The sequence below is a fragment of the Neovison vison genome, chromosome 3 (assembly GCF_020171115.1).
Source record: "Neovison vison isolate M4711 chromosome 3, ASM_NN_V1, whole genome shotgun sequence".
NCBI classification, from domain to species: domain Eukaryota; kingdom Metazoa; phylum Chordata; class Mammalia; order Carnivora; family Mustelidae; genus Neogale; species Neogale vison.
The window spans coordinates 224498367-224642545 of record NC_058093.1 but is presented as its reverse complement, the minus strand read 5'-3'; the positions used below and the strand labels follow the sequence as shown (position 1 = coordinate 224642545).

Here is a 144179-nt window from a genome sequence, read left to right as displayed (position 1 = left end):
ATCTCCTTCAACTCTTCAAAAATGAGATGTGCTTTTTTCTGATGGTGGGGTTTTTTTGTCCAGGCATGGGCTGGCTTTCTCTTCTCTTAAATATACCTCCTTTGTTTAAAAACAAAACAAAACGTCCTCTGAGTCCTGGAGAAGTGCACAGAACTTCAAAGGCCATTCCCTCCATGGCCTGTGGAGAGGGCCAGGGCCTTCCTAAGACTCTCCAGTTAGGGCCGCCGGGTGGGGACATGTCAGGAGACATGTCAGATGGTCTGCGTGGCACATGCTGCCATTTCAGCCCCTCTAGGCTAAGCTGGTCTCCTTCCCTGCTTCTTCATATGTGGCAACACTGCAATTCCCCTACCGCTTCTCTTTGTAATTTAAAAAAACAAGATCTCTCTGCCAGGGTGAGTATCCTCTGAGAGCTGAACCAGAATTCTGCACGTCACAGGCCACTCCCGAACAGCTCGGGCAGTATTGCCAGAACAACCCAAACCTCAAAATACGCGGTTGTGCAGCTAAAAGAATTTCTGTGACTTACATTCCAGACTAACCCCCACGCCCCCGACCCCGCTTTGCCCAAACAAATCTAGTTTTAACCACAGGAGGGCGTCGCATACCCTTGAATGAGCTTGAAGCTAGATCTGAGTGTGTCAGAGTCAAACTTCCTCCGGGAGATGTGTGTATCCCGCGCACACGCCCCGGGCCAGGCCCTCACACTGGTATTGTGTTCCCTCTCGAGACAGCCCTCCAAGGTGGACGTTATGTAAACCAACTCAAGCCAAAGCCCAGGCTTCGCCTTCCTGGTTTCCTTCTGGCAGAAACACCAAAGATTCCGACCGACCATACATCAGACGTTCACCTGGGCCCCGAGCCTTCACAGGAAGAAGATGCACCAACACAGGATGAGCGCCAGTCCATTCATTCGGCCATCTCGGCCCCAAGCACCAGGGCCCTTACCTGGCTGTGCATCAGAACTGCCAGGGAGCCCAGTTTAACCCCGACACCCCGTTAAATCTCACGGCCTGGCGGTAGGGTCTGGGCGCTGGTGTTTCTGCAAAAAAGCTCCTGAGTCCCTTCCTCTCTCGCCCCTACACCCCCACCGCCCTAGCATCTGCCTCAGTCTAGACCTTCCTCCTCTCTCCTGGCCTCCCCACTGGTCTCCCTGCCTCCAGGCTCACTGCTGGGATCCACATTGCACGTGACTGCGGCGGGGTCTTCCTAAACAAAAGTGACCCTGTCCCTGGCTCCCCAATTGTCCATAGTTTTCCTACCACATCGATGGATTTGCTCCAGGATGCTGAACCTTCCCCTTAGGACTTCCCCTTGTTATTCCTTCTGTCAGGAATTCCCTCGTCAGGGGTCTTCCCTTAACCTCCGCTCAGGCTGGGAGCCTCATCTCAGGCATCACCTCCTCTGGGAAGCCTCCTAGATTGTGCCAGGCTGAGCTAGGTGTCACTCTCTGCTCCCACAATCCCCTATACTTCTTAATCACATATGTGTCAAGGACAACATCGTAATTTGCTATTCTCTTATCTTTCCATATTATGCAAACACTGAGTCTGTCTTTTTTTTTTTTTTAAATAGGTAACATGCTCCAAGAAAAAAAAATCCAAACAACACGAAATGGAAGAGAGCTGATGTCCTTGCCATCATCCCTAATCCCCTGCCTCCTTCCTCAGAGGCAGTCTCTGATACTCGTTTCTCAGGTGTGCTTCCAGAAATTCTCTGGGCAAATCCAGATACACATGTGTTCAAATAGACCGTTTTCTTCTTTTTTACACATGTGGTGACATACCATATACTTCTGCCATGTTTATTTTCCTCTTGACTGTACTTCTGAAGGCCATTCCCTATCCATTCCTATTGACCTGCCAGATTCCTAATGGCTGCACAGCATCATGAAGGTCCATAATTTAGTTTTCTGTTGATGTTTGTGTAGATTACCCTCATGGCAATGTCTTAATTAGGGGACCCAGCATCTGGGGAGTGAGTTCTTAACTCACTGGGGAGCTCCCTAAATGCCTACTGAGTGGATGGATGGGTGGTTCATGGGTAAGTGGATAGAGAGGTGGACGGGTGGGTCAGTGGCCGGGCGGATGGATGGAGGCTGTGGGAGTGAGTAGGTGGGTAGATGGATGGATGGGTGGGTGGGTTAGTGGGTGGATATGTGGTGGATGGGTGGGTTAGTGGGTGGATATGTGGTGGATGGGTGGGTTAGTGGGTGAACAGACACAGAGGTGGATGGTGGGTGGGTAGGCGGGTGGGTGGAGAAACAGGACTAGAATGAAATGACTTGCCCCAGATGACACAGCTTGGAAGCAGTAGGTTAGCTGAGGTCCTCTGCTGAGGTCCTCTAACCCCCTCTCACCCCTTTCAAAGGACCACACCACAACTATGACCATGTCTCTAATTTAACCTCTCCTAGATGTTATTCCTGGATTTTCGCCACTTAGAACCACATCAGAATGTACAGTTTTAGAACCTCACATTAAGCATGTCCTGTTAAAACTAGCTGTCCCTATCCTGGAGTCTTCTTTAAAAGCCAAACAAGGGGCACCTGGGTGGCTCAGTGGATTAAGCCGCTGCCTTCGGCTCAGGTCATGATCTCAGTGTCCTGGGATCGAGCCCCGCATCGGGCCCTCTGCTCAGCAGGGAGCCTGCTTCCCCCTCTGTCTCTGCCTGCCTCTCTGCCTACTTGTGATCTCTCTCTCTGTCAAATAAAATAAATAAAATTAAAAAAAATAAAAGCCAAACAAATGAGGGGTGCCTGGGTGGCTCAGTCGGTTAAGTGTCTGCCTTCGGCTCAGATCATGATCTTAGGTTCCTGGAATCGAGCCCCGCATAGGGCTCCCTGCTCAGTGGGGAGTCTGCTCCCTCTCCTCCTTCCCCTTGCTTGGTGCTCTTTCTCTCTCTCTCTCTCTTATGAATGAATGCCAAACAAATGAGAGGAAACTGCCATGAACTTGAGGCAGGAGTGCAGGCTCTGTGTCCATCATCACGGGTAGGACAGAATACTTTTGGACCCACTGAGTCTTGACAGAGTGACGGGGTCCCTGCAGACAAGCTCCAGCCCCAACCAGAAGATGGACTGGAGTACATTCTTTATCAGTGGCTCTTTCTGGCCTATCTGCTGGCTTTCTCCCCCCATCCAAGGTGACATCAGCCAACCCTCAAAAAGCCACCTCCCCCAAGAAGGCTGTCGCCACACAGGGAGACACCAGCAGAGCAAAGCAGACTGAGCTGGGAGCAACTGGAGTCCGACAAGAGTGGGTTCAAATGCCGGCTGCCCCTGTGTGACCCTGAACAAGAAACTTAGAGCAGTCCGAGCTGCTCAAGCCTCAGCTTTTCCATCTGCAAAATGGGAATGAAAACAGCACCTACACAGTCAGGTTGACATGACAATTAAAAGAGACAATGCAAGAAAGCACGTGGTCCATAGAGTTTGTTGTCACAGTGTTGGTTATGATCACGCACAATGGCTAAGCCCTGACGCTATGCCCCTTTCTCGGTGTTGATACAGAGGAGCTCATGGACTCCTCCCAGGAAGCCTCAAATGCTATTATTATTCCATTTGGCAGATGAAGAAACTAAAGGGTAAAGTGATGTGTCCAAGACTAGGAAGTTAGGAAGTGAAAGAGACAGGATCCGAACCCAAGGCCATAAGATCCAGACTGCCAGGGCTCCACTCACTGCTTCTCTACTCCGTTCCCTCCCCTGCCCTGAGTACTGCTGGCACAGGTATCGTGACCATTCTAAATGGTAACTGCTGTTACTCTTACTTCTGTTGCTGCTACTTCTACTGCTACTCTTTTTAAGATACCAGAACCTCAAAAAAAAAAAAAAAAAGATACCGGAACCTCCAAGCTTCTACCCTATGGTGTCTTCGTCACCAGACCTGCCCTCAGAGTATGACCTTCCAAATACCGCAGAGCCCTCATTGGACTGCCCTGGTGCAGGACACACACAGAGAGGACTTCTGTCCCACACAGCTTGTTGGGCAAGCTCCCTCCACTGTGCTTGGACGACCACAGGGCATGGCTCTCCCCCGGGCCCAGCCTCAGATACCACCACCACCCTCCCCACCCAGCTATCTTTGGAAAACTCTAGCTCCCGGCCTTACCCCAGAGAAACCCAGCTCCCAGAATAACTCCAAGAGGCCCCGAGGGTGAGGACAACCATTACTGTCCTAGAGCTTCTGGTGCCAGAGAAGTGGTAGGAGCCTCCTGCCCTGCTCCCAGTGCCTTGGGCCAATGCATCGCAGGAAGCCCCAGTGGGGAAACTGGGCCGGATCCCCCCTCTGCCCAAATGCTTCCACACCATACGCAACCCTGTGTCGCTGGCTCCTTTGAGCAGGACCACAAGGCCTTAGGGAGCAGCCCTGGATCCAAGCCCTGGGGACTTGGATTCTGATCCCAGATCTGCCATGATCACTGCATGTGACTGTAAGCAAGTACTGAACCTCTCTGAGCCTTGATTTCCCTTCCTGAAAAATCAGCAGAAAACTAGCTCCTAAGTCATAGAATTGTTGAGAGGATTGAATGGATTGTCACAGGTCAAGTTAAAAAAAACACAGAGCTGAGCATGTAGTAAGCACTCAGTAAATGTTAACTGCCATCCCCTTTACCATCAACCCCACAACCACCGTCGACATCATCAGCATCACCATCATCCCCTTCATCATCACCACCATCCCCCTCATTATCGCCATGATCTCCATCATCATTGTCATCTCTATGATCACCACCATTATCACCATTACCATCATCCCTATCATCAGCAGCATCATCACCACCACCATCCCCATCCCCACCATCACCACCAACCCCAGCATCATCACCACCATCATTATCATCCCCACGATCAGCACTACCACCTACCCCATTATCATCACCACAAGCATCATCACTACCACCATCACCACCAACCCCATCATGACCACTATCATCATCATCACCACCATCATGACCACCATTATCATCATCACCACCACCATCCCCATCCTCATCTCCACCATCACCATCACCATCACCACCATCCCTTCCATCACCACCATCATCATCACCACCAACCCATCCTCATCTCCACCATCACCATCACCACCACCATCATCATCACCACCGTCATCATCACCATTATCATTGTCATCCCCGTCATCCTCATCACCAATTACAGCAGCAGCAACAGTGCCATCACCATCCTGGTCATCACCATCATCACTGTTCCCATCATCACTGCTATGAACTAGATTGTGTTCCCCCAAAATTCAGACATTGAAACCCTAACCTGCAATATGGCTATCTGAAAATAGGGTCTTTAGGGGGTAATCAGAGTTAGATGAGGTCATAAGCATGGGTGGGGCCTTACAAGAAAGGTCCCTTTGCATGCTTTCGGAGGAAAGACCATGTGAGGACGACATGGCCATTGACAGGCCAAGAAAAAAGCTCTCACCAGAACCTGAGCCCTGTCCAAACCTTGATCTTGGGCCTTCCGGCCTCCAGAACTATGAGAAAATAAATTTGTATTGCTTAAGCCCTGTGGTCTGGGGTATTTTGTTATGGCACTGCAGGCCGACTGATACAGCCGCCATCATCATCACCATCATCACCACCATCATCATCATCACTGTCATTGTTACAGGTCAGATTCCCCAGGAAGCTGACTCTGAGATGGAATTTAGCATGAAAAGTATTTTTTCAGGAGTGTTCCTGGTATCAATACCTGTGGAAGGGTGGTAAAAAAGCAGGATTGGGCAGAGGGAGGAGATGGGTAGTCACGTACCCCCAACAAAAGTGCCTGCCGATCCTATGGATCCTATCCCCTCAGAGTTGGCCTGCGTCTGAGCCCCTGTCACTTACAATCTCTAGAATTTATCACCATATTGGGCTCAAGTCTTCATCTTCCCATTGGTCTTCCAAAGGAGATGTGCATGTTACAAGAAGAGGAGCCAAGTGCTTACCACCAACGAGTAACTCATTAATGGTGGAATTCCAAGCATCTGTTGGGTTTACTATCTGGGGGCAAAGGAGCTTTGTGGGAGCTTCTCACACTGTCCCACTTGCCCTGAAGCCTCAGAACCCTGCTCACTTTCCCACAACAGCGGGGCCCCTGGGACCATCTCCCTTCGAGTGGGTACTCGTCTATTCTAACCCCAAATGCTGGGGACAGCACAGCCCCGCTTCCTGGCAAGACTTCTTGGGCGGCCGTCGCAATCCTTCTCCTCTTGACCTTTCCCACTCTTTTTTCTATGGAGCTGAACCAAAGGATGATCTGCTTGTGCAGGCAAGTCCCTTTCTGGCCACGCTGATGGAGCTGAGGGCCTCAGGGAGAGGGCCTGGGTCAGGGCCGCCTACACTGCATGGCCACGGGCAAGTGTGGGCCCCTCTCATTTAGAAACCCATCGAGGGCCTGTCACAAGGCAAAATGAGGTCACATGATTAAAGTGCTCAGGAGAACCAGGCACACAGTAAGTGCTTACTAAATGCTCCTTCATCCACAGGACAGGCCCTTAGCAGGCACCACAGAGCAAGGAGAAGCCAGGATTCATACCAAGCAACAACTTCCCACTGAACCTCTCTCTCTGGCCCCTGAGACCCCACCTGTCTACATTTTGCCCCACTCACCCCATTCCAGCCCCAGTGGCCTCCCTGCCATCCCTCAGACCCGCCAAGATCATTCCTATCTCGGGAACTTTGCACTTGCTGGCCCCTCTGCCCAGGTTCCCCTTCCCCAGAGCTTCCCAAGGCTGAGTCCTCCATTCGGGTCCTACCTCCTCCCATCCACTCTGGCTCAGGTAGAAACCCTCCCATGCTTACTCACTAGCTCATCACCCTGTTCGCTTTCTCCACCATGCATGGCACTCTGGATTCACCTTGCTCAGGGAGGGTGTATCTCAGGATTCACCATTCAAGCTCCAAAGCTTAGAACACTAAATGTGCACAATACAGGAGGTGCGCCCCTAGGCCAGTTCTGGCCACAAGTCCTGAGAAACATAGGAGGGAAAAGAGATCCATTCTCATTCCCTGGGCAAATCTTTCTCCTGCTCTGTATTTGCAGGGTTTTTTGTTTTTTGTTTTTTTTTTTTTGCAAAAGGAAGAGATTGGACCCAATGACTCCCTATTCCCTTCCAGCTCAAACAAAAAGATTCCACAAACTTGGACAACTTCTCATTTTAGCCAATAACCAACTCAGGCCAGAACATGATTCATCTCTGCCGATTTCGCCTAGCAACCGGCCCTTCTCCCCACACCCCGAATTAACCCCCCCAAGAAAAATTCCTCCCCCACCACATACTCGCCCCGCCTCCCCCCACCCCTCTTCTGGCATCCTGGAGAGGAATGCAAGGCTTCAAGATCCCCCGTCTGTCTGCCACCAACATTTTAAGGCAACCTCAGAATGTCTCGGGCTATGTCTGGAACAAGCTGGGGCGGGGGTTGTTCCCCCCGCCCCTCGGGATTAGTACAGGAAACAGCAGCAGAAGTCAGGCAGGCAGAAAGCGCTGACCCAGCACAGGGAGATCATTTCTATTCTGATGCCTCACCCTCCTCGGGCCTTGAAAAGTGTCTGCATTTCAGGGAGGAAGAAAGGAGAGACCAGGAAAGTGAGCAGCGTGGAGGGAGGCTCCCTGCCGGAGACAAACCCAGCCCCATTCAGCTGCCTAAGGGGTGCCTGCTTCCAGGTCCCCACAGTGAGAAAAAGGACTTGTCTCCTCTTAGCAGATACTGGGAAGCATTTAATAAACTTCAATACCCGTTTGCGACACAAAATCTTGGCAATCTAAGAATAAAAAGGAATTTTCCTTAACTTGAAAAAGGATATTTACCAGAAAAAGAAAAGCAAATGCTTTGCCCACTGGAAAACTTTGGAAGCACTACCATTAAGATCGGGCTCCAGGCAAGGATGTCCACCACCATCACCTCCACTGTCATCACCTCCATGATTACCTCCTCAATCATCACCTCCTCAACCATCGCCTCCACCATCATCACCTCTACCTTCATTACCTCCACTATCATTACCACCACAATTATCTCCACTGTCATCACCACCACCATCACCTCCTCAACCATCACCTCCACCATCATCACTTCCATGTCACCTCCACTGTCATCACCTCCTCAATCATCACCTCTACCATCATCACCTCCACCATCACCTCCCCCACCATCACCTCCTCCATCATCACCTCCTCAACCATCACCTCTACCAACATCGCCTCCACTGTCACCTCCATCATCACCTCCACTGTCATCACCTCCACCACCGTCACCCCCATCACCTCCTCAACCATCACCTCCACCATTACCTCCACCACCATCACTTCCTCAACCATCACCTCCACCATCATTAACACCTTAATCACCACCACCTCCATCACGTCCACCATCATCACTTCCAGTGTCACCTCCACTGTCATCATCTCCACAGTCATCACCTCCTCCACCATCACCTCTACCGTCATCACCTCCACCATCACCTCCTCCATCATCACCTCCTCAACCATCACTTCCTCCATCATCACCACCACCATCACCTCCTCAACCATCACCTCCACCAACATCACCTCCACTGTCACCTCCTCTGTCATCACCTCCACCACCGTCACCACCATCACCTCCGCAACCATCACCTCCTCAACCATCACCTCCACCATCGTTACCACCTCTATCACCATCACCTCCTCCATCACCTCCACTATCATCACCACCTTACCTCCTCAACCATCACCTCCTCCATCACCACCCCTACTTCCTCTACCACCATCTTTACCTCTACTATCACCTCCACGTCCATCTCTTCCTCTACAATCACCACCACCTCTGCCACCATCACCGCCCCTACCTTTACCATCATGACCACCTCTGCCACTATCCCCTCCACCTCTACCTCCACCAGTCAATACTGATGACAGCCAGGGAACCTGGACTGGAGACCTGCCTCAGCCACTACTTTTCTGGGTAACTTTAGGTCTCAGTTTCCCCATTTATAGCTTAAGTGGTAGGACTGTACCTACTGTTTACAAACTATGCTCCACTGAGCATTAAGGGCCCTTGCAGGGGGCACAGGGAGGCAAACATGTGCCCTCTAGTTAACCCATTCCCCCTTCCAAAATGCAGCTCTTTCTTTTATTCAACTTCGGTTAAGATCTTTGGTAAGAGTTTATTAGAACAAAGGATTCTGTGGCTGAAAAGAGTTGAAAATCAGTGGATACACATCAGTACAAGTGGGGACTAAGGATAGAAACAGGTAATTAGAAGCACTCTGTAAGGAGAGCTCCTTTCTCACCAGCAATCAGACAGCCGTATTTAACCCAACAATGGAATGTCACTTCTCACCCATCGGGTCGGGAAAACACAACACCAGTGGTGTTGTCAAGGATGAAGGGAAGTGGGGGCTCTCCTAGACCAAGATAGGAATGGAAACCGGTGTCGCATTTTGGACAAGGCATATGGCAGCACCTGTGAAAGGCGAGGCGCGTACCTCCCACCCGGCGATCCCACTGGAAGGCCCAACCGGCAGGACAGCCCCCTGCATCTGCAAAGACAGACACGTGCGGGATCCCCTCAGAAATGTGTAAGAACACAGGGCCACCCAGCTCTGCGACCTATGACCACCTGCTGTGGCCCCCACATCTACCCAGAGGAACCCCAAAGTGGCTCCATCCTGGGAACACCCAGAGCCCGTGAGAGGAAATCTGGGCTCACACCTCAAAAGAGTGACCTGCTTGTGCAAGTGTATCTCACCAGGGCTGCTCCCTGGAGCTCAGAGCTCGCCCTCTTCGTGTAGACCACAAAGCACAAGTGTGACCTTGGACCCAGCTCACCTCCACCAACAATTCGCCGAGCAGGAATGGTTTCCTCATCGGCTGAATGAGGCTAATCAAAGCGACTCCATAGCGATTTTTCAAGTGAAATCATTTACGTGAAAAGCCAGTTGGGAAATATTGACTCTGTCAGGATTGATATCTCCATGTTCCAGGCCCTTGCCCCGCTACAAGCAAATTCTCCCTGAATATCCTCTCACTTGGCAGGAGTGCCCCCTACCACTACTCCCCCCCGGGCACTTACACGGACTCCCTTTTGTCACTTACTAACAACGCTGCCATGGGGTCCGAGCATAGGCCGGCTTCACAAAACCACTTCCAGGGCAAAGGGCAAGGACACGTACAACGTTGGCTGACATGGCCACCGGACCCTCCAAGAGGGCTGCTCATCTTCCCTCCAGTCTGCTGAAACCCAGATCATGCAAAGATCAAATCTGGACAAAGATACGATGTTCTTATTTTATAAGAGATCATGAAAAATCCACAGTGTTTCTGTTTCCCCCTATAACTCGCCTGGTCCTTCCAGCCAGAGCTCTGCTGCAGGCAAGGTGGCGAGGAAACTGGCCCGCGGGCCCAGCCTGTTCAACTTAGGTGTGACAGAAAAAAGGACTTACCAATAGGGAGGCGTCTCAGATGCTGGAGACAACCAAAGGTGCCCCACAAATTCCTCCAGGGAACTCTTACAATGGGGAGAGAGGGGTACGTTGAGCTCCCTGGGAAGCATTAAAGCGGAGGGTGGGGAAGAAGAAAAAATCTCCCAAGACCTTCCCCTCCAAGAACTGAGTGGCTGTTTGTACTTCGGGGAAAATGGCCTCCTGCAGGCTTTCACCTGGGTGCTGACAATAATACCTCCCACAGGATCGCAGAGTTTGGAGCCCACCAGCTGGCTGAAATCCAAAGCAAGCCTCCTTCTTCCCTTTGCCAGAGACACAGCTGAGGACCAGGGAGGGCAACCGACTTGTCCCAGGAAGCAAAGACAGGGAAGGAGTAGAGCTGGACGACCCAGAGCCCCTACCTCCCCAGGGCCTCCCATCTGCAAGTTCACGTCTCTGGAGAGCCCCAGGGCTGTGGGCTTGACCTCCAGACCCGGTGGACTCTTCGGAATCCCCACACATGCAGCGTCCTGGGCAGGACCAAGGGCCCCAGGGTCCCAAGAGGCATCTGTCTGCTTCTTCACTCACCGTGTGACCTGGGGCTCTCAAGACTGTAGGAACAAAGGCACCTTCGAGGTCCTGCTGCCTGGGGCGCCAACGCATGTTCTGCCAGCCCAAGGCAAGTGTGCGCATGGCCCTGATGAGCCCTTAGGGTCGGGGGTGAGCCCGGGGCTGTTGTCAGAGCCCTTTTTCCTCCTTTCGGCAGCCAGACCACGGTTGTCACTGTGATGACACCTGCTCTCCCAGCTGAGCTACAGGGCCACGTGCAAGTGTGGACGCCTTGGCCTTAGGCCTCTGCTCCCACACTGTTGTCCTGCATGCCTGAACTCATTCATTCATTCATTCACTCACTCACTCACTCAGGAACAGGACTGCAGGCAGTGGTTAGAGCACTGGCCCTGGGGGTCCAAAAGCCTCAGGAGGTTCAAAGGCCAGCTCAGGTCCTTTCTGGCTGTGTGACCTTGGGCAAGTTGCTTTACCTCTCTGAGCTTCCACTCTTCCTCTGTAGAAGGCGGATATCTGTGCCTCACTCAGCTTTGTGAGGACCCAGTGTATAGAAAGCGCTTAGTGCTGTGCCAGGAACACAGTGGATACTCAAGATGTGATGGACACTGGGCCTGAGAGTGGGATTTAAACAGCGACCAAGGACAGAAGTAGGAGTTTGGGGGCCAAGGAGGTTTTTCAGAGAGCCTCATTTCAACCCTCCCTAGGACAGGTGCAGAGATGTCCTGCCTCCCAATGTCACCCTTCCTCTCTGCTCCTCAATCAAGGAGCAACTGGAAGGAAACTCAGCACTCCTTGCTCAGCAATCATTGAGTACCTACTGGGTACCCAGCTCTGTTCTGGGCTCTGACCCGCAGTGCTGGGCAGAGAAGCCGTAGAATCTGAGAGATCAGAATGGCCTGTAGCAGCCTCTTCACTGCTTCCCAGCATTAGGAATGACAGAGATCCTTAGAAGAGTCAACAGAAATGAAAACATTTTTCTATCCTGGGCCCAGGGCCCTGAGTTCGAGGAGCATTTTCTTATCTGAGTCTCACAACAGGACAGGACCTGTGCTCTCACAGGTGAGGCGCTGTGGCTCCGAAAGGAGGGGGATGGGGTAGGGCAGAAGCTGCCCAAGGTCACACATCCTGGAAGTGGAATTGGAACTCGGATTTGACTCCCGGTCTCTTGGAATGCAGACATCTTATGTCCTCCCCCCTGCGCCTGAAGCAGTCTTCTGCCCAGAGTCAATGCTGAGAAGTATTTCGCTTGTTTTATAAATGGGAACCCAACAGAGAGGGCAGGGGAGATAGTCCAGGTACCTGGAAACTAATCCAGCTGGGTATCTCCACCCCCAGTCTTTCCTGCTCCCCACAAATAGCCCTGGCGCCTGCCCATGATGGGCCCAAGTCCCTGAGCTCCCCGAACCACGTTGCCAACCACGTTTCCAGCCACACTCAGCCAGACAATGTCTAAGCTCTCACTGGGGTCACCACACCTCAGAGGGAGGCAGGGAACAGCTGCCCCGTGACCTCCTGGCCCCCATCAGGCGCCAAATCCCTGCAGAGGGGCACATGGGCTTGGGGGGGGGTTGATCTCTGCCCAAAGGGCAGCATGAGCCTGTCTCTTCTCTCGAGCCTCATCCTTCACGCCCTCCTTGGGGTTCACGGGACTTCCCTGGCTGCTGGCCTTGTTCTGCTTTTACCAACATTTCCAGGACCCTCTGCCCTACTCCCACCCCAAGAAATCACTGATTTTTTTTTTTTAAAGATTTTATTTATTTATTTGACAGACAGAGATCACAAGTAGGCAGAGAGGCAGGCATGGGGGGTGGGGAGCAGGCTCCCTGCTGAGCAGAGATCCCGATGTGGGGCTCGATCCCAGCATCCTGAGACCATGACCCGAGCCGAAGGCAGAGGCCTAACCCACTGAGCCACGCAGGTGCCCCATCACTGATCTTTTGATTCTGAAGCTACTATACTTAGATCTGGAAAGAAGAGGTGACTCTCAGAAGAGCGAGACACTTGGAGACAGACCTTTGCCCTTTTTCTCCGGACACAACACTTCACAGTTTATAGCTACGACAGCTTCCATTTATTGAGCACAATGGGGAGGCCTGTTCTAAGCACTGGAATTGAATGAACTCAACTTCCATCGCCTCTTTGACCTAGGAGCCATTATTCCCATTTCACAGATGAGGAAACTCAAGCCCAGAGAGGTGAAGTGACTCTCCTGAGGTCACACAGCCGGGTGGTGGCCGCTTTGAGATTTCAACCCAGGCCGTGTAAAGTCTGTACCCCTAACCACCACCCTGCCCTGCCGTCCTGCACATCGTAAAGTGCATTCACAGCATTGGGGGGAGACCGGGGGGGTGGAAACAGGGCAAGGGCTGTGGTCCCGGGACTTTATATGTGAAGAGCCTATAGTTCAAAGTGACTTGCCCAAAGTCATGCAGCTAGGAGAAGCCTAACTGGGTCTCCTGGTTCCTTGTCTCTGTGTCCCCCTATCTCTCCCCGCTCCCTTGCTGTCCCCAATCTTCCACCCCTGCACAATCTCAGTCCCTTTCCCCCCTCCAAACCCCCTAAGTGAGTCCGGTTCTGCAAACCCTGAGGCAGAGGCCGCAGGTGGCCACCCACAGACCTAGATCCTCCAGCCTTCCAGGGCACACCCGGGGTGTCCCTGTGGGGCCCTATCCAGTGGCAGGATGCCCATGCTGGGCACTGCAGAGCCTCTGACATCAGGGACCCTGGCAAGAGCGGATTTACGAGCAGCACTATTTTATACTTTGCAGCTGCCACTGTAAACCCTGGACCCGTTTGGGGAGGGGAGAGCAGCTGCAGAGGACCCCTGGGCCTTGGAGCCAATGCCAAATCCTTCCTGCTATTTCTGAGCAGCCGGAGGAATCCTGAAATTAAAACCACTTGAAAAAAGGACAAATCCCTGTCCCACTCCACATCAGCCTGCTTCTTCCCCAACACCAGACGCAGAGCCAGAGTTAAACAGAGAAGAGCTAGACACAGCACAAGACTGCCCACCAGAGACCTGGATTCCTGGTCAGCTCTGAATGGGTCCCAGTCCCTGTGTGGTCCTCGGATGTCTAAGATGAAATGCAGGAGGCTGGTCTAGATCAGGATTTGAGACCCTCTGAGCTTCAGAAGTTCCCTACAATAACTGATCTCAAATATTCCCACTTCAAGGTTCAGTGCTCCCACTCCTGGCTGTGTGACCTTAGACAAGTTACTTGACCTCTCTGAGTCTGTTGGTTTAATCTGTAAAATGGGGAGAAATAACAACCTTCTCATTAAAAAGGTTGGAAGGATAAAATAAATGGACATTGGTAGCTCCCAGCAGCTTTATTTGTAACAGCCACAACCTGGAAAGCCATGAAAACGTCCAACAGCAGGTGAAAGAATAAACAAATTATGGTATGTCCATTCAAGGGAACTCTACTCCACAGTAAAAAGCAGTGAAATATTAATATACACAATAACATGAATAAATCTCAGAAGAGTGCTATGTGCAAAAAGCCAGACAAAAGGAGTACGCTGGGGGCGCCTGGGTGGCTCAGTGGGTTAAGCCGCTGCCTTCGGCTCAGGTCATGATCTCAGGGTCCTGGGATCGAGGCCCGCATCGGGCTCTCTGCTCAGCAGGAAGCCTGCTTCCCTCTCTCTCTCTCTGCCTGCCTCTTTGCCTACTTGTGATTTCTCTCTGTCAAATAAATAAATAAAATCTTTAAAAAAAAAAAAAAGGAGTACGCTGTGTGGTTCCATTTTTTTAAAAATATTTTTATTCACTTATTTGTCTAAGAGAGAGCACAAGCAGGGAGAGGGGCAGAGCGAGAAGCACGCTCCCTGCCTAGCAGGGAGCCCAATACGGGACTTGAACCCAGGACCCTAGAATCATGACCTGAGCCGAAGGCAGCTGCTTAACCCATTGACCACCCAGGCGTCCCTATATGATTCCATTTATAAAATTTCAGAAAATAAAAATGAGTCATAAGGACAGAGGGCAGATCAATAGTGGTCTAGGGACGGAGGTTGGGGGGGAACAGCCCACAGAGATTGCAAAGAGGTAGGAGGAGATGGTCAGAGGAGATGGATATGTCTGTTATCTTGACTCGGACGATGGCTTCATGAATCTACTCATCTATCCAAATTATCAAGTTGCACATTTTAAATACGTGCAGTTACTGCGTGTCAATTATGCCTCCATAGAGCGGAAAATTTGGCGTCAGGAAAGCGCCAGACGCGCACCAGAGTGCATTTATATATGGCAGCCCTTCCTGTTACCAATCACGGTGATTGCATCTAGATGATTCTTTGATTCATCTCCTCCTCTCATTTACAGCCAATGATTTATTCTCAGTACCTAGTGAGTAGGTGCTCACTAGAGTCTATGGCTGGGAACCAGAGTCTCTGACCCTGGCAGCTGCTCTTTGGGCACTTTGGAACCTGTGTTGTTGATTAATACCAGCTGGGACAGACTCGGGGGGCCCAAGGCTCTATGCATGAGCACAGAGATGGGAGGGCCCCCCCCGGCACTGGGCAGTCACGGCCAACACCCCAAGGGGGAGGGTGGGCCCCGTGATGAAATGCAACAGACACCCCAACACCAGTACAAAGTCTCAGCCTTTGCACCCACAAACAGGTTCTTAACATGAAGTAGGAGGCTCGGGGCGAAAGAGCCCCGCTTGAGGAGCTGGCCAGGCCCGGGGTTCAAATCCCAGTTATGCCCATCTGTGTGACATGGGCCAAGCCTCTACACCCTGTTTCCTCATCTGCAAAGCAGGGGATCATGAGATTGCTCATGTCTCTGTGGGGAGTGTGGGGAGGATTAAGAGGGGACATGGGTGCACTGGCACAGAGGGCTTCCCTCAGCCGCAGACACATGCACACATGCACACTCGCAGGGTACATACTGCGTGCCAGGACCTGGCCCCGCGTTGGGGGGACAGTGGTGGGCAGCCCCCCAGGCCATGACAGTTGCCCAGCCATACCCTCGGACACTCTGATGTCATCGGTCTGGGTGAGGGGGGTGCCTTGCTAACTCGGTCAGTAGAGCCCGCGACTCTTGATCTTGGGGGCGTGAGTTCGAGCCCTGAATGAATCAATGAATGAAGGAAGGAAGGAATAAATAAAACAAATAAATAAATAAACGGTCTGGGTGGCGCCTGGGAGTTACGACATTACAAAGCTCTCGGACAACCCCAGCCTGCAGGCTGAGACCCCTGCCAGGTAGAGGATCATCTCTTTATGCTCAGGGAAATGAAAGCCCAGAGAGGTGAGGCCATTCACCCAAGGCTGCACAGCTAAGAAGGAGTAGAGCTGGCATGGACACTGGCAGTCTCCCCCTCCTCAGTCCCTGCACCCCAGGCCCAAACTACATAAATCACCCCAAGAGGGTTCAAGATGATGTGCTCTGAGACCTGAGTTCTGCCCTTCCTGCTCCTGCCTTAGACATCACCCCCAGCCAGCGAATGCCCAGCCCCTCGGGCTGATCAGAGAAAGTCACAACACATGGAAGAAGTCCCTCCAGCACCCCACATACCCCCAGCACACTTCCCCAGAAGGCCCCATTTCCACACTGAGCTAGAGGCTGTGTCTTTGGGTGATTTTGTTCCCCCTCCCCCTCGTTTTCTAGGGAGAGAAGCAGCAGGCCTGGCCCGGGAACAGACCCCCAGGCTGAGGGCAGCTGTGTGGTTTTACAAGCCCTGAGACAGTGGGGGCCTGTTCAGACGTGGCAGATTCCCGGATCCCTGGGAACAGTGGAGCCCCCCACACCCACCCTCCAGCTCAGGTCTCCCCCTTGCCCAGCCCCAGCCTATACGGGCCCCCAGCCCACCTCCCCCCAGGCTCGCCCTCCGCTGGTGCCCGGCCAGATGTGTGCCCACAGAAAGCCCCTCTGGTAACTCTGTCAAAAATGTGGGAGCACCCTGGAGGGCCTGTAAGCAGGAGTGAGGCCTTGGTCTCTCCTGCGCAAAGGCTTCATTCATTCATCCAAGCAGCTGTCCAAGCCGTGGAGGACTCACTCCAGAATCAGACAATGGGGCTGGGATCCTGGCTCTGGGACCTAGGCAATGGACGCCCCCTCTGCGACATGGGAACAACAGCGGGTCCCTCTCCCCGGTTGGGAGTCTCGACGAGTAAATGACATTCAGGGCTCAGAGCAGGGCCCGGGACGTCACAGATGTTCATGAGCTGTGAGCAGTTAGGAGTAGTGTTGAGTGCAGGGGAGTCTGGGTGGATGCTGTGGGGGAGAGCAGGGGACATCTAGGCTGGAAGGTAAAGGAGAAGGGGGAGTTAGCTGGACAAGGAGTGGGGTGGAAGTGTGTCCTAGGCAGAGGGAATAGTAATTGTTAAAGCTCAGAGGTGAGGGAGAGGTTGATGCCGGTTCTGAGCTCGAACTACTTCCTGAGTCCCCGCCCCTATCAGTCCCACGGGACACAGGCTGTAACTAAGGTCTCACTTCATGTCCGCCGGCGGACCCTGTTGACAATGGGGAGCCACTGACCAGGAAGCCGCTGATTGCAAAGTCATCCCTGCCTGCTCCCCAGGAATCTCTAACATCTGCTCTGTCTTACCTGAGTTTTACCTGCTATGCAGAAGGTCATTGCATACCCCAGCCACCTCCAATCACCTAGGACCCTGCAGGAGCGGTCACACACGGAGAGGTTGAGTGATTTGGTCAGAGCCACACAGCACTCAGGGATTTACATTGGATTTTCCCTACATTCTTGGGCGGGAGCCGGTCTGGGCTGAGAAAAGGAGGGCCCTTCCCCGCTGCGAGAGACAGAGGCCATTGTGTATTATGAAACTCAAACCCGGCCCCCTCTGAAGCGATGTGGGGTCAGCAGAGGAGAGGGATTGGGGGGGTGGCCTCCCTGCCCCCCTCACTCCGGGGATCCAGCCCATGCTCCCAGCCCAGCCACATCTGGATTCCAGCTGGCAACTCCAGGGAAGGGGGCGGGGGGCCATGGCCTCAGGAACTTGCCATCAAAGGCAAGGAAGAGCCTGGTGGGCGAGGAGACACAGGCCAAGGCCGCCTCCCATCCCAGGCCACGGGTGCCAGGAGCATGGCATTGCCTGTGAGCCCTGTTCTAGTCCTCTGCCACTCTGCCAGAGGATGGGAGACTGAACCGGGAGACTGGGCTCGTGTTCCCTGGAGAAGGAGGCGGGTAGATCTCCTGTAGCCACGGTGCATCACAGAACTGCTCTTGGAGGCCGGGTCTGCATGGCCGCAAGCCCAGGGCTGGACTCAGCCTTGGGGGTAAGAGCTCCTGCCACATTCCCAGGGGGGGTCCCGTTCTGCCCTCCTTTCACGAATCATCTCATTCAGCTTCTTGGGACTGCCTGATGTGTCTCCCCCAGAAAGCTACCCCACGCCATGGAACAGCCCAGAAGAAATACCCCGCCCCACCCCCACCAGCAGACTCATTCCTCCCTCAGAAAACCAGCAACACTCAGGCCAGAATAAAGGTTTATTGTGCTGGTTTGCTACATCTCAGCACCTAAAAAGTTGTGCAGAGGTTGGCGGGGGGGGGGTGCCAGATGGAGGGATGAGGAAGAGGAACACCCCCAGAGCCTCCCCAAATCAGGACGGAGCTCAGGCTCCCTTGTCAAAGGTTTAAAAATGCTGTGAGCACAGGCTGCCAGACGACACACGTGAGCAAAGGGTTGGGGGCCAGGGCTCCCCTGCTCTAAGCTGGGCGTTAGGAACCCTCCCCACCCTCTCACACTCCCCCTAGAGTGGGGCCCCCTCACACACAGCCCCCTAGCTTCTGGGCAGCTTTGGAGGCCTGACAAGAAAGGTTCAATTCATTCATCCCATGCCCGTAGCAGTAACGGGATGAGAAATTCGTCCCCAGACAGAGATGCTTGGCAGAGCTTGGGCGGGTCTGAGCCCCTGGACCCACGCCCCTAACCCCAGAGCGACTGCAAACTGGGGGGCACCTTCAGGAACATTTGGGGCAGTAATTTCCAGAATGTGCTCTGCGAGACTTTACTCTGTAGCTGTAAAAAAAAAAAAAAAAAAAAGTGCTCTGTGGTCAAAACCAGATTCCACAGGGGCGTTTACTAAAGTATTTGTAGAGCCCTGGGGTGCTCTAACAGGGGGTACAGGGAGCAGAGAGACAGTGTCTCCTCAACTCACTGGCCCCCCAAATCCTTTTTCCACTGAGTAGCTCGGGGAACCGAGCCCTGGACAGGCTCACTTAGGGACCCGTCGTGATGTGTGCACAGGCCTCTTGGAAACTTCCTGCCTCCCCAGGCCCATTAATGCGGTCGCTGTCACTGCTCCCAACCCTAGAGGCCTCAGCAGGTCCCATTCACCCTTGTCCCAAACTCCTAGTTACTCTGACGTGTCTTCCCTACCTCCATGGAAAAGCGACAATGTTGGCACCATCACAGGGGACTTGCGGCCTATGTTTGCCTGAGTGATGGGGCCAGTTGTGTGGGATGTAGCATCACAGATATAATGGGGATCCTTCCTATTCCCCCTCCCCAGAGGCGCTGTTTGGAATGCAGCCCTTTGGGGCCACAGGGGCAAACGGTCCTGGAGCCTGGGGAGATTCTTGGGGTACACCAGAGACCAGCATCTCTGCCTGCTGTCAGGGGTGGCCAAGGAGGGGTGTCAGGGAGCCGTAAGGGACAAGGGCCTTTCCACACCCACAGAGGTGACCACAAGGGGTCCAATAGTCAGGGCTGGCAACCCCAGAGGCCTGTTAGACCTTGGGGACAACACTGCAAGCACAGGGGCTCTCAGGGGGATCAGCGGCTCCCCTGGCATCCTGGGCTAACAAAGGAGCCTCTCCGGGCTCACCTTGGCCTTGGCCTTGGCCAGCCTCCCATACTCCCTCCTCTACCACGGGGCTTGGCTCCTCCTGCCCCTCCGGTTTCGGTTTCTCCTCTGCTGCCGGGCTCCCACGTCCCTGGGCCTCCTGGTCCGCCTCCCAGCCTCGGCTCTCCTCTCCCTCGGACTTGCTCTCCATCCTGTTTCCGTCTCCGCCACCCAGCACCGCTCTGGCGGGGGACTTGAGGTTCTGGGTGGCAGCGAGGATGTCAGCCTGGAGCTGCTGGGACGAATCCAGGGCCTCCTCGGGCCGGCCATCGGGAGCCCGGTCGGGGACCTCACTGAAGGCCCGTGGGCCGCCGGCCCGGTCACTCTGGTCCACGTACTTCTTCTTGGGGAAAGACGAGGGGTAGTAGGCCGAAGCCTTGTGCTTCTGGCGGGTGATGAGCGCGGCGCAGACAATGAACATGAGCAGGAACACCAGGGAGCCCACCACGGCGATGAGCATCACATACTGGCGGAAGAAGTCCACGATGCCGTCCAGGAAGTTGGTGGGGGGCTTGGGGCCTGCCAGGGGCGTGGGCGGGGGCCCCAGCGACGTGGGGCTGAGGGCCGGCGTCCTGGGCGGTGGGAGGCTAGGGGACGAGGCCGACGAGCCCTCGGCCTCCCCGCTGCCCCCTGTGTCCTCCAGATAGGTGGCCTGCAGGGTTGCAGAGTAGGCCACCATGGGCAGCGCCCTGAGGAGCAGCAACAGAGACACCACCAGCCTGGGCACTGCCGCCGACACCATCCTGTCCGAGACCTGTGGGGCAGCGAGGCAGGAGAGAGTGTGGGGTAGAACTCTGGGGCGTCTGGGGACACAGAGCAGATCCTAGCCGGGGCCGCTTCTCTGGACCCCGTTTGCTCTACATGGGGTTCTTGTCTGCCCCTCCACTTCATCCTGAGACCATCCCAGTGAGGCACCCCACTTCGCCCTAAGGTCCTGGAGGGCGGGAACTGACTCTTATTTACCTCGGCACCCTCAGGGTTTCCAGACCCTATCTGGCATACTGTTAAGTGCTCCATAAATGCACCTTGGCTGAATTCATAATAATTTACCCTTTCATGGCTTACCAAGTGCCAAATACTATTTTGAGTTTCTTAAATAGAATTTCACTGAATCCTGGGAACCACCCAAAGAGGGGAGGTACTATTATTATCCCCAGGTTCCAGGTATGGAAACTGAGGCTCAGAGGAGGGAAGTCACTGTCAGGCAAGAGCAGGGGTTTGGGGCTAGGCATGGAGTGTGAAATGGTCAGTCGGGCTGGGAGTAAGTAAGAAATGGAGCAACGGAGGGAGCCGACCCCTCCTCTTCGGCTCCCTCCCCACCAGCCCTGGTCCTCTGTGGTCCCAGTACCTTCTCCGGGAGGCTCCTGCATTTTGAAGCTTCCAGACTCCATGAGCTCAGCAGAGGGCTTGGATGTCAGGAGCGTGGCTAACCCTTACGTCAAGGCACAAAGCAGGGCCTGGAGGCCTGGGAGGGGGTGGAGGGACCCTCGTGCCTGAGATGAAGCTGGAGCTGAGTCCACCACTAAATGGGAACCAGATGAACCCCGCCCTCCCCCTCTCCCCTGCTGGAAGGCTGCTCCCGCCATGAACCCCCAGACCCCATCTGGCCTAGACAGCCCGGCTGACTAATACATTCCGCATGGTCCAGGTTTGCGGAGGAAGCTGGCTCCTAAAACACGGGCTCTCCCCACCAGCCCGAGGGGGGCTGGGCCCTCAGACAAGCCCAGCAGCCCTTTTCTGTGCCCCCTGGTGGTCTGTCTCTCCCTGAGAACCCCCTTCTGACCTGGGTGGGGCTCAAAGCGTCAAGACAAAAAAGCCTGGGGATTCCCTGTCTGACAGTCTCTCTGAGATGGGGGAACAGGGGCCAGAAGTAGAGCCAGGTCCTGGGCTAGATGGGGAGGGCGGGTTCCTGACACCTGCGCTTTGTGTCCCTTCAGGGTCCCAGTCCTCAAGGCCTGCTCCCTAAACCTGCTGGCAGTCCTGGCCACACAGGTCACCATGGGGACTTGGGGAGTGAGGTAGTTATGATGTCAGGACACTGAGTGGCTTCTTCCAACTGATCTGAGGCCCCACAGTTAAGTAGCACTAATGGAAATTAATTGCACTGACGTCAATTTGGATACACTGGCTCAGATGACCAAGAAAACCCAAAGGTAATTTCAGGACATAAGAAGAGGCAAAACTACTCAGAGGTTTGTTTTAAATGAGCTGACAATCCTGGGCTCTGACGGTGGGGGGGATGCCCCCACCCTCTTTGCCGGGGCTCAGCCCTAGAGAAGCCCTAGAGCTCAACCCTGGGGTTCAATGCTATTGAGGGGTTGGGGGTGCCCAGACAGACAGTGACTTGTCCAAGGACACACAGATGGTGCCCGTCGGAGCTGGGATTTGAACCTTCCTCTGGGTGAGTCTGAGCGTCCACACGCTGGCATCGCACACACGTACATACCTATGGACACACACACCTCACACAAACATACTCACACACATGCACAGACATACACACCACACACACACCCATACACACATGCACACACTCACAGCATACACGCACACCTATGACACACACACTCCCCTTCTACACGTGCACACACCCACATTCACACATATAGATACTACACACATACACACACAGACCTGTACACAGACAGACAAACACACCACCCCACATGTGCTGTCATGTGCCCTGGGGTGACCCCCAAGTGAGCTGGCAACCCCTGATGAAGCCATGCATCAGCTGGAAGGGTCCCTCCTCACACCCCACACTGAATGTTAGCAAAGGTCCCTGCAGATGGCTTTGACCTTTGGGGTCTTGGCCCGCGGGTCACCTCCCTGCCTCCGAGAGAGATCTTCGGTGGCAGGAGCCAAGGCTTCTCACCACCAACGACAGCTATGGGCAGACTTGGGGGGCTCCCCCTGGGTCCAGCTCTGCGGGCAGCTCCCTCTGGGCCTCGTTGTCCCTGCCCATAAATCGGGGGGTCGGTGGGGAAGGGATCATAGAGCCACACGGGCTGGGGGAGGTGACAGGCAGAAAGCACCTGGCACAGGGAAGCTGTGCTCCACGGGAAAGGTCGAGCTCGAGAGCAGCCCCTTTTGGACTCCAGCAGAGCCCAGCACCAGCCCCATCTTCCCACCAGGCGGGCGGACAGTTACCTTCACTCTATGTATAGACTGGCCCATCGCCCTCCGCCCCGGGCAGTGACAACCTTTACACCTGCTGAGTGAAGGCTCAGCTCCAGCCACCCCAGAATGCAGGGTGCATGTGTGTGTTTGACACACAGATACACACACACACACACAGACTCACACAGAAACACACAGACACACACACACACACAGACACACACAAAGATATACACACATACACACAGAAACATACACAGACACACACACACAGACACAAACACACACAGACTCACAGAAACACACAGACACACACACAGATATACACACATACACAAAGAGACATACACAGACACACACACAGACATATAAATGCACAGACACACACGCACACACACATGACAATGAGCTGGACACAGGGAAGGGCCCCCTTCTCCCTGGACCCTTGGGGTGAAGGACAGAAGCTCAGGAAAGAGGCCACACAAAGGTATTACTGGCTCTTAGAGGTCAAGACCCTGACTCTCAGGTCCCCAAACCCCTCAACCCGGCTCCTGGGAAAGGTGCAGGCAGAGCATGGGGAGCTGGCCAGACCTCAAAGGCAATGGCTGGGTGGCCCTTCATGATGAGCCCCTGCCCTATTTGGCCTCAGTTTCCCCTCCATACAATGGGCACAGTGACCCAGGCAGCCCCGAAGTGATCAGTGAGCACATCAGCTGTCTCCACCTCCTTCTGGGAGACAGTTGGCCTCTCTTCCCGAGACCTAATGTTTTCCAGGGCTCAGAAACTCACAGGCCACTGGGAGCTGGGGTCAGGCCAACCCTCTCATTTTAGCCAAGAGTCGGGTCTGAGACTGGGAATGGGCAGTCCAGGGTCTAACAACCAGAGGAGAGTGGGTTGGAGCTATGAATCCTGGGGTCAGCATGTCATCTGTGAGCCTCGGCTTCCACATCTGTGCAATGGGTCTAAGGGCCACCTCCCTTGACTGTAGTTAGGACAAGAAACAGCAGTGCAGGATGGGAGGGGGTATCAACTCTTAGGCCCTACATGAAGGTGGAACCGGACCTCCCTCTAGAGCCCATCTCACTCAGGGTTTGGGGTTTTGGAGATGATGAGCCCCCCCCAGAGGTCAGGAAATATGCTAATGATGCAAATCCACCCCCAGGGCCTAGGAACCTGAGGCTGAAGGGCCAGAGCCTCTGCCCCATCCCCACCCGGAGACTGATGGCCAGCGGGGGAGGGGCAGCCCATGAAAACCTGGCTTCAATTAGTGGCTTTTAGGGGAGGAGGGTCTGGCTGAAGCGTTCCCCCCGCCCCCCGCCCCAGGGCAGCCAAGGACAGAGACTCAGGCCCCTGGAAGGGAGGCCTGGAGAGGGATGGGGAGTCCTGAGGCTCAAAATATACACCCACACAAAGCAGCAGCAACAGGGACACACAATATACAGACACACAATATACAGACACACAACACAGACACACTAACCAGTCTCACAACACACACACACACTCACACTCAGACTCACACAGCAACAGGGACACACAAAGCCCAGACACCTCAGAAAGTTCGCAGAGCCCACCAGCACAGACACACAGAGGAGGCACAGCAGACCCACAAGGGACTGATTCTCTGGTCACTAGAGCACAGACATAGTCCCCTGACACACACTGGGGCCCCCACAGACCACAGACAGCGGACAACGTGGGCCACACGACCCTCCTGCTGACCCTGGGACAGCCACCCTGGTATCCACTTTTCGAGAACACAGCTGCTCCCTTTAGGCCACAACTGCACGCATGCCCCCATGCATGCGGGAACACACACACACACACACACACACACACACACGGGCGCGCCGCCCCACACACCGGACACAGAGAAGGTGCACACACATTCCACCACCAACACCCTGAGCACAGAGCCCAAGCGTGCACACACAGCCTCCAGCACACGCTCAGAAGGCACAGGAACTTAGAGAAGCCAGCAAAGTGCGGGCACCGGCTCCCAGTCCCCAAACCCCCAGCGCCCCCAGACTCCCAGGGAAGAGGGGCAGCCTGGACTCACCAGTCCGTCCTTCCTTCCTCGCACAGGCCTGGGTGCTCCCACCAGGTGGAGCGACAGGGAGTGCCAGCTGCCGCTGCTCTGGCTGGCGCCGCCGCCCCCCTCCTGCCCCCGCCTCCTGCCTCCCTCCTCCCGCCTCCCGTCCTGGGGCTGCTTCGGGGCCAGCTTGATTCCATTAAGAGGGTTTGGGGTGGGGACAGGGGAGGGGCGGGGCTGAGCTCGGCCACACACGATCCCCCCCCCCTCCCAGCTCCCACTCCCTCCGGTGCCCCTCCACTGCTGGGGAACTCCAGATGGGGCACTTCCTCCCCAACCCGGGGTCCCCAGCGCTGGCCCAGGCAGACAGACAGAAGCTGTCCTGCAGCACAGCCCCTCCAGACAGCAAGCTGGGGGCCTGCCTCCCTTCTGAGGGGGCCAAGGTCAGGGAGGTTCAGGGGCCCCTATGGGTGAGCAGGAAAATCCCCCTGCCCTGGTTCCAGCTGTGACTCAGGTTTTCCAGAGGCTGCTGGAGGGTACGGGCCTGGGCAGGGAGCAGAGCCCAGGCACCCACTGTCGGGCCCTGGTCCGGCTCTTCCCCCATCCGGGCCTCAGTTTACTTATTTGCCAGGGTGGGCAGGAAGCTGTCTGGGCTCCCTCTGGCTCTGACACTCTCACATCCGTGGCCTGAAGCCACCCCAGATGGAGAAGCCACAGCAGGAGCCAGGGGCCCCATTTCACAGGTGGGCACCGTGAGGCAGGGTGTAGTACAGGGGCTCAAGCAGGAAACGAAGGCAAGCCAGTAGTAGCCGCGGGCGCAGGGACCTCTGGTTGACCTGAGGACTCCGGAGGGTCAGCGGATCTTTGCATTCATTCATTCACGCACCCCTTCATTCGTTCACTCAGCACATGCTCCATGAACATCTATAGCGTGCCAGGCACCGCGCCAGTGGGGTTTCAGAGGTAAATCAGACACATGCCAGCCCCCGAGGAGCTCTCACGCAGAGACATTATTACTCTCTTACAAAACAGAAAAGGGTCCATAGCAGGAAAGGCATCAGACCAAGGGCTTGGGGAACCCCAGAGCAGGCAGAGGTCCCCTGAGAGGAAGAGGCAAGGAAGTTGTCCTGGAGGGCGTGGCTGTGAGCCAGCAGAGTCTGGACAGGAGACCCGGGAGAGGCATCCTGGGTGGAAGGACCTGCATGGATGAAGGCAGAGGGGCCAGAAGGCCATACTGTGATTATATGAGGTTGGAGCATGAGGTGGACAAGAAGGGAGAGCAGGTAGGGCTGAAGGCAGCGAGAGCCAGGCTAAGGTGTCAGAACATCACTCATCCATGAGGCAGTAGGGAGCCACAGAAAGTATGGGGCAGGGAGAGTGCCTGAATCCACAGCTTCGGCCCACCCTTCAGGAACTAAGACTCCAGATTACTGTCATTCCTTCCAGCGGTCCCAGCAAGCCCTACTCCTCCAGAAAGAGGGACAACAGCTGTTTGTTTGGAAAATAAAACCAGAGTTCCTATTTTTTCTCGGGATCACCCCCAAACCCTGCATCCTCAAGGAAACAGATGAGTGTCCACCAAGGGACTCACACTGACACACGCACCCCCAGGTGTGAGATGCCGCCCCCACACATGACCACATGTTGTCATCACTGTACCCACTTTCCAGGTGACCAGGGGATATCCAGGGCACCAGGGGAGGAGTCCCTCTGCTAAGTCTGAGGGCCACAGGGACTCTGACCCCAAGAAATCAAGAGTCAGGGGATGCAACCCTCCCAGGCAGGGCCTGCCCCCAGTTGGGACAGCCCAGATGCCCCAGCCTGAGTCAGGGTCCTCTTCTGTGCTCCTATTTTGGTAGCAGGCACACAGACCTGGGCCCAAATCCTGCCTCCACCGAGTCCTGCCTCCCACGGAGTTTCTGTTTTGTCATCATCTGTAAACCGAGGATAGAGAGTCTCTTGCTCACAAGGCTGCTGGGAAAAGTCAGAGGAGCAGGAGGGCAGGAAATTGCCTGCATGCCAAACGTATGAGTCTCCTACAGTTGCTGTAACAAATGACCAAACTCAGTGGCTTAGATCAACACACATTCACTATCTTACGGTTCTGGCCGTCGGAAATCAGAAGAGGGTCTCGCTCAGCTGAAGGCACGGTATTGGCAGAGCTCAATGCATCCTGGAGTCTTCAGGGTGGAGGGAATCTAGAAGCCGCCTACAGTCCTCAGCTTCTAGGCTCTTCCTCTGGAGGGGGGCTGAGTCCTCAGGCTACTGTCTCTCTGGCTCTCTTCCAACCTCTCTCCCAATTTCAAGAACCCTTGGGATGACATTTAGCCCACCCCAAGTAGCCCAGAATGAGCTCCCCATCTACTCTCCTTAACTTAATCCCATCCACAAAGCCCTTTAGCCATGCCGGGTGACACATTCTTATCCACAGGTTCCAAGGATGGGGATGGGCCATTTCTGGGGGAGGGTCATACTCGGCCTCCATACTGAGATTGAGTATTATTACTTGTTTCCTGCACAGATGGAGTCATCCCACCAAACGCACCAAAGCGCAGTTTTCCTCCCCTCCATGAATGCTTGGGGAAAGGTGGGAAAGCCCATTGGACAGATGTGTAGACTGAGGTTCCCAGCAGCGTGATTTCATCGGGATTCCAACAGCATGTGGGGACCCAGACCCCTTTCTTCTTCACCAGCCCCTGTGTCTTACCTGGAAATGAAACTGCCAGGCCAAGGACCTTCCCACCACCAAGGGCCCCATTCCCCACAGGAAGGCCCCTGTGCTCTCAGACCTATCAGACGCGTCAGTACACATGCACACGCACACAGAGACACACGTGCTCTCCTGAAGCCAAATGTCCCAACCCTCAGTGTGAGCACAGCAAGAATGTCGGTCCCTTGGGAGAAAAAAAAAGACCCCTGAGCTTCAGCCCTAGCTCATGCGTCAACTGTGGGGTCCGGGCAAATCCCTGCCCCTCTCTGGGATGCAGCTAAATGTGGGGTTGGACTACATGTCTGCCACAAGCCTGCCGACACTGAGGTTCCCATGTTCTAACATTCTGCCCTTCATCTGTTCTAGAAATTTCTCTTGACATTTGCTTTATCTCCAGCCAGGATCAGGCTCTGGGAGACAGTGACAAGCAAACACAGGCACAGAGCTTACAGAGTCAAAGGAGACCTTCAGTAAACAAGTAAACAAACGGAGAATATCTAACTGCACATTGTGCTAAGTTTTGGATGGGGCAGTTCTGGTGCTGTAGGGGGTTAGTCTGGTCCCAGAACTCATGGGATCCTCCGTGAGGAGGTAACAGCAGAGCTGCTCATGAAGATGAGGAGGAGGTGGTATCTAGCAAGGCAAGGGTGCAAGAGGATTCCCAGCAGGGAGAATAGCACATACAAAGGTCCTGAGGTAGATGGCACCCAGCACCTTCAGAACAGCTCCTGAAGGTTATTATTGATTAAGAGTAGATGAGCCATAATAATACATTATATGTTAATAAAAATAATTTTTTTAAAAGCCTGATTATAGGGGTGCCTGGGTGGCTCAGTGGGTTGAAGCCTCTGCCTTCGGCTCGGGTCGTGATCCCAGGGTCCTGGGATCGATCCCCACATCTGGCTCTCTGCTCAGCGGGGACCCTGCTTCCTCCTCTCTCTGCCTGCCTCTCTGCCTACTTGAGATCTCTGTCAAATAAATAAATAAAATCTTTAAAAAAAAAAAAGCCTGATGATTCACAGACCTATACCCCTGGGGCAAATAATACATTATATTTTAATAAAATATATATATATATATTTAAAGAGAGTAGATGAGCCAGGTCTGTGGGGTCTGTTTTGTGCATGGCCATAATGCCAGCATCTAGGACAGTGCCTGGCATACAGTAGGTACTCAATAAATGTTTATTGATATGTGCACGACCACTCTGACCTCCCCACTTGCATCCCCGGGTTTGACAACAATATGCTCTGAGAGTTTGCTCTTGTCACTCTCTCCGTCTCTCTGAGGGTCTCACATTCTACACTCTCCAGTCCTGGGACCTGCTGTGGGGCCCAGGCATGGTCCCTGTGCCCCACACCACCACGGCTCCAAGGGGCGCGGGCAGGCCTATGGCACCAAACAGGCCAGGCCACTCGTTTGCAACCTATAATCCAGCCTCAAGGCAACCCGGAGACCCCACCCTGTGCCCGCCATGCAATTAAAAGCTTGCTCCCGCCCAGCTGAACAGCCGTGGCTGAGGAGGCAGAGAAGGGGAGGGAAACCCCCACACCCCAAATCTCTGCCAAGGTCCTCCCCAGTGGAGCCTGGGGTGGCCTGGCCCACCACAGCCCCCAGCTCCAGCCTCTGCTGGGTTCAGAGCCACCTCTAATTACCCAGCCCTCAGGCCACTGGGGCCTGCCCTCCTGGCAAAAATATCTGAAGCCTTTCATGTGGCTGGAGAGGTCTAAGCTGTGGCCCCTTCACAGCAAAGTCTGGGCCTTTAGAGGGACACCCATGGCGTGGCCTCCAGTGGGGTGCTCCAATGAGGCAGAATCATTTGGGCAGGCCAGAGCTCTAGGTGTGCCGTGAAATCTCTCTGGGCCTCAGTTTCCCCACCCATAACCTAGAGAGGTTCACTCATTCCCCAGCTATTTACTGAGCACCTACACGTGCCAGGACCTGTACCAAGCACAGAGAACCATGATGAATTGTCCTGCATGCCTCCCTTGCCTGACCACACCCCTGTGTATCTTGTAGCTCAATCGTCACCACCTCCAGGAAGCCCTCCCTGACCCCATCCTCTGGAAAGGGAAATCAGCAACCTCCTCCCTGCTCCTGCAGCACTCAATGCTCCTGCACCACTAGGCTCCCCACTTGGAGCACTGAGCTCACTGGGCCATCATGGCCCTATCGGCATAGGACTCTATTCAGTCAGCTTCTGAAATCCAAAACCAGGGCCTCTTATCCCCAGTCCCAGTGCCTGGACACAGCAGGTGCTCAAAAAATGCCATCCACTGGCTAAATGGTTTTACAGATGAGGAAACTAAGGCCCAGGGAGGGGAGACACTGACATTATTTTGCTCTGCACCAGCTCCTGCATGGGGGACGAGAGAGACCAGGCCCCTTCCTCAGGGAACCCCTAGCAGAGGATACAGATGAGACCCAGGTCAACTGGCAAATCAGGAAGATAGCTCAGAACTGCAGAATGCTACCAAGGACATAGAAAGGATACGGAGTAGCTTAGAAGCAGGTGGGGGCAGGTGCCTGGGGATCTATTTTAGTAACTATGGTCAGCGTCTCCAAAGAAGTTTCTAAACTGAGGCCTGCAGGGTAAAGAGAAACTGGGCACTCGAGGAGCAGGAGGAAGAGCTCCTTGGGCCAAGGGAACAGCAAGTGCAAAGGCCCTGTGGTGGGAAAGGTCTTGACATGAGGCCTCTTCCAAGAAAACAAGACTGGGTGCTGACCTGATAAGACCAGGGGATAGTTAGAGTTTGGAAATGGGGGGACCTACATTAGCTCCTGGCTCTGCCCCCACACACTGTGTGACCAAGTCTCAGTTTCCCTTCCTGAATCAGGAAGTGTCAGGGGAAGCTCTTCCAAGCTCTGTCATTCAGTGATACTGAGTAAATTTTCCACTCATTTCCCCTTGTTTGCTCACCCCCAGCAAACAACCAGACGCTCACCCACTATGGATAGGAGAGAAGAATAGCACAGTCTCTTTGGAAAGCAATCTGGCAATTTCTATGAAGTTAGCCATCTACTTTCCGGATGGTCCAGCCATCTCTTTTGTAGGTATTTACCCAAGAGAAATAAAAACACACATCCACACAAAGACAAAAATGTCCTTAATTGCTTTGATCCCTAAGAGCAAAAAATCTGGAAGAACCCTAACGTCCACCAAGAGAAAAACGGATGCATAGATTGTAGGATGTCCATACAGGGGAGCACTTCTCAGCAAGGCAGGGAAGAGGCAGGAGACCTCAGCTTAGAGAAGTCCCGTAAACACACCAAGCGAAAGACCTGGACCCAAAAGAACGCGCTCTGGGTGATGCCATTTACATGACCTTCAGGAACAAACACAAAACTCAGCTATGAGAACAGAAGCCGGAGGAGCAGTTATCCTTGGGGGGCTGTTGGCTGGGGAGGGTCACAAAGGGACCACCTGGGCTGGAAATGTACAATATCTAGACCCGGGTTGTGGTTACGTGGGTGTGTGCGTATGGAAAAATCAAGGTGCATGCTTCAGCTGCGTGCGGTTTACGTAGATTATGACTCAATTAGAAGTTTTCTTTAAAAAAAAAAAAAAAGAAAAGAAAAAAGACCTCTGCATCCCTCTATTTTTTGAGGGATGCAGAGGGAGCCTGTCGGATCTCTGGCTTCCTGGGGCCGAGATGGCCAGTGGCCGGCCAGCTGCAGTTTGCCTTGTAAACATTTACATTTCCCTACGTGGCTCCTTAGTCCCCGCAAAGAAGCCAGATCTGAGGGCAGGAATGTAAACACGGGCCACCAACTGGTCTCCTCTTCCACCTACTGCCCACTGGGTGCCCTCCAGCAGATCTCTCCCCAGGAGTCCCCGCCGCCCCTGCCCCACCTGCTATGACATCACAGGAAGGAATCAAGAAGATGCTTCTGAATTCCTTTGCAGCACTTTTGGAAATGGGGCCCCTGCCCAACTTTGAGCAGAAGGATGTTGGCTGAGAGGGAGAAGTGGGGAGGCTTGGGGCTGAACTTCAGGGGGTCTAAAGGCATCATCAGTTCATCACCCCACATTTCTCCTGCTTTCTTTCTGCCCCCCTTATTGTACACTAGGACCTTCTGTACCATCTTCCTTCTCTCCCTTTTTTTCCTCCCTACTTCCCTTCCTTCTCTCTCTCTTTTTCTCTGTCTCTCTCTCTCAATATATACTGAGCACATACTACATGCCAGATGCTTCCCAAGCCCTAGGGCTACAGCAGAAAACAATGCAGATAAAAATCCCCGTCCTCGTGGAGCTAACATTCTAGTGGGACAAGGAAGACAATTAAAGTGGTAACTTAGTAATGTTTATATGGTCTGGCCAGGAGAAGAGTCAGAGAGAGGGTGATGTTCCAGCAAAACCCTGAGGGTGAGAGAGACTGACCCAGAGATGATCAGAGGAAGATCATTACAGGTGGCGGGAAGAGTGAGTGCAAAGGTCCTGAGGTAGGGGGTACCTGGCATTTTCAAAGAGTGGGAAAGTGTAAGTGTCTGGTGTGGCCAGAACAGAGTGTGAGGAGACAGTGGGAGGAAATGAGGTCAGAGGGCACCAGGGCCAGATCACGCAGGGCCTCTGCGGGTGTCGGCAGGGGATTGGGATTTTACCGTAGATGAAGATGGCCAACCATGGGTTCCTATGTCTACTTCTCTCCTTGCATCAAACCCTTCTCCTCCACACTCAAGGACTCTAAAAGGTGGTTCTAGGTCTCATCTCTGGGAAGGAGAAGGGGTCCATATGAGGTCCCCACGAAAGCCACCCTGATCCCCAGCCCTCCCTGTGGCTCCTTCCACCCTGACCACCAGCTTCTGACTCCACTGGGGCCAGAAACTTGGCTGGTGAGGGCTCCTGCTGGGCCACCCGCTCCTGGCAGCTGCCATAAGTCTATCTTCTGCAGCCAGGCCCAGGGACATCCTCACCGAGAGGGTCCTTCCCCAACATCCATGTGGGAAAGGGCCACACGGAGGGTGACAGCAAGGAGGTACACCCAAGACCACCTGCCCTTCAGGGACCTCTGGGTTCTGTGGCTTTGAAGCTGGGCGACCTGGGGTAGATTACTCAACTCCTCTGGGCCTCAGTTTCCTCATCTGTAAGATGGGAGTTACAGTAATTAAAAAAAAAAAGCCCACATCCCTGGGATTATTAATAGAAATCAGTGAGCCTCGGCACCTAGCACTAAATAAAGATGCTAATAATAATAATAATAACAGCAACCAAGTGACACAAGGATGGAGAATGTGAATCGCACCATCTGGACAGCAGTGAACACAGAAGCCTGGCATACAGCAGGTGCTCCATAAGGCTACTAGATGGAAAGGGGCAGAGCAATTAGTCCCACCCCCCTACCCCACCCGCCATTAGGCCAATCTGCAAGGGGCGCCCCCATCCTTGGAGGGGTGTGCATGCAGGCCCGAGACTCCCCTCCACGCTCCTACCCACCTCACGCAGCCGGGGCTCCTGGGAGCAGGAGTGGGGCCCTCTCGCCCGGGGTTAAATCAGACCTCCCTGAGCAGGGACACACGCGGCGCTGGCCTGGGGGGATGGGCCCCAACAGCTGGGAACATCTGGTTTGAATTGTCGGTTGGAAGCCCTGGCCAGGCAGCCAAGGAATTTGCGAGCTAATTTTAGGCCAAACGACAGAGAGCTCAGCAGGGCGGGGGTTTGCTCCCCAGACCACAGGGGCGGGGCTTCGAGGTTTAGGGGGGACAGGGAGGCCTCCATGGTGTGGCTCAGGTGGTCCAGGTCTGCCCCAAAGCCAGGGACCATCTCTCCCCAGATGGGCCACAACTGGACACTAACAATGTGTCAGCTACATATGTGGTTACCTCCCTTGGCCTTAGGGTTAGCAAGGATTCATCTCCCCATTTTACAGCTATGGAAGCTGAGGCCCCCAGGGGTTAGAGAATTGCCTACCATCCTGCAAACAGTAAGCAGTGGAACCAGGATTTGAACTAGGACTGCCAGACTCCAAGCCCTACACCGAAGGGTCCCTTGGTCTCTGCCCACAGTGCTTACATTCTTGTCAGTCCCATTGATTTGCCTCCCTCCCCATGCCTTCACAAATCCTCCCTTGCTTGTGTCTTCATTCAGTAAATGTCCCCTGAACCTCTACTGTGTTCCAGGCACTGGGCAGTGACGAGGGGAGAGTAAATGCGAGTGATAGGCGCTGCTGCCCTTGCACGGCAAAAATTGGTATCTCAACTTTCCTGCAGACCATCATCAGTGCCTTGAAGGGAAAAAGGGGGTTGTTGGAATGAAAACCTATGGACAGGGCTGCAGAGAAGTCCTCTCTGAAAAGGTGACATCCAGCTGAGACCAGAAGGATAATACAGTGCCAGCTATGCAGACATCTGGAAAGAGAACGTCAGGTAGAGGAAACAGCAAGTGCAAAGGTCCTGAGGCAGGAGCATGTGAAGAAGAAAGAGCAAGTGAGCACAGTGAGAGGGAGAATATTGCCCTACACTTCCTAAACTCTGCAGGAAACCATACGAAGCCTCTCCCTTCTGGGGGACCCAGTGGTTGGACAACGGGGCCCCAAGAAAGAATCACCCCCAGAGAGCAGGAGGGCAGCCCAGAATCAGCGCTGGAGGGGAGGGTGGTTCATGTGCACATGGCTTCCCTGGCAGGGTTCATGTGCCTTGGAAAGGGGTCTGTGTCTGTGACACTTTGGCACCCTGGTCTCCTGTCCAGAGGCCTTTTCTTTCCACCTTTCCTGGGGAAGTCAGCCCTGGGCCTGTCCCACCACAAGGCCCAGGGACAGCGTTCTCACTCCCCCAAACTCGGATGTGGGCAGCATCTCTGCAGGCTCCTGGGCACAAAGAGTGGGGGCAGCTATAGCTCCAGCCTTCTAGCTCCCAGGAGGCTACTCAAGGTTGCTGGCACACAGAAGCCCCTCTGGGTTTCCAGAAAGCTCTGGGAAGGGGCCCTCTGTGGGGACAGCAGGGTGTGTCCACCTCAACACTACTGGCCTTTTGGACCAGACACTTCTTTGCTGTGGGGTGGGGGGGCTGTCCTGGGCATGGGGGAGGGCAGTAGCAGCAGCCTCAGCCATGTGCTCGATGCCAGTGCCAGGAGCATGACCCATGTATCTACAGACATGGCCAATGTCCCCAGGGAGAGCAAAGTCGCCCCCAGGTGAGGACCGCGGGCTCAGAATCTTCCCATGTGGGCAGCAATAAGTCGAGGATGGTTTCCCCCTTCCAGCAGGGAAAGCTGGGACCCCCAAGTTCCCAGCCCTTATGGTTTTGTTCCATTTGTTGAACAATACAAAGGAAACACAGAAAAATCTGAAAGGAACAAAGAAAATTCACCTCTCATCACACAGCGGGTGGCTCGCCTCTCAAAGATTTGGTGCACCTCCTTCTAGTCTTCCTTCCACTCTCGGTAATCCTGCTGGCTGTGATTTATCAAGCACTTCCTCGCCTCCAGCCCCGTCTCATTCAGCCTCCTGACACCCCCCAACCCCGTGGGATGATACTGTTATTATCCCATTTCCCAGAAAAGAAGACCGAGGCTCCGAGTCCATGTGATGTTACATCACAGGCATTTTCCCCTGCTGTCCTTCGAAAACACTTTCATGCCTATCCCGGCTGCTGGAATATTCCACAAACGCTGCCCCTCACCTGCTTTGTGCCAGGGTCACGCTGGAGGCTGAGTCCTGATCCCTGCCCACAAGCATGTAGCATCCCGGGCCAGGGAAGGGGCTGTGTGCAGAGTCAGTGCAGGAGCCAGAGGCCAAGGCTGACAGCCAGGTGGCGGGGGCAGAGCCGCCTGAGGAGCCCGCCTGACCTCATGGCCAACCGCATTTGGACCCTGAATCCACACACCACCTTATACACAGAGGTTTCAACTTTTGTGAGCTGCCTCAAGGTGCAGCTGAGCTACCCACGGGGAAATGCATTGGGAAGTGTTGTTTCACAGGAGCTGTGTGTCATTCTGTGCTCGGTCCCCTGCCACCCGTGGGGATTGAGAGCATCCTGGCCATTACTAACCAGTGCCATGTTGGAAAAGAACCACACTCTCTTCAGGGCAATCCCATTCCTGCCCCTGGCTTCAGGTCCCACCGCCCCTTTGAGTCCCTGGCACAGCAGGACACCAAGGATGGGCACCCAGTGGCTGCTTCCCAGCACCGCCCGTCCTCCACTGTGGGTTCACCTCCAGGGTGGACTCCGCTCTGTGGCAGAGGGAAGGTCAGGTCAAGGGTATGGCTTTGAGCTCTGGAGATTTGGGGGGATTTTCCCAGCCCTTCCTCAAGGAGCCAGCTTCTTGCCCTTCCAAGCAAGTCTAAGAGTTTAATCCCAGATCTGTGATTTTTGTCAAGCTGTGTGGCCTCAGGCAAGTCATGGAACCTCTCTAAACCTCAGTTTGTTCATCTGTAAAACGGGCTTAAAGGTAGGACCTACCTCACAGGCTGAGGATGAAATGAGGAAACACAGACAACAAATCCAGCACAGAATAAGCTCACGGTTGACACCTGGGAGTGGGCGGCTGACATTACTTCTCCTGCCTCTGTAAGGTTAATGGCACCCTTACCATTCACTGTGCCCGGGGCACTTGACTGTGCATAAGTTAGACTGGGAGGTTCGGAGAGGCTACGTGGCAAAGATGATACGTGGCATCATCTTGACTTCTGTCTCCTTCCTGAGCCTTCTAGGGCATGAAAGACCCACAGGACCTGGCCTTGTGAGACTCCCACCTGAGCGGGAGGAACAGGCGAGGGAATAGTGGCCACTCAGTGGTATGAGCAGACACGCAGACACCCATTTTACAGATGGAGAGATGGAGGCCCAGAAGAGAGGAGAACAAACTAGAGTTACCTTTTCGCCAGGCAATCTAGTCTCTGTCCCGGGGCTCAGGGCAAAGGACCAGGAAGAGGAGGGACAAACAAACAGGGAGCCCAGAGGCGAGGCTAGATCAACCGTGAGCTCAGAAAATGCCTGGGGGGGCCTGGGGGAGCTGAGCCCCAGAGAGAGGTAGTGGAAGGAGGTGATGGATCAGAAGCAGGAAGCATGTGTGAGGAGGAATGAGGAGTGATGAGGTCAGTCTGTCCAGATCATGAAACATTTAGGCCAGCAAATGACAAGACTGGAAACATCTTCTGTCGTCGGGCACCAGGGAGTCAGTGACGGTGTCTGCACACAGGAGAAGCCACTGAAGGGAAGGAGGGTTGCATCTAGGCAGGACACCGGTGGGGTGACCCCAGAAACCGTGGTCTCTTCCAGCCTCCCTGGGGCAGATGTCCAAGCCCTCCCCCAAAACACGTGCTTCTTCACCCGAGCCGCCCCACAGGCATGCCCAGGCTCAGGAACCCGCTGCCTGCCTGCTTGTTCGTTTGCTTGCACTGGAGTGCACTTCCCACACAGTGAAACGCATCAGTCAGACGAAAAGAGTTGAGGAGGATCCCGTGTGACCAGCACCCAGACCAAGATCGAGCATGTCCCCATCACCTCACAAGCCTCCTTCCAGGCCCTCCTAGATCATCGCCCAAAAGGGTGACCACTGAGCTGATTTCTACCACTCTAGATCGGCTTTGCTTGGACTTTTTTTCATGGAAGCCACATAACATTCAAATAGCTCTTTGTGTCCAGCCTCTTTAACTCACCGTGTGTTTGAGATTTGTCCCCATTGGCTCATGGATCAACCGCTCGCCCCTTTTTATCCCGAGTAGCGTCCCACTGTTCACGCATCCATTCACCAGATGATGGATCTTTGGATTGTTTCCTGCTTTTTGGCTACTATGAATAAAGCTGCCATACCCATTGCATACAGGTCCCTGTAGGGACACACGTCTTCATTCTTTTGCAGAAATGCCTAGGAAAAGGATTTCGAAGTCTCCTGGATATGCACCTTGGGGCCGATACGCAACATGGGGAATCCACGTCTAACTTAATAAGAAACCGCCACACTGGTTCCGGCATGGCTGCGCCCTGCTGCACCCCCGCCAGCCACGTGGGAGTCTTCTGGCTTCTCCCCGGCCTCGTCAACACATGGTACCTTGGGCCTTGAATGGTAGTCCCTTCCGGAGCCACGGGGTGACATCTCACAGGGGCTGTCATGGGCTAATGTTGTTGAGCATCTTTTCCGCCAGCCTTCTTGACCCTTCCGCCTGGAGATGGACCAGACCGGAGCCTGGAGACTCTTCAGGGCCGAAGCCCATCCCACCAGCCAACCTGCTCCTTCCACTGATGATGCTCACGTAGGATACTCGGGATTTCCATTCGCTTCCCTCCTCCTCACCTGCCGGTGCATCACCAACTCCTACCCTTCCTGCTTCACAGTTATCTCTCGATCCCCCACCTCTTGTGCCCCCCACGCTGACTCAGGCCCTCTTATCCTCACGCAGCCTTGCCTACCCGCCCCCTCCCCTGCAGTCACTCTGGCTCCTTCCTGCCGCCCCAGGCTCAACCATTCTCCTAAAGCCCCCACCCTGCTCTCTACACTGTCCTCAGTCCCTGGAATATTCTCCTCTCTACAACCACCCTCAACAATTTTGCACCTGTCCAGCCTCGAACATTGTCCTGACCCCTCCCCAGCCCACACCCAAGCTCTGGCCATTGCACATGCTCACAGCCCCTCCTTTTGGGCTCTAGGCCCCACCACGATCTTCTATTTTTCTAGGTGATCCTTTGATGAATCTCTAGTTCTCCCTCCAGGCCAGGAGCCCACATGGCATCCCCGGGAGCTAGCATGGTGCCCGGCACAGGAGGGACACACCATGATAGCTGAGTTATGTGGCCTGGCTGCGTGGCAGATGGGGCAGGAAATAGAGGGCAAGTCTGAGGCAACTCTGCCCAGATCAGCTGCCGGATAAACCACCGCAGGGCTGGCAACCCAGCCCGGGAGACCCAAGAGACCTACAGTAAACTTAGTATGCATCCCCCTCTCCCGCCCCCGTCTCCTGATTTCCTGTCTACCCTCCTTCCTTCCTTGCCGCCAGAGCTGAAGTCAGCAGAGTCTGCTTTCTTAGCAATGCAACCTGCTGGCGCAAGTAATCCAACCTCCTGAACCTCAGTTTCCCCAGCAGTAAAATGGGATAATAATTACAGCCACGTCCCGGGAAGCCTGAGTAGATCATGCAGCCGAAGTGTTCAGCGTGGGCCTGGACATGCACTAAATGCCCAGCACATGCCGGCTCCGCTCCGCAGCCCTCTCCCACTGCCATCTCTCTTTGTCCTGGACTCCCAGCATAACTGCAACCTGCTCTCGTCCCTGTCACCTGCGCAAGTACCAGTGCCTTCCCTCAGCCACCAGGAGATGCCAGGGTGATTAATGGGGACTTCCAGAAGTCAGGACAGGTCAGCAGTGGGGAGAGTTTCGGGCACGGCATTCCCACAGAACCCTGCTGTGACCTTCAGAACAGCACGACATTGTGGTAGGAACAGGTTTTTCTGATTCAGGTCTGGGTTCCAGTCCCAGATCCTGTGTGTGACCTGAGATAGGTTTCTTCTTCTGTAAAATAAGAAGAATACAAGTCCTCCTTCCCGAGCTGTCTGAGGGGACTCGTGGGCATGTTGTTGATGTTCATGCTCAGAATATAAGTGCCGAATGGAAGAACGGGGGACTCGGGCAGTGAAGTCCAAGGTCAAGGGGAGGTCGGGCAGAAGGAGGGCACAATGGCAGCCTATAGCCATCTCCAAGGGCCAACTGTTGGACTTTCAGAATTTTGTGAGCCAGTTGTTTCATAAGTTAAATTATTAAAAAAAAAAAAAAACTTCCAATACTCAACACTTATCACTTCCTAATTATTTTACTACATTCTGCTTTTTTCTATGTTCTTGAGAGGATTTACCTTTGCTGTATCATTTATTTTAGGCATAGTTGGTGTCTCAAAATATGCCATGGGAGTATTTCCACCAAAGATGTTGGTGTGCACCACAGATCACCGCTTGGGTACAAATCCACCCCAGGAGCCCTCGTTCTAGGTCTGCAGCCCGTCCCTATTTCTGCAACCCCTGCTACTCCCACACTGGGAAGCTCTAGGCTCTCAACAGCTCCAAAAGCTGGTGGCGGGCGCCTCCTGGTGGCTGCTTTGAGCACCTGTCATCCGCAACGCCCACTTCAGTCCGAGGGCCTTAGGGAAAGCCGCCAAGGGGCTCTGGGGCAGCAATGTCCTCCAGTGGAGCGGGAAACGTGGGGACCTGCTCCCTGCCCAGAAGTACGGGGTGACACTGCTCAGATGTCCCCCTAGTCCTTCGGCCTTGGTCCCCCGCTCCATGATGTCGAGTCCCCCATCACTTTCTCATCACTTCCAAAGGGCAAGTAAACCCATGTTTCTCCTGATGCATAATCCCGCCTTTTCCAGGGTCAGCTGCCCCGGTCCAGGGTAGACACCCCTCTCCCAGGAAGTGCCCTGAACGCCTTCCTTGCGTGTCACACTGGAGAGCTGAAGGCAGGAGCCGACATCCCTCCACTTCTGACTTGGCCCCCAGGGCCTGCCACGTTCCCTCCTGCCGGGCCAGTCTCTCACCCCATCTCCAGCTGCAGACCACACCCTGAAGTGAAAGGATCGTGGCTCCCAAGGAGGCTGTTGGAGGTATTTTTCTAGAAGAGAAACAGTCCACCAAGATGAGCTGTATTCCCCTCCCAGAAGGTAGAACAGAGTGCTTGTCACAGCAGCTCCTTGTCTTGATCCCAGAGTGACGGAAAAGCATCAGGAGGCGGAAGATCCCAGGTCTGAATCTGGGCTCCCCCCACTCTGGAAGCTTTGGCGCGCTGATCCGACCCTCGGGGTCAGCGTGGATCCAAAGGCGGTGACGCAGGCACACGGCGAGCCTAGCTTGAGTAGGGCAGCCAGTGGTCCTGATTTGCTGGGGCTGCAGAGTTTCCCCAATATGGGGCTCCTAGGGCTAAAATCACAACGTCGCACACTACCGGGGTGCTCGCCCAATGCTTAAATTGGGGGTCAGCAAACATAGAGCCTGCTGCCTGCTTGTAAATAGAGTTTGATTTAGAACCCAGCCCACCCCATTCATTGGTGACACGCCGTCCAGCACCGCATTCGATCTATGAGGACGGAGGATGGGGTTGAGAAGTTGCAGCTGAGACTACATGGTCTCCAAAACGTAAAATTTTTTTGGTCTGGCCGTTTAAGAAAAGGTTTGCTGGCCCCAAACTTTGTATAGAAACCTTATAGGCTGCAGCTGTACTCAGCCATGTGAAGGGTGAGTGTTAAATGGGAGACAGGCCCCCTAGAGAAGCCAGAGGTCATGGTGGGTTTCCAGGGAGGATGGCCTTGATATTTGTCTGAGATTTGAGGGGGTGGGGGACAAATTCTGTAGGCCAGAACTAGGTCACGGGGTGAGCTGAATAAAATAGATTCAGGGAACAGCCTCCGTGTCCCCATGACAGCCTAAAACCTTCCCCAGCTGCCCAAGGATGTACCAATATGTCCCAGTGTCTGAGAGACAATGCTGAAGTCAACTTTAGGCCCGGACAGGGGGCTTCCTGGAGGGGGCTGGGTTGAACAGCAAAGGACCAATCCCCACCAGAAGGAGGCACCCTGATACCCTGAGACATTCAGGCATCATTTGTTCATCAAATATTTATTAAAGGCCTGCGCTGTACCAAGCTCTGGGCTGGGGAGTAGGCCACGTCAGTGAATAAGACAGAGCCCTCCCTAAAACTTGGGCACAGGGGCAGACGAGAGAGGGCAGGAAAGGGGTTATTCTGTCCCCAGAAGAAAGCTCATTGGTCCACACAGCCTCAAAGAAGCCTCTCCAAGTACACCCCAGACCTCGGGCCAGGATCTCACCCTGGGCTCCCTGGGGAGATGCCCAAGAAAAGCCAAGCTGCTCTCAAGTATAGGGATGATTACGAAAGGCCTCCGGAACCCGGCACTCCTCTCCCAAATGCCCATTCCTGTATGGTGACCAGCGCAGCCAGAAGACTCTGGGTCTTCCCTGGGCGCCAGGGAAGGAGACCTCAGTGGCTGGAGGCATTAGAGGGAGCCCAGACAGGTGGGAGGTAGGGAGGTGGGGGGACCTCCCCAGCCTCCACTGGAGGCAGGAGGGAGACCAAGGCAGCTCGCTCACCAGTCCTGCTTTGGCTACAGGAGTTCAGCCCCTTTGGGGCCTGTGGGGCAACCCTGTCCTAAAGATCCCCATCCCTGGGGGCCCCAAGGAAACCCAGATCATGGAACAGAGCCTGGGTGCTTGGTGGTGGCCTGGTGGGCCCTGGAGGGAGTGAGGAGGCCAGGGTCCTGCTCAGGTGGACGAACGGAGGAGTTAAGGGAGGAAGCTCTGCAAGGTGAGGTCGTCCCCATCTCGGCTCTCCCCAGGCTCCACCTTTAGGCCCTGGCTCTTGGCACTGGGCAGGCCCCCATTGGCCGTGGCAGGGGGCACCTCGCCCCCCTCAGGCAGCAGGGATGAAATGCAGACCATCTCGGTGGGGGAATAATTGCGCACGGGGTACATGTGATTCTTGCGGGAAAGGCGGATGGCCAGCACCACGGTGCACACGAGAAAGGTTGTGGCTACCAGGGCCAAGATGAGGATGGCCAGTAGGCACTGCTTCACAGGGATGCGGTCTGGGGCCCCCGTGGGGATGGGGGCCACGGAGCTCTGTGGGGAGAGACGCTGCCTGTTTTTCCATTGTTCAGTGAGGACAGCGGACAAATTGCCCGCTGCCACAGTGGTGCTATTTTGAGGATCAGAGGTCACAAGAGGGATGGTGGTTAGGTGCCCTATGGTGGTGGCTGGATCTGTGGACAGGGGCTCTGTGGCAGTAGGCTCCGTGGACAGGGCGTCTGTGGCTTCTGGACCTGTGGACAGGGTCTCCATGACAGTAGACGTCATGGATGGGGCCTCTGTGGCAGTAGGCTCCGTGGACAGGGCATCTGTGGCTTCTGGCCCCGTGGACAGCATCTCCATGACAGTAGACTTCATGGACGGGGCCTCTGTGTCCGCAGGTTGCGTGGTCGGTGCCTCTGTGGCTGCTGGCTCTGTGGACAGGGCCTCAGTAGTGGCCCGCTCTGTAGACAGAGCCCCCTCTGTGGATGGAGCCTCTGTGATGAGAGGTAATGTAGTGGCCGGTTCTTTGGTCAGTGGGTTCAGTGTGACAGGAATGCCTTGTGTGGCCACTTCCATGCTCATAGTCCTCAGGGTCACCCCTCCTGCATCCAGGCTAGCCGACTTCCCTGTGGCCACCTCCAGAGTGTCTGGCTCAGGATTTCCATGCCCCAATGTTGCCAACTCCGCCAGAAGTTTTGGGGTCAGGGCCAAAGACCCAGGGTTATCTGTAAGCATTTCTGGAGGGCCTGTGCCTTCTGTAATATAGTCATACGAGTCCTCTTCCTGGTCCTCATCCACCTGTCTCCGGTCCCGGGCGAGCAGGGCGTCTGGGGCCTCCTGGGTTCCATTCTTCCCTATCCCCCACAGCTGGAGGCTGCTGTCAGGGCCCAGCAAAATCAGAAGAAGGAGGACTTGCAGAGACATGGCACCTGGGAGGAGACATGGACAGAGGGACATCAGGACAGTCTCACCCCTGGGCTTGCCAAGCCCCCTCTACTGCATTGGTGGACAGCCAGAGCCAGGAGTACAGGGCAGGCACCTAGCGTCAAGCATCTACAGGACCCAGTGCATGCCTGGTACACAGGACCTCCCCCGCAAAGAGCAACTATCATTGTTTAGCGACATCCATAGGTCCCTCCGGAGGGCCCCGCCACTCCTTTATGGTGCCTAGAAATTTTACCTCCCTACCCTTGGTGATTCAAACTGCAAAACTGTAGGCAAGAGAGTCCACTGAGCAATAGAAAGAAACTCTCAGAGCTTCTCATTAAACAGTTATGTCACCCCTTGTGATTTCTAGTCTTGCACACATTCATCATCTATCACGAGCCCAGTAGTGCCTGCTTACAATTCATGGATAGAGCCATGTACATATATTGTCCACGGATGGGGTCCACCAGCCAGCGAGTCTGGAAACCATGGGTCAACAGGATCAAGCTGCTTGTTTGGGCCTTTGGGGCCTTTTGGAGTCTGCTCCTGACCCGTGTCTCCACATCCCTCTCTCCTACTTTCCTTCGAATTGGCTCCCACCCTACACAGGGTTGGCCTGTCCCTCAGATTCTCTGTTTTTCCCATCCTCTCTCAGTGTCTCTGCTTGGTTTTGTCCTCATTTCCACAACTGGGATGACGGTACCTACCTCATAGTTTATTGTGAGGTCAAAACAGGCAGTGCCTACGAACGAAGCCCTTAGTACTTCATTCCCATTACAAGCTCCAGCAAAGGGCAGCTACCTGGGCTCCATCAGTAAGCCTCTCCTGTAAGTCTGTAAGGGCCCAGAGCCATCAACTGAACCATTTGGGGCCAGGAGAAAACTCCCATCTCTTCAGAATGGTCCTGCCCTCCAGGAGCTGACAGTCCCCTCACTGGCCTGGGGGCCCATTCTCCTGGAATGCTTCTGCCCCCTGACCAGCCCAGAAAGAAGAGTGCCTCTCCTTTCAACCCTCTCCTTGGTCTTTCTTCCTGGCATTGTGAACACCCATGCTCTCCTCATGGTCCCCCTGCACTAGCGGGTTGTTTGCGGGATTCAGAATCATGCACTTGAAGAACCTGTGGGGAGTGACAGCTGTGTTCTGGGCCAGGATTGAGGTATTCCTGGTTTTCTTGGACCTTATACCCTCAGCAGGGCACAATCCCAAGCACTGTGCCTGGAGCACAGCCTGGGTCATTTCCAATATTTCCCTTGTACCTCACATAATTTTAGAGCAAACCAGTTGTTCTTCCTCCTTTGAGTGACTGTAGCTTACTCATAGGTTCCGTAGCTTCCAGGCTCAACTTGATCTCAAGTTGATGTTAGTTTCTAAAATGTCACTCTGGGGGCGTCTGGGTGGCTCAGTGGGTTAAAGCCTCTGCCTTCGGCTCGGGTCGTGATCTCAGGGCCCTGGGATCGAGCTCCATATTGGGCTCTCTGCTCGGCGGGGAGCCTGCTTCCTCCTCTCTCTCTCTGCCTGCCTCTCTGCCTACTTGTGATCTCTGTCTGTAAATAAATAAATAAAATCTTTTTAAAAAAATAAAAATAAAATGTCACTCTGATCATGTCTTAAAATAATTCCTTAAACCAAACTTTAGGATACCAGCACCAGACACATCAGGCCTTCACAACTGTTTTCATTTTATTGAGGAGGGATAAGGCTCAGACAGGTAAAGCAGCTTGCCCAAAGGCACACAGCTGGCAAGTGGCAGAGATCAGACTGGAGCCCAGGGAAGATTCAGGAAGCTCTGTGGAGAAACCTGACCTAGCTGAATGGCTTGGAAGAGACCTTAGCTGGCTGGTTTTGGTTTCTGTGGCTGGGACTGGGGACCCAGTTGAGAGAAGGAAGGCAGGGTAAGAAGAAGGACCTTGGGGAAGCTGGGTGGCTCAGTCGGTTAGGCATCTGACTCTTGATTTTGGCTCAGGTCATGATCTCAAAGTCGTGGGAACAAGCTCCCAGTCAGCTTAGCGCGCTCCACACGGAGTCTCCTTGAGATTCTCTCTCCCCGTCTCCCCCTGCCCCTCCCACCTCAATAAACAAATAAATCTTGAAGAAGAAGAAGGAGAAGAGGAAGAAGAAGGAGCTTGAGGACCATCTCATCCAGAAAGTTCTGTCCCATATGAACTAGGTGCTATGCACGGCACAGGACTGAGACACAGACCATGCGGTCAGACAAAAACATGTTCAGATCCCAGCGCTGTTCCTTCTAAGCTGTATGACCTTGAATTTCTGAGCCTCAGTTTTCTCATCTGTAAAATGGGGATACCGATCTGCATCTATCTCACTGAGCTATTAAGGGAATGATGGACTCAGATGACGGACTCCAAAGCTCCAGGCTTGCAGTAGGGGCTTAATAAATGTATCCCTCCCCCCAACACATGCGCATGTGCATTTTTTTTGCTTCCCAATCCGCCTTTAGGAGGCAGAGTGTCTTTGTGCAGGGGTGGAGTTCCTGCTTGGGGGTAATCTCTGCCTTACTTTGCTTGTGGGGGAGGCAGGGTGAACTTTAGGATCTGTATTTCAAAATTACCAAGACTTGTACCCACCACCCCCACTTGGCAGTTCTTGGTTCCTGGAAGGCAGAGCCCTCAGCCACTTCCTGGAAGCAGAGAGGGTGGGGACAAAAACAAAAGGCCCCACCCCCGGTTCCTGGGTGGAGGATGCACCTTGATGAGTCAGGACCCAACTTTCTGCAGTCTAGAGGTGGGGAGGAAGGCGTGGAAGGGGCGGCTGCCCTCTCCCTGTGCCCATCCCCACCGTGCCCAGCATGCACAGGCAGCTTGGAGGGGAGACCACTCAGCAGCGGTGTAACCCTAGCAGGTTGCCTCAGTTTCCCTAACTGTAAAATAGGCAATCTGGCTTGAAAGAATACGTCTGGATGGCTCAGTCGGTTAAGCCTCTGCCTTTGGCTCAGGTCATGATCCCAGGGTCCTGGGATCGAGTCCTGCATCAGGCTACTTGCTCGGCAGGGAGCCTGCTTCTCTCTCTGCCTCTGCCTGCCACTCTGCCTGCTTATGCGCACGCTCACACGCGCGCGCGCTCTCTCTCTCTCTCTCTGACAAAGAAAGAAAGAAAGAAAGAAAGAAAGAATGGATGGATCTGAGAATCAGATAGCATGCTGCAGGGAAGGTCTCTGATATCTGGCCTCCAGTAGGGGTGTTTTACGGGGGGACCCTCTTCGGGGCTGCAGGCAGAGATGCAGAGGAAAGAGAAAGCTCAGGGTCAGGGAAGGTGTGGCCGAGGTGGTCTCTCTACCTCCCCCAGGGGCAGTGAGAAATGCCATGGGGTCCTGCAGGAGAGCAGAGAGCGCCGTGTGTGTGGAGATAAGACAGGGCACACCAGGAAAGCCCCATCTCCCAGCCCAGGTCTATTTGGGGGCGACAACCTCGTCCAGGGTGTTCCCACTGTTAGCGCTCAAGACCTCTCATCCCCTTATCCCTGGCCTCAGTCCCAGGCAAGCTGGGCTGGCTGGGCACCTCAGCCTGGTGCCTGCCACTCCACGGGCTTCCAGGGAGAGGGACTGCAGGGACCATGAACACCACAGCCATGAGCCAGGCTGCAGCTGGGCAGGCATCCGCTCATCTGACAGGAAGAAAATCCAGCTCCCGGGGTTTCTGTGGCTCTGAGGGGGCTGTGCAGGTGGCAAGGAGAGGGGCGGAGTGTGAGCACTGTGTCTGGCAAGTAAGAGCCTGACTTTAATATTTGCTAAGATCAATGTATTGTTATACAGTGAGAACGGTGTATCAGAAGGCTGGACCATTCCACACCAGCACTGCGTGCTACGATTCCCATTACACAGATGAGGACAGCAAGGCTCAAAAGACTGAAGGCAATTCCTTAGAATGGTGAAGCCCTCCCCTTACACCTTTCTCCCCGCAGAGGCAGGAAGGCGGTCACTCACCACAGGAGAGGGGCTCTGAGAGAGGGGCAAAGAGCTGCTACGTCCTGTCTTCCTGCTTGTCTAGCGGAGTAGGTCAGATATGGCCCATTTCCTGTCTTTTACCCTAAAACCAGGTTGCTTTGCTGGGGCCACACCCAGGCTGTGGAGGGGCAGGCTGCTGGCAGGGGCAGTGGAGGGGGTGGGGGGCCGTGCCCTGCTCCAGACACAGCTGCAGGCGGCACCCCCAGCACTGCTCGGGAAAGACACCATGGCAGTTCCAAGAAGCTTGGGACTTCACAGTCAGAATCTTGGATCCCGGGAATCCCTGCACTCAAGAGTTTGGAAGCTTGGGACTGGAAAGACAAAGCATCTCAGGGTGTGGATTGAACAGCAGGCCGAGAGAAGGGGAGCCTCCAGATCAGCGATTAGGTCAAACCGAGCCCCAAGTGTCCCCCCACTCCTTCCACCCCCCGCTGACCCCAGGGCAGTTCTCAGTCCTAGCAGCCAGGACAGGCCCTGGCCCAACTTGGCATCAGGTCCAGCGTCAAACCAGATCAAGGCTCAGCTCTGGCACGCACAAGCTGTGTGACCTTGAACAACTGAACTCACCTCTCTGAGCCCCAGGGCCCACATCTGGAACACAAGGACAATGATAGCACATAGACTTTGTGGGGTGGCTGTGGGTTGAAGCGAGCTGGTTCAGGTTGAGTGTTTAGCACACAGGAAGTGCTCCATAATGGCAAGCTGTTGTCTCTGTCATTCTGCATTCAGGGCCGTAGCCTGGAAAAAACCCCACCCTGGAATAGCTTTGACGTACCTCTGATCTTGTCTGACAGCGAGGGCGGAGATAGGGAGCCCTAGAAAACTGTCTCTACACCAAACCCCGGGCCATCCCCGGCTTGCAAATCACAGGAATCAAGTGTAGACCATGCTCCAGGGACTGATCTAAGAGCTATGCATGAATCACAGGCTCACCCAGGCCCTAGCACCTCCTCTACTAACTGCACGTGAAAAATGCGAGAGAGAAACCAAGACCCTCTTGGCACCTAGCGTCATGCACCCAGTAGGAGAGGGCTCAGCAACTTGCCCCTGGCTGTTCTCATTCCAGATCCAACTCACAGTCACAGCCTCCTATCATCTGTTCTCCAGAGCTGAGCAAATGATGCCTCCTCCAAGAAGCCAACCTGGATTGCCTCAGGCACGATTAACCGGTCCCACTGTTTATATCATTAAAATGTTGTTTACTATCTAACACTCCATTCCCATTGACCCATAAACTTCAAGAGAATGGGAACCACAGATGTCCTGCTGCTCACGCCCCATGCTCAGTGCTTAGCAGACAGGCAGGTACTTAGCCGGTATTGTGACATTTGCCCAGTGGGGCACAGGCACAGTGCTGCCCCACCACCACCCCCACCAGACTGCAAGCTTTCGGAGGACAGGGTCTCCACCGGGTCCCCAGCACTGGCAGGCCTGGCCTCCTGGGGGCTCACCAAAGGCCCATTGCAGGAGGGGACTCGGGAATGGGATAGAGGCAACCGACATGTGTGTTCTTGCACTGGGCTTGCCGTCCTGCCCTTCCCGACTTTTCTCATTGTCGCCACTGACCCCATCAAGGAGCCCTTTCTGGCTGCTTTTTTACCTAATTACCACCCATCCCCCTAAACTGATACCGCAGATACGCCTGTTTACGGTTCCGTAGCCCTGTGCAGGAGCACAGGGCACAGTGATGGCTAAGATTTGTTCTCCTGCACCCACCAAAGCAAAACAAAACAAAACAAAACCAACTTTTACCGTCCTGACCCTGAATTCGGCAGCCTAGCATAGAGGAGGCACAAATGAATTCAAAGAGACCCACACTTGGTTTTAGTTTACCAACTGAGGATTGTCTGGAGAACTGTGTATGGACAGGCAGATGGACCAGCACACAGACGCACGGACACACTCCAGCCATCCTATCTCCCTCTAGCCTGAGCCCCAGGTCTCACTGCCGTCCTTTTGTTCAAGCTCAGCAAAGGAGACCAAGAGACCACGGCTGGGGTCACCCTGGGCTCCACGAGGGTTCTGCGGCTAGATGGGGGCAGGCAGTGAGTCCAAGGCCAGCCACCTCCCATCCAGGCCACGATGGGGCTGCTTCTCCCCTTTGAGCCTCAATTTTCTCATTGACAAAAGAGAGGCACAGCATTACTGGATGACTGCCCGGCCCCTCAGAAGACCCTGCTCCTGCCTGGCCGAGCTTCCCGGGAGGCGCTCAGCCTGGCAGCCCAGTCCCTTCCGCCATCCGGGCTTCAATCTCCTCTGGCCGCTGGCCAAGCCTGGTGAGGGAAGCATCTACCATTTCGGGTGTGGCCCGGCAAGCCCCAGAGGAAGCGGCTGAGGGGCCTGGGGCCAGGAGGGTCACCTCTTGAGTTCCCTGCCCACCCAGAGACCAGGTCTCAGGGGACTGGAAGTCCGAGATGGGAAAAGAAGAAAACAAGAGGGTCAAGAAGGAGGAAGAGAATTACAGGCGACCAGAGCCCTGATCATTGTTTATGTATTCTAATTATGATTATTTTCTCTTTCGCTAGCAATATTAGTTAGTATCCTAATTCTAGTATTTTCATGATTTGCTACAGACCAGTGTCATCTTCTCAACTATATAAAAAGCATGAAAAACGTGACTTTGGAGATAATATTGTTATGGACCCATAGCCTAAGAGGCCTCAGGATACAGCCTGCACCTGCCCTCTCCCTTTCTGGAATCGCCCAGATCTACACCTACCTCTGCTCTGAGCCAATCCCCTCACCTCCCTGTGCCTCGCATGAAAGCAGGGCTCATATGATTTTTAGGGACATGTTCCTGATTTCTGTGATTTTTTTCAAATTTAGAACCCTTCCCCCTCCCTCAAGCCAGCTGGTGCTGGCAAGTCTGATGGGAGGGTAGGACGGAAGTGGAGGGAGGGAGCAGGATCCAGAAGACACAGTGGAATAAGGCCATGACCTTGATCCTGAGCCCCTAGGCTCTGGTTCAGAGCTCAGGCCCTGCCCCGGGCTGGTCCCAGACCACCACCCTCCCCAACTGCTCCCCGTGGGTGGGCTAGCGATCACTTACCTTGCTCAGCAGAGCATGGGACAGCTGCCTCGAGGGCCCAGGAGAAGCGGCTTCTCTGCCGTAGGAACCCGGGACGGAGCCCACACAGCCAGAGTACTGCTGTGGCACCCCGGCTGTGGTCCCGGACCCCGCCAACCCTCAACGGTCTGTGTGAAAGAAGGAAGCGAGAATGTGGTTACTCAGACAGGGCCACGTGACGGCCCACACCCCCTTGTTTGTGACAGCTTTGGTGGCGGTATGGATTGAGACCGGGTGGTTAGTAGGAGACCGGGACCTGCAGAGCCCTCTTGGGTTCCGGTAACCATGCACATGCTGAAAACCACATGGAAGATTTCCTGGGGAGGGCTGCTTGAGAGGCACAACCCCACTGTGATGGGAAGAGGGGTGAGGAGGGCCCCACCCTGGAAGGAAGGGAGTGACCAGATGCAAATGAGGATGGTTCTAGATTCTTGTCCAAGGCGGGAATCTGGGTGGGAGAAGCCATGGGGCACAGACTTTCCCGAGGTTTGCAGATCGAGGAAGCCGTTCTTTCAGGGTCCGCCTCCAGGGGCACAGGTGGTCTTTTTAGCCATAAGCAGTACCTGCTCTGAGGAGCTACATGGCAAATTCCACCAGGGCAAGACCTGCTTATTTTATCTCCCCAGCCTGACCCGTTCATCAGGCTGGGTGCTCTGAGGTCCAGAAGGCAAGCTCTTCTGGGCTCCGGTCCTCGTGGAGCTCTTCCATCTGGTGGGGAAGCTGGCAGGTGAACAAGGGAACAGAGTGTCACCCTGCGGTGAGCTAGGGAGGGGCCCCTACCCTACGCTGCGGGGGGGATGGGGTTGTCAGGAGAATCTTCCAAGAAGTGGCTCATGATCTCAGGGTCTTGGGATCTAGCCCCGCATTGGGCTTCCTCCTTGGTAGGGGGTCTGCCTCTCCCACTCCCTCTGCCCCTCCACCCAACTTGGGCTTGCTCTCTCTCTTTCTCTCTCTCGCAACTAAATAGATGAATAAAATCCTTAAAAAAAAAAAAAGAACCTCTATTCTGGAAGCTCCCCAAAACTTCCCCAGTCTGTATAGAGAGAGGAACACTGAGACCCCCAGGTACATCAGAGACAGGACAGTCCCTCTGCTGGGACTGCCTTGGGTCCCCACCCCTCAGCCCTCAACCCAGCTCATCCTGAATCGAATCCACAGTTCTGAAAAAAATGGAGAGGTCCTACAGATACAGAAGACAAAGGAGGGGGACCTACCTTCCCAGTCTGCCTGCGACTGAAGGACCTCTGGGGATGCAAGGCTTTCAGGCTTAAAACTGGGCAAGTCTCTGGCAAAGCAAAATAAATGACTTGGTCACCTTAGAATGGGGACCGGCCCCTTCCAGGCCACGGGGCCAGGGGAGCTGGCCATTCACTAAATTTTGAATGGGGTGGCATCTGAAGCTGTTACCCCACCTGCAGCACTGGGGTGGGAGGACTAGTGTTGGGGGGTTCCGGAACAAGCGGAGGCAGAGTCCCACATCCCCCAGATGCATCCCTTCCTCCCCCTCCCAGAAGCAGCCACAAGCTTCTTCTCCGGAGGGTCGGTTACAACCTGGGGAAAAGGAAGCTGTACCACAGACCCGCCCCTGGTCCTTTATGCCATCTGTGAGCTTTGAAAACCATCCCAGAGCAGGACCCTTCGGGGGACAACAATCAAGGCCAGGGGGCTGATAACAGGCCACGTATGAGCTGCGTGACCTTGGGCAAATGTCCTCTCTGGAGCCTCGGCTTCCTCGCCTGCAAAGCCTCGTAATACAAATGCCTAACATTTCCTTGGCCTCTGACACACTCCAGACACTGCGTCATATCAGCTCATAGAATGCTCAGAGCAGTCCTTTGGGGAAACTGAGGCTCGAAGTGAGGCTGTGCCCTGCTCAAGATCAAGCAGAGTGGGGGGCAGAGCCGGGTCCAGGCAACAAGAGGAAAAAGCCCACCCTCTCACCCACGATGGTCCTGGCTGAGTAGCCGCGCGCAGCCTGTCTCCTCTGCAGGCCAGCAAGCCCCCAGCAAAAGGAAAGGGGATAATTCAGGGGCAGGTACGTGATTTCAAGGTAAGACCAGAGTGTTATGCCTGTGTTTTCGCGCTGGAGAAACCACCAAGGAGCCAAGTACCGATGCAATCACATGAGGGTTTTTTTGACAAGCTTAAGCTTGGGCCCAAGTATACCCGGCACAGCGGAATAGGGACTTGGACCCCGAATCAAATTACAGTCAGAGTTTTTAAAGGCAGAGTAGGGATGGACTTGGCGGTGGGTGAGGACAAAGGGGATTAGGGATGATATTAATCTCTAAGGAATTTTGGAAGCAAGGTCTCCAGGACCTTGAGGGGCTAGCTATTGTTGGGAGAAAGATTTTTTATTCCCAATAATAAAAATCTTCTCATGAGACCCTTCAGATGTGTATCAGTGGGCCATATGCTTGGGAATGATTGTTGACACTATCTTGGAGGTTTAGAGATTAAGTTTCCTAAAGGAATTGTTCAAGTAGACTTACAGGATCCTGGTCGGACCTGTTGGGGTAGGGGGTCGGTCAGGCTAGGATTGTCCTTAGCAAAATCTCAAGGTGAGGGCAGGTGAGTCCCCAGGGGAGAGCCACTCTGTCTGTTTCAGGGGCTTGTCAGTAGGTGAGGAATTTTAATGATTTTCTTCTGCCTCTTTTTCCCACATCAGCTAAACTTGAGGTGGGATGACCTTCATTTTCTCGGCCTCCACACAGAGCAGCTGAACGTGCTTGCCGAGGAGCAACGACCGCTACGAGGATTCCGGCCCGTGCCATCCGCGTGAAGACCGGAACAACCACCTCTCCTGAAACCTAACCCCTGCGAGATTCAAGCATTCAAAGTGAGCAGGTTTCCACGTCTGCAGGCGGAGCCCAGGAAAGGGCTCCCCAATGCCTTCAGAGAGCAAAGCGATGATACTTGACTTGAGAGGGAACACTGGAAAAAAGAGACCAGTTCCATCCTGATGGAAACCCGCCCTTCGGAGCGCGATCCGGGTGTGAAAGCCGCACGTACACTGGGTGTGCACAGAGCACTCGCGCAGGAGTAAAGATGTGTAAACAGGGTACTTTCAGGTGCGGGCGGGTGCTCAGAGGAGGCACCGAAGGAACGGCTCCGGGCCCTCATCGCTGGGTGGCCCAAGGATGGGCAGCCCCTTCTCTTTTCCCATACGTCTTCCTGCCCCATATTTTTAGATTAAAAAAGTGTCTGTAACGACGTCTATGTCGGCTTTATGACCGGAAAACAGAGATGTTAAGCAGCACGAGGACGTGAGAGAGGTCCTAGATTTCAGGGAGACTTGACATTTACCCTCTCTGTCTTTACCCACCCAGGGAACTTGGAGGACAGCCCCTCCCACAGCCCAGCCCAGTGTTTCTTGGGGTTTCCCACAGCCCTTTGGCCACAGCAATGGGACCAGTCCCATCATTTCCTCTAATGCTTCTCAGCCTGAATCTGGAGGATTCTCTTGGGTGGGGCGGGGGGCGGTTAGGAACCTACTCAGACATCACAGAAAGCCCTGGAGGGCAACTCCTTCCCTAGAATAGGATCAAGGAGCTTTTTCTGTAAAGGACCAGAGAGACGGCATCTTTTCAGCGTTGTGGATCTGTCCCAAATATTCAACTCTGGGATGGAAACAGCCATAGTATATATGTAATAAATGGGTGTGGCTATGAGCCAATAATATTTTCTTTAAAAAAGTAGGTGGAGGGCCAGATTTGTCCTACAAGCTGCGGTTTACTGGCCTCTGACCTAGAAAAATGAGACACTGGCTATGGGGAGAACCATTTGGAATAAGGAATGAATGGGTCCCCACAAATGGGCAGAATGAAACACGAGTCCCCTTAAGCCAACGCCATGGGCTTTCTCAGGGTAGGGCACATTTAGTGAGCTCTAAGTGCCAGGCACTAGGATGAGCTGCACACAAGACACATACTGTTCTTGCCCTCTGGGGCCCTACAGATGAGTGTCCAGGTCAAAAGACATCATCCAGGGCCACTGAATTAGCCAGGTGGAAAAACAGGGGTTGGAGAGTGAGCAGAATTGAACCCTTGCCTCCAGGCTGTTGTGTAGCTTTAGGAAATTCACTTGGCTTCTCTGAGATTGTCTCATCTCATTCCTGCCTAGTGCAAAACAGCGCAAGGAATAACCAGAGTCTAAGAGGAGACTGGGTTGCAGATGTAGGCAGAGCCCAATCGCTTCACCTCTGACTCCCTGAGTCCATCTATCCTAAAACTTAAGAGCAAATCCCACTATGGGTCTCAGGCCCCTTAGCCCTCAATGAATAATCCTTGCTTCAAGTGTAGGAGCTCTCTCTCCCTATGCAGGATTCAATGACTACCCATTGCTTTTATTTTATTTTTCAAAGATTTTATTTATTTATTTGAGAGAGAGAGAATGAGCAGCAGGGAAGAGCAAAGAGGAGGAGCAGAAAGAGAGAGAAAGAGAGAGAAGCAGACTCCCTGTTGATTAAGAAACCTAACTCGGGGCCTGATCCCAGGATGTAGAGATCACGGCCCCGAGCCGAAGGCAGACGCTCAAAGGACTGAGCCACCCAGGCACCCCTCCCCATGGCTTTTATTTATTTATTTAAGATTTTATTTATTTATTTGACAGACAGAGATCACAAGTAGGCAGAGAGGGAGGTGGGGCGGTGGCGGGGGGAAGCAGGCTCCCGGCTGAGCAGAGAGCCCGATGCAGGCCTCGATCCCACGACCCTGGGATCATGACCTGAGCCAAAGGCAGAAGCTTTAGCCCACTGAGCCACCCAGGGGCTCCTACCCATGGCTTTTAAGATAAAGACTCAAATGCCCAACATGGCAGCTGATGCTTTGACCCTTCTTCCACTCCAGCCTCATGTTGCTCACATGCCCCCTTGTTCTCTGCTCCAGTGCCTTCTTTTTGCTCCTCTTATGTTTCCTCCTGACACAGGACCTTTGCATGTACAGTTCCTTCTGCCTGGAGCATTCCTTACTGCTCATCACCTGAGTAACTCCTACTCACAATTTAGACCCAGTTCACCTGCCATCTCCATGGGAAGAGCCTTTCCTAATCCGCAACCCCACTCTGAGATCTCAGAACACTGCCTCTGTCTCTGACATGCATGTCATTCCTTGATACCTATCTCTCTTCCTGGAAGCTCCAGAAGAAACCCACTGCCCACCATTGCATCTCGTGGGCCAAGCACAGCTCCTGGCATACAAGAAAAACAATGGCTAACGTTTTTCAGGAGCTTCTTTTGTGCCAAGCACTGTCCGAGGATTAAACTATTTAAACAAATTGGTAATTTAATTTGTCGCAATTGCCTCATGAAGTATTAATAGTATCCATATTTTTGGATGGAAAAAACCAAGGCCCAGAGAAGTTAAGTAACTCACCTGAGGTCAGACAGCTAGTAAGTGGGAGAGCCAGGGTTTAAGCTCTCTGATTACAGAGCCTAAATTCAATCACAGTGGACGTTCATTGAATAAATATACAAACTCTCCTGCTTCTCCTGGCACACCCTGCCCATTACGATTGGTCCACGGGGATGCCGTGGTCCCCATGTGAACTGCTGGGGCGTGGACCCAGAACCGCAGTCAGCAAAGTGTGTGAGTGTTATCAGTCCTCTCTATACAAACCCCAGTGATGGGGCTAGCCTGGGACCCGAGGGCCACTCACAGGCCTTTTGGCAAACATGTGCTCCCAGGGGGTTCACTGACCCATTACTGCTGGAGCAGCCCTCTCTTAAAGCTCACAGGGCCCCCCACTTGGACAACCAAAGATCTGATATCTGAGTGATCTCCCACCTCTTTATACTTGGACCTTCCTAAATGGTCTTCCACACACTAAATGCAGTCTTGCTTACATGAGCTGATGGATGAGAATGCTTGCCGCTGCCACATGGTGGAGTTTACTCCAGCTGGGTGGGGGCCTGTCTGGTTGCATTTCGCTCCTCTTTTGTTTCTGGGTGGGGAGCGGAGGAAGGGAACTGTTCACTCCAGTGACAAGTACAATCACCATGTAGAGACAAGAAAGCCAGCAAAGCTTAGCTTCGACCTGATATTTACCAGGCGTAAGCTGGTCAACCATGCATTCGGCTATTGAGGAAAATGAGGGGGAAAAAAAATTAAATACTTGTGAAATCCTGAAATTTTGTGAATGGGAAAGACTGCACCTGACAGGCCAGGTCGAGCCGAGATCTGAACATCTGTTTGTAATTTTGCTGGGAACTCACCATGGCCCCTCTCCACACCCCCCACCAAGACACCCATTTTCCGGAAAATGGGGGAAAATGGGGTCACATCTCCTAGAATCATGCCTGCCTTCTACAGTAGCCATTCTGCCTCCTAGGAAGCTGAGGCTCAGGGAAGGGCCCAGGTGTATTTGAGCCCGGATTGGCCAGACCAGACCACAAAACCTACAGCTTCCTACCAAACAGGCATCCAGCTAGAAAAGTCTCCACCATGAGGATCCTCTGTTCAAAGGAAAGCAAAGATCTCATAGAGAACAGAGCTGTTTTAATGAAGGGAGGTGGTGGGGGAGGGGTCATACCCAAGGGCCTGCCCTCCCCCCCTTCCCAACACACACATCCTCTTTGATTGAAAGGAGGGCTCACAGGCTGTGATTTGCCGATTTGAACTATCTAAAGAGGAAATGGCCACTTTGGGGCCCATCGCAGCTGGGACTCAATTCCCCTTCTCAAATGAGAACAGAACCTTGGGGAGCCCTGGATTCTGGCTGTCGCTCTGGGCAGCCCCAGGAGCAGCTTCTGGGATGAAGGCCTGCAGAGCAAGGCTGTCCCTCCAGAGTAAACGAGAATAGGGGCTCCCCAGGGCTCACTGTGTCAGCATGGGTGCTGGAGAGTGGCCAGCGCAGGGGCTGGTCCCAGACTTGGAAGGCCAGAGGGTAATCAAATATAGAAATGTGTTCCAGACTCAAGTTTTTCCGACAGTAACAGTTGAAGGAATCAATGCCTCTGATGGCCACCCCAAGCACTGGGCGTGGTGGTACAGTGATGGAGAACTATGGATCTCAGACCTCAAGGGGCTCTGACGAAGGAGAAATACCGGCATGAATACGGAGTCTTGGTTGCAAACTCAGCTCAAGCTGGCTTAAGTGGCAGTAGGATTCCTGAGACAGCTCATGGCTCTTCTGCATGGATTCAGGGAACTAAAGCGACCCAGAAGCCTTTTCTCCATCACTGCACACCTGCTCTGCCTGCTTGCTTGCTCCCAATATCCCCACATCTCAGGCCTCTGTAAGGGGAAACTCAAGATCTGGCACCAAGGGAGTTGGCTCCAAAGGGGACATTAGCCCAGCCAGGGGAGGGTCACATTCTGGAAGCAATGTACTATCGTGCAGACCATCCGTTATGTGTCTCCATCCCCAAAATGTGTTTTCATTAATTCACTTAGCAAGTGTATATGTATTTTTTTAAGGTTTTTCTTTTTGTTTTTGACAGAGAAAGAGAGAGAGAGAGCACAGGCAGGGGAGTGGCAGCCAGAGGGAGAGGGAGAAGCAGGATCTCCAAAGAGCAGGGAGACTGACGTGGGGCTTGACCCCAGAACCCTGGGATCATGACCTGAGCCAAAGGCAGATGCTTAACCGACAGGGCCAAATTTTTTTTAAATTTTTTTAAAATTTAAATTCAAGTAGCCAACATATAGTACATCATTAGTTTCAGATGTAGGGCTCATTGATTCATCAGTTGCGTAGAACATCCAGGACTCATCACATCACGTGCCCTCCTTAATGCGCCCATCACCAGGTTACCCCATTCCTCTACCCACCTCCCCTTCCATAACCCTGTTTCCCAGAGTCAAGAGTCTCTCATGATTTGTGTCCCTCTCTCATTTCTTCCCATTGTTTTCCCTCTTCCCCTATGATCCTGTGCTAGTCCATATATTCCATGTAAGTGAAACCACATAATAGCGTTTCTCTGATTGACTTACTTCATGCAGAATACCCTCCAGTTCCATCCACATCGATGTAAATGTAAATGGTAAGTATTCATCATGATGGCTGAGTAATATTCCATTGTACATATAAACCACAACTTTCTCCATTCATCTGTTGAAGGACATCTCAGCTCCTTCCAGTTGGGCTATCGTGGACATTGCTGTGATGAACACTGGGGTGCAGGTGCCCCTTCTGATCACTACATCTGTATCTCTGGGGTAAATACCTAGGAGTGCAATTGCATATAGTAGCTCTATTTTTAACTTCTTGGGGAAACTCCATACTGTTTTCCAGAGTGGCTACATCGGCTTGCATTCCCACCAACAGTGTAAGTGGGCTCCCGTTTCTCTGCATCCTTGTTAACATTTGTTGTTCCCTGTCTTGTTAATTTTAGCCGTTCTGACTGGTGTGTTGTGGTATCTCATTGTGGTTTCGATTTGTATTTCCCTGATGCCAAGTGATGTGAAGCATTTTTTTCATGTGACTGTTGGCCATTTGTATGTCTTCTTTGGAGAGATGTCTGCTCATGTCTTCTGACCATTTCTTGACTGGATTGTTTTTTGGGTGTTCAGTTTTTTAAGTTCTTTATAGGTCTTGGACACCAGCTCTTTATCTGTTATGTCATTTGCAAATATCTTCCCTCATTCCCTAGGTTGCCTTTCGGTTTTGTTAACTGTTTGCTGTGCAGAAGCTTTGTATCTTGATGAAGTCCTAATGTTCATTTTTGCTTTTTTTCCCTTGCCTTTAGCAATGTGTCTTGCAAGAAGTTTCACTCTAGCAAATATTTTTAAAAGCAATCTGCCAGATTCTGGTGATAAAAGTGCAGGAAACGAGTTCCTGTCTTTGTGGAGTCTACAATCAGTTCCGGGAGACAGTCAAAATCTCAACTGAATTTGATTGATCTGGTGGAAATAAAGTGTTATGGGGAAGATGGGAGGAGAGGGAGAGCGAAGTGGTGAGCCTCGAAGATGCTGGGATGGAGGAAGATTGGGTGGTCTGGAGAGAGCCGTGCATGGGAGTATCAAAGGTAGGAGGCCTCCTGAAAACAAGGGGACATCAGGAAAGGAGGTCAGGGAGGCAGCTGGGCCAGTCAAATGTGAGGTCAGCTTTTATTCTGAGTGGGAGGAAGAACCATAGGGGGTTTGACTCCAAATATGGGGGTCAGCAATCTTTTTCTTAATGGGTCAAATTGTAAATATTTTAGGGTTTGTGGTCATAGAGTCTCTGTTGCAACTCACCTCTGAAGGTGTAAAAGGAAAGCAGCCGTCGATGTTGCTTAAACAAAAAGGAATGGCTTTGTTCCAATACTTTCTTCGTGCTCACTAAAACTTGAATTTCACATATTTTTACTTGTCACTATTTTTTAAAAGTTCCCCGCCCTCAACCATTTAAGTACATAAAAAACCATCCTTAACTTGTGGGCTCCACAGAAACTTCCAGCAGGGCAGCTTTGGCCGGTGGGCCTCAGTTTGCCACATCTGCCTTAACACCTTAAATGGTCACTCTGGTCTTTGCGTTGAGAAGAGATTAAAGCAGGGAGCAGAAAGCTTGGTTTGGAAGATGTGATAGCACATTTATGGTGATAGTACATTTTATGTCAATTTTATTGGGCCCTAGGGTATCTAGAGCATTTGGGCAAATATCCTGGGCTCCTCTGTGAGGGTGTTTCCAGATACTAATATTTGAATCCCTAGACTGAGGAAAGCAAATTGCCCTTCAGTGTGGGTGGGTCCCACCCAATCAGGTGAAGGCCAGAAAAGAACAAAAATGGGTAGTTAAGTGGGAACTCCTTGCCTGCGTACCCTTAAGTACTGGTTTTTTCCAGTCTTTGGACTCAAATGGAAGCATCGGGTCTCCTGGGTCACCATCTTGCTGACAGGAGACCTTGGGACTTATCAGTCTCCCTAACCAAGAGCCAGTTCCTTATAATGAATCTCTTTGTATGTACATATCCTATTGGTTCTGTCTCTCTGGCGAACCCTAGCACAGAAGCTAGTACACATTAGAGATGACAGGGACAAGGACTAGTGGGTTGACAGCAGCAGTGTGAGAAGCATCTGGGGTATGTGCGTATCATGAAGCTACAAGCCACACAAGTAGCTGACAGTCCATGGTGGCATAGGAGAAAGTAGATGGGAATCAGGTGAGGTGGGAGGCAGGGAGCAAGTCAAGTGGGCTCTCATGGAGGAGGCTGAAAGCATGGACTTCATCCTGGAGATAAGGGGAACCACTTGTGTCCCCCTCAGAGATCCTGACAGATTGTTCTAGAAACCATTACTCTGGAAGCAAAAAAGGGAACAGGTAGGTGGGGGTAGAGGAACCAGCTATAAGGCTGTTCAGACAATGGTCTGTTCTCTCTACAAGGGGAAGTTTCTGGCAGGTGCCTAGATGGCTATATGGAATTCGCCGCCTTTCCATCTTTTGCGGCATTTTCATCCACAGCCCTGAGTAGAAACTGCCACATTCCTTTTCCTGTTTCAGAGAACTGTAGTTGAGGGGGGCCGTATGCAGTCTCGCAGTTTGTTAACCATGAGGTGCCTTTTCTACCTCTGACAACCCAAGTATCATCTTGGCACGGAAATGAACCTGCAACAATTTCCTGTTGCTTATGGGGCAACTTCCCAGTTCTCTGACCTCTCGGTGCAGCCCACAAACTTGGATTTTGTTTCTAAAACACTGGCGGCTGATTTCTCGACCATCAGGGCACACAGCTTCAGTCACAAACCGAACACAGCTGGACCACTTGGGTCATTTGCTCGACGACCATTTTCTCTAGCACTTTCACACCCTCACCGGAAAATGAAGTTATTTACCCGCTGAATGCCAAGACAGCAGAATCCTGACTCGTGTGTATGGTGGGGGTGGAGAGAAGTAATGACAGCAGGGCTATGATGAGGGTAAGGCCTGGGGCTCGGGCCCAGAGGGTCACCCAATGGAGGTGAGGCTCCATCCGGCAACCCTGCCCCTGCAGCCCCTCAGGGCCCCCAGGCGCCCAGGGTGTGACCGCTTGAAACTAGTCTATTTGCATCACCTGGACTGCAGCGAAGAAGGGACTTCACTTGCGTTACAACGCACACCACCCGGCATCCAACGAGCTCCTTCGATTTCCCTCGGCAATACAGATGACTGCTGGTCTTGTTTGACCCAAAGCTTTTCCGTCTCCTATTAGACCTTTGCCTGAATCCTCTCTCCAGCGCTGCTGCAAACCCACCGCTGTCATCCTTTCCAAAAATATCCAGTCTGAGACCAGTGTGAGAAAGCCTCTTCATTCAAGAGAGCCAAGCGCCCCGTGGTTTGACTCACAGATCGTGCTTTCTGCCCTCCTGAGTAAGCACACTCCAGTGATTCACTTGTCCCCTGACCCCAGGCTCCGGGGGGCAGCGGGAACAGGCAGGGCTCTCCGGTCACCTGAGCCGTACTCCTGAGCCGAACACACCTCCACCCCCCAAACCCCCACTTACTAACTTGGGCCCTTAAAATCGGTTTTCTTACCTGGCTGCATTGCATACAATAAAGCTACACTGAGCTGCCGATTCCAGCAGCTTCTCTAAACTCCCCTTTTTCCACATCTCAGCCAACCGAACACACTCAGCAGCCACCCTACCCTTGCCTACTTTTGGATCTGGAGCAACTTCTCCCTCCCCACTTCTCCACCTCTTCCAGAAACCTGCCATCAGGGAACAAAGCTCATTCTGACTAGTGTCACCTAGCAGTCTCCTCAAACCTCTTGCTGACAGGCTGCTAGACTGAACTCCTGGGGGCCAGGCAGGCCGGCCGCCAGGGGCCCAACAGCCCACTCGGCCTCATAGCCGGATGCACCCCACTGGGGAGGTGAGCGCACCTCCCCTTCAGATAGAGCAGGCAGCTGGGGCTGAGATGAAGATAAAGTATATTGCTGCATGTCATGTTGGTTGAAAAATCTATTTCCCAGCTTCCATGACCTTATTTTAACATTTCAAAAATCTCATGATTTGATTTTTACGGAGTCAATCTGGTTTTTCCTTTGTGATTTAAAACGTTTCCCCCAGACTAAAATCTAGAGAGAAAAGGACTTATTTTTCTTCTAAACTTGAAAAAGTTTCCATTTAGCCCCTGACTGTATCAGGAACACACACAGGCGTCGCTGGGCGGCTATACGGAGTCCCAGCCCCCAGAGCTGCTTCATGTCGTGGCACCACTTCCTTCCCCCATGGATTTAGGGTGCTTTTTTCAATGTATCACTAACTCATCATTCATACATTAATTTTAACAACTTCTCTCTGGGACTAGGACATTTGTGGGAAATACAAAATTCAGTAAAATCTAATAAAATTTACCCACAGTTGGTACCTCCACATAGCAACAAGACTTGTGTTTTTTCAACACATAAATATACATTTTATGTGTACAGATCCTTAAGAGGGCTCGTCAAAAGCAATCGGTCCTGGGCTGGTTAATTAATCAAACCTGCTAAACTAGTTTTCCTCTGCCAATTCTTCTCCTATAGTTTCCTTGGGCAAAATTCCCAGAGGTGAAAACCCTGGGCCAAAAGGTAGGGACCTTGAAGACTTCAGATGTCCCTTGTTACACTGCCCTCTGCAAAGTTGTGCCAATAAGCATGCGCCCCCTCCAGCCTCAAAGATAAGGGCTTTAACAAAGGGCACTGTCCAGTACTGCCTGTCTGAAGGAGGGAAGGGGGGTGTGTCCTTGGCCATGACTCAGTTCAAGCCCACTGATGGCTTCACGATATTCTAACGTGCTAGCAGAAAGAGAAGGGCCACTTAGAGTTAACAGATTCTTAAGAGCCAACAAGAAGTTTTTCTGGACACAGGACACCAAGAACAGCAAGGGAAGTAGCCTTTAGAAAAACAGAAGTCCTCCCTCAGTGGGGCCTGGCTGGCCGTCTGGGGCTGATATGGTGACCTTTAGGTCTTCTGGCATAGAAGCAAGGCAGCTGAAGTGAGAGGAAGATGGTCGTCAACACCGCGCACACGTGTCTGCCCCCTGACCGTGGGCATCCTGGAGGGGCACAGACAGCATCTGCCAACTCGACTTCCTGCAGCCACGCATGGGCTGACCATGAGGCCGGCTGCCGTCCTCCTCACAGATGACAGCAACTTCAGAAGAACACACTTGGGGAGGGGGAGCTTTGTGCCATTCACTCATGTTCACAAACCTTTGGAAAAACCAAAGGGTGGGTGATTCCTTGCTACCATCACTGAAATGTCATGAGATGCTATTTTGCTGTAAAAAGGGAAGCTACAAAGGCCATGAAGTTCAAATGACCCTGAAACCCTCTGCTGGAATAAAAATCACAGCTAAGCCGAGAGGGCCGTACTTGTACTGAAGAAAGCAATGCTTTCAAAAGCACGGTCGGGGACTCAGCTGGTCGCAGCCACACTGTGAGCCAAGTGCAGTGGCGAGGGCTCTCTGTGCGGCCAGGTGCAGGTATCTCTCTTCCAACTGATGTGGCATTTGTATCCTTCCTTCAAAGCAGGGAAAGGGATGCCTCAAGATGAGATCATCTTCCCCAGATCCCACCCCTGGTAAAAGCTGGAGGCCTGCTAGAACCTGAGTGACACAGAGCCCTCACTCCGCTATACCCCACTCAACCTCCCCGTGTGGGAGTGCAGCAATGACCCCACCTCCCCTGTACTCACCCTTAGAGAGGAACAGTCGCCCAGCTGGTTCCACTGAGTCACAGAGGCTGTGAGCTGCCTCAGAGACAGCTGGGATGTGAAATAAACACGGACACCATTTTGTAATCAATGACTTTTATCTTTGAAAATGGAAGCAAGTGTTTTGACAGAATACTATGGCTGCTCTATAAGAGCCGATCTAGGAGTAATTCACTGGTTTTCCTCTGGGATAGCACAGCTTTAAAAAGAAAAAGAAGGGGGAAAAAAAGGAAAAGACACAACAGGAAGAATAATCCACAAAGCTTCAGGCGCCGACTCCAAGCCTGGCTGGGCATCCGTTCATTAAATAAGTCATAAGCTACACACTAAGATCAGGGTAATTTCTCCTTGCCCTCTGTCTTCTCTTTGAACCACATTTGCTATGGTGTTCCACCACCATCAACAGTTTCCTTTACTTAATTTGGTATCAGAACCTTAAAACATTTCTCAATCTTAAAAATGAAGGTCATCAGCAGATTACGTGGATAAAGAAGCATGTACAGGTTTGAGTATAAGTCACTGTGATTACTGTTTTCCTTACATCTCATTATCCACTCCAATATTACACACACACACACACACACACACACACACACACAACCACACCAAGCATTCAGAAGTTGTGGAGACAGCAATCCCAATACTGGGTAAAAACACGGTACCTGTCCTACAGGGACATTAGCTCCAGCTTGGCCGTGCATTCCAACCCACTGTCGCCACACTCCACCTCCATCCTGGCTCCGTTACAGATGCTCCCTGCCAGTCTCATCCCACACCGGCAGGAACAGGAACGAGCGCGCCCCTGGGTGGGCCCACTGGCACTCTATGTTTCATGTTCAACCACACTCACTCAGCCCTTCCCAGAGATTCCTTAAATCTTGTTCCTCAAGCATGCAAAATGAGAACATGGAAATGGGAGAGAAGTTCAGGATAACTTAGGAATGGAACAGGTCATCAGAGCTCAGTCGCTGGCCCCTGCGTCTGGGGAGCTTCTGTGTGAGCTGGAGGGGCACAGCAGGTAGGTTTGTGTGGAGAGCGCGCGAAAGGACAGGTCTGTACGCATTACCGCTACAGCAGAGCCTTGACCCCCTGGTCTTGCATCACGCTAGACCGTTCTCCTCACTCTCAATATTCAAGAGCGCCCTCCAGCCTCCTCTTAGCTGAATGTGGGGAGGGCTGAAAGGCAGGGAGGACAGAAGGACTGGCTGGGGGAGCCCTGAGAGAAGTGGCTGCATCCATGAGACCGCGGGAAGGGCAGGGGCTCCGGTGGTGCAGGGAGAGCTGCTGCTGCCTCCTGCACAGCACAGGGCCGGCATGGGATGTGCGGCAGAGCAGAGGATCACGGGGTGGGGGGGCACACACTCCCCTTCAGTTTCCCTAGGTCTTAGTCCCCTACTGCACTCAAGAGCTAGGCAAGCTGCTGAAATGGGCAAGAGGGAGCGCTCCACAGTGGCTTCTGTGGCTTCTTGTCCCCGGCACCCTTGTCAAGTATTGACTGAAACCTGAAACATGATGTTTAAAGTGATTAATGCAATAGATTCTATGTGTGTAACAAAACTGCAGAAACACATGCTAGTTTAGGTTAGATTATAATCATCTGAAGCACAGGATAACCAAGAAGTGAAATTCCATTCTGGTACAACCACCCAGTTTCTAGAAAAGAGAAAGGAAAGAAAGGAAGCAATACAATAGGAGCTTTTTTGATCAGAGACTCCATTAAAGGAGAGGGTGGTGATGCGAACCCACGTGATTTTTCAAGTCTTCCTTCTGTAGTCATGAGGATGACCAGGTTTGTGCTGCAAACGAGCCAGCACCATGTGGCTACTGCTCTGATTGTTCTCAGATGAATGTGTATACAAAATAATATCTTCATTTAGTTTATAAACATACACAGTGCTGTCCCTTTCAAATTAAGGAAAAAAAAAACACACACAAATACTGCAAAGTAGCAAAATACAAGGGGGAAAAAAAGCTACTTTTGGTTTTGGCAACATTAAAAAAAAAGAAATACAAAAAGCAATGTGGCATTGGTCCCTGTTTATAAAAAAAAGGTACTTGGGCACGACACTGAATCAGAATTGGTTGGTTTTCTAAAATTCAGAGTATCTGGGATTTTAAAAGTAGCACTTTTGTCTTTTAAAAGTTCGACAAGTCACATAACACTTAAAACATCAAAAAAGCTTTCTGATAAAAAGCTCAGCTTTTAAATCACATTTTGTTTCTGCAAATTTGGGAGACGAATTGAGTTCTTACTGGAATGTGGCCTATCGCTGGTTGACAAATGTGACACGGAATGTCTCCGAATGGCAGTGCCTCCCTTTCGCCCTCCCTGGGACCACGCCAACAACCAGCTACCAAGCACAAGTTCCTGCTCCCATTTTGGGGGTTGGGGGTGGACCTTCAGGCTGCGATCTTCGCCATCTGCTGTTCTAACTTGGAAATGCGCTCATCTTGATTGCAGATTGTGTCTTTTATAGATTTGATCTCTTTTAAAATCTCATCCAACTTGGCTTCGTTTTGCTAAGGAAACCAGGAAAGATGGTGGGGGTGGGGTGGAGAGACAAGAGGTTACTAAAACGCAGTAAACAAATCTTACCACAGTTGAGAATTTATAAGGCATACAGTCTAATTTTCTACTTTGGAAGTGGCAAGCCACAGGCACCAAACTGGGCCTTCCAAGAGAAGGCCACCTGTCGGCTGGTCAGCCCACCTGCCGCCCACAGCAGAACCAGGTTCCCAGAGCGCTGCACCCACTCCCTGTGCCTGGGCACTTACCTGCACTGAGACTCAGGACATAAACTGTGGGACAGGACCAATCCTTCCAGGGCTGCCCCACAGCCCAACCACCCCATGCAATGTCATGAGTAAATTCTTTCTTTTTTTTTTTTTTAAAAAGATTTTATTTATCTATTTGACAGAAAGAAACACTGCAAGAGAGAGAACACAAGCAGAGGGAGTGGGAGAGGGAGGCTTCCCACTGAGCAGGGAGCCCGAAAAAAGACCAGATCCCAGGACCCTGGGATCACAACCCAAGCTGAAGACAGATGCTTAATGACTGAGCCACCATAAGGAGTAAAATCTATGTGACCTGGGTCAGAGGTGACCTACCATCTCCCAGGAAGGGTCCTTCTTAGGAGTTAAACCCCCTGCCCTGCTTGCTAGAACTCTTCTGAAGAGGACTCAGTCTGTCCCAGGTGTGATTCATTTGGAAACCCTGTAAGCCATAGCACCTCACGTGGTTTCCTCAGTCACGGCCAAAGCAGCAGCTCCTCCAGGCACCTTGGCTCTTCATTCCACACACCCTCTTACTGACAACTCACTGCCCTTCCTCTGGCTCCCTGGGATCCTGCTCTACTCTCACCAACTCCCCACGCACACCCTGTCCTCCCTAGCTAGACCCTGTTCTCCCCCAACAGCAGCAGCACCCCCCAGAGGCCATGCGGGTCTCCTACATCAAGCTCTGGGTTCCCACCACTCCACTGAAATGGTTCTTGCCAAGAGGCCCAAGATCATCTTTGCTGCTAAGTCTCACTCACCACCAGATGCTTCTCTCCGTAACACCGAGTACCCCTGAACCCTCTCACCACGCTTTCCCCTTCCTGGGACCTTCTCTTCCCAGCACCTGCAGCCCCACACTCTTGTGTTTCATTTCTACCCCAATGAGACATCAATGTAAACATGGGGGAGAAACAGTTAAGAAAATACCCAAGCAGGGACACCTAGTGGCTCACTCAGTTAAGTGTCTGCCTTCAGCTCAGGTCTTGATCCCAGGGTCCTGGGATCGAGCCCCCCACATCGGGTTCTCTGCTCAGCAGGGAGCCTGCTTCCTCCTCTCTCTCTGCCTGCCTTTCTGCCTACTTGTGATTTCACTTTCTCTCTCTCTCCCTGTGTCAAATAAATAAATAAATAAATCTTTGGGGGGGGGACCCCTTTAAAAAAATAAATAAAAGCCCTGAGCCAGCCAAGCTCACTCTCCAGCTCCTGCAGTCCTTACCACACTAGCCGTGTCTGGGGTTTTCTTGGGGACACTGATCAGGTCGCACTTCTTATTTGCAGTGGGCTTGCTATCCAGAATGTTCTTCTTGACCACCTTGAGATCCCGGTTTTTGCCAGGAATGTATCCATGCTTTAAGGAGATGAGGACAGGATCTGCATTTTTCCCCTCAAACCACTCCTCTGCCTCCAGTGCTGCTTCAGGCCCCGCTGTGTCAGGATACAGGTCATCTTGGAAAAGGTCGGACTACAGAGACATTTTGGGAAAATCCTTAGGAAGACAGTCCTGGAATTTTAAAAATCTTTTTAAACATGAATTGCCTAGGAAACTGGGCACTTACCTTCCTGGGAACAGTCATGATAATAGGCTCACACTTCCTCTCATGAAGTTTGAAGAATCTTCAAGGGGGAAATAAAGGCAAAGTTGTATTAAGTGAAACAGGAGGCCAGATAACAGGCTTCCTGACCAAAAACTAATCTTCTACATTGCTGTATGGGATACGAAATGCTTTGCCAATCACCTTAGCAGATCTACCAGGGGAACAGGTACATTTTGTGTTCCTATTTTCCAGATGAAAAAAGAGAAGTCAAGAGAAACTGTGCTAGGAAATGGTGGACTAGAAACAAAAACCAGGAGAATTCTGTCTGCTTCTGGGGATGGTCCAACCCCAGTCATCTGGGGGCTGACCTGCCAAGGTGGAACCTCCACCACTGACAATGAGTCACTTCTGGAGAAGTCACCAAGTCAGCAGTCAGGAGAGCGCAAACACCCAATATTAGACAGCAACGATCTATGACTTGGAGGCCAGGTCTTCTGCCAACTAGAGGTGACTGAACATCTGTCAGCATAAAGAGGATTTTCAAAAAGGAAAACAATCTTAAGATTAAAATTTTGTCATCCAAGTTAACCACATCATGTCTAACGCTCAAGAAAAATTTGAAATTAAATGTGGGAAGAGTGGGAACCTCTGCAGTCAGCTTGGCGGTAAAAAAAAGACTGCCCATGGGGCGCCTGGGTGGCTCAGTGGGTTAAAGCCTCTGCCTTCGGCTCAGGTCATGATCCCAGGGTCCTGGGATCGAGCCTCACATCGGGCTCTCTGCTCTGCAGAGAGCCCGCTTCCTGCTCTCTCTCTCTCTCTCTGCCTACTTGTGATCTCTGTCAAATAAATAAATAAAATCTTTAAAAAAAAAAAAAAAAGACTGCCCTGGGACTGCCAGGCAGCTCAAGGACCGAGCACGGCAGCATGTCCAGCACAGCACCCAGCATCTAACGAATACTCAAGAAACACTTCCTACGTAGGAGGTGTCCTGAATGATTGTGCTTACAGACTTTTAAACTGTTAGATGACAGTAAAATAAAGGCCTTCCAAAATACTGGAGTCGATCTTAAGTTTGGATTCAATCTATTTTGAACCAAATTTTGATGAGATTGGTTTACACCATAATTTTGAATTATCTGTGACAGCTTTCCTTCACTAACTCCAGGTATAGAGAGTTAAATGTATTTAAAAAACAAACAAACAAACAAAATACTTAGAGTAATTAATATAAAAAGGGGCATCTAAAAATTATTTTTATTTTTCAAAGATGTATTACTTATGTGACTAGGACAGCATGGTTAGGCAGATGTCCTTAGACATGCAGTATTGTGGGGCACCTGGGTGGCTTGGCTGGTTAAGTGCCCGACTCTCGACTTTGGCTCAGGTCATGATCTCAGGATCATGAGATTAAGCCCCACGTCAGGCTCTGCACTCAGTGGGGAGTCTGCTTGAGATCTCTGTCTTTCCCTCTGTCTCTCTCTCTCTGCCCCTCCCACTGTATGTGCTCTCTCTCTCTAAAATGAATTCTAAAAAATTAAAAAAAAAAAAAAAAAGAAAAGAAAAGAAATCAAGTTTTCTACAAATGTGCGGTATGGCCACAGGCCTGATAGAGCAGTGCTAGTCATTCTGTTGTTTAAAATGGACAGTCAGTCATTCATGAGTCTCAGGGACTATCTTTTGTTGACTAGGAAGAGAAAAAGGCCTTTCCCCTAGGAAGACCACTAGCATTATGCAATATAAAATTTTGAAAAAACCACAGGGGTAGAGAAGCAGGAATTCTGTAACACAGCTGAACTTCCTGAATCAAGTTAACCCAACACCCAGCTATCGGTCTTTGGCTTCTCTAACAGGATCCACGAGGTTTACAATTCAGTTTGGAACTTGTCTGTCCCCCAACAGGGCAGAAAAACCATCTCTTCTTTCCATCCCAGGGGCAGGCTCTCCCTGCTTGCCTCCCAGGGACACTGGGCACAGCCTCAGCCTGAAGACAAGAGATGAAGGCTACAGTATTTGCCTAAGTCCGCAGTGCGCCTCGGCTAATCGATGCACCACAGGTTATGTAGTCTGAAGACTGGGGAGGAGCACAATTCAAGTAAATGATTTTGAAAGGTTCTTCACTGTTGTAGAAGTCCATGTTCCCGGGCACCTGAGTGGTCTGCCTTCAGCTCAGGTCATGAACTCCCGGTCCTGGGATCAAGCCCCGCATCAGGCTCCCAGCTTAGCTGGAGGTCTGCTTCTCCTCCTCCCTCTGCTACTCCCCCGCTTGTGCTCTCTCCTGTCTCTCTCTCTCTCTCTCAAATGAATAAATAAAATATTCTTAAAAAGTAAATAAAACTCCGTGTTCCTAAGTGTGGGAAGGAAACGAGATACCAAGTCCATGCCACCACAAAGGGCACACAGACTGGCTCCAGGCACGACAGGCGGAGGTACCGCTCTTGTGAAGCAGGCAGCACAGACAATCTGAAGACTTTACCAGACCGACTCTTTACCTGGCAATCTCACATTTGTTAACATCGAGTCCCCTCTTGGGCATGTAGCCCATCCCTCTCTGAGGCTCCTTGCTGCTGAATGTGTTGAGGTAGTGGACGTATGGGGATTCATCTGTGATCTCAAAATAGCGGATACTGCTGTCACCCTACAAGAAATCAGAGACAAGTTCATGCTGAATGTTACTTAAAGCATCTGGTTGAAGTGGGGTCTCTCTCTCCCCTCTAAGCCCCGCATTAATCGGGACTCTGCCTCAGGGGCCATTTGCTTTCTCTTCAGAGGAAGAGGGTATGATGGTTGCTCTTCCTGGCAAAGCAAACCCTCACTTATCAGATGCTAGAACGTCCTTCAAGCGGTCTCCTCCGCCTCCTGCTAAAGCCTCGAATTTGACTCCACTGAGCCTAGACACTAAGTCAGAGTCAGGGCAAAAATGTTAACACCTCTGGCCAAGCAACTGCAACTACAATTCAACTTCAAAGAACAAACAGAAGTCTGGACTGTGGAGAAGGCAGTGACGGATTCTCACTGGCAACAGAATGGTGTCGTTCACAGACCTGAGGGCACTGACATCGGCCAATCAGTAACTATAAAAAGTAAGATTTTTATAATTCAGAAACATTAAGAATAAACAGCTCTTAAATCATTCTTAATTCATTATTCTTAACTCATAGTAATTCTTAGTTCATAATTAAGATACTCACTAAAACATGAGTATCCTTTAACTTCGGAAGGCAGTGCTCTCTCGTAACCGTGTGTCAAATTCTGTGACACATTTGCTTAGAAAGGTCAGATGTTTTTGAAGATCTGAAGCATATGCTAGTCTCTCCAAGTATAACTAACTGTCACACAATTACACCAACCTGAACAATGAAGGCAAGGCTGCCTGCCAGAAGCAGCATGCTTGGTATGTATGTGTGTGCATGTGATAGAAATAACCAGGCAGTTTTATGCCCTTGCCTTCAAGCCTCTCATTTTGCATGGTTTCTACTTGTTTCAACGATGTAAATATCTAAAGCAATGGCGAAAAAGCTAAACACAGACTATCTGTTTCCTGCATACTCAAAACAACCTTCCACCTCATGTTAATAATATCTGGGTAACCGCTCCTGTTACTTGTTTTGATGTACTCTATGGCAGCTGTGAACATCTGAAGTAAAATGACTTTCCAGGAAACAGACAAGACCCCAGTTTCTAAGCAACTGAACTATGACAATGTAGAGAGCATGCTCAGTCAACTATGAGAAGGGAGACATCTCTGGCTCTACCTAGTAAGGGGCCATCTAACAGGTTTGAGGCAAATACATCAACAGCTCCAGTTGCATTAATTCATTTATTTCAACTACAAAAATTCTAAGGAAAACGGAACCTACGAAAGAAGAAGGAACTTTCAGGTTACTTCCCACTAAAAAGAAATAATCATCATCAATCTGGCAACACCGTAGTTAGGGAGATTGTAAGGCAGGAAGGTAGGCTTTTCTGATTTCAGTGTGGGGTCTTCCTGTAACAAGTGTCACCTTCTGAAAGTAGGCAGACCACATATTTTTCAAGCTCAGGGCCCTAATGCTGAGCTCCAGGAACAAGAAAAACATCCTGGAGCATCTCTGAGGCCTTCAAAAGCTCCTATCCACAAAGCACTATTCTCCCTACAAGTCCGCGGCATGTGGCGTAAGGACCTACATGCCAACGGAGAGCTCCTCAGCGGATTTCAGCATTAGATGCAGTGACCTCATTACTCATTCGTCACACCATTACAGAGCAATCTAAAATCCCAGATCCCACGGCACCAGAGGTGAAAGGACATCAGCGTGTCCTCTTTTTCTCATTAGAGTGCCTGAGCAAAAAAGCTATCCCTGTCAGCATCTGTCCCAACACCAGAGCCCCATCCCTGCTGCAGTCAGAAGTCCTGAACACAGTATGTTATCACCACACAAATGACAAGTTCAAAGGGTCCAGTCTCAAGACTGAAAACACACCAAAATCACTGGTCCTCATTTTAGCTTAAGAAATCAGAAATCAGAAAATCAGACAAATTAAAATATTAAAATGATGTAAGGCACTGTGTAACTACTACATCTCTGAAGGATACTTTTCCTCTTACAAGATTAAATTTAATATGAAACATTAAAATGACTGTTTACCTTTCCACATAAGTAAATGATACTGGTGTCGGGGTCATAGAAGGGCAGCAATACCCCATTGCTAGTGTCCATTTCATGAAGAGCAATTGGTTCCTGCATGTTTTTCTGGGAAAAAGATACAAATATATGTATTTGTATACATATACTTTATAAGGGGAATCATTCTTTTATCCCTAATTACGTGAGCAATTTCCTAGAGTAATGAAGCTTTAACAATGCACATATAATATTCATACATGTAGATGCCAACTCAAACACATAAATACCAATTTCCCAACCCACTGAAAACTGTCAATCTGACAACATCAATGTACACATTGGTGTGATTCCATGACAAAGATGAGACAGACGGCCCTTGTCCTTTGTAGCTATCTTTTTTTCTTTTTTCTTTTACTTTTTTAAAAAATGTATTTCTTTAGAGTAGGCTCCATGCCCAATGTAGGGCTTGAACTCATGACCCTGAGATCAAAAGTCACACACTCCGAGTCAGGCAGGCACCCTATTTTCTTTTTTAAAAGAAATGTTTCTTATTGCAAATACACATTCTTTGTTAAAAGTTACAGAAAGACCATAAAAATCATCCCATATTCCATAATTCCACAGTCCAGTGGGTAGCAAAAACAATGACCGTTTTTGTCTACTTCCTTCCTTCCTTCCAACACACACACACACACACACACACACACAGACTGAGATCATACTGTGTATTCAGTTTTGTTATTTTTTCACTTATGCTATTCTCAACATTTTCCTAAGCATGACTATTTTGATTTAAACATTTGATCAAATTCTTTATAAAATAAAGTTCGGAACTTGTTTCCCAAGTCCCAAACACGGCTTTTTTGTGCATTCTTTTTTAAAAAATGCAGTCAACACAGACTGCTTCAGAGGATCAAGAACCCATTTTGTAATACATGTAAAGCACTAAGTCTCCGGTGAGGATGAGAATGTCCACCCAATTAAGACCAGCAGAAGTTCAGGAAACTACACTAAGAATCCTGTAATCCATTTATCCACCCAAAGACCTGCTCAGAAAAGAGAGAAAGCTCAAGTGTAAACCAGTGGAAAGGCTGGGAAGGGGCATACCGGATTCCAGAGAGCCAGCTGCCGCTCACTCATGCGGCTGAAACCAGTGGTAAAGACATTCCCGTCAGCCAGAAAGATGGCTCTCATGGGTCTTGCTCCTTCATGTGCTTTCTCCTTCTCCTGGGGGACCAAGAATAATGTGCATATTATATTCAAACTGCAAGAAAGGTGAGGTGAGGTGGAGTGGGGTGGGAGAGTGGGGGCTCATACACTAAATCCAACCCATGCTGCCCATGCCATTCAGATTACCAGGCATGCACGTGTATGTGTGTAAGCTTCCTCCCAAGATGAGAAAACAAAGAGACTATGTAATTTGGTCCCTTAGCTAGTGAGTAAGCAAAAATGCCAGGAGTTGACTCAAAAGCCTCACTCCTTCACCATGCCCTACTGCCAACCCAAGTCCATGCCCTGCAAAAATAAAAAACATGAAAGGACTGCCAGATGTCTGTTTCTCAAGAGGATAACCTGGAAGTTGGATATACTCTATGGTTTCCACCAAATTCACTGGACAGAAGGAAGTCTAGTTCAGTTAACCCCCTTCCTTAGTTTCATTTGTTCATTGAGAGTGCACTAGTAGTGAGCCCTGGAAGGTTCTAATGGAGAAAGCACTTGGCGCAAAGCCGGGCAAGTCCCCAGTGCTCAGTAAGCACTAGTCACAACAGCCAGCCAACTCTTAAGAGGTAAAACTGCCAAAGAACCAGCACCTTCCAGAGTGAGGCAAATGCAGGACCAGAGACCGGGGCTGATGCAAGACATTCTGGGATCCAGCACCTGCTGTTTCAACCCCAGCTCAAGTCCCAAATGCCCACCACCTTCTGTCTGCTGAGGCCTACTCTGAGTAGCAGAAACTGAGATACTGAGCTAAAGAGAACCTGTGGCATCCCTGTGAGGTACTCTGACGATGGCTGCAGGAAGAGGCGGGGATCTGTACTGAACACTAAGCCAGGAAAGCAGTTAACTGTTTAGGTTAGCTGATCTAGACTTGTAAATTCTCAAGGCCTCTAGTGAACTGATAAAAAATTTGTTTCTTTTTGAAAAATGGTCACCAAGTGAGAGGTAAGACTTGTGTAAATGCCAGAATGTCCAGCTCTGAAGGGTGGCTGGGAGGCAGAAGCCTATATAAGGCTCTGTGGATTCAGGTCCCGCGTCTGCACACAAGGCTCCGCTGACCAGGGGCGAGACTTCTATAGCCTGCCTTAACAAGTTCACACTCACTGAAGTGGTACCAAGATGGGGGGTTTTATCCCAAGCATACTTACAGCAACGATCTCTTGTTTCCTAGGATCGATTACTCTCACTTTCTTGTCTTTGGAAGCTGTGCAGATCAGACTGCCATTCCGGTTCCAGCTCACGTTGTAAATCATATCTGAATGCATATCATCCAAGTTTATAAGGGGTTCCCCTGTTCCCACATTCCAGATGATGATGGCATTATCACAGCCTGAAAGCAAGCAAAGCCACACCCCTCAGAGACTAGAAACACCTATACAGCAACACTTGAAAGCTACAAATACAGTGAGGGGACATACGCACAGAAAGACAGACACTGATTTTAAGTGGCTCTATTTACTTGCTGGGAGTTAGAAACTCAAGCGACAAAGAAAGGACATCTATATAAAAGAAATGTGTTAAAGGGAAAACATGGTTTGCTAAGTTTGGGTTCATCTGAAACAAACAAAAAGCAATGGCAAGAGAACTCTAAGAAAATAAAATCCCATGTTTTTTCAGAGTTAGCTGGGGCCAGTGGACCCCATGTGATCTTAAGCTTCCCTTTTCTAGTAAAACCAACATCAGAATGAATACAGTTTACTTCTTCTCCAGCAGAACTAAAAATAAAGAGTTTAAATACCTGTGTAGAACACGCAACAAAAATGTGGGACAAGCAGGTTATTCAGATCAGTAATACTATAAAACATGGTCTTATATCAAAGCATGGCAAATCAAGTAAGCGGAAGGGAAATGCATGTGCTCACAATAGGTCTTTATCTTTAAAACCGGAGAGAAACAGGTCAAGATCAAAGTCCAAACTGTAATCAAGCAGGCCTGTGGATTCAGAAGCTGATCCCTGAAGAGGCCACGTGCTGATGCAGCCACACCTCTCTGCTCACCCACTCCACTTTCCTTCAGGCATCAGGCGCCAAGGCCCCTTTATTTTATTCATTCATTCATTCATTCATTCATTTATTTATAAAGATTGATTTACTTTAGAGAAGGGGTGAGGAAGGGCAGGTGAGAAGAGAGAATCTCAAGCAGGCTCCCTGCCGAGTGGGGAGCCAAGAGAGACTCAATGCCAGGACCCTTGGACCATGACCTGCCCCAAAGGCAGATGCTCAACTGATTCAGCCACCTAGGTGACTCACCCAAGACTAATCCTTAAAAAGCAGGTGCCATTTGTTGCTTCCAGGACAAGGAGGAAGCAAAATAAGGGATGGATATCCTGAAGATAAATTCTTGCCAATAAGCCAATTTTGTGAGCCGTTCAAAAAAAAAAATCACGTAGCCACTGATAACCAGACACCTAAATTGTCTGTGGGCTAGAAACACGAGACTGGGGGTGGGGGGGGGAGCCTGCGCAACAGTAAAGCTGCAGCTGAACCCTGGGGTGAGACTTGACCCTTCCTTTGCCTTGTGCACCAGAGGCAAATGGGTAACTTCAGCCACCATGGATGGATCATGTAGTCGTAAAATATGCACAACACTGCCATCAACCGTTCTCCTTTGCCTGTGAAAGGCAGAATGGGGATCAGTCAGCTGATGTTCGACCTTGATGACAAGGGGCTGCAGAAAAATTTCCACGATGGAATTCCACCTCTGGAACTATTTTATCTCCTTATCAGACTGAGTAGAACATCAGGAGGGTTCCCAGGTAGTCACTTGTGATTTTAACTAAAAACAGAGTTTTAGATAGCATCTTTTTTGAAAAGTAGCCCTTGGTTTCAATAGGTACCTGGTGTTTTTTTAACTTACCTTATTATATCATAAACACCCTCTATTCCTAGTTAAAAACTCAACTGTCCCTTTCCTTTTTACTGGTGAGGGGAAAGATTTTTAAAATTTTACTAACATTTGGGGCGCCTGGGTGGCTCAGTGGGTTAAAACCTCTGTCTTCGGCTCTGGTTGTGGTCCCAGGGTCCTGGGATTGAGCCCCACATCAGGTTCTCTGCTCAGCAGGGAGCCTGTTTCCTCATCTCTCTTGCTCTGCCTGCCTCTCTGCCTACTTGTGATCTCTATTTGTCAAATAAGTAAATAAAATCTTTAAAAAACATCCTACTAACATTAGTACTCCTTTTTTTTTATAAATCAATTTAATTATGGTATCATTTACATACAATCCAATGCACCCATTTTAAAAGTATATATTTGCTAGATTCTGACAAATTCTGACATTTTAAAAGTAGCATTTGGGGGGCGCCTGGGTGCTTCAGTGGGTTGAGCCTCTGCCTTAAGCTCATGTCATGATCTCAGGGTCCTGGGATGGAGCCCCACACTGGGCTCTCTGCTCAGCGGGGAGCCTGCTCCCTCCCTCCTCTCTCTCTGCCTGCCTCTCTGTCTACTTGTGATCTCACTGTCAAATAAATAAATAAAATCTAAAAAAAATAAAATAAAGGTATAAATTTGCTAAATTCTGACAAATGTATATATTCATGTAGCCACCATCACAATCAAGATACACAACATTTCTGGGACGCCTGGGTGGCGCAGTTGGACGGACGACTGCCTTCAGCTCAGGGCGTGATCCTGGAGTCCCGGGATCGAGTCCCACATCAGGCTCCCAGCTCCATGGGGAGTCTGCTTCGCTCTCTGACCTTCTCCTCACTCATGCTCTCTCTCACTGTCTCTCTCTCTCAAATAAATAAAATAAAATCTTAAAAAAAAAAAAAAAAAAAGATACACAACATTTCCATCATCCCATGAGGCTCCCTTGTGACCTTTGTATTGCTTCTATAAAAGATAAAATCTCAAACTGCAGACAGAGGACAAGATTTCTATAGGATAACACTTGGAAACTACTCAAGTGGCAAACCAAGAGGAACACTAAATCCTGATTCGAGGGTTCACTGCAACACTGATCAACAGTGTAAAAAAAAAAACCCAGAAAATGTCAATGTCCCGAAATAGGGGCCTAATTAAATAAATGAAGGTATCCAGACAATGGACTATTAATGGCGGTGTTAAAAAATCACAGGAATGGGGAGCCTGGGTAGCTCAGTCAGTTAAGCACCTGCCTTCAGCTCAGGTCACAATCACAGATTCCTGGGATTGAGCCCTGCATCAAGGTCCCTGCTCAGTGGGAAGTCTGTTTCTCCCTGTGACCCTCATCCTGCTCTCGAGCTCTCTCACTCTCAAATAAACAAAATCTTAAAAAAAAAAAAAAAAAAATCACAGGAATAACATTTAATGACACAAAAACAGAACCAGGACACCACTAAGCACAGAAAGCAAGTCACATGTAAAGTTTCTGAACCCATCTTTGTAGGTAAAATCATCTATGTGCATGAAAGTACCTTCTGCAAAGAAACATCAATGATGATATTCTGGGTGGTAGTTGGATTACAAATGATTTTATTTTCCCCTTTTTAACAGAAGAAGGAGATTTGCCTAACAAGATCTGCCTGAAGTTGGCAATAACATTCAGAGCTGGTACCCCAGGTTCCCACCAGGGATCCTCCTGCTATCTAAGGAGTAAACTAAAACTGTGGTCCAGGAAAGGCCCCAACAGGAGCCATGAATCTGCTGGAATGTTAGGTAAGAATGTATCTTTTCATTTCTCTGGGGAAGAAGTCTTGAATCAGACTACCCAATTAGCCTTCAACACATAGCTGTGTGTATGTGGGCAGCGGGGCCGGAGAGCCACCACATCTCAGCCCCTCATCATCGATTCCCAGTGCGCTGCCTCAGATGTGCACAGCACACATCAAAACACTGGTTACTGTTCTCTCCTACCTGCGCTAAGAAGGACATTGCGGGCAGTCGGATGCCAGGCCACAATGCCAACTCTCTTCGAGTGGCCTTCTAAAATCACCACAGGTTCGGTCAGGGAAAGGGTAAGTCCATTTTCTGGGATCTGCCACACCTGTTGGGAAAGAAAGCAAGAGGGATCGTGAGGGATGATCTTTCGTTGTCACCTTTCCTGTGACCATCCAGTTTGCTGACCTGCTCTGTATAAACAGAACACACACTGGTTTTTGGATGAAAGATCCAAAGAATACTGTACACTGACTCTATGCAGGTTTTTAAAAAATGGAGTAGAATATTAAAGATCAGAACACCCGTCAAGCCTACAAAATGTTGCTTCTCCACTTGTACTTAACAGTTGAGATTTTATTTTAAATTCCCTGTTAAATTCAAAACTCTCCAGTTAGAAGCACGGAAGGAAAAACAACAACAACATCAATGTAAGAAGAAGTGAAGCACCCATGAGAAGCAGCACTGGGGTGACAGCTCCCAGTGAGGCCAGGGTTCTGAGGGGAGAGCAAACTCCACCCACCAGGGCTCCTAAGGGACAGTGTCATTTTTAAAACACCATGTTTTCTGTGATTTTACATTTGGAAAATACAAATATACATAATAGCTCTGTAATATCTAACACAGAAAAATCTTACAAAGAAAAAAATAAACCGGCCTCATCAAAATTAAAAACTCTGCCTTTCAAAGAACACAAAACAGTGAAAAAGAATGTATTAAAAAACTCTTAACGAATCAATAATGAAAGGAAAATAACCCAATTTTTAAAATGGGCAAGGGATTTATTTATTTTTTTTAAAAAGATTTTATTTATTTATTTGACAGAGAGAGAGAGAGAGAGATCACAAGTAGACAGAGAGGCAGGCAGAGAGAGAGAGGAAGGGAAGCAGGCTCCCTGCTGAGCAAGAGCCCGCTGTGGGACTCGATCCCAGGACCCTGAGATCATGACCTGAGCCGAAGGCAGCGGCTTAACCCACTGAGCCACCCAGGCGCCCTGGGCAAGGGATTTAAATAGAATATTTCTTCAAGAAGGATATACAGATAGTTTAAAGGCACATGAAAACATGCTCGTCATTATTAGTCATTAGGGAAACGCAAAGCTAAACCACAATAAAACATCAGTTCATACCCAAGGCTATAATCAAAAGACAGACAGTGAGTGCTGGTGAAGATGGGGGGCAATCAGAACCCCCTACACCACTGGTAGGAATGTAAAATGGTGTGGCTACTTTGAAAAAGTCTGGCAGTTCTCAAATGTTATAACACAGAGTTACTATGTGGCCCAGCAATATCACTCCCAAGGTAATGCAAGAGATATGAAAATACATATCCACACAAAAATCTGTACATGAAAGTTCACAGCAGCATTATTCATGAATGCCAAAATGCAGAAACAACCCAAAGGTCCAGCAACTGAGAAACGGATGAACAAAATGTGATATAGCTATACAGGGGGAATACTACTTGTCCATGAGAAGAAACTAAATACTGATTCATGCTAAAACATGGATGAAGCTTGAAAATATAATGCTAAATAAAAAAAAAAAAAGCTAGTTCTTGGGGCGCCTAGGTGGCTCAGTGGGTTAAAGCCTCTGCCTTCGGCTCAGGTCATGATCTCAGAGTCCTGGGATCGAGCCCCATATCGGGCTCTCTGCTCAGCAGGGAGCCTGCTTCCTCCTCTCTGCCTGCCTCTCTGCCTATTTGTAATCTCTGTCTGTCAAATAAATAAATAAAATCTTTAAAAAAAAAAAGCTGGTTCCAAAAGACCACATATTACAAGATTCTGTGTATATGAAATGTCCAGAACAGAAAAATACACAGAAACAGAAAGTAGATTAGTGGTTGCTTAGTGCTAGTGACTCAGAGGTAGGGATAGCTAAGGGATACAGGGTTTCTTTTTGAGGTGATGAAATGTGCTAAAATTGTCTCCTGTGATGGTTTTATGTATCTGTAAATAAATTAAGACCTTAAATTGTACACTTTAAGTGGGTGACCTGTATGTGAATTATAGTTCAATGAAGCAGTTTTAAAAATCCTCTTGACTGGTGAAGACACACACAAGATTCATCGTATCTTAACTGGGAACGTGCCTGGGTAGCAGAGGGGGATTGGGATGGGAAAAGCATTAGACGGAAGGGACAAAAGACTTTGACAGTGGAAGACCTGAATTCTAACAGGCTAAGAGACACCCTCTAAGAAGAAAGAAACAAGACACCACTAAGCTGAGTAGCACTAAGAATCCTGTAGAAAAGGCATTAAGCAATATTTAAGTTTGTGAAAAGGCTAAAGTTTAAAATAACTATCTTCTTGTATATGGAGATTAAAACACATTAAGTTAATATATTTAAAATATATATTATATATAAAATATATAATATATTATGTATTATATAAAATATTAAAATATATTATATTATAATATAAAATATATTTAAAACAATTCAAATGTTTTAAGTAATATATTAAAATAAGTAAATTTACCACCAAAGATTTTAAGGAACTAGTTTGTGAAAAATTTAGAACTTGCCAGTGAACAATCATGCTCAACAGTGGAACAAGTGAGAAACAGAATTTTCCTTTGTTGGGGATTTTTAAGGAGACAAACAACTGTCTGTTTTCAACTGCTTAGGGAAGGCAGAGATCTGGTTTAGATGAGTGTTTAAGGTTCAGCTCAGTTCTGCTGTCCTGCAAAAAATTAGAAGAAAAAGTTTGCCATCCTCAAGAATGGGAAAAAGTCACGAATTAAGTGATCTTTCATTCTTACAGCTAAATTCTGCCAGGCTAACTATAATCCCTTATGCCAATCATGGCAAAACAAATGTGCCTTCTAAGGGCCCAAGTCTAGATGTCACCTGATTTCCCCTGAACTCTCATCATTCAGCAAATTTTAAACAATGCAGTTGTGAACAAGCACAGAGGGCAAAAGAAAACCTACCTTGCCTCTCTCCACTAGACAGACTGACCCGTGTCTCTCCAGCATCATAGGTTTGCTTTCATCCTGATATACACCCTTTACTTTTAGTGAAGGGTTTATGATTAGTCAAACAACTCCCAAATTGAACTTAACTATCTGAATGTAGAACAGGTCTTGGGATTTTTTTGTTTGTTTGTTTGTTTTAACAGAAAGAACAGAAAACTGATTTGATCAAAGCCTAAAGTCACAGAGAAACTATTATGAAATGGGACTTTAGTGACTCAACAGGAAATGCATTTTCCAAACCGAATTCTGACCCGGGCTTAGAACTGGAGGAGTGGTACCACCACCTGCCATCTCCAGATGGCACCACAACCACAGGCTGCTGGCTGCTCTTACAAGGACCAGAAACCTCTGCACCCTGTATTTGACTCTGACCACAATTAAATACTGTGCTTTCTAAATCCCTAATGAAGCGTGAAGTGAGGGAAGTCTTTGTTAATAGTCAGCATTGCCAATCTTAAATATGAGGGGAGAAGCAGAGCCCATAACGGGACTTTACCTTTTCCTATCTCCTTCTTCATCCATGTTTTCCTTGAATTGCAAGGAAATTTTAATGATGGAGCAAAAACAATTACAATGTAATTTTTTAAATGAGGAAATTCTGTTCCTTTTTTAATCTCACCTTGCAGATTCAATGGTTTCTAACCCATTTTACCACCTCAGTCACTCATTCACACAGCGCATCTCTTGAGTAGCTTCTATCAGGCAGGCCTATTACCAGGCAAGAGGGGAAGGGGTGACTACACACAGGCTCTGCAGTTGAGGGGCTTACTAACAAAAAGCAGAGATTTCTAAGAGACCAAAAATCAAAGGCCAGTGGTATGATGTAGAAGGCTGTGCCGTGGGCTCCAGAGCCAAACAGACCCTGGTTCAAATCCTGCCTGGGACACTTACAGCGATGATCTTGGACAAACAACTCAATGTCACTGCACAGAAGAAATGAATACTTACACTTTCTAGGCCTGCTGTGGGAGTTACATGAGTTTGTAAGCCCTAGAACGGTGCCTGGCATACAGTCAGAGACAGAACAGTATAGTGGTTAAGAGAACATGGACTCCAGAACTAGAACAGACTGCCCAGTTCCTGATTCAGCCCCGTATCAGCTACCTAACCTTGGAGACATTGACCTAAATTTTCTGAGCTTTACGCTTTCTTCATCTATAAAATGGGAAATAAGTAATCTGCTTTCAATACATGTTGTTTTGAGAAGCAATGTGGCAGTAAGAATCTAAAGTATTTAGAATAATGCCTGTCATAAGGCAGGCTCTTCCTAAGTGTTAACTATTGCTACTGCCTGTATTATGTGCCAGGAAACCACAGAGTATGTAACCAAAGCTACACAGGTGTAAGACAAGGACTGCACAAAAATGCCAAGTGTCATGAAGTGACCTTCTTGCTCTCCAGTCTGGTGCATCCAGGAAGACTCTGAAGGGATGGCCTCTAACAAGGAACAGGAGTTAGGTGACAGGAAGAGGAGGAAAGAAGGAAGGAGTAACACAGACCTGAGGATTTCCAATGGGAGGTGTCAGTGACTAGAAAAGTCTGTGAAACTAAATGAAAAGATGACGGAACTCTTGACTTCTCTGATAAATAAAGGTGGTGGTGTTCTGCACTGTGGACTGTGGAAAAGGACTGAAGACCCGTAAACTTTTCCACATAAAGCATGCACACTGCTTGGCTGGTGCGCATTGGCCCTACTCACAGGCCTGTCGTTATGTGGCTCTCTGCCCTTCGTAGGGTTGTCTGAGGCTTCCAGGCAACGGCCTTCTTATTTGGGCTGAAGAAGTCTTGGCTCCTGAAGCGCAGGGACAACAAAGCAGAACTCCCACTTGGTACAGGTTTAGTCTTCTTGTGCATAAGCTGGAATATAGCCTGGTGTGGCAGAAAGGACGCCAGCTTGGATGCCAGAAGACACGGCCTCCCAACAGAGCTAGGACACCAACTGGCTGTGTTAACATTAAGAACAGACCTCACTTCTGGGAGCTTCAGCCTCCTTATTTGGTATGGGGCCAGCAGCAGCTCTCCATACAGGTGTTAAAGGATACACGAAAAGAGCTAAAACATTCTGCTACCTGAAGCACTCCCCTGATGTGAGATACTGAAAAGATACTGAAAACAGGGTGACCTCTGACAAACCAGTTGCTGTCTGGGGTGGTGTTCCGTAAGCTGTAAAATGGGACATACTCTTGGCCTCACTTTGCTGTTATAATGATTAAATGTAATCATGCACATAAGGGCTTATAAAACGTTGGCTTGCCCCCCCCCAAAAAAAGGCTTACTATGTTCACAATTATTTTTCTTGCTGTTTACTAGAACCACGCATATATTTTTAGGTGTGAACACCAGAATTTCTTTCATAAGCCTTGTCTTCAAACTGACTCAGCACTGTACCCAACTATTTAATTTACATCCAAGATATGATGTGTGAAAGCTCTAGTACATGCCTAGACCGATCAGCACAAAGGAGAAAAGCTCTGATTTCAACACAGGTCTATTAGCTTTTCTCTGTTTCATGTTTAACCACTCAAACCACTATTCTAAAACCAAAGAGCTTTTTCAAAAACCTGTCAGTGAGGAGAGGAAAAGAGGCACCATCCATCCTCTGCTGTACCCAGACTGAGCATCTCAGCACACCAGGGATAATAAGCTCTCTCTCTCTCCTCCAGTTGAATTTTTGCTTTGTTTTGATTTTTAAATAATACTGTGTATTCCTCAAATTTCCTATTTGGACTAGACATTGCTATGGCAATGCTGTGTTTCAAAACAAAACAAAACACGTCATCACTCCCAAGGGCTTCCAGATGAAAAAGCGAATCAATCAGTAAAAACCCATCATGGTTCTGGAAAAAAAATAACTTGAAGCACATTTTCATGAACTAATATATCACCGGAATCCTTTTCAACATGTGAAATTCTGAGAATGTAAAAAGGGACAGTTCTGTAGAATAGTTCCAGTAAGAAAAAAGTGCTGAATGGGGCGCCTGGCTGGTTCAGTCAGTAGAGCCTGTGACTCTTGATCTCAGTCAGGGCTGTGAGTTCAAGCCCCACACTGGGTGTAGAGAAGACTTAAAAATAAAATCAAGAAAGAAAGAGGGAGAAAGAAAAGAAAAGAGAAAAAAGTGATGAAAATTAAGGAACTTGGGTTTCTCTCGAAGAGTAATTTTGAAGCACAATTCATTGATAGTTTTGGGTCTCAAACACAGGGCAAATCTAAAGCACACACGAAGCTTTTCCAGACACTGCTTCTCCACTTTAATCACCCCCAGGTACTAAAGTTATAGCCATAAAAAGGGTTACTCCCCACCAAAGGCCCTACACTTTTTAAATGCTAAGGAAACCAATTCCAAAGGGCAAATAAAGCCTCCTCAAGAGACAGGAGGGGGCTTACTGAGCCCACGAGAGCTGCAGAGCCTTAGGCTTCCCCACAGAAACTGCCTCCAAGAACCAGGCTGGTGAGAACAACACAAGTTTTGGGAAAATCCAGAACTGAGAGCTCATTTCGAATGTCCCCAGGTTAAAATACCTGCTGGTAAAGGGCCCGCTGCAATCTGCACAAAGGGGAAAGAACATGAAGCCTGAGAAAGACCAAGGAATTCACTCTCCTCACCAATGACAATACCACTTCCATTTGTATTTAGAGGCAAAAACTGTATTGGGAAAATCTGTCACAGAAGCAACGATGTGCAAAATGGGGAGTTTACTTCTGTTGACTTCTAGTGTAAGACTGATTTGGGAGAAGGGAAAAGTGTCCCTTTGAACTACTAGCCGGAAATGGGTAACACAAACACGCTGTTTCCAAGATCTTTCCCTCTCCCAGATTCTGGAAGAAACGATGACTGCAACTCACAGTTTGAATCAGCCATTTCTTAGATTTGTGTTTGATTACTCCCTGCAGATAAGGAACAATGGTGAGTCAGTATCAATCACTAAACTTAACTTGGCTGCTCTTCCTATTATTTAAAACAGTAATGTTTTCCTGGAGCTAAACTTTTTCCAAGTCAAATACTTAGTAGCCACAATCTTTAAAACTCTCTATGAGAGGGGCGCCTGGGTGGCTCAGTGGGTTAAGCCTCTGCCTTCGGCTCAGGTCATGATCCCAGGGTCCTGGGATCAAGCCCTGCATCAGGCTCTCTGCTCAGCGGGGAGCCTACTTCCCTTCCTCTCTCTCTGCCTGCCTCTCTGCCTACTTGTGATCTCTGTCTGTCAAATAAATAAATAAATAAAATCTTTAAAAAAAAAAAAAACTCTCTATGAAAAGGTACTGTTGGAGAAAAGAACTCACAATATAAGAAGTCTGGAAAACCTAGAAGCAGATTATAAATTCTGGGAGGAGGATTTATATAATTGCTTTCTGCCAGTGCGAGACACTGCTTCAAAAGGTAATAAATTAAAGGTAAACTAAACCAATATAATTTACTTTTAGACCACTTAAAGAAGTCATCCGTATTTTCTTTTTAAGATTTTATTTACTTATTTGACACAGAGAGAGAGAGAGAGAGAGCGCGATCACAGGCAGGCAGAGAGAGAGGAGGAAGCAGGCTCCTTGCTGAGCAGAGAGCCCCATGTGGGGCTTGATCCCAGGACCCTGAGATCATGACCTAGACCCGAAGGCAGAGGCTTGACCCACTGAGCCACCCAGGCATCCCAGAAGTCATCTGTATTAATGATAAGATGTGAAACACACACACACACACACACACACACACACACAGGGGTATTATGCAGCCATCAAAAATGAAATCTTGCCATTTGCAATGATGTGGATAGAACTAGAGGGTATTATGCTAAGCGAAATAAGTCAATCAGAGAAAGACTATTATCATACAATCTCACTGATCTGAGGAATTGAGAAACAGGCAAAGGATCACAGGGGAAGAGAGGAAAAAATGAAACAAGACAAAACCAGAGAGGCAGACAAACCATAAGAGACTCTTAAATCTCAGGAAACAAACTGCAGGTTGCTGGAGTAGAGAGAGTGGGAGGGATGGGGTGGCTGGGTGATGGGCACTGGGGAGGGTACGTGCTATGGTGAGTGCTGTGAATTGCATAAGACTGATGAATTATAGACCTGTACTCCTGAGGCAAATAATACATCATATGCTAAAAAAATATTGTTTTACTTAGAAAATCTTAGTCTACTATGTAGTGCTATCTGCTGTTCTTATAACAAGAAATACAACTAATTTTTTTTCCAAATTAAAAAAAGTCATCTGTAAAAGATGAAGGGAATATACCATCAGCATAAACCTACAATCAAAAGGACATTGCTGTCACTGAATCAATGCTTGCCAAATTAACAAATCAATGCTTAAATGCTTAGGACTTAATGGAATTAAAACTATAAATACAAAAAGCTTTCAAAATAAATAAATGTAAGGGCACATTTTGAGTGGCACAGGGTTGAGCGTCCAACTTGATTTCGGCTTGCATTATCATCCCAGCGTTGTGTGATGGAGCCCTTGCAAAAGGACCTGTGCTGGGCATGGAGACTACTTAAGATTCTCTTCCTCTGCCCCTCCTCGCTCCACTACCCTCAGTGCACCCCTGCCCGCATACATGTTCTTTCTTAACAAACAAAACAAAACAAAACAAAACAAAACAAAACCTTAATTCTTTTACAGTTCATTTAGCAAAGTGGTTCTATTGTATTTCTTTTTTTTTTTAAAGATTTTATTTATTTATTTGACAGAGAGAGATTACAAGTAGGCAGAGAGGCAGGCAGAGAGAGAGGAGGAAGCAGGCTTCCCGCCGAGCAGAGAGCCCGACGCGGGACTCGATCCCAGGACCCTGAGACCATGACCCGAGCCGAAGGCAGCGGCTCAACCCACTGAGCCACCCAGGTTTCTTAAACTGAATATTTGCTCAAGATATTCTTACTGCTATGAACCCACTACAGGTATACTGAAAAAATACTAAATGTTTTATATGTATAGTTTCCTTTCTGTTGTTATTGTTACTATTACTTTACCTGTAAGGCAGATGAGGTTGAGGGCATGTAAGCGGCCTGCATGCACTCCAAATCCCCCATCTTGGGCTTATCTTGGGATTCTTCTCCTACTAGAATGAGGCCTTGTTATGCTACCTACTATTTGTAGCTCCTGGATTACTACCCAGGCTAGTAGTAGCCTAGGCTTGGGAAACTACTGAAAGCATTTCTCCTTTTTAAAAAAAAGGTATTGGGACGCCTGGCTGACTCCAATCAGTAAAGTGGGTGGTCATGAGTTCAAGCCCCACAGTGGAGGTGGAGATTACTTTAAAAATAATCACTGTCATAATAAAATTATATATAATAAAGCAATATATAATACAATAATAAACTAAAAATAAAACTGAAAAACAGTGTTGTGTTTGAAACAGATCATACAGTGTACTTTCAAGAGGGCAAAGAGGAAAATGAGGTATTGAGAAGGTACAGTACAAGAAAAGCAGCTATTTCTTTAAAATTTCACTTCAACTGTTAAGTTATAAAAGCTTCTTGTAATTGCCCCAATAATAGTAACAAATGATTTGGGGGATATTAAATAATTAAAATATCAGTGCCATACTTAAGGGCTTAAAAAAACAAACAGATAAACAAAACAAAAACCCAGAACTAGATGATAACCCCCAAACGCAGTGGAAGGAAGAAAACCACCAATAGCCGTATGACCTGTGTATTATGGGTCTCTGTGGAAACATCATGGGGCAGCAATGGGGTGCTTAACAAACATGAGAGTAACAGGCCAACGTGAGAGAAGCAGGGACCACTGAGAAGGGTTTTGCCCTACCCAACATCAGGAGAGGACAGCGACCTGACATAGAAAGGTCTGAAGGGGCGGAGCAGTTCAGACCTCAGTCTAGACCCCATACTCTAGAAATGAACCACTGAAAGGGCTCCTTTATGAGACAGGACCCACAATGTGGAGAAATTCCAAGGAATGGAATCAAATCTGAGAAGGACAGAAATAAGAGGGACAAAGGAATGAGAAAGACCAAATAAAAGCAGGCCAGGAAATCTCAGAAAGCAAGTCACCACACTGCTGAACACTGCCTGAAAGAGACAGAAGGGGGAGCTCTGTGAAGTTAGGTTGGCTATATGAACTGAGCCACCTAACCACTGAACGCATGTAAAAATAAGGAAAAAAAGCCAAGGTCCCCCAAATTACTACAAGAAACAAAGAGAACAAGGCATAGAATATTGTCCTACAGACAACCGAAGAATGCTAAGAAGGTGTCCTCAACTAGTGAAAAACAATCACTATTTCAAAACAAAATAAAGTCAGAACTTGAAAAACTCAATAGGAGGCAAAAGTTTTCTGAAATTAGATACAAAAGAAAAATCACTTTAGAAGTGAAGACTAACCAAGAAAGAACACATTATCAAAAACATAATAATGCCCCCAAAGAAATAAAAGGTAAAAAGCAGAAAAAAGATTAAAGTTCTGAAGCTAATATAACAAACACAGTATGTCAACTATATTTCAATTAATTTTGGGGGGGGGGTGCCTGGTGGCTCAGTCGGCTGAGAGTCTGCCTTTGGCTCAGGTCATGATCTCAGAGTCCTGGGATGGAGCCCTGCATTGGCCTCCCCGCTCAGCGGGGCGTCTGCTTCTCTCTGTCACTCTCCCTCTATGTGCACGCTCTGTCTCTCTCTCAAACAGGTAATAAGTAAAATCTTTTTTTTTTTTTTCATTTTTTAAATTTTTAATTAAGACACCTTGCTTGTGTTTTTGAACACAAAAAAAAGTTGGGAGAGAAACTGACCAATACTGAAGATAATAAAGAAGACAAAGCATATGGATTAACAGTAGGAGCCCCTGAAGAAGAAAACCAAGGCAAAAAAATAGAGCAAATATGAAGGGCTGTAATTGAGAAAACATTCTGGGAAGGAGAAAAAAGTCCTGAAACCCTATACTGAAAGAATATACCATCAACTTAGGAATTCCAAGTCAGAATAACCAACAATATTCTAGCAAGATTACTGTATTCTAAGAAAAAAAAAATCTTATGAACATCTAGGCAAAAAGAATATATGGTTTATAAAGTAAAGAGAACTATATTATCTGAAATTTTTTTTTGACAGGAATACTTTATGCCAAAAGAAAATAGAATAATGTATTTAGATATGAGGAAAAACTATGAGCTGAGGATTTTATATTCAGAAAAACTCACCTCCAAATCTAAAGGTCCCTGAGGAGGGATGCCTGGGTGGCTCAGTGGGTTAAAGCCTCTGCTTTCGGCTCAGATTATGATCTCAGGGTCCTGGGATGGAGCTCCACATTGGGCTCTCTGCTCAGCAGGGAGCCTGCTTCCTCCTCTCTCTCTCTGCCTGCCTCTCTGACTACTTATGATCTCTGTCTGCCAAATAAATAAATAAAATCTTTTAATAATTAATTAATTAAAAAAAAAATAAAGGTCCCCGAGGAGCTACTATCTACATAGAAGGACTTAAAAAGTACTGTTTCCGTGAGCCTTTTCAATTTGATTCCATTCTTTGCAGTCTCTCCTCAGTGTGGGGCCTGTCCCAGAAAGAAGTACTCTCTGGTTGGGTTCTAGCATCCTGGGGTCTAGAATCCACCAGGGAAGAAGCTTCAGATGATCTAAATGACTAGAGAGAGGTGGACGTAAGTAAAAAGTTGTGGCTTTATGAAACTATTTTTAGTAATCATTAACTGGTGGTTGTAACAGTATTTTTGCTGAGTCCATCATATCTATAAATACGATAAAGCATACAAGACAGATAGGGCTCTCTAATTCACCCTCTGAGTTTTTGAGAACCCAGATTCTCAGTGTGGAAGAAGAGATAAAGATCCAATATTCAAGAGGTTAGGTTAAAACTAGATAGTCCATGGAGTGCCTGGGTGGCTCAGTGGGTTAAGTGCCTGTCTTCGGCTCAGGTCATGATCTCAGGGTCCTGGGATCAAGTCCCTCTTCGGGCTCTCTGCTCAGCGGGGAGCCTGCTTTCCCCCTCCGCCTGCCTCTCTGCCTACTTGTGATCTCTCTCTCAAATAAATAAAATCTTTAAAAAACAAAAAACAAAACTAGATAGTCCAGAATTTGAACAGGGAATATTAAGATGAAGTCACAACATATTTTATCCTTGAAACTGTGTGTGTGTGTGTGTTCCCCCCAACCCACCCCATTTGAAACTGTGTGTGTGTGTGTGTGTGTGTGTGTGTTCCCCCCAACCCGCCCCATTTACAGCGAAGTCTTAAGAAGAAAAAAAAAAAAAAGATCACCAAAGGGGCACCTGGGTGGTTCAGTTGGTTAAGCGTGGGCCTTTGGCTCAGGTCGTGATTTCAGAGTCCCTGCACTGGGCTCCCTGGTCGGTGGGGAGTGTGCTTTTCCCTTTCCTTCTGCCCCCCTCCCCCTACTCGTGCTTTCTCTCGCTCTGGCTTGCTCACTCTCTCAAATAAATAAAATCTTTAAAAACAAATGATCACATGGTAACAATGAGCATTCCCAGCATCCAGACTGATTTAGAAATTCCATTTCTCCATTAAAAGAAGCCAGAGCTTCTGGGAGAAATGGCTGATATTAAGTGTGGGTGAAGAGATGTCCAAGATGAGCCCGAATACCTTCACATACCAAACAGCAAGGAAGCTACCAAAAACAAATAGGGTTTGTCAAAAGAACTCAGGGAAACTTGAAGAAGTTCCCACTAACAAAAGACTGGATGACCTGAGCTTTGAGGTAAGAATCGTAATGAATTAAAACCCACTAAATATGTTCAAATCCATGAGCTCAAAATGAAATGGAAGCAGGGGTAGAGGGTGGGGGTGGGAGAACCTAACCGGTCATCTTCTGAAAAAGACAGAGAACCAATTAATTATCTTGAAAACTGGGTAAATAAAAGGAAAGAATCAAACATCTATCCTACTTTCCTATTTGAACAGTACTACTGGGCAATCAAATGGTAGATAAGAAGGGGCATCACCTTACAATTTTACCAGCTAAAAACTGAAACAAAATAATAGAATTTAACATTACCATTTTGTGACCCCCTAACGATCTGTGGCATCTGAGTGGTGAGCCTAGATAGCTGCACAAATCAAAAAAGAACAAAGACCAGACATCTTGGTATCATCGGCCTCTTGATGGAAGAACATAACACCAGCTATACAGTCTTGCTGAAAGGACCGAACCTGAACCTCATCACACTTCAGGATCCAGCTGCCAATTTGCAGGGAATTCAGAGGACAGAGGAGCATGATGAACTGCACCATTAGTGTGCAATCACCAAAAACTAGATAACGAAAGGTGCAGGTCTAAGGTCAGGCTTCTTCATTAGATTCATTGTTAAGGACAAGAAAATAATGGAGGAGGAACCTACAAGATATACAAAAGACTTAGAAGACAAATCAAGTTCTTTAAGCCAGCAAAACTAAGCTACACTGTCTAGAAATGCTTGCTGAGGTGATTAAAACCATGAAGAACAGCAAGAAGTTAAGTATTTAAGAGTGGGAGCAGTGGTTACTTTAGGGAGGGAGGGAGGGAGGGGTTATGACAGGGATGCAGCACATGGAAGAGTCTGAGAAGGAGCTGGGTGGGTGTGAGAGGGTATTCATTTCACTGAACTTCCTTCCCTGCTTAGCATGTTTTAGAACAAAAAAAGGTTTTTTTTTTAAAAGAAGATAAATCAAACCTGCTTTTTTTTTTTTTTTAAGATTTTATTTATTTGACAGAGATCACAAGTAGGCAGAGAGGCAGGCAGAGAGAGAGGGGGAAGCAAGCTCCCTGCAGAGCAGAGAGCCCATGTGGGGGCTCGATCCCAGGACCCTGGGATCATGAACTGAGCTGAAGGCAGAGGCTTTAACCCACTGAGCCACCCAGGCCCCCTCAAACCCGCTTCTTAAGAGAAGTTAAGTCTCAGTTTAAGATTTTGGCATCAGTGGTCTCAATAATGTTGCTTTCCCTTAGTAAAATGTGTCTGCAGTCATGAAAATGATCAATTTAGCAAGGCACACCAAGCAGAACAATTCCTTTTAACAGCAGCATATTTCATTATAATATGACTTGGCTGCCAAAATTATGAGATCACAGGAGGAGTTATCCTCGGCCAAAAATCCATGAGGAAAAATGGGCAAATGTTTAAATGACACAGTTCAGGAATTAATTTGTGTTTATGTACAATAATTTTAATTAATAAAACTTTCCAAACAATGTTTCTAAGTCTGGCTCAGGCGACAGAAAATGAAGAGGGAAATAACAGTAGTGTGGGTCTCCAAAAGTTCTGCACCCGACATGCAGGAGACCACTGTATCTGACAGAGGGAGCACCTTCACTGATTTCTGCCCTTAGTGCATTACTCCCCAGAGGGACTTATGGTAAACATACTTTGGGCTAGGATTAAGAATGGATCCAAACCTATAATTACGTTTTAAGGCTAAGAAGAACATAATCAAGAATAAGCAGCTTTAGTTAAAAAGTATCCCAAAACCCAGTTTCACAAATAATCTACTTTTGTAATCTAAATGAGGGAATGTAAAGAACTCAAATGTCTTTCATGTTGTTTATCTGCAGAAAAAGGACTTTCTTAAGAGGGTCCAACTCGATAGAACACACCTTCTGACGTTAGCCTGGAAAGAAACACTTAACTTACTGCAAAACTTTACTATTCCTCAGTTATCTGTTACATATTCCTTTTTTTTTTTTAATTTTATTTATTTATTTGACAGAGAGAGATCACAAGTACGCAGAGAAGTAGGCAGAGAGAGAGAGAGAGAGAGAGAGAGGAAAGCAGGCTCTCCGCCCAGCGGAGAGCCCGACATGAGACTTGATCCCAGGACCCTGGGATCATGACCTGAGCCGAAGGCAGCGGCTTAACCCACTGAGCCACCCAGGCGCCCCTACATATTCCTTTTTTAATGTATAATCTTCGGCATTTTTTATGTGTAACTTTCCACTCTAACAGGCCATTCATGTTAGCAGTTTTTTCTTTCCTTTTTGGGGAGGGAGCAGGCTCGTGGATCAATGGCATTCACAGAACGCCACAGAACAGGTGTGACAAACATCAGTAAGCATGTACACATGCACACCCATACAAAAGAAGAAAAACAATACAGTACAATGTCTCTGATATAAGGGCTTACAAGAGGCTTATCTACAGATATGCTTTCATGTCACTCAGGGTATAATCCAGTGACAATCAGAACTGCTAGGACTTTCTACTTTTCCAGTCTCTGCACACACACTCTTTTTGGAAGTGGTGGGTGGGTCTCACTGGCCTGTGTGCCTGCCACACCCTGGGAGCTTACCATCACCGTGCAGTCTTCTGAGCCACTGGCAATGACCTGATCGTTATGTGGGCACCAGTCTATGTCGAGCACCGGTCCTGTGTGGCCACATACTGTAGGGTAGGATTTGTCGATTCGACCAGTCTGAAAAAAGAGAGAAACAAATCTCCTAATTAAAAACCAACACCAAAGAGTTTGTGTGTTCTCTCAAACCCATTTTTCTTTTGTTACCGCCACCCCCAAACTCTCCAATGTCTATATATGATGACATTCACATCAGTCAGTGTCAACTAGTAGGAACTGTCAACCTGCATTTCTAGAAATAGTGACGGCCAAGGATACTCCACCAAATTATAAGAATCCAAATTTCTAGGGGTGCCTGGGTGGCTCAGTGGGTTAAAGCCTCTGCCTTTAGCTCAGGTCATGATCCCAGGGTCCTGGGATCAAGCCCCATATTGGGCTCTCTGCTCGGTGGGGAGCATGCTTCCTCCTCTCTCTCTCTGCCTGCCTCTCTGCCTACCTGTGATCTCTGTTTGTCAAATAAATAAATAAAATCTTAAAAAAAAAATCCAAATTTCTAGAACCACAGAAGTTTTATTTAATCAATTACATTAATAGAGCAAATGAAAATATAAAATCTTTTCACCAAAATACAATTTGTAAATTACAGATGTGTTTTTACTATTTAAAAAAAACCCCTTGGTATTATTTAAAATGTTAAATATAACTTTTAATATAATTAACTAATACCCTTGAATATAATAAATTACCAGTTCTGGAAATGAATGGCATACTGTGAGCACACTAAGTTAGGGTAATAAAAAGAAAAGCTCTAGCTATTGCTCAGGGGCTAAAGGACATACTATAATGTCTCAGTCTCTTCACTGTTTTCAATCAACGGAAGAGACAGCCAGATCTAATTAACACCAGCTTGGATCCCACCCATTATCTAGTCCACATCACATTAAGAATACAGTTTTCAATGTTGGTAAAGCAGCCATCACAATATGCTCATGTTATTATACATTTGAATCTAGTAAGTCAATCTGGCTTATCGAGCTGATTTTGTGTTAACCAAGACAAATGCTATTGTTAACAACAGATACATAAAAGCTATTTCCTTTCTGAAACAGGTAAAATGCCAGTCCATGCCAAGGTCCTATTACGCTCTAAAAGCAGTCATACAAAAAGGAATCACTGCCAAGCAAGACTGAACCTATTTTTTGTTGTTGTTGTTCTCCTCTTACTGCAAGTCATCATACAGTGAGGCAAGGCTTCTCAGAAATTTTTCAAGATCAAGAAATTCTATGATTTCTCCACTTTGGCTCAACTGTGGAATCTCCAGAGAAGCAGTATGCTAAACGCAAAGACCACAGTATCCAGTCGGACAGATACAGGTTCAACTCCAGGCTCAGTTACTTCAACAGCAGATGACCTTAAGCAGGTCATACAATCTCTCTCAGCTTCATCCATCACCTGTGATATGAGTAACAAGAATACCTATCTCCCAAGATTACTGTAGGGACTAGATGAAATAAAGTTTTTTGGCAAATCATAACTTAGTATTACAATTATCTGTGTAAGGTATGCAAAAAATTTAATTTCAGGTGCACCTCAGAGATATTGCCAGGTTCTGGTCTGTATCACTGCAATTAAAGTGAGTTAAATTAAGTTTTTGATTTCCCAGTGCACATAAAAGTTTTATTTACACCATACTGTAATCTATGAAGCATGTGATAGCAATAGGTCTAAAAAAAGACAATGTGTAGACATTAAAAAGTATTTTCTTGCTAAAGAATGTCAACTATCATCAAACCATAACAAACATAACAGTTATGAAAAAGTTTGAAGTATTCCAATAATAACCAAGATGTGAGAAAAACAGATACAAAGTGAGCAAGTGGTGCTGGGAAAATGGCATCAATAGACTTGCTCCACACAGGATTGTCACAGACCTTCAGTTTGTTTAAAAACAAACAAACAAACAAACACAACAACAACAAAAACAAAACCAGAAACACAGTATGTGGGAAGTGCAGTAAATGAGGTAAGCCTGTATAGTGCCTAGAATATAGTAAATACTCAATAAAAAACTACTGCCACTTCTTATTAGTTCTATATATATAATACATATGAACATAATATATTAATTTACCTCACCATTAAGAACTACAAATATGTGTCCCTTATGAACTTCTAGGGGCCAGACGCTGTTCTGAGTACTGGAGATACAAAAGCGAACAGGGCAGCTCCATCCTGGCTAAACGTGGAGTTCGATCAAACCACCAGTGCCAGCACAGCACGGGACGTGCTCCAGGAGCACAGGCATGGGTGGCAGGGACACAGAGAAGGGCATTCAACCAAGCCTGTGGGGGTCACAGTCTGTGGGAAGGTTTTCTACTGAGAAAGAATAATTCTAAACTGAGGTGTGGAGATGGCCCCATCCACAGACCTAAAAGCCTGGGTTTTTCACATGCTCGCATCCCCTTGCAAACTGGATTCAACCCTGTTTGGATCTCCAGAACTGCATCACCAAAAAAGGAATCCTAGAAGAAAATGCCAACCAACACATTATATAGAATGGGGGTGTTTGTTATAAGGAGGGGTCCTCTGGGTCACTGACAGGCAGCAAAGCCTGAGTGGCTAGGAACCAGACGGCCTGGGCTGGCATCGTGGCTCCATCCTTTTCCAGCTGAGGCCCCAGCCAAATGACTTCATCTTCCAACCTCATTTCCTCATCTGCAAAATGACAGTTACAACTCCTTCTGTAAAGCTTGTGAGAATTAACTGGAGACAAAGTAATGGACTTGGTACTTTCCCAGCACCTGAAAAGCTCCATATGCTTTACCCCAAAACAAACAACTGCTGGAATCCACTCTATCATATCCCTGATCATGTTGTTCCTTAAAGAAGGAACTGCCAAAGAACACCTTAACCACGTGGCTTTCCTCTCTCCCTCCCTGCATCCTCACAGAAGCCCAGCCCTGACGCTACTACCTGCCACCCCTTAGCATTCTACTGCTCATACAGCTCGTAATGTAAATCACAAGTGTCCATTTTATAATATTATGACATACAGCATACAAAATAATATAATTATATTAAATCTACCAGCTAAAAGATGGTGTGTGTCTCAGATTAGATTAAAATCAGTTATAAGGCATGTTTAAAAAATCATCAACTACCGAATTAAAAACTAAGGTCACTAAAGGAGGGTAAGGGTATAAAAATATGTGCCATCCAGCCATGCTAGAACTTTAAGGGGCAATGCATTATTAAAGATTACTATCACTACATAACATTTAAACAATTCACTGGGATGCCACAGACACTATGAACTTTAACTCATCTAACTACATAGATTCAAACTAATTACAGCAAAAGCTGAGAGAACTAGGAAGAGAAAATAAAATGACAAAGCCATAATGTTAGAAGATGTTAATGAAGACTCTCAGGCAAACAGACAAATTAGCATGAATATAGAGGACTCTAGCAAGTAACAAGCTTGATCTAATGGACTTATCCAACCTTAGAGCCAATATTTAAAAATAAACATTTTTTTTCCATGCACACATTAAACTTTGCCTTTTTAAAATGACCCATTAGGGGGTGCCTGGGTGGCTCAGTGGGTTAAAGCCTCTGCCTTCAGCTCAGGTCATGATCCCAAGGTCCTGGGATGGAGCCCCGCATCGGGCTCTCTGCTTTGTGGGGAGCCTGCTTCCTCCTCTCTCTCTGCCTGCCTCTCTGCCTACTTGTGATCTCTGTCAAATAAATAAATAAAATATTAAAAAAAAATAAAACAAAATGACCCATTAGGATACCACAAAGCAAATCTCACGAAATAGCAAGGAATCAGTATCCTGTAGCCCACTTTTAGAGTACAATGCAATTCAAGTAAAAATTAATAGAAAAATATATAAACACCAAATCCCCAAGGCATCTGAAAAAATTCTAAATTTATTAAATTCTTCACACGAAAATTATAATGGCCAAAAGAAAAAAGTTAAAACTCATCAATAAACACAGGACAATTTGCGGGAAAGAGCTAACACAGATCTCCTTAATGGAAAATCAGTAGCCTTAAATGCATATATACAAAGTCTGAAAATTAAAGAGAAGTTAGAACATACAAAGAGCACACTCAAAGAATGCAAAATTATGAGAAGAAATTAACAAGAAATAAATAATAAGCCAAACTGATACAACAGGACAGAGTAGAAAAAGAGAGAAAGCACTAATACCAGTAATTTTAAAAAGCATGTAACTTACAAATATGGTCTAAGTTGACATGACATGAAAATACTAGGAGTAACATCTGATAATAAATTTGAAAACATCAGATGGATAGGCAATCTCCTAGAAAAAAAATATCAAAACTTTTTCAATAAATAAAAAAACAGAATATACCCCAAACCATGAAAGAACCAGGAACAGAAGTCCACATATTACCCACCTCCCCACCAATCATGAACAACAAAAGCTACTAGGCCCAGACGGTTTTACTGGAGGACTTTACCAAACTCAAGGAAGAGACCTCAGACAAAACTTTCCAGAGAACAGAAAAGAGGAACACCACTGAATTCCTTACATAAGGAATGTCCACCCTGACACAAAAGACAGTGTAAGAATAAATGGAAGCCAAATGACAAATACTGATGCAAACTCAACAACCACAACGGCCACCACCTAACCAAATTCTGCAGTGTGGGTTGTTCTCAAAAAACATAAGCAGAATGGAAAGACAAGCTGCAGACAGAGAAAATATATATGCAACATCCAGACTGGACAAAGTCAACAAATAACCTAACAGAGTAACAGCAAATGGTAAGAGCACAGAATTCCCAGGGAAGGAAACCTAAACAGCTTATAGATGTAAGAAAAAATACTGCTCTCCCTGGTAATCAGGGAACCACAGATTAAAATGATCAGGTAACACTGTAGACCTATTAAAACTGGCAACAATTTAGACACCTAAATACACGTGTTGCCAAGGGATGTCAGGAAAGTGGAACTCACAGGAGATTCTCCTGCTGCAATACCTTTTGAGAGCAATCTAGAAACAGGTGGAGGTGAAGATGCCCACCCCTGAGCATTACCACGTGGCACTAGGTGGTCTGTGGGTAAGAAAGGTTCCCAAGTTTTACACAGAAAGGATATTAACTGCAGCATTGCTGGGAATAGTGAAAAAAGCAGAATGCAATTTGCTTTCTTGGTATGGAAATAAATATCACTTACATAAAAGTTTAACACATATAAAATAATAACCTATAATAACCTATAGACAGATAGATACACATGTAATGAAAGTACACATCCCAAGTTTGAGGAAATGGTTAACTGGTGAAGGAGAAGAGGAGGAAAGAAGAATGGAAATTTAGCCACATCTGTTATACTTTATCGTTTTTCAAAAACAAGAGGTATGAAACAAACAGGGCAAAATATTAACATCTGTTTAATCTTGCGGGTAAGTATGTGAATGTCCTATTACTTTGTTTCCTATTTTTAAAAAAATAATTAAAAAGCAATAGAGTTGAGAAACACACCAATGTATTGTTATCCCGCCCCCAAGAATGTACTGTTATTAACTTTACATTAAAAAATCTTCACTCCCGAGGTAAAAATGTTTGTCTATCTGCACTGTTTTATCTGAGTCCTTGCACCCTAACACTCTCCCCTAGCAAACCACGTCTGGCATCTTTGATGGCAAAGTATAGTCACTGAACTTTGAACTTCCAAGGACACAAAATAATTTTTTCCAATCTCGGTTAAAAAGAGCTTTTGTTCAGATACACAGTAATTTTGAGGGCAATCTGGAAGTACTAACACAAGTTATTCTTAATTCTACTGAGAAGCTTATGAAATGACTTTCTTTTTAAGGTGAAAATTATATAATCCTCGTGTAAAGATAGTGGCAGTATTGCTCAGTCAAGTCAGACATTTAAGAATAATAGTAAGCCTAGCTGCCATTCTCGGCTTAGCGCCCACAAGTCCAAAGCATCAAAGTACTCAAGAGCCTAACGTTTTCACAGGAACTTGAATGTCATTTAGATTTTATTTATTTATTTGACAAACAGAGATCACAAGTAAGCAGAGAGGCAGGCAGAGAGAGAGAGAGGAGGAAGCAGGCTCCCTGCTGAGCAGAGAGCCCGATGCGGGACTCGATCCCAGGACCCTGAGATCATGACCTGAGCCGAAGGCAGAGGCTTAACCCACTGAGCCACCCAGGCGCCCCTTGAATGTCATTTAAAGAGCAACTGCAGTCAACTGCCCTCCTTCCTATCAAAAACAAGTACTTGTAAGAATAGCTAACACTTGGGGTGCCTGGGTAGCACAGCTGGTTAACGGTCCAACTCTTGGTTTTTTCTGCTCAGGTCATAATCTCAGTTTCATGAGATCAAGCCCTGAGTCAGGCTTTGTGCTCAGTGTGGAGTCTGCTTGTCCCTTTCCCTCTGCTCCATCCCCCCAAGCCCTGCTGCTCATGTGCATGTGAGAGAGTTCTCTCTCTCTCAAATAAACAAGCAAACAAACTGAATTTAAAAAAAAATAGCTAACACTTTCAGAATGCTTCTATTTCATGCTAGGACCTTTAGATCTTCATTCTCACAAAGGTGCTTTATGACAGAGCAACTTTATTATCCCCATTTTCTAAATAAAGAGATGGAGTGAAGAAGGGGAGATCTGAACATCACTGACCAGCCAGCCATACAAGATTTTCATAGGGAAAAAATTCCCATTAGGCTACGGGTTGTGAAAAAGGCATGAAAGTCATGTTAAAATTACACGCAGCTGGTCATCAGAAACAGAGTTAATAAAAAATGGTATCCTGCCAACAGCTGTTTCCTCTGGTTGTAACATCATCACAAATCCTTACAACAAATAAAAGAGGGAAGGTAGCATCACGTTGCAGCAGAATAAAAAGGGAATCGACTAAATGTCTGATAGTGGTAAAAAACGAAAAAGGGAAGCAATGCGAGAACTGGCATTTTAAATGTGCACTGACTGTTTCACAGACAGGAGGCTCACCACACACAACTCAGGGTCAGCTCGACTTCAAGGGTTACACCACTGAACAGCTTCTTACCCATAACAAAATCAATCAAAAGAAAAGCACAACATATTTTATCCAATGAGTACATTATTAAAAGGGCAGAGCTGGGCAATTATAAATTGCTGAGAGCACGAGTGCATGGAAACTGGAGGAAACCATACAATACTGGCCTTATATGGTAAAGATATGGACGCATCATTTCTGAGAAACACTGTGCATGAGGATCTAATGAAAATGCATTTCTCGTTCATATACATGACACATCCTCATTCATCATGCAGTGAATAGACCGAGGCATCCATGTCTAACTGCTGGCTTGTGAAGGACCACTCAGAAGGGACACCCACTGCCAGTCATGGGGACAACACAGCTCACCTGCACCTCTAAGCAGCACAAGTAAGTGAATGCTGAGGTTAGAAAAAAAAGAGTTACAAGAATTTAATGCCCGCCCTTTTTTTTTTTTTCCCAATTAAATGGTGCTTTATTTTAAGTACTACCTATCTGTTTTCCAAGACTTACATATAGATTAATTTCATTTACTAACTAATCAGGTCACTGTCTTCTTAAGGATGTGTCACACATCAGCTGCATCATCTAGAATATCACTCATTTTCTAGCATGGAATTGCAAGTTTAGCTGAGAACAATCCGCCACCATTTAGACTCCCTACTTTAAATAATGTTTAAAAATCTATCAATTACTTACTAGTCCCTGCCACTTGTCACAAAAGAGCTCTTATTGTACCTCTCTAGCTAAAACTCCAAGTGGTGGGAATGGCCAGCAAGTCAACTCAAGTAGCAAAATGACCAAGATTACCAACAGCGCTGGCCCTGTGCCTAGTTCATAAACTTGTGACATATTAGTGAAATAGGTCAGGGCACTGGCTTACGGACTGTCATTATCTAAAAGATCCAACAGCCTGCCCAGGGCCCAGCAACATGAGCCCCAGGGAAAATTCAGCCTCCAAAGTGTGTGTACAGCTGGCACAGGGGAGAGGTGTGACAGCACAATTTCCATGTGGCTGGCCCGAGCTGAGGCTGATGGCTTTGACATGTTCCAGCCAGCAACCCTCATAGTGGCAGAAAACCACCTAGACACTACCACTATCATTTACTCTGGGTTTGGGGAAAGTTCTCAAAAATTTCAAAACAGCCACAAAACTCAAAAGAGCTCCTGGAAACTGATGCTTCAACTATATCCAGAGTTGGGCAACACCTTCCTCCAATAGGCATTTTTGCAGAAGGGAAAGTAAAAAGCAAAATTTAAGCACCGGTAAATAGATTATCTAACTGCTCTAAGAAGGAATGTTTGTGATTTTAAATAACCTTGCAAACACATTCCTCCTGAGGCACACCAAATTCACTGTAACTCTTATGACATGACATTTCTAGTTGTTAAAGACACTTCCCATCAATTTTGATGGTAAACTGTAACTTCTGCCACTTACATATCACAGTGTATCTTACTAGTTTCTCACACCTCATGTCAAAAAGAAATCCATACTTAGGAAGTGCACAAAGTGCATTCATCCTACATGCCAACGGCAGTACTGTGCAATCAAGAAACTCTAAAGACACATGAACGTAAGTGTACAGAAGTCTTCTCACACATCTCTTCCTATAAAGGAGCTCTGCTCTGTGATGTGTTTTTTTTTTTAAGATTTTATTTCTTTATTTGACAGACAGAGATCCAAAGTAGGCAGAAAGACAGGCAGAGAGAGAGGAGGAAGCAGGCTCCCTGCTGAGCAGAGACACCCCCCACCCCCAATGCAGGGCTCAATCCCAGGACCCTGGGATTATGACCTGAGCCGAAGGCGAAGGCTTTAACCCACTAAGCCACCCAAGTATCCCTCTGCGATGTGTTTTTAAAGGAGCTGATAGTATACCAGAAGAACCTGCACACATTTTCACTCTCCCAAACTCTCAAAATTCAGCACTGGGAAGCTCGCCCACATGACTTCTGCATTCTATAAAAGATCATTCAGAATGATTGTTTCTTTCTTTTTTTTTTTTCCCCCAAAGATTTTATTTATTTATTTGACAGAGAGAGATCACAAGTAGGCAGAGAGGCAGGCAGAGAGAGAGGAGGAAGCAGGCTCCCAGCTGTGCAGAAAGCCCGCTGTGGGGCTCGATCCCAGGACTCCCAGGACTCCCAGGACTCCGAGATCATGACCTGAGCCGTAAGGCAGAGGCTTTAACCCACTGAGCCACCCAGGCGCCCCAGAATGACTGTTTCTTAACGTAACAACAACCCCCAAAGTAATAAACATTTTCGATCCTCATGTTCGCTTGCTTAACTGGGGCTAGGGAGCATCTAGCGGGTCCTTCAAATGTACGCTTTCATTAAAACCACAAAGAATGTTGACCAGCAGGCTTACTGTTTCTCACAATAACCTAGGTTTCCAAAAAGTTAAACTTCCACAGTGCTGAAAAGTGACACATGTTAATTCTACTAGTCAAATCAAGTATTCTCCTTTAAGATGCTCCACCTATCCCTCATACAAGGTCTTTCTAGCTGACATCCCAGAGTTCAGTCATGCAGACCCACACTGCTCCAGGGTGTGGGCTTCTGACAGCAGTTCACACTGTCCCCCCTCATCCAGTTCTGCACAGCAGCTTCCCAGCACCTTCCCAACCTCTGATCCGCAGTCATGTCATCCAGCCTCTTTGAAATCTGTGCTTATTATCCAGCCTGACCTCACTACCTTTGGATATAAATGTCTAAAAAGTCCCTCCCTATCCTGACTCAAGGAACAAGTGACAAAGATTTTCCAAACTTTCCGTCCCTACTTTATATATTTTAGGGAGAAAAAATGCTGGTCAAAATAACTTTATATGCCCAGAGTTCAATAACTTTATCATTCTGTTCATACTTCAAAAGATCTTTTGTAAGGCACTGATAATGACTCCTTACTGGCCTCAGAGTAATACCCTGAGAATTTCTGAATCTCAACAAGGAGAATGGTAAGTCAAACGTGCTCGGAAGCAAAGGAAAAGTTTTCAGCCCAGGCATAAGAGCTCTATTCACACTGTGCAGAGCTCAAAGGATGTCTACTGAAGTTTTTTTCAACTTCCTTTTTCTTGTTTCAGTATTATTTATGTGGATAAATGTTCTGTTGAAATCTCTTTGGGCCCTACTGCTCCACATGAAGAAGCTACAGAGTCTGTGATTGTGGGACAGGGCAGAGTGGCACAGAGAACATGACAAGGACTTCTACAGCAGACCGGCAAGACTGAGATACACAATATATGTCTTGCTGACAAGCTGGCCACTGAGAGGGGCTGCTCCAGATCCAGGACTAATACAGCCTGGGGTGGTTTTACTTTAAGGGAACCAAAAACACCAACCTTAAGGGTAAGCAGAGGAGCCCTGGAATCAAGCACACAGGTTGGGTTACCCAGTCCTGTCAAAGAAGTGAGATCCTAGAGCTGCCAGAGAGAGGCAGTGTGGCTCTGTAGAGAGCTCATTTGCCTGTGAGCAAAGAACAGGCTTTATGGGTATAAAAAAAAGCCAAGCAAATTATTTGGCATCATAGGTCCTCTTTAAAACCTGGGTCTAATACCACACCAACCATTTTAAAAGTCTTAAGAATATGAAAGAAGTTACTGTAAAACTATGGATTTCACAATCAGAAAGCAAAACACTGGAAGTTAACGTTTCCTTGCTTAACCATGCCTAACTATGCCATAGTGCAGACACTGTATTTCCTAACAATTTGTAAAGTGAAAACCTCATCACTAGAGACACAAAATTCCATATACTTCTGGTCTGAAAATAAACACAAACTAGGAATCCAGGATGAGGTAGAACCCAGTCAACATAAAATTCAGCTCAAAAGCAAAAGCTGAAAAGCAAAATAACTACTGACCTAAGTGCAAATACAGGAAATTAAAACAAATTGTTCAATTTCACATCAGAAAGGAGAGTAATCAGTTGCCTAGCCCCCTGTATTCAGCGAATGACACTGGGGATTTCTCCCTTAGAACCCTCTGTGAATGACAAAGAACTCCAGAGCTACCCCCTTTCAGTCCAAACCCTGCAGGGGGTTACGCACAAGCTTCAGAATAAAAATCCACCCTCCTGGAAGTAGAGATGAAAACCAGAAAAATACTGTAACTTTTTTAAAGGTAAATGCCTTGCAGTACCCTTCGTGTAGTAGTTGCGAACAAGCAGGAAGATGGGAGTAGAGACCCAGTTCTGTAGACTGTATCATTTACTCACAACTTAAAAGCTTAGCCAGATAAGAAACCCAAGTTACTGGTCCTCTAAGAAAGCCAACACGTGCTCCACCACTCACCCTTCCAGCTCAGCTTCCCCTGGACTCCACTCAGGTCCCACCCCACCAAGTACAGATATTCAACTCGGCAGCAGAAAATTTGCTACATATGGTTATAAAGGAGCCTTCTGGACAAATCAGGACTGTAGATATTTGTCCATTAAACCCTGGGTCTATTTCAGAGTAATGTGTGTTGGAAACCTTTTCTTTACTGCTTTGCCAGACTTGGGTTATAATGTTTACACAGTGAGGGCTTTTGCTAACAGCACTTGCCTGTGTGCTCAGCACAGACTCGAGCTCCAGAAAACCAGCAAAGAGTTAAACGTTCTTTGCACTTGACTCAGTGGCTTCCCTTCACCAAATGCTCCCAGATCCCACCATTCTCTGAGCCACCAAGCAGCCAATCAAAGCAAAGGAAGGAAATTATCCTGGCCAGCTGACAGCCCCAGAGCTCTGATGGCCATATATGGTAAAAACCACTGTCAGAGCCCTGTCAGGCCTACAAGCCGGCTGCTGTGGACATATCAGTGAACTGCAGCAGCAGCAGAAGCCAGCCAAGGAAACGTACAAAGGACAGGCTGCCTGCTCATCTCCCGGGGAGGAGGACTGGGAGGGGAGGGTGGAAGCCGTCATCAGCCAGGGCACACTCTGAGTCACAACCACTCACTGTAATCAAAAATAGCCCCAGGGTACATTGTGAGGTTCCTTCTGCCAGAACTTTGTGCTCCATTGTTAACTGGGGGTGAGCAGGGTATCCCCCCTAAAAGCCCCCATAGCAAGACTGTGGAAAACAGTCACTGGGAGAAAATGAAAGGGCCCTTCTGTGGCACTTCATGTGGTAATGAGGCCGTGCAGTGCTCGTGTGGCTGGCAGCTCGTGACATAATTTGGAAGTCATTGTTCTGCACCTGGTGCCGTCCCCCTGCATCCTCCAACCCCCAACCCCCGCCTCGCAGCCTTTCACCACCCATACAATTGACAGTGTAAGGTGCTCCGCGCATCAGACAGCGCCTATTTCAGGAGGCAGTGAATGGGCATCCCGTGACACATCAGGACACTGGCACTGAATAGAAATCCCTGCCCGTCACACCAAAGCAACCATGTGCCAAACGCCCACATCTGTACAAAGGGCTACTGGCATTGCTCCCCTTGTCCAAACTGGAGCACTGCTTTTTGTGGGAATGAAAACCGCGTGTCAGCAGTGTGCAGTAAGGGGGAGATGCAGCCAATGCAAATCCAGCAGGTGCCGGCAGTGACGGGGGCGGGGGGGGGGGGTCACAGAGAAAAGCGCCATCAGGAGACTGCCATTCCTTTTGAACTAGTCCATGAAAGAAGGCACTTATCAGCACGGTGCCTGGCGCTTAAAGGAAGCGCTCCATAATGTGAAGTGCAGCGATTTCCTCACTGTGGCTGTCTCCTCGAGGCAGGGAACAGGTCCAGGACTTCCAGACCTGAAGATAATTCTCAGAGCTGACAGAACCAAAGCCCTGACAAGCTAGTGTTTTTGTTATTAAGCATTCTAATGGCAGAAAAAGAAGGAATGCAAAAGATTAAGTATCAATTAGACCACAGTTTCTCTACATCCCCCACCCAAAAAAACCCTTTCACACTCAGTGGGGGGAAATGTTATTCAAAAATACACATGTACAAATCAAATATAGACCAAGAGGCCCAGGTTCTAATCCACAAAGACCCTGGAGCTCTGAGCCTGCACTCAGTCTGAGCTTTAATGCTCACACCTGCAGAACACAGGTGCGACAGCAACCCTACTCGTGCAACAACTAAGACCATTTAAGAAAGGGACCCTCCAAGCACATTCTGAGGTCATTTTGGAGTCATATTCTTATGAAGATGACATGAAGTCGATGTTGCCTTTTCCTAAAGAAGACATAAGAAAGATGCTATGTGGATCCAGTTACGACAATATCCTAAAATGGAGAGTGCTGCTTATTTTCTGGTTCTTCTCCACTTAATGATGGAGGAAAACACTAATTTTGCACTATTTACACTGGAAGTGATGGGACAAAAAGGACAAAAGAAATGGTTTTTATACCAAAAAGCGTTCCTTCACCTCCTCTTAATCCCTCCAGTCGAACATTCCATTTCACCAGTTTCACTGAACGCCCATCTCTACACCCAGAGATCTTGGAATCTGAGGAGGGTATGTGGCTCCCACTTCATTCTCTGTCCTGCTGGGAACTGAGCACCTCTTCAAATTCATCAGTTTAGCAAATCAGCCAAGCTCTTCTGTTTCATCCCCAGTTCCTACGTGCAGAAGCCTGAATTCCAGCAGAACTTTTTCTGTGACGTCTTCCTTGACTTAACAGCCTCAGTTGGAACTCATCTCTCATCACTGTCAGAGAACTTCATGTACACACAAAGCTCCCCATTAAAGATCAAAGTCAACTGTTACCAAAGCTTTTTAAGACCAAGAGCCCAACACAGGTCCTGGCACAAAGGAGGTACTCAAATATCTAAGGAATGAGTATGTGAACGAACGAATATGATTTTTTTAAAGTACTGTTTTAGACTTCATTAAGGCTTAAAGAACAATTAGCTCTTTACACATGCTCTGATAATATTACTGACAATTTTTTTAAAATAACCTTTACATGTAATAAATTCATTGCAAAACATTTTGAAGAAAGAACAGGTAATGATTAAAGTAGAAAATAAAAACCACTGTCAGTCTCACCATCAGCATTAACATTCCAGACTTTTTCCCAAAAACAAATAACATAATTTGAAGTTATACATAGGACAGTGACTATGACCTTATTAACACAATCTTTTTAGGTTATAGGATAGTATCATGGAACACAGGATAACCAAATCTTGCCGTAAGACAAGACTGCTACTGTACAGAACCTCTTGCTACTGTATAGAACCTCTCAATTATTCATTTAAGATTTATTTAAGAATGTATCTGTATATATTTATTTTCTGTATAGAAAGTTTAAGATACATGCAGAGTGCCTAAAACTCCCAGAAGGCCTTTAAGGTGACTGTAAGTAATTCATTTATTCATGCATCGTGTGACCTAACATGATGAGTCCAGCGCTATATTCTGAGAATACATGAATTAGTTATCAAATCGCTGCTTAATAATTTACCCTAAAACTTAGCTGCTTAAGACAGTAAACATTTATTGTCTCATAGTTTGGGGGTCAGGAGTTCAGAAGTACCTTATCTGGGTGGTTCTAGCTCAGGGTTCTCATGAGTCATGTGTCCGCCAGGGCCATAGGATCCAACTTTCAAAACAGCTCACTCATAGGGCTGGTCAAGCAACGCAGACAATCAGTGGAAGGTCCCGTGGACCTCTCCACAGAACTGCTCGGGTCTCCTCAAAGCAGGCTGCATCCCAGAGAGACAAAATGGAAGCCAGCATGCTTCCAGTACCTAGTCTCAGAAGTCACACGCCATTAATTCTACAATATCCCAGTGGTTACAGAGTTCAGCCCTGTTTAATGCAGGAGGAAACCACACTACAGCATGAACAGAAGGAGGTGAGACTCTCTGGAGGCCATCCTGGAGGTCTAGCACACAAACAGTCATCTGGTTTGCATCTTCCATCCAAGTGAATGTCAAAAGATCAAGAGAATGTAACTGTAATCATTCTCCCCTTATCTGTTAAGTGGCTACAAAAATATTACAGACAAAGGAATGATGCAGGACGTGGTACCAGCAGCATGGATAAGCAGCCAAGGGAAGCCAAAGGATGATTTTCACTGACTCAGTGAATCAGAAATAACATCTGAGTTGGATACTGAACAGTCAGAAGAGGTACTTAGAATTCTGACTGAAATGAATCAAGATTTCTTCAATAAATATGATAGAATAACACTCTAAAGCAGCCCCTGGCAGCCCAGGTTCTATGAGAAAATTAAGTCCTAATGCTCTAAGGCAACAAATATATATGTACTGAATTAATTTCTCTCCCATGCATCTAGAAGGCATAGCATGCCCCATCCTTGAAGAGAATTAAGAAAATATTTACTGAAATGATTATCTGTGGGACTGAATTCTTTCACAAAACCCTAGCTGAGAAGGACTACCAGATGAGTTGGAAAGATAGCTCACAGACATAAATAAAGCCATGTCACAAATATTCCTACATTCGGTTCCAAAAACAAATGGGAGAAAAGTAACTACGTGCAAGAAGGTACTGCACAACCATACAAGAGAAGCTAGAAGGAGAGGGGATAGTTAACCAAAAGGGCGACAGAGGACTGGCCACAACCAGCCCTCCCGAGCCCAGCGCAGAGCTACCTCAAAGGCAGTTACTGAGAGGATGAAGTCAGCCATAGTTCCAATAGCCCAAAGTAAGAATCTGTCAAGGGAGGAAGGGAGAAAGCAATTAGGGAAGATGGGAGCCCTCCGATTTGTACCCTCCACCTAAGGACTGTTAAGAGATCAAGAGCACAGAATTCTAATTAATTCCCCCCACCCTTGTTTTAAGTTAGGATTTCCACATTCGCTGTGATTTGAAGCTTTAGTGTGTATGTGCACATGCGCACACACATGCACCTTCCCACAAACGCTGGTGTGTATGAGCCACCAGGGTTCACGACAGGGATGGGAACGCCTTATCCCACATCACCAGTGCAGCTACTCCACACAGGAGAGGCTTGTTCGTGCCCACCCGGTACAGCACACAGGGAGCTGAAACCTGAATGCTCTTGATACAAGGCAGCTTGCGTAATCGTGGGGGGGAAAACCCTCACAGCCAAAACCACAAAGCAAACTTCTGTTCTGCAAGACTGCTATTATTCATCCTCTGAAAGACCAAATAATAAGAAAATGCATAAAGCCACACCTTGAAAGTCATGACAGCATGGCATGCCACAGCTTGATGAGAGCATTGCGAAAGAGATCCTGCACCACGTGTGCTAATCTACACCACCCCACCTCAGGGCTGAGTACCTTCTGTAGTCCTCTAGCAGGGACCTCCTACAATCCCACTTTCCCTAATAAAACCTTAACAAAAACCTCATAAACCATACACTTAAAATAAACACACATCCACTGCTAAGCTTGCCTCTTGCTATGTATGTGTTTTAATGTATTTATCCCTACTACTCTTTGCACTTAAGTCCACAGAGATCACAGTTTTCCCAGAATCTAACCACAAACCTCACAAAGTAGCAATAAGAAGCCCTATTTGCTGCAGACACTAACCAGCTTTGAAGAGAAATTCATGGAAGGCCATGTTTTTAAATAGGAACCTTTGTGGAAGAGTCACAATACGTCTTAAGATCAGTACATGCATATTCGGTATTAATATGAACAGAGAGCCCAAAAAGCACCACCAAAACTCACCTGCCTGCTTATAACCAGAAAAAAAGGGGCTGGGGGGCATTAACAGAAGTCTCTGAGGTGGTTATTAAAAACCATGCCCATCTCCTACAATTCATGTTTAGAGGAATCCCAGACCACTGACAACGCATACTGGAGCCCAGTACATACCCAAGAGCATCATTTCATGCAATCTTAATTTCAAGTATCGCTTCACACTATATGTAAGAATTTGGTTGTTTTTAGATTTAAACAAAAGCAGCACCTCACTATAAAACTATTTCAAAGTTGTCCAAAGACTGAAGTTGTAGCAAGGAAAGAGTGACACATCCATGTCCTACTACAAGTCTGTGACTGAGCCAAGCCAGTGTTCTTCCTCTATGCCATACTGACCCTCAGGGCTAAAATACAGACACTGTAATACACAAAATCCCACATAGTACCTGTGAACCCATCAATTATAAAAGTCATTAATACCAAGTACTGGCCTTATTTCCGATGGCTGGGCTTAGTTTATGCCAATGTCACCTCCACCAAAACAAATTAGTATTTAAGGAGCAAAGCCACACAGACCGTATTACAGTCTGGGAAAATAACTCTTGAGGCTCCTCCAAAAACTAACACTTCTTCCAAACATGGCAATTTTTAAAGCAACTTACTCTACCTTAATTCCTATACAATTGGTAAAAGAACAAAATACTAATGCAAGTGAAAATCAAATCATAAAAACCAATTCGCTTAGGAACTGCATATAGGTCTCCCTTAAATTACATAAATGAAACTCAAAGCTTCCCGTGGTTTGTAAAAGCAAAGATATGGCCACACAGCCTTATGTGGATGTGGAACTTCAAGACTATGTGAACTCAGAGGAAGATTAACTGTTCAAAAGTTTGGGCTTAATTGGCTTGTCCCATTTCTTGGAAGCTAAATAAGCAAATAAATTAGTCATTCTTAAATAGATCTCTCACTCTATAAAAGGGAGAATTAAAACTCAAACTCCAAAATACATCATGGTGCTCCGGTGCCTGATCTCGGCTGACCAGCTAAGGTAGCCTCTCAGATGGGCACCACAGACCCACCACATGCAGCTGACGTTGAATTCAAACTCCCGCTCTACGTCAGGTAAGCAGTGGTAATACTGTAATACATTATTTGCCACTAAACATTAATTTTCTCCACAAAAATAAAGCTGAGTAGAAAATTAAAATTTCAACTGAATGAAGAGAGTCTCCTTTAAAATGTAATCAACAGGGCACCTGGTGGCTCAGTGGGTTAAAGCCTCTGCCTTTGGCTCAGGTCATGATCTCCGGGTCATGGGATCAAGTCCCACATCAGGCTCTCCGCTTGGCAGGGAGCCTGCTTCCTCATCTCTCTGCCTGCCTCTCTACCTTCTTGTGATCTATCAAGTAAATAAATAAAATCTTAAAAATATAAAAAATAAATAAAATAAAATGTAATCAACAACTCTGTCAGTAAGAAGGTACGTGTGGAAACACTAATCAAATCTGTTCCCTAAAGGCATCCATCTACTATTTCTGTAGTGAGACGGTCCTATTGTATAGTATCACATCATTCTGGCCACTCAAGTAAAAATCAGATGTTAAAATAAGTCAGTCATGAGCATCTGAGAGAAAGTAAAGTATAGAGGAATTAGAAGTTTTCCTAGTGAGAATTTTCGCTAGGAAAAAAACATCAAAATAGAATGGGAAATAATACTTCGACAAAAATTCACTTTACTGTAACCACTTTCCAAATCACCCAGGCCATTATGATGACTACCCCTAATATACATGGCTCAGACTCATGGAGACCCAAGTTTCTCAGCAGAGTAGAAACAGCTGTAATGTGACCCAACACCTGCATCCTCACAAGTCCTGAGCCCTTATCATTAGAACTCAGGAGTCACCAAGCTTATTTTCCTCCTAGAACCCAACCAGAAAATAACTCTTTGCAGGCTCACTTGCTCTCTCCATGCCCACCCTCCCAACTCCCCACTTATCTGCAGTTCTGGGATTTCCTGTTAAAGCAAGTACAGAGAGCCGTCTACAATATTCAAGAACAATCAGAAATTCACAAATCTCCTATCTTTCCCCCCATATTGGAGAGGGCTCCCTGAAGGGATTAAAGTCAGGAGACTGGGAAGCCCAGTAAGGCTGAAGGTCACACATAACAACTTTCAGTAAAGATCCTTTATTTCTACCACTTACTTGCACTGCTTAGATTCTATGCTGAAACTCAGTCTTGTCCAGACTTAAAACCTCCATTGCTTGGAACATTTTCTTAAGGTCTCATCCCATTTATCATTCAAAAAACCAAAAAGTCTCCATCCTCATGACCTCACAGGAGGAGTAGGAGAAGGAAAAGAAAGGATGAGAAGAAGAGGAAGATTAACTTAAAATTTTATGCTCAGAGGCACGTGGGTGGCTCAGTGAGTTGAGCATCAGACTCTTGATTTTAACTCGGGTTATGATCTCAGGGTTGTGAGATCAATTCCTTCAACAGGCTCTGCACTCTCTCCCCTTTCCTCTGCTCTTCCCCCTGCTTGAACACGTGCTCTCTCTCAAATAAAATTTTTTTTTTTTTAAATGTCTGCTTCTTTTAGGGGCAAATGGGTGGCTCAGCCGGTGAGCAGCTGCCTTTGGCTCGGGTCATGGTCCCAGGATCCTGGGATCGAGCCCTACATCAGGCTCCCTGCTCAGCAGAAAGCCTGCTTCCCCCTCTCCCTCTGCCTGTCGCTCTGCCTACTTGTGATCTCTCTCTGTGTCAAATAAATAAATAAAATCTTAAAAAAAAAAAAAAATTCTCCTTCTTTTAAAAATTGCACTTTTTGAAAAAACTTCTGTGAAAAATGGATGATTACTAATCAAATCATAAAATGCCTGTGCCTGCCCATGCTCACAGCATCGTTAAAATAATCTCTTCATCCAGAGAAGGCACACCCAAAACAGAGTTCATCATTTTGTTTGAAGCAAAACAAAATGTAACCACTTTCCAAATCAAAACATTTTTAAGAAAAAAACTGATGTGGTTAGTGAAGCGTGTGGAATAAGCCTCAGTTATATCAGAGTCTAATGGTCTCCACAATCACACAATTCTTAGTGAACTATCAATCCTCCACGTCACTCTATTATGAAATAAATCAAGATTACCGGAGGGTGCCTAAGAGAGTAGAAAATCAGATTACTTACCTTGTGCAAAGGGAGCACAAGGAACGCTCCTCCCCCACTCGCTTCTATGATAATGGCAACAAATCTGGGATTGACAGCACAAAAGGAACTATCCCAGGTCACTCGAGAAACCCGGATGTCATCATAACACTGGTCGTTTTTTACCGCTTGTCCAAATACATGCCGAAACTTGCTCTGTCGTACCACTCGCCTCATTGTGTCTGTGGAAGAGCAAAAAGTACATTAAAATCCAAACAGGGAGAAAAAAAATCAGAATATGGCATTTTGTCTGCTTTCCTAAAAAGTAGCCAAATGGCAAACCCAAATTTCCTTGAGCAGCACATACTCAGAGAAAACAAAATGCGTCAGGGAAAGAATTACAAAGAAATGAAAAATTCCTAACTCAAGATCCAGAAACAGCTCATCAGTTTTAATTTCAGGAGAAAGATCAAGGCAAAGAATTAGGGAAAATTAGCCTTTCAGAGTTGGGTGGGAATTGGAAGATAATTCACTCCAACCTTTCCTTTCATTGCTAAGGAAACTCCAAAGAGAAGTCATCTGGTGAATCTGAAGCTAATGCAAATCCCCCCACAAGTGATGATACTGTGGCTTTTTCCTCAGTTTGCCAAGGTGATTTTTCAGTTTTAAGCATTTTTCCCAGACATCGGCTCTCTCACTGAGGACTGTGCCCTAAGACCTGTTATGTGTAGTGGCAAATTCAAGAAACATAAGCAACCATCCTTGTCTTCAAAAGCCTTCCAACATAGGAAGAGTATCAGCGCACCTTAGAACAGGACTTCTGGTCCTAAGTGCTAACAGGAGTTTTACCAAGGCGCCAGACAGGTCCAAAGCCAGAGCCTAGGAAAGAACAGCAAAGGTTTAAACAGAAAGCAATGGGATAAAAGTGCTATTCAGAATGACAAAAGGTCTAACAGTAGCACAGGACATATTAGATGGGAAGAAGCTGTAAGCAAGGTGCTGGCTGAACTGTGGCAGTAAACCAGCCTGAGAAAGTTCCAGAATGATTATAGCAGTAGTAGTCAGACAAAGGAAAGGAAAAACTCAGGGAGGGGAAATGGACAGGTTTTCATGTCAGAGCTGATCATTCACCACAGCCACTTCCCAAGTAACCAGGGGACTTGGAAAAGGGGAAGTGACGCCAAGCTGGTGTTCCTGGGCTTCCTCATAGATCACTTCAGACTCCACATTCCACTAAGTATCCCAGAGACATGTGCATTGAAAGCTTCGTGCGTTGGGATTACAAGGCCTCACCTGATCCAGGTTCCCTAGGCTGCAGCCAATATAATATTCCTGTCTGCTAATATGCAGGGCATTCTGTTCATATTGGCTACGATAGAAGGAGAAAACATGAGAGGGAATGGAACACTGTCAAACTTGACAACTCAGCTGAAAACCAGCACCCCCAATCACCATGTAGAGGAAGGTTAACACCTGTCTACTCATGCCAAATGGGACACATGGTGGGCTGCTGCTAATTCCTTCCCTCTGATTCTCTTCCTCATGGCTCTGGGCCCACTGCTAAATGCAGAGAGAGATCATTTATACTTGCCAGAGCCTCCTTCTACCCTTCCAAGGCATGTGCAAAAGTGGCCTCTTTCCAAGTCTAGGGCATGTGGCTGGGCTGAGGCAACAAACGCTTGGCAGGCAGCTGAGCACCCGTGTTCCTCAGCCCAGCTGTTGCCAGAACTTTCCAGCTGACTACCAGGACCATACATTTAGAGCATTTCGTAGAGGAGATGGCAAAGGATTTGCTTCCACTTGGCCAGAGTCTGTCATTTGTGGAACAGCATGAGTATTTCTCAAGTATGAATAGGTAAGACAGCTTCCACGAGCTGGTGAAAACCAAAAGAAAATCACATCCATACAGAAGTCAATGTACAGCCAGATGGTCTCTGGATCCATTTCCCTATATAGTCATCTGTACAAGTTAGCAAAAACTAAACTCCCCACCAGTACCTTCCAGCAAATGTTTCAACAGTAAGTTAACAGAGAAGAAAGGAAGAATTGCACCATATTTCAAAGAGTTATTATTGTTCATGTATGAAGTTTTTACAGATTCAAAACATAAAAATCCCAGTAGAAAGTTATACAAAGGACATGAAGAGGTAATTTACAAAAGAAATATACTTATCTCTACCCCTTCCTGAAATCCTAATAAAATGCCAGTAAAGGAAGGAAAGTAGGTAACACCAAGGACAGGACAAAGAACACTGGAAAGAAGCCTACGAAAGAGCAAATGTGGGGGTGCCTGGCTGAAGAGTACATGTGACAAGAAAATCTGGGAAGAGAGAAAGCGACCACGCACATGTAATTGACTGAAGTGTGAATGTTCTCCATTCAGCTGAGGGCCTCAGAAGGAGAGGCTCACAAAAGGATGCCTGCCCAAGCCCACAGTGAAAACCCAGAGCACTCAGAGGAAAAGCTGTGTTATCTCTGAAGACAGGGATGTGGAAAACAAGCTGCAGAGAAAATTGAGTGAAAGCCTAAATTAAGAGAAGCTAGACACTCAGATACCCTCCTCCAGTGCTGCACAGTGAGGGGACTGCCCCACGCCAGCCTCAGAAGCCAGGCTGCAGGCCCTGGGTAAAACATCAGCAAGCACAGGTGAGCACAGGTATGAGTAAGCACCACCTACAACCTGGGTCTGTACAGCAGGTTCCCGGCCTTTGTTCTTGGGCTCCCAGAACACCAGCTGACAAGTCTGGGTACTACCCATCCCACTGTACAGATGAGACCTCATCTCCTTCTGTGAGCTCCACCACTCAATCAGCCCCTCTAACCGCACAAGGTATCAGGTCACCTTTTTGTGTCCATTCGTATTGGAAATATGAATGGACATCTGAGGAGGGCCTTTAACTTAAAAAAGAGAGGCAACGTTCCCTCTTTACTCAAATAGGCTAGACACCATCTAATCTCACCAACAATATGAATATAAATATATAAAGTGCTTTGAATGTCCTCAGTGAAAGACATCATGCAAATCTGCTGGCTGACATCTGTACTAAAATACCTTTAGAAGTCATTTCTGTATTACGCATGGTGACAACTTACTTTCATCCTAACCACAGGAGTCAGAATGATACACAGGTTCTTTTGCTCCAACCATGGAGAAGAGTGTTAGCTACACAGCAGAGTCAGTGAGAAAAGGCAGTACTTCCAGAGCTCTATGCTGACGGAAGCCACATCTGTCCAAGTGGAACTTGAGGGACAGTATGAGCCCATTTACAATCAAGGTCGAACCTGACCTGGGGTCAGCTGTCCACACGTGGCACAGCTGCTTTTGCTGAGTACTACAGAGAAAAGCAATTAGAGGGCAGGCTCCAGAGTCCGACAGCCCTTCATCATTTACTTCCTGGCCAAGGTTCAACAGGGCAAGTCAGTGTCAGATTCTCAATCTGAAAATGGGTGCAACACATATGAAGTTGAAGTTATTATTAAATGAGCACTTGGTATGAGCATTGTAGCAGGAGATTAATATGTCAGAGCACCTTGTATGGTTAGAAACATATCTACGCAGTAAATGTCAGCTATTGTTACTATCCTAGAACTTGACATAAAGTCATTCGGATTAAGATCCTAGTTTTGCGGGACGCCTGGGTGGCTCAGTTGGTTGAGCGGCTGCCTTCGGCTCAGGTCATGATCCCAGCGTCCTGGGATCGAGTCCCGCATCGGGACTTCCCCCTCTCTGCTCCTTGCTCAGCAGGGAGTCTGCTTCTCCCTCTGCCTCTAGCCTGCCACTCTGTCTGCCTGTGCTTGGGCTCTGTATCTCTCTAACAAATAAATAAAATCTTTAAAAAAAAAAAAAAAGATCCTAGTTTTGCCACTTATTAGCGAATTATTTCATCTTTCTGAGCGTCAGTTTCCTCTTCTATAAAATGAAGGGATTGATACCTATAATAATTAAAAGCATCATCTGGGGCGCCTGGGTGGCTCAGTGGGGTAAGCCACTGCCTTCAGCTCAGGTCATGATCTCAGGGTCCTGGGTTCAAATCACGCATCAGGCTCTCTGCTCAGCAAGGAACCTGCTTCCCTCTCTCTCTCTGCCTGCCTTTCTGTCTACTTGTGATCTCTCTCTCTGTCAAATAAATAAATAAAATCTTTTTAAAAATAAAAAAATAAAAGCACTACCTGACAAAGCCTAGGTCCAGATGGTCTCATCACTGAAGCCTATCAAATATTTACAGAATCAACACCAATTCTTCACATATTCCTCCAAAGAACAGAACACTTCCAAACTAATTTTGTGAGGGCAGTATTACTCTAATACCAAAATCAATGAAAGATACCACAAGAAAACTACATCAATGTCCCATGAATACAGGGCACCTGGGTGGCTCAGTGGGTTAATCCTCTGCCTTCAGCTCAGATCATGATCCCAGGATCCTTGGACTGAGGCCCTCATCAGGCTCTCTGCTCAACAAGGAGCCTGCTTCCCCCTCTCTGTCTGCCTGTCTCTATGCCTACTTGTGATCGCTCTCTGTCAAATAAATGAATAAAATCCTTAAAAAAAAAAAAAAAAAGTCTCATGAATACAGATGCAAAACCCTCAGCAAAATACTAGCAGACCAAATCTAGCAACCTATAAAAAGGATTATATACCATGACCAAGTGGTACTTGTCCTAGAAATGCAAGGTAGGGTCAACATCTGAAAATCGAATAATGTAACATATCAATCAAATAAAAACAAACATTGTACAATCATCTCACACAGAAAAAGCATTGGACAAAATCCAACACTTTCCTGATAAAAACACTTAACAAAGTAGGAATATAAGGAAATTTCCTCAAACTTATTAAAACAAAAAAACAAAACAAAACCCAGAGGTAACACAATATTCAATGATGAAAGATGCCTTCTCTCCAAGACCGAAAACCAGACAAGGATGTCTACTTTTGCCATATCTATGCAGTGATGTGCTAAAGGTTCTAGCCAGAGTAATAAGAAAAGAAAAAGAAATAAAGGCATTCAGATTGAAAAGGAAGAAATGAAACTATCTCTGAACAAAGATGACATGATCTTACATACAGAAAATCCTAAATCTACTAAAAAACTATTTGAGTAAGTTCAGCAAGGTTGCAGGATAAGAGATCAATACATAAGAATGAATTGTATTTTTATACACTCTTAGCAATCTGAAAATGAAATTAAGGAAACAATTCCATTCACAACAGTATCAGAAAGAATAAAATACTTATGAAGTACGTGAAAAACTGCAAGACACTGCTGAAAGAAATTAGGAAGACCACAATTAAATGGAAAGACATCCAGTGTTGATGGGTCAGAAGACTTAACATTAACATAACAATACTCCCGGGAAGCCTGGCTGGCTCAGTTGATAAGAGCGAAGGATTATGAGTTCAAGCCCCCACAGTAGGCATGGAGCCTACTAAAAGGAAAAAAAAAAAAAAAAGTAACACTCCCCCAACTGATCAATAGATTTAATGCAATCCCTATCAAAATCTCAGCTGACAGGGTGCCTGGGTGGCTCAGTGGGTTAAAGCCTCTGCCTTCGGCTCAGGTCATGATCCCAGGATTCTGGGATTGAGCCCCGCATCGGGCTCTGCTCAGCAGGGAGCCTGCTTCCCTTCCTCTCTGCCAGCCTCTCTGCCTATCTGTGATCTCTGTCTGTCGAATAAATAAATAAAATCTTAAAAAAAAAAATCTCAGCTAGCTTCGTATAAATTAACAGATTCTAAAATTCATACGAAATTGCAAGGGACCCTAAAATAACCAAAACCACATTGAAAAAGAACAAATTAGAAGAGCCATACTTTCTGACTGCAAAACTTACTACAAAGCAATGAAAATCATGACAGTGAGTAACAAGAAGAAGGATGGACATAGAAATCAATGGAACAAAATTCAAAGTCCAGAAATAAATTCATACATCTTTGGTCAAGTGATTTTCAACAAGTCTGCTAAAACCACTGGATAAGGAAAGAACAGTTTTCAACAGAAGGTGCTGGGACCACTCGACAGCCACATACAAAAGAAATTGGGCCCTGTCCTACACCATATAAAATAATTAACTCAAATAGATCAAAGACATAACTGTAGGGGCACCTGGGTGGCTCAGTGGGTTGAGCCTCTGCCTTCAGCTCAGGTCATGGTCTGAGAGTCCTGGGATCTAGCCTCACATCGGGCTCTCTTGCTCAGCGGGGAGCCTGCTCCCCCCCACCCCCGCCCCGCCTGCCTCTCTGCCTACTTGTGATCTCTGCCAAATAAATCAATAGAATCTTAAAAAAAAAAAAAGACATACCTGTAAAAGAATTAAAACTATTGAAACTCTTGGAAGTAAACACAGAGGTAAACCTTTATGACCTTGGATCTGACAAACAATTCTTAGATATGACACCACCAAAAGCATAAGCAACAAAATAAAAAGTAGATGAACTGGATCTTATCAAAGTTAAAATCCTCTGTACTTCAAAAGATATCATTAAGAAAGTGAAAAGACGGGGGCGCCTGGGTGGCTCAGTGGGTTAAGCTGCTGCCTTTGGCTCAGGTCATGATCTCGGGGTCCTGGGATCGAGTCCCACATCGGGCTCTCTGCTCAGCGGGGAGCCTGCTTCCTTCTCCTCTCTCTCTCTCTCTCTGCCTGCCTCTATGCCTACTTGTGATCTCTCTCTGTCAAATAAATAAAATCTGGGCGCCTGGGTGGCTCAGTGTGTTAAGCCGCTGCCTTCGGCTCAGGTCATGATCTCAGAGTGCTGGGATCGAGTCCCGCATCGGGCTCTCTGCTCAGCAGGGAGCCTGCTTCTCTCTCTCTCTCTCTCTCTCTCTGCCTGCCTCTCCATCTACTTGTGATTTCTCTCTGTCAAGTGAATGAATAAAATCTTAAAAATAAATAAATAAATAAATAAAATCTTAAAAAAAATTTTTTTTAAAAATCAAATTTTCAATTAAATTAAACAGAAAAAAATCCTAAACTAATAAAACAGACACCAAATCCAAAGAAATACTAGGTATAATTTTAAATTTCTTGTCAGAGTTCAACCTTGGAGAAGTTGCCTGCTCATTAGGTCTTTCAAGTATGAACTCTTTTCTTTGCAATTGTAGGATCATCAACAGCAGTAGAGGGAGAAGATGTAGCATAAGTCATTCATTAAGCAACCCAAAGAAATGTTTAAAAATTTCAAAATAAATTGACTTTAGATGTGAGAAAATGCGACATGGTTTCTAATTTCCACAAAATGTAGGAATTACAAACCTCACCTAAGCCCTTACAATATGAAAATTATCATTCTACCTACATTTCTAACAAGACCGGGATTATCCTAAATGGTTTTCATTTTAATAAAAACTGATGATTTTGAAAGACAATATGAGAACACGTTGAGAGCAGAGGCTCAACTATGAAATGCTCTCTGTAGAATTTAGTTGAAACACCTACTTTATTTTATTTTATTTTTAAAGATTTATTTATTTGAGAGAGAGAGAGCAGATCACAAGCAGGGGGAGCAGTAGGTGGAGAAGCAGACTCTCTGTTGATTAGGGAGCCCCACACAGGACTCAATCCCAGCACCCTGGGATCTTGACCTGGATTGAAGGCAGATGCTTATCCAACTAAACCACCCAAGGGCCCCTAGAACCTCACATCTCTACTGCCCAAGTCCCCAAGTAATACTGAAGGCCAAGAAAGAGGATTATTAGGTCTTGACTGGCCAGTGACTATCATAATAAATTTATTTTTTAAAATTTTTAAAATCTTTCCTGTGGTTGCCATGCTGCACTTTATATCCCCAAGACTTATTTATCTTATAACTGGAAGTCTGTACCTTTTGATCACCTTCACCCATTTCATTCACCTCCTCCCTCCCCCAAGTTCTGGCAATCACTATTCAGTTTCTGTGAGTTCTGTTCTGGTTTTGTTTCTTTGTTTTTGTTTTCAAAACCCACATTAAGTGGTGGTATCTGAGGGCTCAGTCCGTCAGGGATCCGATTCTTGATCTCAACACAGGTCAAGATCTCAGGGTTATGAGAGAGAGCCCCATGTTAGGCTCTGTGCTCAGCAGGGAGTCGGGTTGAGACTCACTCTCTCCCTCTGCTCCCCTACCCCATGTGCACAATCTCTCTAAAATAAATCTTATGGTGGCTCAGTGGGTTAAGCCGCTGCCTTCGGCTCAGGTCATGATCTCAGGGTCCTGGGATCGAGGCCCGCATCGGGCTCTCTGCTCAGCAGGGAGCCTGCTTCCTCCTCTCTCTGCCTGCCTCTCTGCCTGCTTGTGATCGCTCTCTGTCAAATAAATAAATAAAATCTTAAAAAAAAAAAAAATAAAATAAAACATGTAAGTGATATCATACAGTATTTGTCTTTCTCTGTGACTCATTACACTTAGCATAATACCCTCAAGATCCACCCATGTTGTCACTTGACAGCAGAATTTCTTTTTATGACTGAACAATATCCTATTATATATATACATATATATACCCATACATATGTATATTTTATAGACATATATTCAGCAGATGAATTGATAAAGGAGATGTGGTATATGTACACACACACACACACACACACACACATCTTTATCAATTTATCTGTTCAAAGACACAGGTTGTTTCCAATTCTTGCTATTACAAGTAAGGCTAAAATGAACATGAGGGTACATATACCTTTTCAAGAAAGTGATTTCATGGGGCGCCTGGGTGGCTCAGTGGGTTAAAGCCTCTGCCTTCGGCTCAGGTCGTGATCCCAGGGTCCTGGGATCGAGCCCCGAATCGGGCTCTCTGCTCAGCAAGGAGCCTGCTTCCTCCTCCCTCTCTCTCTGCCTACTTGTGATCTCTATCTGTCAAATAAAATAAATAAAATCTTTTTTTTTTTTTTAAGATTTTATTTTATTTATTTGAGAGAGAGAGACAGTGAGAGAGAGAATGAGCGAGGAGAAGGTCAGAGAGCGAAGCAGACTCCCCATGGAGCTGGGAGACTGATGTGGGACTCGATCCCGGGACTCCAGGATCACGCCCTGAGCCGGAGGCAGTCGTTTAACCAACTGCGCCACCCAGGCGTCCCAAAATAAATAAAATCTTAAAAAAAAAAAAGAAAGTGATTTCATTTCTTTTGGATAAACACCTAGAAGTGGAATCACTGGATAAGGTAATTTTAATTTTTTGAGGGCCCTACATAGTGGCTGCACAAATTTACATTCCATATTCTTTCCATAATGGCTGCACAAAATTTATATTTCCACAAAGATTTCTGATGAGTTGATAATATACTGTTTTTGCTTCAAATTAAAAAAAAAATCTAAAAGCTAACTACTGATATTCACAATACTTAACAGCTCATCTAAGGAAACAAAAAAAAAATTTTCTTTACATGTTGGGTGATCATCTTAACATCAAGATGTTAAGATCTTGATGTTCTTAACATCAAGAACAAGCTGTTAAGGGGCTCCTGGGTGGCTCAGCGGGTTAAGCCGCTACCTTCGGCTCAGGTCATGAACTCGGGAGTCCTGGGATCAAGCCCCTCATCGGGCTCTCTGCTCAGCAGGGAGCCTGCTTCCTCCTCTCTCTCTGCTTGCCTCTCTTGCCTGCTTGTGTTCTCTCTCAATAAATCTCTCTCAAATAAATAAATAAAATCTTAAAAAAAAAAAAACAACAAGCTGTTAAAAATGAAGTCTATCTCTGTGGCTTAGGGACTTATTTTATCTTTTAAAGATTTTATTTTTTTTATAAGATTTATTTATTTGAGAGAGAGACAGTGAGAAAGAGCATGAGCAAGGAGAAGGTCAGAGAGAGAAGCAGACTCCCCATGGAGCTGGGAGCCCGATGCGGGACTCGATGCTGGGACTCCGGGATCCTGACCTGAGCCAAAGGCAGTCGACCAACCAACTGAGCCACCCAGGCGTCCCTAAAGATTTTATTTTTAAAAGTAATCTCCATACCCAACATGGGGCTTGAACTCACAACTCATAAGATCAAGAGTTACATGCTGTATGTATTGAGCCAGCCAGGTGTCCCAAACTTACTTTGTAAGTGTCAGAGGAAAGTTTGCAAAAAGTCATACTCAGAATAAAACTTGCCATCTTACAGTCAGTGATTAATCCTTAACCTCTAGTACAGGGGAGTGTAAAGTCTCAATTAAGGTACTGCCAAGTTATACCTAGAAAACTTTTTCATAGGCCATATAAGAAATGTGTTGGGTGGGGGACCTGGGTGGCTCAGTGGGTTAAAGCCTCTGCCTTCAGCTCAGGTCGTGATCCCAGGGTCCTGGGGTCGAGCCCCACATCGGGATCTCTGCTCAGCGGCGAGCCTGCTTCCCTTCCTCTCTCTCTACCTGCCTCTCTGCCTACTTGTGATTTCTGTCTGTCAAATAAATAAATAATAAATAAATAAATAAAAATAAAATGTGTTGGGTGTTAGATGAAAAAATGTAGACAAGACAGGGTGTTTATACTGTAATGGTACCAAATGAAATACACTCAAAACACCTGAGTAAATGTTACTGTATTTTCTCTCTTCTGTCTACTTCCATCCTTCTCATAAAAAAATGACCACAATTTTGACATTTTCCTGTTTATTGAGAAGTTATCTGTTTAAAGATTCCAGCAGATGTATTTCTATGGTTCATATGAAAGGAAACACATCCTGCTAGGAACACATACAGGAAAACCCCTACTAGTAGCAAAATCCTGCCCAGCACATTTGCTGAGACTCTTTCAGAGCATCAATTACCCCAGTGCTCACAGTGTTCCTTTGCCAGCAGCAACCACAGGAAGACTCCAGAATGTCCCAAAAGGGAAAGAACATGTTCCCTCTAAGTTGTTGCTTTAATGGTAGGCACTTTTCAATGTAGGAGAGATCGAATGCATTATTTAAAAGAAAATGACAAGTAAGATCGCAGATGAGGAAACAAATGTCCTAAAAACAGCTATTTAAATGGCAATACAAATAGTTAAAATTGCTTTTAGGGAGCTGGAAATGGAATATGTAAGCCTATGTAGAACAGACATTCACAAAAGAGCAGACACGCAAAGCAAATATGGGAGATGCTCCGATTAAATACAAAAATTCAACATTCACCAATTGTGGATATGAGATGACCGAGGTGTTTTGAATTTTCTTAAATAAAATCTACCAGTGACACTTGAATGCATCTAACAAATCATTTTAACTGCAGCCAATTCTTAACAGATTCATAAATGACACATTCCAAGAAAAAAAATATGCCAAAATTTACCTACTTGAACAGAAGTTGTTTTAAAAAAGAAGGAAAAAGACCACATGCAACATTTCCTACAAAGCACAAAAGAAAGTCAGACACACAACAGAACTCATACACGGCAGCTATGGCTGAAAGAGATGTGGACTCCACTGACGACACTGAGGTGCTGGGGAAAAAAAAAAAAACCACCTTGTCCCCCCCCAGAAAAACAGCTGACCACTTAAGACAACGGACTGCAAGTATGGAACAGCCTTGATGTTGGTTCAAATTTATTATGACATCAAGAATGGTAAGAACAGGGCGCCTGGGTGGCTCAGTGGGTTGGGCCGCTGCCTTCGGCTCAGGTCATGATCTCAGGGTCCTGGGATCGAGTCCCGCATCGGGCTCTCTACTCTGCAGGGAGCCTGCTTCCTCCTCTCTCTCTCTCTGCCTGCCTCTCTGCCTACTTGTGATCTCTCTCTGTCAAATAAATAAATTAAAAAAAAAAAAAAAAAAAGAATGGTAAGAACAAAGGGGGAAATTCACCCTCATTCCTGCCTTCCAAGTAGTTTCCTCCCATTACCATTATTCATACAGGTAATAGGCAAAATACCAAGAAGGAGGCATCAATTACAAATGTACTTTGTTTCAATTCAGTGACCCATTATCATTTTAGTTTTTAAACCCTTTCCAGGAAAGAACAATAAGAAAACACAAGATCCACCAAGAAGCATCCAGGCTCAGTCCTCACAGAAGCCTGGAGTGGAGAATGTTCCAAAGCTCATCAATTCCAGGCCCTTCATTTTCGGCACAGAAACATTATGCGACTTGCCCAAAGATAAAAGACTTCTAGAGAGACACAATGACCCTGACCACAAAATACAGAGCAGTTCAACTTTCCGTCCCCTGAAGTTTCATACTTTTTCAATGATAAACTCCCCATCACACATACAATTTGGCTTTCCCACGTCAGCCAATATGCCACTCAGGGCTCTTCTGTGGCGGCGCTGCCTCAACAGTTCACAGTTCCACTTGGCCTGTTTGTGCGATTTTTAAATATGAAATCACATTTTGCTCACATTTTATAAAAATACAGAAACTGGCTGTAAACATTCAAAGACTAAGAGACAAACAGCTTTAAATAGGCCGAAAGAAGCAAATCTTTACTTCCAACTGAAAACCCTTAGGCATAATGCCAGAGGACTATGCACTTTTTTGTCTAAGAGAAATGCATAAAAGGACACGCATAAAAAGCTAAAAAATCTATATATCAAGGGCAATTTCTAAAAGGCAAGGTATAGTGAACAGGTTTATACTTCCTAAAGCTTTCTAAGAACTCCTACTTTTACCTTTTGCAATTCTGTAGTCATTTTATGAAGCTGTTAGAGAAAGAAGCGAAGGACCCCTGATGGTGACATAAACACTCATTGACTGATGATCTGGAGTGGAATGGGAAGCTATGAAAACGACTGCTAAAAATGAGGTCTGACAAGAAGTGAAATGAGCTACAGAACATAAATCAAATCACCACAAGGTACACTTCAAACATCTCACAATCTCATGTCAACTATACCTCAATAAAGCCAAAACTTTAAAAATGAAATCAGCATATGAACAGCAAAATAGCAACATATAAAGATCCTAAATACAAAAAATAAAAATCTTCAAATTAACTCTCGCACTTGAATTAAAGAGAGATCCTTTATCAACTAAATGATGCCCTAACAGGACCTCTAACTCACTTAAAATATAATAAATAATGACATTACAGAAATTTCACAGGTGCTAAAACATGAGATTTTAAGGTATTAGGGGTCATCTCCAGCTCTTCAACAACAGAAGTATGTTTTTGTTACTGCACTACCAAAATAAGAGCAGATTTTTTTCCTATGGTCATGTGTAAGGATGACATGTTTACTATCCCTCATATTTTCCCAATTTGCTGCTTATCACCAGCATCTCCATAAACACAACCACCTCTCCCCATCCCTGGAGCTTTGAAAAAAGAATTGCATAAGAAACCTCCATCACAGAGACAGAGAGGCATGCAGAGAACGCTGCCCAGAGAACACTGCAGATCGGAATCAGAGGCTACACCATCTCCCTCAAGCGTACCACAGGAGACTAGTCTCAGAAGCTGAACCTCTTCTCATCAAAGAGCCAAATTAATCCCAAGAGTTCTCCTATCAACTGCAGAACTTTTACAGACATGACTGACCGAGCAATCTCACTTAAAAATTAATGATGAATGTGTTTCGAAATACTCTTTCTGTACCGATGACCTACTTCTCTTATCAACAACTGGTGAAAAGCACACTGTATGACTGTTCAAACTTGCTAAGTCTGTTTCTCGCACTTAGTCAGATGGAGTTACTCTTGGGATAAAATTTTAGTAATTCTTTATCACTATACTTGTACCAGGAAACAAAATTACTGGATTCCCAGATCTTTGGGAGTTTTTTTAAAAGACATTTTTATGAAGATCTTCGTAAGGGTAGGCATAGACAAAACGAGCAATGTCAAAAAAACAAAGTAATCACCTTTCACTGAAGAATCTGTCTTCCCTTTTTAATACCCTATACCCTGGGCAGTGACAAAACATATACTTTTGACAATACTTTAAGGGAAGAGCCAGATAGAGTAGGAAGTCACTTAACCATTAAATCATTTTTGTCCTATGGTTGTTGGTTTCTTCATCTACAAAACAGATGACTACCATATTATTCTAGGGCGCCTACTATAATCTGAAGCCTACAAATCGATACGAAATGCTTCTTTCATTGGGAGCCAGCCCACAATCCTCCAATAAAAGACACAAAATTCACTGAGAACTCAATTAGTTACTAGCACTCATAGGGTTATACAAACAACACAAACACACAACTGTGAATGCTGAATAGGTCTTTACTCGTCATCAATCATTTATTCAAATATTTATTGACCTTTGGTCATGTGCTTGGGATCATGCTAGACATGGCAGACACAATGCTGAGCAAGGAGACCCGGCTCTAGCTCTCACGCAGCTTACAATCTGCTCAAAGACATGCATTACAACCAAACATTCACACTAACATTAATCTGCTGCTATGACAAATGCTGGGATGGAGAAGCACACACAATAGCCTGTCAATAGCCAGGGCAAAGAACCACGTCTTAGTAGTAACTTCAAAGAGCCTTCTCTCAGGATGCCTGGATGGCTCAGTCAGTTAAGCTTCTGCCTTTGGCTCAGGTCATGATCCCAGGGTCCTGGGATTGAGTTTCACATCAGGCTTCCTGCTCAGCGGGGAGTCTGCTTCTGCCTCTGCCTGCCTCTTCCCCGCTTGTGCTCTCTCTCTCTGACCCAAAAAAAAAAAAAAAAAGGCTTCTCCCTATGAGTAGGGTGTTTGAAAAAAGAAAAAGAAAAAAATAGGGAAAAAATTCAAATAATGCATCATTCCTTTTCAGATTAATAACTGGAGTCATGGCTTAAAATTAAGGTACTCTGCCCAAAGACATATCCAGAGCTTGAAGGTAAACATACTAAGCCTGTGATTTCAAAATGAAATTAATACTGTTTAAATATAAATCTAGGTCTCCATAATTTTCAGACACCCTACAGAAATAGGAAAGTATAACTCTTAAAATCTTACCACCTTGGGCAAATCATTTTGTCTGATCCTTTTTGTAAAAATACAAATTATTTTGTTATCTGCACACCTCTTATCAAAAGGAGTAGAGGACAAAAACCCCCACAGAGTATCAGTCTCTACAACAAAGTACAAGAAATGGGAAGAATGTAACTTCACTGAGGAAAATGCAGTTACTAGCAAATAAATACTTTCCCACCACCCACTACCTTCCAAAGACCTCAGTTCTTTTTTTTTTTTTTTTTTAAAGATTATTTTTTATTTATTTGACAGACAGAGATCACAAGTAGCCAGAGAGGCAGGCAGAGAAAAAGGAGAAAGCAGGCTCCCTGCTTGAGCAGAGAGCCCGATGCGGGACTCAATCCCAGGACCCTGAGATCATGACCTGAGCTGAAGGCAGAGGCTTTAACCCACTGAGCCACCCAGGCGCCCCCCAAAGACCTCAGTTCTTAAAAGAAAAAACATCATACATTTTATTTCACCAATAAAATGAAAATACCTCGAGGGAAGTGAGACAAACAAATAAAGCCCTCTCTGAGGAGAAAACAGTTGGGCTAAGTATTTTGGGAGTGAATATTCTATTACAAGCAGTTTCTAGTAGCCTTAGTTGGCAAAACTCTAACACAACCCCCAATTCTACTTTCCTTCCAAACTGAATGAAGATTTGAAAAGAAAATCAGCCAATTCTTTATGTTAAATTAATCGGACTGCATAACAGAACTAAAAAAGAATTGCCTTTTTTTTTTTTAAAGATTTTATTTATTTATTTGACAGAGAGAAATCACAAGTAGACAGAGAGGCAGGCAGAGAGAGAGAGAGGAAAGCAGGCTCCCTGCTGAGCAGAGAGCCTGATGCGGGACTCGATCCCAGGACCCTGAGATCATGACCTGAGCCGAAGGCAGCGGCTTAACCCACTGAGCCACCCAGGCGCCCTAAAAAAGAATTGCTATATGCCTCAAAAGAAAGTCAGAAGAATCTGCTTTAAAGCATTTTGAGTAGAAGACTAGTATAAAGATCAGGGGGCTTCCCATACCTAATATTCTTTTAAAAGACTGCATTTATAACAGACAAGCAAAAAAACAAACAAACAAACAAACAAAAAAAAAAAACCCTAATTTAAAAGTAGTAGTAATCTCTAAAAATTGCCAGAAATACACGCATACACACACGCACACACGCATGCATGCAATTACAAAACGATTCTTTTTAAGGTAGGCTCAATGCCCAACATGCTGCTTGAACTCATGACCATGAGAACAAGAGTCGACTGCTCTGGACACCTAGGTGGCTCAATCAGTTAAGCATCTGACTCCTGTTCAGGTCGTGATCTCAGGGTTGTGAGACTGAGCCACCACAGCCGGCTCCATGCTGGGCGTGGAGTTACTTAAGATTCTCTCTCTCCCTCCCCACCTCCCTGTGCGGGCAATGCCCTCTCTCGCTCTACTAAAAAAAAAAAAAAAAGAGAGAGAGAGAGACTGTCATATGCTCTACTAACTGAGCCACCCAGGTGTCCCTACAATTTTTAGGATCACTTATTACAACTACAAAACAATTCTTTGTGATCATGCATCACTAATACAATATAAATGAAGGCCTATGGTTTTTCAAACTTTAATAATGCACAAATGAGGGCACCTGGGTGGTTCAGTCAGTGAAGAGTCTGCCTTCGACTCAGGTCATGATCTCAGGGTCCTAGGATGGAGTCCCACATCAGGTTCCCTGCTCAGCAGAAAGCCTGCTTCTCCCTCTCCCTTTGATGCTCCCCCTGCTTGTGCGCTCTCTCTCGCTCTGTCAAATAAATAAATAAAAATCTTTTTTAAAAAACGCACAAATGAGCCCCCAAATGATTCAACAGTTGGAATACTACATAGTTTGCCCTACCCAGTTTTTGTCAATTTCTCAAGTCAGATGAATGCAAACACATTAAAACCTTCGAGCCCAGGAGCCTCTAAAAAGGGCTGATAGCTCTCTGTGATTCCCCTCGGGCTGGCCTGGAGGGCCCTCAGGACCCACTGGGGACACTGAACAGCTAGACAATGCATTAAAGGATAAGAAACTCGAGAGGAGAAAGGAAAGAGAGCTCAATTTTCTCCATGTCTACCTTAACTTCAAATCCTCATCTTTATACAAATTATGGTTCTTTTCATAGCTATTTTAAGAAAAACTCACCAGATGAAAGCATGCTTCCACAGGGATGTTACTTCAATTGCTTCTAAAATAAAAGCTGCTAACTAAACTAAAAAACAAAAGACCTAAAAACCCCAAACTACCAGTATTTTCAACTTATTCAAGAAGTCAGTAAATTTGCAATCAAGCACCAATATGTAATGTCACCCTGTTTTTCATCAGAATTCATGTTGTGATTAGAGCTCTAAAATGTGCTTTACAAATAAAAAATGTTCCAATAAACAAACATGTACATACACACACACACACTTTGGTTACGTATCTATAATGAAAACTATGGGGTTGGATTACCATTAAATAATTAAGTAAGTAAATGTGTACAATTAGTAATCCTTCCACACCACAGAAAATGCCCCCTTTAATACATTCATCGTCTAGTAAAATGGGAAGACTGACCATCTCTATCACAAGCATATCACATTAAAACTGAAATTCAATTATTCAACTAACATTTATTGGACACCTACTGTGTGCCAGGCAGCATGCTGGGAAAGGAGACACAGAAAATGTAGAGTACTCTCTGCCTTCAAGGAATGTGAAAGATAGTGATATTAGGTCTCACTTTCACAAACTGAAAAATAATTCCATACAGGTATTTATTTTTAAATTTCTAATCATTTAACCCAAAATATAATTCAGAGGAATCCTTAACACTAGTGACATCCACAAATTACATTTTCATCTACCTTTGTAACTCCACATCAAAGCTATATTTACATTTTACATACATAGAATATATAGTCTATTATCATGACTTCCATAATCTGGGCCATTTCCTCTATCCATCTTACACTATTCCTCCTCACTATTACACCTGTTCCAAATCAGCCAAGTGCTATTTTATACACCCTTAGGGCCTCAACTCCATGTCCCATAGATGCTGACTCTCCAACACCTACCTTGTCCTCTCAACTCCCATGGAGCTCAGTCCCACATGGAATTCAGTATTGAAAAATATATACTTGAGGGGCACCTGGCTGGCTCTGCCGGTAGAGACATGACTCTTGATCTCAGGGTTTTAAGTTTGAACCCCACATTAGGCATAGATATTACTTTAAAAAAAAAAAAAGGAATTATACATTTGAGGGCTAGAGGAAGTCTGTAACATATTTTTTAAACTATTACACATTCTAAAAGCAAGTAAAATACTTAATACATAAAAATGTTTGAATGAGTTCTTGGAAACCAGACAATCCAAACCCCTCAAAGAGGCAACAACGAAAAAAGAGAGGTGACTTATTTCTTATTGTTTGAAGAGGCTTTTTGGTAAGAGTTTATAAGGGAACAGAAATACAGAGATCGGTGCCTAGCTCTGGCCAGTACAGGCCCACCCAATTTACAGCCAATACCCTGCCCTGATCCACTTCTCAAAGATCACAGAAACCAAGTCACTGCTAAAACTTAACACCCTTTCCAGAGTGGTTTCCAAAAGGAAAGGGATGGAAAAAGGGATCATGAATATTTCAGGAAAAAAAAAAAAAAAAAAAGCAGAGGAACTGTTTTAGAGTTAACAGGAAGAACCTTCCAAAAGCAGGGAAGGCTTCTTCCTGATTCCAGGTATGAGAGCTAGCCTCTACATAAGCTCTCCCTGATCCACACACCTTAACTCAACTTTTCCCCTGAAACCTTGTTGCACTGACTGAAGGCCAAAATTTTAGAGAGATGATCTATAATAGGAATATTCCTTTTTAAAAGTATTAATATTGGGGCACCTGGATGGTTCAGCTGGTTAAGTGTCTGACTCTTGATTTCAGCTAAGGTCATGATCTCACGGTTGTGAGATCAAGCTGGAGTCTTGCTCTGCACTCAGTGTGGAACCTGCATAATCTCTCTCCCTCTCCCCACTCCGCATTTCCTCTTTAAAAAAAAGAAAGAAAGAAAGAAAGAAATTAACAATAAAAATATTAATATTGTACCTCTGAAAGGGTAGAGAGATGCGAGGAAAATAATCTAATTAAAGCCCATAGTCATCCTAACACGGATAAACAGTGGTAGCCTAGAAGTGACTGTGGCAATCCAGGAACACATGAGTAGAAATGAATTCGAACCATATGCTTTACAGCTTAACAGGGGAGCAGAAGCTTCAAATGAAGGAAGGAGGATGAAGCCTGTGGAGGGCTGCCAGGGCAGGAGGCTACCAGATGCCAGCACAGGCTGGTCGGTATAGAACACGGTTCCTCCCCTCTGTTTTACAGGACTCCACTATCACCATGAAAAGGTGAAAAACCTATGGCTGTGAATTAAACACATTTCTTCAGTCTAGACTGGGAACTTGCCCACCACTTATAATTCTAAATCTATACCATAAATGCCATCTGAGTTCCAAATAACTGAGATCAACTTTGGAACACAACCCAGTTCCGGGTTGAGGACTGAATGTACACAGTGCCTGCAAAACAGAAACTGCATCTGTGCTCTCAACCATTCAGCCTTAGAAAACCGCATGGTTCACAACCATCCTTTGCAGGTGATGCCCATTATTTGTTCCACATGCCAATTTCAGCCCAGAGCATGCAAGGTATCTCTATGTGGTGTAAGAACAAAATGAAACTCTCAGGATACTAAAGAACCAAAAACTTCTAACTTATCTCTACCTATAGTAGCAGTGTAAAGCAGCCAACAGCTTGGGTAAGAGAGCAAGTCCAAGGTTTCTCTATTTCTAGAACAGACAACACACATCTTACTGAATACCACCCCCAGGAGCTATGGCCAGCCCTCGCTGGCCGGGGCCCCTCTTTTGCTTGCCAAGAAAAACCAGGATGACAATGTTTAGCTAAAGACACTACTAACCACAAAACTAATTCACCGTCTAGCTTGTAAAGTGATGGGTCTCCCAATAAATTCTTCTGCTTAAGGGAGAGGACAGCTCAAGTTTACATGTGTTTCTCGGTCGCACTCACGCAGCATTTGAGTTTTTGCATTTGTAAGTCAGGCTCAATTCTTTAAGTTCCTAAGAATGAAAGGAATTACAATCTTTAACTAGAAAAGAATGCTTGACCATTGCAAAAAGGAATTTAATTATCTTTCATGTGAAGTAAGCAAACAAGGGTGATTAAACATTTGTCCTGAGGAGGAGGTAGGTGCTTGTGAACTCTGTCAAGAACCCCTACAATATCAAGAGTGGAAAACACCCCCTCCAAAGGCAGGACTCTCCCCACACTTCCTTTCCCACATGTGTTTACAGCCTTTCACAAAACTGAAAAACTACATCTCTGTTCATGCAGCATGAAGATCTCAGCAGTTCTCAGAATATAGGGACACACATCTGACTCCACAATGGGGCAAAAAAGGCTCTTGCACCAAACAGCCCTGTGCCCAGATTCCCAGTCTGTTTTGGCTCCATGGAGCCAGAAAAACCACACTGTAAAGCTGTGATCAACTTCTGCTGATCCTAAAGGGTTTTCATTTTCACCATGCCTGTTACAATCTGTGTAGTTCCAGTACCCACGTGTTGCTCTTATCAAAATTAGTGTCTCCATATGCATATGGCCTAATGGTACAGATTATTCTGGCAAGACGCAATGCAAAGTCACTTTTGCAATATTAATTGGTCTTTGAAACTTTTGAGATAAATACCTACAACCACGGTTTACTAACGGTCAGATTATAAAACTGAGGAAATAAAAACAGATTTTTTTTTTTTACATTAAAACTAAGAAATCAAATCTGCCAAAGGCTTATCCTAGAGATTCCACTTAAGTTCCCCAAAAATTCATCTTAAAAGACCTGAATATCTGGACAAATCTGATAGGGTAAATAAAATACATGCACACGCTAAAGATGTGAGAAAAGACACAAACATTGGTACAAACTACTGATAACGATGATAAACTGAAGAGGCAAACTCTGTTGAGTAGGTCTGGCAAAAGACCGTGGTGTAAGGTTAAGAGGGAACTGGTGCATTCGGTCAAGGACTAAGAAGAGAAAGTACATCAGGTTCACTGTTTTAAAAAAAAAAATTGACAAGACACTATAATTCGACACAACCAACTCTAAAAATGAATTTCACAAGACACATGGAAGGAGGTGGAAGGCAGCTGGGGGAAGAGGGATGGAACAGTTAAGTTCCTGATATTGGGCAAGTCTCTCATGCTCCTATGACAATAGTACCTTCCACCTTAAGAGGAGGAATTGACCAACAAGGTACTTTCCACTCTGGCTGTGATTCAGAATCACCAGGGAGCACAAGCCCAGGCAGATGTATTTATAAAGGTCTACAGATGATCCTCATGGATAGCCAAGAATGAGGACCTCTGGGGGCGCCTGGGTGGCTCAGTCAGTTAAGTGGCTGACTGTGGCTCAGGTCACAACCCCAGGACCCTGGGATCAAGCCCTACATCACATGAGGCTCTCTGCTTAGTGGGGAGCCTGCTTCTCCCTCTCCCTCTGCCTGCTGCTTCCCCCGCTTCTGCTCACTCACTCTCTGACAAATAACTACAATCTTTTTCTTTTTCAAAGATTTTATTTGTTAGAAAGAGAGAGAGCACAAGCAGGGGGAACAGCAGAGGCAAGGGGAGAAGCAGGCTCCCCACTGAGCAGGGAGCCTGACGCAGGACTCTATCCCAGGACCCTGGGATCATGACCTGAGCTGAAGAAAGACCTTTAACCACCTGAGCCATCCAGACGTCCCACAAATAAAATCTTAAAAAAAAAAGGAAAAAAAGAATGGGGACCTCTGGACTTGAGAAATAATCTCCCAAACACCTTAAAATGATATATTCTTAGAAAGGCAGTAAGAGGGGCACCTGGGTGGCTCAGTGGATTAAGCCTCTGCCTTCAGCTCAGGTCATGATCTCAGGGTCCTGGGATTGAGCCCCGCACTGGGCTCTCTGCTCAGCACGGAGCCTGCTTACCCCCTCTCTCTCTGCCTACTTGTTACCTCTTTGTATCAAATAAATAAAATCTTTTTAAAAATAAAAAAAAAGGTAGTAAGATACTGGTGCTTTGTATGATCCATGTTCATAATTTTTAAAAAATTAATATAGGCAATTTCATGACCAAAGGGGGGGATATGTATTGTGAAATTATTGCCTTCAGTCATACAAAATATACCCGTCTGTATTCTACTTTTTCTCACTCTGACCTTTGCATTAATTTGATGTAATTTCTCTTTATTGTGGCAAACAGGAGGGACTATTTTGTTACTAATGTGAAATTCATGTGACAGGCCCAATTTAACATCCCACGTAGCTACTGAGGCTCTTTCCCAAACAATGTTAGTTTATCACAACACTGCCATTAACATTATAACCAGATAAGAGTCTTGGGCACTGCCGCGCAATCTCCTTAGAAGCAAACCCTAAAAAGATAGCAATCTTTCCCAGGAACTAAACATTTTTCCTTAAAATGACTGAATACAAAGGAGGCCTGAATAAGAGAACCTTGTCTAAATAGACATTTCTAATACAGACAGAGGCAAAAAGAAAACAAAACCTTGCCTCATCTTTAAAATTACCTTCCTGGGACACCTGGGTGGCTCAGTTGGTTGGACGACTCCCTTCGGCTCAGGTCAGGATCCTGGAGTCCCGGGATCGAGTCCCACATCGGGCTCCCAGCTCCACGGGAAGTCTGCTTCTCTCTCTGACCTTCTCCTCACTCATGCTCTCTCTCACTATCTCTCTCTCAAATAAATAAATAAAATCTTAAAAAAAAAAATAAAGTGTACAATTAAAAAAAAATTAAAGAAAAATAAATAAAATTACCTTCCTAACCTAAATTTAGACAGTCTTCCCCTCTTCAGTAATTCAAGTTTGATTCAAAGTCTAAAATTCCAAGGTGGGAGTGGGAATCCATACATTAATGGCTTAATTTCAGAAGTAAAATGTATTAGACTTACTCTCCCCAGTTCCATTCATTAACAGACATTAAGAGTGATGACAGAGGGAATACAAATTTATTCATGGTCTACTTGCTAGTCCAGCAAGGAACCATTAGCATCCCTCACCACAGAAGAGAAAGCAGGCTCAGGGAGGTGGGATAACTGGGCAGTCACAGCTATTAAGAAGTGGAGCCAGGGGCGCCTGGGTGGTTCGGTGGGTTAAAGCCTCTGTCTTCTGCTCGGGTTGTGATCTCGGGGTCCTGGGATCAAGCCCCGCATCAGGCTCTCTGCACGGCAGTGAGTCTGCTTCCCCCTCCCACTCTCTCTCTGCCTGCTTGTGATCTGTCTGTCCAATAAATAAATAAATAATCTTAAAAAAAAAAAAAAAAAAAAGGCAGCAGCAGCAGCACAAATGTTCCAAATGGCCATTTGGTTTCTCCTAATTCTCAAGATACAGGGAGCCTCAGTAGCTCAGTCAGTTGAGCATCCAATTCTTGATTTCAGCTCAGGTCATGATCTTGAAGTCCTGAGATCGAGCCCCACATCAGGATCCACACTCAGCATGTTGTTTGCTTGAGGTTCTCTCTCTCCCTCTCCCTCCTACCCCAGCACACACACACACACACACACCACACACACACACACACACTCTCTCTCTCTAAAATAAATAAATACATCTTTAAAAATAGAGAGATACTAAGTAGAGTATTTTCAATGATACTATTAAGAGTGAACACAGGAGAACAAAACATTTTTTTTTCTCTTCTCTGAGAGAAGCAAGAGAGCACGAACAAAAGAATGAAAGGCAAGAAGGCTTGTGCCCTGAAAACCTAGTTTATACCCATCATCAGGTGTACACAGGGGTGGTTCCAATACTGATTGACTCAGTACCATCAGGGCTGGCCTGCTGCCTTTGGTGTGGCTAAGTTATTCTAAACTAAAAATGTTCCTCGGCCATCTGTCCTACTAAGAAGGCTATGCACCAGTCATCACTTTTCATTAGGGGGTTAAGAACTTGGATGAGAAGATTCTGCCCTCGGGAAAATGTTTCAAATGCTTGGTTTTACATCTGAGCAATTTTTTGGCAAGAGGTGGATTTGGGTGCCAGAAAGACAGGGGGGAATACCCCTGTACTTTGTTATTTTACACAGGCAACAGAGATGTAAGAATCATCAAAGAAACCCACTGACCTCAAGATATTTCAGTTAACTTCAATAATCCTTCATTCACCAAATAACCCAAAGGCACCTGAGACCAAGCTGTGAGCAAGGGAATCTTGGTATAACTTGTCAGGTACCTCTCTCTCATATTCTGGCTTCTATGGAAGGTGCTTTCAGACAGTAAACTCAAGTTCAGGTCCAGTTCCCTGCAGCAGACAGTAGTGATGAATGTCTGATGTGTGAAGACAGGGACAATGTCTGCCCACAGGGTTGAGGACAGTTTCATGAAGGATCCCAAAGGACAAGTGGGATTCAGCAGATTGGGGCGGAGTGGTTAAGTTCATCACAAGATGGTTTGAAGCCTGAGAAGTTTCAGGAAGCAGCCAACAGAGATGAAAACATAGGAAGGAGAGTAGCAAGAGGGGAGAGGCAGGCCGAAATCAGAGACACCCTGATCCACAGCCACAGGAAGAAGTCTTGAAGTTTAACCACAGACAGGAGGTGAAGGCCACCAGAGGATTTAAACAGGGGAATGACATGTTCCTGATGAACCCTTTATGATACAGAACTAATTTAAATCGTTTCCTAACACTTTCACATTTGGTTTTTAATTTATAGAACCAAAATACTGATGGGGATGTGACTTAAGGTCAAGTAACTTTAAAAAAAAAAAAAAATGAAAAGAAAAGAAAACAGATTTATTTGAGAGACAGCAAAAGAGCACAGAGGGAGAGATGGGGGTGGGGGTAGGGAAGCAGGTTCCCCACTGAGCAGGAGCCTGATGAGGGGCTCAATCCCAGGACCCTGAGATCAGGACCTGAGTCAAAGGCAAATGCTTAACCAAATGAGCCACCCAGGCGCCCAAGGTTTAAGTAACTTCTAACTCCATTATCAATTGACTCCATTACGCATAAATCGGACTTTACCAAAATTAAAAACTTCTGTGCTTCAAAGGACACCCTCAAGAAAGCAAAACAGCATCTCACAGAATCAGAGAGAAATTCTACAAATCATACTTCTGATAAGATATTATGTAACTGGAATATATAAATAACTCGTAATAAGAGGATAATCCAATTTAAAAGTAAGAAAAGCATCTAAATAAAGATTTCTCCAGAGAAAATATTCAACTGTCTGCTAATTACTTCAGAAGATGCAGGACATCCTCTGCCATCAGGGAAATGCAAATCAAAATCACAATGATATACTGCTTCACACCCACTAGGATGGCTAGAGTCAAAAAGTAAGAGAGTAACACTGTTGACAAGGATGAGGAGAAACTGAAACCTTTATACAATGCTGGTGGAATTGTAAAATGATGCAGTTGCTTTGGAAAACAGTCTGGCAGTTCCTCTAACAGTAAACACAGAGTAACCAATATGACCCAGCAAGTCCCAAGAGAAATGAAAACAAGTCCACATAGAAACTTGTACAGGAATGTTCATAGCAGCATTATGCGTAACAGCCAAAAGGGAGAAAGACCCAAACCAATGAATGGGTAAACAAAATATGGTATATCCACACAGTGAAGTATTATTCGACCGTTAAAAAAAATATATAGTACTGGGGCACCTGGGTGGGTCAGTGGTTTGGGCCGATGCCTTCAGCTCGGGTCGTAATCTCAGGGTCCGGGGATCCAGTCCCACATCGGGCTCTCTGCTCAGCAGGGAACCTGCTTCCCTCTCTCTCTCTGCTTGCCTCTCTGCCTACTTGTGATCTCTCTGTCAAATAAATAAATAAAATCTTCAAAAATATATATATATAGTACTGATACATGCTACAACATAAATAAACCTTGAAAACCCTTATACTTAATAAGAGACACAAAAGACCCCATACTGAATTATCCCATTTATATGAAATGTCCAAAATACGCAAATCCAGGGACAGAAAATAGATTAGTGGCTGCCTAGGGCAGGGGAGGGAGGAGAACAGCAGGGCTGAAGGACCACTAATAGGTATGGGGTTTCTTTTTGGACTAATGAACATGCTCTAACACTACGGTGATGACTGCACAATTCTGTGACTATAATAAAAACCACTGAATTGTAAGCTTTAGACAGGTGAACTGTATGGTATGTGAATTATATCTCAAAAAGAAGTTACAAAACAAAAAAAGATTCCATTATGTATTACTGAAATACAAGTAAGCTCTCAAAAAGGAATAAAGAACTTTGTTCACTCATTTTAAAGGATCCAAACTAGGGCAAAGAAAACCCAGAGAGATTCTATTACTTAAGATTCTAGGTACTAGGTCATACTGAAATATTCATGAGGATTTCCATGTTTTAATACAGAAAAGACATCTTAAGTTGAAAAAGACAGAGAAGTACGAAAAAGAGTTTTTATAACTCAGAAACAGAGTAACACAGGGAAGTCACCAAATGGAAAACAAACATGGATTTGTACCCTGCACAGGAAAGAGGCACCCAAATTTATTACTGTTCCACCTCTGAGAAAGTCAAAGGCAAAACAGCCCAGTTAATAATATCTGTTTCTAGGGGCGCCTTGGTGGCTTAGTCAGTTGAAAGTCTGTGTTTGGCTCAGATCATGATCCGGGGATCCAGGGATTGAGCCCCAAGTCTGGTTTCTGCTTCGTGGGGAGCCTGCTTTACCCTCTGCCTGCTGCTTCCCCTGCATGTGCGCTCTCTCCCTTTTTTTTCTCTGACAAATAAATACAATCTTAAAAAAAAAAAAAAAGTTTCTAAAGCACCCGTTTGTGACAAATCCAAGTATTAAATAATTTGCCATTCCAGTTACATAACTGAGAGCTGATAATTCATCCTTTTGAACATTCCATTTCACACACTGGAGTGACTCTCCTCCTCATGGTTGGAGTAGGTCCCAAAAGTGACAGGTGCATTAAACATGAAATGTAAATCAAAAAATCCAAGAGTGTTTAAAAAGTACTATGTGCCACCCTGAACCTAATCCTGAACTATGTAAAGTAATACACATAAATGCTAATTAGCACAATCTGCAGGCAAAGTAACAAATGAACATGAAAAATTCAATACTGTGTGCAGTGTGATAGCTCACTGCTATGTGTCTATTAAAATTCAATAGGCTTCAATGTACCTTCCACAAATAATCAAAAATAAATATGGACAAGGCACATTCTACATTTGTCAAAAAGGTGTGTACCTGACCTTTACACCAATCTTTGTTCAATCCTCAGTACACATGACTATCACCTACCACAAAACAGTGCATATCACGGAGGCCTAACATTGAACAGAATTCCCAGTTTTATTTTACTTCCCCCCAAGTAGTTATGCAACCTCTCAGACCCAAGGGTTACTAACTAGACTTCACAACCAAACACTGTCTCTGAAGTGTATCTCCACTCAAAAAACTAAAAATAAAATATAAAAAATGACTTCCCTTAAGTTAGTTTTCTGAAATATATAAAATCAAGGCCAAAACAGATTTTTCCCATTTCTTCAGTTTTACAGGGAATGCAGAAAGTGAAGATATATAAACAGATATCTACTTGCCTTCACAAATGAACAGACGGTACAAAGCAACTGCTTATACTTAATCATGTTTTTGTCTATTCTACCAGTCCCTGGTGTTAGGAGAGAATTCTGCCAGATAAGGACAATGAAATGCATTATTATATAGAGTGACTAAGAGCCCTACAAGCACTGTTTTAGAATGTAATCCCAGGCAGAATGGTTGCGGTAAAAGGGCCTAATATTTTGTAATAACTATTACCAAAAGTAAAGACATTGGCCATTCAGTACCAGTTTAAAAACACTCACTACATCCAATCCTGTTTAAATGTCTTAAAGGAAAGAAAGGCCTTTGTATCTTTCTATCCTGGGGGAGATGAACAACTTGCAATTTGCTTCTCACCCAGAATTCCACGTTAGCAACATGTAGAGCAAGTACTTCAGACGCCACAAAACAAGGGCAGCCTACATTAAGGCCAAATATAGGATGTGATTCTAAACCACGATGCAGTAAAGCCTACGTTTCCTTTTCCAGCGATCAAAACCCTTTGAACACTCCCAAAAAAGGACGGCAGGGCCAGCGCCTCCCTCCAAGAGGAAGCCCCTTTCTTCTCGGCTCTCCCTAGCAGCCTGCCACTTCCCCCAACACATTCAAATCATTTGAGAGACCGAGAGCTGGTGTGTGCGCGCCGGTGTGGACGGGCGGGAGAGCTGGGTTCCAGCATTTCCACCCTCTACATCTGACCTCATCCCCAGTCATTTTAGGCGCAACGGAGCCCCACCTGCACCTCGCTCCTTTTGACTGCGTCCCTCGCCAGCTGCTCCGCTATTAGGGGAGCACATCTCTGAATGACCCGGTTCACTCCGACGCTCCAGTCCCCCGACCCTGCAGCGTTCCGGCTCCGCTCTTCCTCTCCCAACAGCCGCCCCCCGCCCGGACGCCAGCCCTGGCCCTCCCAGGCCGCCACTCCCCACCGCTCTGCTCCTCGCTCTCCCAAGCCGCCCCTGACCACATTACTCCAGTTCTAGCCGAGCCCTGCCCTTCCCGACCCCTGAGCTAGATCTTTAGGACCCGGAGCCGGCCTCGCACCCACAGCCAGCCACCCTCGGGCTAGACCGCCGCCCTCGCCCCTCCCACGCAGGGCCCCAGCTCGCCCTGGCCCCACGTGAGCCCGTCCCCTGGCCCCCCACCCACTCGCTCCCTGGGGCGACTCAAACCCCGCCCCCAGGCCCGGCGCCCCCCGACTCGGCGCCCTAACCCCCCCGAACAGCCCCTGCCCACCCCAGACCCCACCCAGCCAGGCGGGTCCCCAATCCCTAAAACCCTTCCTCAGACAGCTCCTCCCCACCCGACCCGGGGTTGTTCACCCGGGCGGGAGGCTTCTGGACCTCCGAAAGCCGCCCCTGGGCAGCCTCCTCCCCACAGGGATCCCGGTTCACCCTCCCAAGGCCAAGCGGTTCCGTCCCGAACCTCCGGCAGCAGCCCCTGCTCCAACCCGCTGCACACCGGCCGTGGAGGGGGGGGCGGCCCAAGGGTCTGCGCCCAGCGCTCCCACTAGAGCCCACTCCCCTCCACTGGGCCCTGCCCCACGCCCTGCCGGCTCCTGTCAGCCGGCGCCGGCACATGCTGAGAGGACCGGTCGGCCCGCCAGCTCGCTCCCGAGCGGCCCCGCAAGGCGCGCGCTGCTCACCAGGGCCGAGATGCCTGAGGCGCCGCCGCCGCCGCCGCCGCCGAAGTCCCCGCTGCAAAGCCCGGCGAAGCCTCTAACCGCTGCCGCCTCCCGCCTGGCACTGAGCGCCGCGCGGGGGAGGGGCGCGGGCAGCCGCCGCCGCCACCGCCACCGCACGCAGACCCCGCCCCCGCCCCGCGCCGCGCCCAACCAAAGGGCCCTAGGGCTCGGCCCGTCACGCCCACTTCCGGGAGGGAAAGCCCACTTCCCACCCCTGGTTCCACGCCCCACTCTCGTTAGCGCCCCCTGTGGTCGCGCCGAGGGATGCCGGTGGGCTGCGGAGGAAGGCGGTACCCAAGCACACGCACCGCCTACTAGTCAACACGCCAGAGGGCCACGCCCATGGGCGCTCCCTAGCCACGCCCGCCGCTCCTCAGAACCGGGAGCTCCGCCCACTGGCCCGCCTTGGCTCTGTAGGGCCACATCCCCCGGATCCTCAAAGATTCTTCCAGACCCCCTCAAAACCGGAACATTAGCTCCCCTGAGCCCGCCCACTGCCCCATCCAAACCCTTAGTAGGCCTCCTGGCTTTCTAAGCCCGCCTCCCCTCCCACTGCGTCCGAACTGGCCCAGCGGCGCCACAAACCCCCGCCCCGCTGCTAGAAGCCCCACCCACGGACCCAACCCCATTCTCAGCATCACAAGCCACGCCCACTGCCTATCTAAACCTTGACTCTCCAAGCCCCGCCCCGAATTCTCCAACTCCCGCCTTTGCGAGCCAAAGTTCCGCCCCCGCTCCCATCACACCCTCCCACCACCACCTCTGGGGAATGCTAGCGCTCCACCCGTCCCTTCATTTTCTATTGTCGCGTTCCTAGCACAGGGTGGCTGTCCCTGGGCTTGGCCATACTACTCCCCAAGGAGGTCCCGTCTTGACCCTATTTCGCAGGTGAGGAACAGGTTCTTCCTTTCTTTTGCCGGCCAAAGTCCCTCACCCGTTTGCTCAGTAACTGGGCCGCCCAGGCCAAAGTGCCGCTGATTCGAGTCCCAAACTTTGCTGCTATCAGACTGTGTCCTGGGTAAGTTCCCTTCACCTCTTCAGTCCAGAATTTCCTGATCTTTAGAGAAAACTTGTCCTGTTATCCGCCAGAGCCCCTTTCAGAAATAACCAAGTTCGGAACTACCGAAATTTGGAACTGAATGAACAAAGCAGGCCTACTGAGGGATGGCTGCTTCCCAACGCAAGCATCTTCGCATTTTTCATCCTAAGCATTAGCCTCAGAAATATGTGTTAGGTAAATTATGGTCCACCTAAACCAAAAGAAGTATAACAGCAACTTACTGATCCTCTCTAGGCCTCAGTTTCTTCATCAGTAACATAGGGATTGTGGCGGCCACTTCCGGAAGGATTCCATTAGGTCAGTAGTGCACT

At 47.4% G+C, this 144179-nt stretch overlaps 3 protein-coding genes across 4 annotated transcripts; all 3 read right to left on the bottom strand.

Moving 5' to 3' along the window:
* Positions 1-18412: 18412 nt before the first annotated feature.
* TMEM119 (transmembrane protein 119) lies at positions 18413-25043 on the bottom strand. The gene is made up of 2 exons (XM_044241094.1): positions 24963-25043; positions 18413-20537 (listed from the first exon to the last, which is right to left on the bottom strand). The coding sequence occupies exon 2, from the start codon at positions 20523-20525 to the stop codon at positions 19668-19670; it is 858 nt and encodes a 285-aa protein (XP_044097029.1). The 5' UTR covers positions 20526-20537; positions 24963-25043; the 3' UTR covers positions 18413-19667.
* Positions 25044-41165: 16122 nt separating this feature from the next.
* On the bottom strand, positions 41166-50284 carry SELPLG (selectin P ligand). Its single transcript, XM_044241093.1, has 2 exons — positions 50085-50284; positions 41166-43076 (listed from the first exon to the last, which is right to left on the bottom strand). The coding sequence occupies exon 2, from the start codon at positions 43069-43071 to the stop codon at positions 41863-41865; it is 1209 nt and encodes a 402-aa protein (XP_044097028.1). The 5' UTR covers positions 43072-43076; positions 50085-50284; the 3' UTR covers positions 41166-41862.
* Positions 50285-63773: 13489 nt separating this feature from the next.
* Positions 63774-142874, bottom strand: CORO1C (coronin 1C). Of its 2 annotated transcripts, none has more exons than XM_044244103.1 (11): positions 142770-142874; positions 113682-113881; positions 93897-94019; positions 78663-78792; positions 74978-75159; positions 73719-73838; positions 72633-72737; positions 70497-70642; positions 68029-68086; positions 67689-67934; positions 63774-66214 (listed from the first exon to the last, which is right to left on the bottom strand). In XM_044244103.1, exons 2-11 carry the CDS (start codon positions 113874-113876, stop codon positions 66095-66097), a joined length of 1425 nt encoding a protein of 474 aa, XP_044100038.1. In that variant the 5' UTR covers positions 113877-113881; positions 142770-142874; the 3' UTR covers positions 63774-66094. The 2 variants fall into 2 exon arrangements, with proteins under 2 accessions (XP_044100038.1, XP_044100039.1); XM_044244104.1 differs by lacking the exon at positions 142770-142874 and adding an exon at positions 130094-130121.
* Between the last annotated feature and the right edge of the window lie 1305 nt (positions 142875-144179).

Bases quoted from the DNA above. Each gene is read 5' to 3' on its own strand.
- TMEM119 (XM_044241094.1), bottom strand. From the start codon at position 20,525: ATGGTGTCGGCGGCAGTGCCCAGGCTGGTGGTGTCTCTGTTGCTGCTC.
- SELPLG (XM_044241093.1), bottom strand. From the start codon at position 43,071: ATGTCTCTGCAAGTCCTCCTTCTTCTGATTTTGCTGGGCCCTGACAGC.
- CORO1C (XM_044244103.1), bottom strand. From the start codon at position 113,876: ATGAGGCGAGTGGTACGACAGAGCAAGTTTCGGCATGTATTTGGACAA. The intron at 72,738-73,718 runs GTATGCCCCTTC...TCTTTTTCCCAG, and splicing joins AGCTGGCTCTCTGGAATCCG to AAAAACATGCAGGAACCAAT. The intron at 68,087-70,496 runs GTAAAGAGTCGG...TCCCCCTTGAAG, and splicing joins AACAAATGTGAGATTGCCAG to ATTCTTCAAACTTCATGAGA.